General features: G+C 55.1%; 3 protein-coding genes, 1 long non-coding RNA gene and 1 pseudogene across 7 annotated transcripts; 3 read left to right on the plus strand and 2 right to left on the minus strand.

Annotated features, from left to right (window-relative positions):
- The first annotated feature begins 5,538 nt into the window (after positions 1 to 5,538).
- Positions 5,539 to 9,070, plus strand: LOC122698866. The gene is made up of 3 exons (XR_006342445.1): positions 5,539 to 5,621; positions 7,111 to 7,304; positions 8,897 to 9,070. It is a non-coding gene; the product is annotated as an uncharacterized LOC122698866 (long non-coding RNA).
- A 16,674-nt stretch (positions 9,071 to 25,744) lies between these two features.
- PADI4 (peptidyl arginine deiminase 4) lies at positions 25,745 to 54,615 on the plus strand. Of its 3 annotated transcripts, none has more exons than XM_043908945.1 (16): positions 25,749 to 25,925; positions 27,226 to 27,406; positions 29,532 to 29,598; positions 31,304 to 31,371; positions 33,196 to 33,310; positions 34,707 to 34,832; positions 36,565 to 36,743; positions 36,873 to 36,976; positions 37,772 to 37,883; positions 39,979 to 40,086; positions 48,311 to 48,465; positions 50,390 to 50,531; positions 50,771 to 50,888; positions 51,726 to 51,796; positions 52,298 to 52,438; positions 53,923 to 54,615. In XM_043908945.1, the coding sequence occupies exons 1-16, from the start codon at positions 25,834 to 25,836 to the stop codon at positions 54,154 to 54,156; spliced, it is 2,013 nt and encodes a 670-aa protein (XP_043764880.1). In that variant the 5' UTR covers positions 25,749 to 25,833; the 3' UTR covers positions 54,157 to 54,615. The 3 variants fall into 3 exon arrangements, with proteins under 3 accessions (XP_043764883.1, XP_043764880.1, XP_043764881.1); XM_043908946.1 differs by having other exon boundaries at positions 25,751 to 25,925; positions 50,786 to 50,888; XM_043908948.1 differs by lacking the exon at positions 53,923 to 54,615 and having other exon boundaries at positions 25,745 to 25,925; positions 50,771 to 50,892; positions 52,298 to 52,433.
- Positions 54,616 to 54,709: 94 nt separating this feature from the next.
- LOC122698877 lies at positions 54,710 to 55,341 on the minus strand (annotated as a pseudogene).
- A 4,192-nt stretch (positions 55,342 to 59,533) lies between these two features.
- On the plus strand, positions 59,534 to 78,818 carry PADI6 (peptidyl arginine deiminase 6). Its single transcript, XM_043910553.1, has 16 exons — positions 59,534 to 59,625; positions 60,096 to 60,279; positions 62,042 to 62,114; positions 64,689 to 64,753; positions 66,176 to 66,284; positions 66,971 to 67,096; positions 69,513 to 69,703; positions 69,939 to 70,042; positions 72,281 to 72,392; positions 73,744 to 73,851; positions 74,052 to 74,206; positions 74,890 to 75,046; positions 75,151 to 75,274; positions 76,299 to 76,369; positions 77,316 to 77,477; positions 78,521 to 78,818. Exons 1-16 carry the CDS (start codon positions 59,534 to 59,536, stop codon positions 78,752 to 78,754), a joined length of 2,067 nt encoding a protein of 688 aa, XP_043766488.1. The 3' UTR covers positions 78,755 to 78,818.
- Positions 78,819 to 79,732: 914 nt separating this feature from the next.
- RCC2 (regulator of chromosome condensation 2) lies at positions 79,733 to 103,465 on the minus strand. Of its 2 annotated transcripts, none has more exons than XM_043908949.1 (13): positions 103,335 to 103,465; positions 101,977 to 102,262; positions 97,023 to 97,116; positions 93,915 to 94,058; positions 91,081 to 91,212; positions 90,626 to 90,714; positions 89,173 to 89,287; positions 87,315 to 87,481; positions 85,377 to 85,557; positions 85,047 to 85,152; positions 84,067 to 84,139; positions 82,614 to 82,691; positions 79,733 to 81,955 (listed from the first exon to the last, which is right to left on the minus strand). In XM_043908949.1, the coding sequence occupies exons 2-13, from the start codon at positions 102,253 to 102,255 to the stop codon at positions 81,851 to 81,853; spliced, it is 1,563 nt and encodes a 520-aa protein (XP_043764884.1). In that variant the 5' UTR covers positions 102,256 to 102,262; positions 103,335 to 103,465; the 3' UTR covers positions 79,733 to 81,850. The 2 variants fall into 2 exon arrangements, with proteins under 2 accessions (XP_043764884.1, XP_043764885.1); XM_043908950.1 differs by lacking the exon at positions 103,335 to 103,465 and adding an exon at positions 102,704 to 102,726.
- Positions 103,466 to 111,269: the final 7,804 nt, after the last annotated feature.

A 111,269-nucleotide genomic window follows, 5' to 3' on the forward strand; every position in this document is an offset into this window, starting at 1 on the left:
GGCTTGCTCTGGAGCCCCTGGAGGTCGCTCCCTGGGCTCCTCCCTGCCAACCCCCGTGTTCTCTCTGGAGATGCAAGACTCAGAGCAACTTCCTCGGCCCCAGGGCTGGGTGGTTTCCTGGTGGTTAGAGAAGATCCCACAGCCTCCCCCCACCCCGCATCCCCTCCTGGCCACCGTCTTACCTCGAATCTCTGAAACAGACTCCCACCGCCCCTCACGTGACCGGATTCTGACAGAATAAGCCCACTTCCAAGGGAAGCTGAGACCAACAAGGGTGTTGAGAAAACTGTGTTTTTTGAAAGAATTTCAGTGGAGGTCCATGCCTCCAGAAAGCATGTGCCTAGAATCAGAACTCAGGTGTGTTTCCAAACAGGCGTTTCTCGCCCTGGATGCCCCCAGACTGGCCACGAGGTCCCCTTCGTGAGGCTGCGGGTGGACCCAGCAACAAGTCTGAGACACTTCTCGTGGCTCGAGCGTGACTCCTGTGCCCCCGGAAGGCTCCTGCAGGCCAGGAACCTTGCCTCAAAGGCAGAGGAAGCAAACTCAGTCCTCCCTGCAGACACGGTTCACCTGTCCACCCTGCAACAGTATAGCCAGGGCATGTGTTTCCTCTCTATTGTAACAAATTGCCACAAGCTCAGTGGCTTAAAACTAAGCAGATTTATAATCTTAAAGTTCTGGAGGTCAGAAGTCTGGAAGGTGTTGTTTCTTCAGGCAGCCCTAGTGGGGAATCTCTTCTCTTATGTTTCCCAGCTTCCAGGGGCCCCCAGCACTCCTTGGCTTGCGGCCCCTTCCTCCAGGTTCAGAGCCTGTGTCATAGCGTCACGTATTCCCCCAACTCTTCTGCCCTCTTCCACTTCCTGGGACCCTTGTGATCGGGCCCAGCTGGATAAGCCAGGCTCCTCCACCGTCTCTGCGTCGCTGATTCACGATCTTAATTCCATCTGCAGCCTTGATTCCCCTTTGCCATGTAAGGTAATGTGTTCATAGGTTCTGGGAGTTCGGACTTGGACCCCCTTGGGGGGCCACCACAACCAGACTGGCCCTTCTGATCTCCACAATCTGGACCACACTTGCCCCCTCCGAAATCCACCTTGGCCTCTCGACAGGTGTCACGGAGTCGGCAGGAGAGAGATGCCGTCCGTAAACTCTTCCTCCAGGACTTGCATTCAGTCCTGACTCTCAACACCGGCCTGAGACCTGGGGTCCAATGGATGCAGGCTGGGTGGCTCCTAAGGGCACCGCAGGCTGCCTCATCAAGCCTGGGGCGAGAGTCCCCTCCACCATCACCACCCCAGACGGCTGCCTGCGGTGCCCCGTTTGTCCCTGGAAACCCCCAGGGAGACCAGAGCGAGGCCTGAGTTCTTGTGGAGCAACTCCTTCCCCTCCCCCACCCATATTCTGGTTCCTTCAACCCGGGGTCAGCTTGACCCTGGGAAGTGAGGACGGAGGTCCCAAGGGAGCCTGAAGGTGGCTTGACTGGGCCAGCTATTATATCCTAGCAAAAGCTGGTTCAAAACCTCTGTTACCTCCTCATTTGTTCATTCTAAAAATATTCAACGTGCATGAACTATTTGCCAGAGACAATCTCTACCCTCAGGAGTTCGTTATCTAGGGAGACAGCATGAAAAGAAGCACAAACAACTGGAAATTGTAATGAAAGTGGAGGCAGGAGCCCGGGGGATAACGGGGAGGCGACCTGCCTCGGTGGGATAGCCGGCACCGCCCAGAGCGGGCTGACCCTGGAGGGTGGCCTGGAGCGGTGGTGGGTGAGTGGGGGAGCCAGCTTCCGGGCGTTGGGAAGGGCGAGCGGAGGCCTGGAGGTGGGGAGTGCCCGCGGCCCCGGCAGGGTGGAGAGCTGGGCGGCAGAGGCTGCGGGAGGAGGGGACTCGCTGCGCCCAGTCCGAAGCGTCCTGCCCTCTCCGCTCCCCGCCGGGCCTGACTCAGGGCACGCTGCCCGCACACCCCGCACACCTCAGCCCGGGACCAAGCGTCACGCGTGGTGGAAGGGCCACGTGCCCCAGAGTCGGATGACCCGATGCTGAACTGGCCCTTCTCAGCGGTACGCTTTACCTCTCTGAGTCTCTGTTTCCTCCTCTGCAAATGGGCGTGAAGCTGTGTCTGCCTCACAGAGCCTGTGTGGGGTTATATGAGGAGCTAAATGTGCCCGGCATGTAATACCTGATAAATGATGACTTACATGACACGCCCAGACCCTGCCCACGTGACCACTGTGTATCTATACTCCCAATGTCAGCATTCTAATAGAGGACAGAGACCCTCTGAGACCCGGAGTCGGATTTGGGAGGGAGGAAGGGAAGGCTGTCCTGGCAACTCTCAGGTCACAGCCTGCTGGACTCAGCAGCCTGAGGTTGACCCGGGGGAGGCTCCCGCCCAGACGGGAGGGAGAGCCTGTCTTTCTCGAAGGGACTGAGGGCTCGGGCGGCCCCGGGCCCGCCTGACTCACGCTGCGTTCAGAATCAGGAATGAGTAACTGCGGGGCCCGGCAGGAGGTTGCCCAACGCTGTGGTCTCCTGCCCCTTCCCCCACAGCCCCGCAGGATGGGCACATCGGGCGGGATGGCCGAGGCTCCAGGGGCGGGTGGCTGGAGAGGAATTCTGGACGGCCGGACGGAGCCCACGGAGCTGTCCTTTCCTACAAGGTCACCATCATCCCCTCCCCCTACGGCGGAGTGATGGTGAGCGTGGGCTGTACTGGGCGTGTGCCAGGCTCCTTACACGCATCATCTCGTCTGCTCTTCATGACAGGCTAGCATGAAGTTGCAATCATTAGCCTCACTTTATAGACAAGGACACTGAGGCACGAATGACGAAACCTGCCCGGGTCATGGAGCTGTGAAGTGGCGGAGACAGGTTCGAGCCTGGACGGGTGACCTCTGTAACCTGGTTCTTAACCAGCCATTCTCGTGGTTCTCAAATTGGAATCACCTGGAAGGCTTTCAAAACCTGGCAGAGTCTTCCTCCCCCTTGGAGACTCCGTCTGGAGGTTGGGGTGTTGCCGAGAGTGGCCCGCTGATGCCGCCCCGCAGCCAGGATGGAGAGTCTGCGACCCCCGCCACACCGTCCTCCTGGGCATCTCTGCCCCTCCCCTCATCTGCAGCCAGCAGTCTCGGGGGGTGGGGGGGGCATGGCCTCCTTCTGGGCCTTCTCGGTGGCTCAGAAGTAAAGAATCCACCTGCAACGCAGGAGACCCAGGTTCAATCTCTGGGTCAGGAAGATCCCCTGGAGGAGGGCATGGCAACCCATTCCAGTGTTCTTGCCGAGAGAATCCCAAGGACAGAGGAGCCTGGCAGGCTACAGTCCATGGGGTCGCACAGAGTTGGACATGACTGAAGTGACTTAGCACGCACTGCTTCCTTTTTATGGCAGTCACCTGGACTGAGATGACATCTCCAATAACCAGACAGCTCCTGCTGCATTCAAATTTTCTTGCTGGGCCAGAGGTTCTTAAACAAACTGCACAAGATTTCCTGGAAGAGTCATTAAAACCACAGATTCCTGGGCCACTGACCCCTCCAGCCAGGCCTCCCGAGACCAAACCTCTCAGCCTCGGCATCCGTATATTATAAAGCTTCCTAGACAGTCCTGATACACACCCGGGTCACTGGGATTCATTCCTTTCACCACCGTGTAGTTTTCTTTCTGTGAAGGAGATTTTTCTGCCAGTGTGTCTCAGATTCTTCCCCTGTTTCCTTAACAAGCAACGTGGCTCTGACCATTCTTGGAGCTGCTTCCTGGTGTATGCATTCGTAAGTCTGAAGAGAAAACACATCTAGAAGGTGTTTAGCTTTACTAACCGCACTAAGAATGGCGATGCCAGGGAGGGAAAAGGAACAGGGGTGGTTTGGGAGTAAGTGTGGGTTCAGGGAGGCCGGCTGCTCTAACAAAGAGACTTCGAAGTGTGTGATGCCTCAGACACTACATGTGCTTCCTTCCTGCCCAGGCCAACAGGCCAAGGTGCTTCGGGTCCGAATGGTGAATACATGTCTGGGGCAGTGGGGGACTCTGCTCCACGCCGCCACTCAGGGGCCCAGGCTGACGGAGGCTCTGTCAGCTTCAGTCTGGGCCCTGACCGCGAGCCCCCATAGGAGAAGAGAGAGGCTGGAGGATCACGCCCACTCTGAACCACCAGGGCCCGCGTCACCCCTGCCCCAAGTCCAGCGGTGAGGACTCGGCAGTGCGCGGTGCAGGGGACGCTAGGAAGGGTGGCCGCTGGCTGGGCAACTGCCTGCAGTACCGGGTCCACGTCACAAACCAGGGGAGGGCTTCCCTGTCGGCCCCTAGCCGCCCTGAACCCGGAGGAGAAGGAGGCTGGGCCAGGAGAGAAACCTGGTTCACAGAGGGAGCCTGCCGGGGCCCCGCCGTCTGTCTCAGCTCTAATCACCTCGTGTCCTCCCTTCAGGACGCAGACGAGTCTTCCTCTGCGGCGCCCCGACAGTGCGGGCCCACCCCACTCCTCTCTGCCCCTCACCCCCCAGCCCCATCCACGCGGTGGTCCTGGGTCCTGCCTGCTGAGCGAGGGCCCCTGAGAGTGGGATTTCCTGGCGAGAGATGAGAGTCAAGGGTCTCTGCAGGGGAACTGGAGGAACAGCCTTGGGGAGAGCTTTGGGGGCCGCCGGAGGCGCGCGGGGAAGCATCTTCGTGGTTCCTGCTTCCCTGCCTACAGCCGCGAAGCCAGCGCTCTGCCAATGTGGAAGCACTGAGGCTCATCTGCCAGCAGGGAGAGCTCTGCAGGTGGGGAGGAGCTGCAACTGCCTCCCCAGCCCGCCCTCGTTGAGTCCCGCGGATGCCTGGTGAGCGCCGACTGTGTGCCCGCGAGGACTGCGGCGTCGTCCGGAGCTGGACGCCGGGGATAGGCTGCCAGGGTATGCTGTCCAGCTTTGCCTCTGCCGGTCTGAGACCTCGAGCGATTACCTAAGCTCTCTGAATGTACTCTCCTCCTGGTAGAATGGGCACAGTGACAGTCCCCGCGTCAAGGCGCTGCTGTAGGCAGAGAGGCAGACCTGAGCAGGTGCCAGGCAGAGGGCCTAGCCCGCAGACTGCAGCCTTGTGCCAGGGAGGCTGTAACCTGGAGTAACCTGCCTGAGCGAGCGAAAAAGGGGGGGTGTTGGTCTCTGAAGCCTTGAGTTTTCTGCCCCGCCACCTTCGGAGTCTTGCCTGCTTTTTCCACTCAATTTAGCTGTGCTGGGTCTTAGTTGCGGCAAATGGGATCTAATTCCTTGACCAGGAATCTAATCAGGCCCCCCACATTAGGAACGCGGAGTCTTCACCACTAGACCACCAGGGAAGTCCCTTGCCTGCTTTATTTTTTTTCTGAGGATAAATGTTTTTTAGGTTAAGCTGGACACATAAGATGTTGAAAGTGAAGTGAAAGTCTCTCAGTCATGTCTGACTCTTTGCGACCCATAGACTGTCCATGGCATTCTCCAGGCCAGAATACTGGAGTGGGTAGCCTTTCCCCCCTCCAGGGGATCTTCCCGACCCAGGGATCGAACCCGGGTCTCCCGCATTTGCAGGCGGATTCTTTACCAGCTGAGCCACGAGGGAAGCTGAGCTTCCATAAGAAGTCGGGTGACAGCAAAGCCTTCATTGAGACAGCAGGTATGGCAGAAACCAAAGCAACCATCTGAAGCAATTATCCTTCAATTAAAATAAATAAAAAACAAACGAGAAAAGCCAACAGCTATAAGCCCTGGCTGCTCACGGGAGGGCGGGCAGTGGCGTCTCCCGTCTGCCCACCACGAGGCGCCAGCGGCTACTCCCTTACGAGCTGAAGCCGAGCCCCGCATTGGGCGGGTTCTCACGCCGCTCAGGGTGGAAGAGGGGCTGACCTCTCCTACTCCACGTCCGTCCCGTCAGTTCTGGGCACCAGACCTGGGTCTCCCGCTTCCCTGCACTTTCTTGTTAGGTGGGGAGCAAGGATCTGAGGTGGTTGCTGATACCATCTCAGGGGGCAGGAGTCACCCTTGGAATTCCTAGAGAGGAACACGTGCTTGGAAAACCCCAAGAGTGTTATCAGCGCTCATCAGCTGTGTGTGTGTGTGTGTGTGTGTGTGTGTGTGTGTGTGAGTGTGTGTGGTGAACCCGCAGACGCGAAGAAAGTGCAATCAATGACTCCCTGGAGTGAGCTGTCTTTGAAGGGTTTAAGGCCAGCAGCAAAGTTAGTTCCGTAGTTTCTTTTTTGAACGCTTCCTGGGTCTCTAAATGAGTCTCAGCATCCTGAGAAACAGCATCTCAGTGTTAATTATCTCAATCTGAAACATCTTCATCACAGAAATGATAGCTGCCCCCGGGCAGTTCCCAGGGCCTAGGTGAGCAGAGGCCTGAGCGGGTATGGACAGGGCGTCATTTAGGAAGGAGCTTTCGTGTGAGCGATCGGCCCGGGGCAGCTCAGTCATTATACTTGTTGCCTATTTTGCAAACAGTTTACTTGTTTATGTTGGCTGTGCTGGATCATCACTGCGGCAGGCCTTTCCTCTGGGAGCAGGGGCTCTCTCCAGGTGCAGTGCGTGGGCCCCTCATTGCGGCGGGTTCTCTTGTTGCAGAGCACGGACTCTAGGACTCTAGGGCATGCAGACGTCAGTAGTTGCAGTGCGTGGGCTCGGTCAGGCTCTAGAGCAGCCTCTCCCAGGCTCTAGAGCACAGGCTCAGTACTTAGGGCTCAGTAACTACTGCTGAGTTAGCCCTCAGTAGTAGGGCTTAGTTGCTCCACAGCATGTGGGATCTTCCCAAACCAGGGGTTGAGCCAGCATCTCCTGCATTGACAGGCAGATTCTTTACCGCTGAGCCGCCAGGGAAGCCCACTTATTGCCTATATTTCATTTGTTATTCCCTTGACACATTTCTCAAGGGATTCCAGCCTAGTTAGAATAAGGAAATGTTCAGCAAATAGGTGACTAAAAAGTAGAGAAAAATAAAGACCTCAAAGCAGGAAAAATCTCAGACACAAAGGCCATGGGAAAGGACAAGTATATCTATGACCATGAGAATCAAACTAGCACCTTTGGTTAAGCTCATAATTAGACTCTGAGCTCCCTAGCAGCCCATGCAAGAAGGGAACCAGAGCTGGACATCTACTTCTCATTACTAGAAGGAAGGCAGCATGTGAAACGATTCCTGCCACACATGGACATTTTTCTAAGGACGGGGCAGCGTCAGTGTCCTCGGCCACCTCACAGCTCTGATGAGAGACTGCCTGGGGCGGGGCCCCGTCTACTCGTCTGTGAACTGTGAACAGTGCTGACCTTTCGGATGGTTGAGGAGTAGGCCAGCTCCTGGCAGACGGTAGGCATCCAACTGAAGTTTATTCTTTACTTTCTGTCCCCCTCATTGCCCACAGGATGAATGCCTTACTGTAGTTGTTGGTTTCTTATTGTACAGCTATTTAATCCCCATTTCATTTTATTAATCCCACGTTATTATGCTTTTACTGGGCCGTAATTGATCTAGAGTGCTGTGCTATTTTTCGCTGGACAACAACGGGAATCAGCTCGCGGTTGTTTGGTTGCTCAGCTGAGTCTGACTCTTTTGCGACTCTATGGACTGTAGCCCACCAGACTCCTCGGTCCATGGGGTTTCCCAGGCAAGAGTACTGCAGTGGGCTGTCATTTCTTTCTCCAGGGGATCTTCCCGACCCAGGGATCAAACCACATCTCCTGTTTAGCACGCGGGTTCTTTACCGCTGAGCCGCCAGGGCAGCCTGTGAGTCAGCCGTGTACATGCATCCCCGCCCTCGAGCCTCCCTGTGACCCCACCCCACACTCCTTGATACAAGCACAGCTGTCCCCGCTCTGTATCCAGCTCAGCGGTAGGTTCTGCGCATGCAGCAGTGAGTGAGGAGGTGTGGGCCCTCCCTTTAGGAGGCTCACAGGTTAGCAGAGGGGCGAGGCAGGCAGGCGAGGGGAACGCAGCAGGGTAAGTTCTATTATAAGGGCATAATAATGACTATAATGACTTCCGTATTTTTAGTATTAAGCCCAAGCTAAGCACTGTACTTGACAAGAATAGCATGAGAAAGGAAACCTATAGACACAGCAATGAACTCATAAATGAAAAAAAAAAAATTCTCAGTAAAACTCTTAGCAACTGCATTCAAAAAGGAGGATAAGGATCAGATTACACACTATCAGATCAAATTAAATGGGTCCCAAGAATGCAAGCTTCATGTCAGAAAATCAGTTTGGTAGATTAACAGAGCAAAGAAGAAAATACACAATTGTCTCAATAAATTAGAAAAAAAGCTGAAGAAACTTCCATTTATGATTTTAAAATAAAATTTTAAGAATAGAAAGGAATTTCCTTAACCCGATAAAGAATTTCTACCAGAATGGTTCTCAGAGGGCATCAGCATGGCCAGGGAACTTGTCTGAAATGGAAACCCTCAGGCCTCATCCAGGCTTTCTGAATCCGAAACCCTGGAGGCTGGGGTTGGGAGAAGTCTGGGTTTTAATAAGCCTCCCATGTAACTCTAGTGCTGGTAGAGCTTGACAACCACCAATCTACAAGAAACCCACATCAAAAAGGATACTTAATGATGAAATGTTGAAACCGTTCCTTCTAGATACAGAACAAGATAAGAGTGTCCATGATCATTAGTTTTATTCAGCATTCAACAGAAAGCTCTTGCAGTACAATAAGGCAAGAGAAAGAAATAAAAGGTTGAAGGTTTGGAAAAGAATGATTACATATGTAGAAACCCAAAGGAGTCTATAAGCTATAAGCGGGGAGGGAGGTGTGCTCACAGATTCAAGGGTGCTAAAGACTTTTTATTCCTCAGCCTGGGTGGGGTTGACAAGACGTCCACTCTGTTGTTACTTCTTAAAATGGCTGCATGTTATACCCTCCTCTGAATGCATGATACATTTTGCAATTTGCAGACGTGCACATAGATGCAGAGGCAACTGCAGAAATCACGCATGCGTGGCTCAAGTTCATCCACACGGCCCACACGGAACCAGGGCAGAACCTCCAGCAGCAGACAGCAGAGGACTTGCCAACCTCGGGAAGGACTGCTGAGGGTGGTGACCAGGGGGCCAGCTGCTCTGAAGCTCGGGGAACAAGAGGGCACCCACTCGTGGGTGACCAGACTGTACTAACTGGGCACCTCTCTCCAGAAGAGTTCCTGAGCGCATGTGGGTGGGGGGCAGTGGTCAGAAAGCCATGACTCTCTCCGGGTGGGGAGGGATGGGGAGAGGAGGGAAGGGTCACTGGAGGGAGAGTGTCCCCAGGGGTCTGTGAACCATTGCACTGCAGGCAAAACGTTCCCTGTGTTTTCGGGTGGAGTGTGTCCCCAGTGTCCTCTGCTCCTCGAAGGGGGCGGACACTCCCACCTCCTCTGACAGATGCTGCCCGTGCCCTCCATGCCCTGCCGTTCAGCTCACAGAGCTCCAGCCCCCGAGTGCTAGCACCTGCTCTCTGCCCACGGTATCCTCTGAGTACTAGACCCAGCGTGCAGGGAACTCACCCCCAGGAGCGGCCCTTAGCCAAGACCAACGGGAGTAGGTGCATCGATGCCCCTCCTGGGCCTGCTCGGGGGCGTGAGCTCTACACCACTAGCCAGGCTCCCCGGCAGGTCAAGCTCCCAGCACCCACAGGTGGTAACCATGGAAACAGGCTACTAACACACCTTCCCTGACTTCCCTCCCTGTCTCATTTCCCCACCGCTCTCCAGGGCGTGCGGCGCCTCCCAAATAAAGACTTGCACTCAAACTCTTGTCTCAGCGTCTCCTTCTGCGGAAACCAAAGCTAGGAACGCCGCCCCCAGCCCTGCCAGGAGATGGAGATGCTCACAGGGAGCCGAGAAAGCAGACTCCTGTCTTGGTTCTGCACCAACTCGACCATGACCCCAGGCCAGCGATGGCTCTGCCCCGAGCCGCAGTTTCCCCTTTCGAAAGTGAAGGGAAGCTAAGGGCATCCCTGTTAGTTCCTTTAAATGCTCAAAGAGAAAGTGACCCCATAAGCATTAAAAAACCTATCCTTAATCAGCTATACCTTGTCCTTTAATCAGCTAAACTCCAATGTACAATAAAAGCGATCACCTGTCATATTCTCAAAAGGACAAAATTACGATGATGGACCAGGGGTTTGGGAAGGTGGAGGGGCAGGGGGTGTGTGTGGCTGTAAAGAGACAGCACCAAGGGCTGTCTCTGCAAGGAAGGAATAGAGTCTATGTCTCAACTGATGACAGCTAGACTCATCTACCTGTGTCATAAAAAGACACCGAATACACGCAGATTGGACCCACGTTAGTTTCCTGGTTTTGGTATTACATATTTACAAGATGGGGGGCAGACTTGTTTAAGGGTAAGTGGGGCTTCTCTATAATACCTTTGCAACTTCCTACGAACCTTCTATTTCAAATAAAAAGCTTAAAGGAGTAAAAAAGAGCGAGAACACCCACCTAAACACTGTGCGGTATCACTTATCTGTGGACTGTAAAAAACAGAAAAAAATTTTAGTTCACAGAAATGGAGAATAGAATGGTGGTGGCCAGAGATTGGATGAGGAGAAAATAGAGTGATTTAAGTTAAAATCAAAACAGAGTGATTAAATCTATTAAGTCAATAGTGATTTAAGTACAAATTTTCAGTTGTAAGAAGAACGATTTCTGAGGCTCTAACATGCAGCATGGTAACTGGTTAATCATAGAGTTTTGCACACTTACAGGTTGCTGAGAGTAGACTGTAAGGATTCATATACACAGGTCATCAAGCATTAACTGTGACGTGACGAATGTGCTAATTATCTTCATCTTGGTAATCATTCTACAGTGTATACACATATCAATCATCATGCTGAACACTTTAAATGTTCACAATTATATTTGCCAACTGCTGCTCAACAAAGTTCTTTTTAAAGATAAGGGGGATAAAAAGGAACCCCTATCCTAAATTATAGGGTCTATGGTGGTTAATTTTATGTGTCAACTTAGCTAAGCCGTGGCATCCAGATATCTGGCCAAACATCAGTCCGGATGTTGCTGTGCAACATTAGATGAGATTAATATTGCAGGTCACCCTCTGTAATGCGGGTGGGCCTCATCCAGTCAGCTGAAGGCCTTAAGAGACTGCTGCTGCTGCTAAGTCGCTTCAGTCGTGTCTGACTCTGTGCGACCCCACAGACGGCAGCCCACTGGCTCCTCTGTCCCTGGGATTCTCCAGGCAAGAACACTGGAGTGGGTTGCCATTTCCTTCTCCAACGCATGCATGCGTGCTAAGTCGCTTCGGTCGTGTCCGACTCTTGTGTGACCCTATGGACAGCAGCCCACCAGGCTCCTCTGTCCCTGGGATTCTTTAAGCAAGAATATGAGAGTGGGTTGCCATTTCCTTCTCTCCTTAACAGACTGGAGGCTAACATCTTCCAGTGAAGAAGGAATTCTTCTAGTAGACTGCCTTCAAACTCAAGCTACAACATCTGCTCTACCTTGGGGCCCTTTCGTGCTTGACCTTCAGATTTGGGACTCACTAGCTTCCAGTCATGTGAGCTGACTCCTTAAAATTTCTCCCATGTGCACACAGTGTGTATATGATGCTCAGTAGCTTCATCATGTCTGACTCTTTGAGACCCTATGGATTGTAGCCCACCAGGCTCCTCTGTCCCTGGGATTCTCCAGGCAGGAACACTGGAATGGGTTTCCATGCCTTCCTCCAGGGGATCTTCCCCACCCAGGGATCAAGCCCATGTCTCCTGTGTCACTGGTGGATTGTTTACCGCTGACTGCCAGGGAAACCATATATATATATATATATACATACACTCTGAGAGAGAGAGAGATCTCCTGGTGGGTCTGTCTCTGTGACTTTTGCTGATGCTCCTTGAAGGCAAGAACCTTTCTGTCTCCGTGTCCCTAATACCCGGCACAATACCAGGCGCAGAAGTGTGCTCCGCAAACCAGCGCCTGGGGTCTTTTATTTTCCCTCCTAACTGGCCAGTAGAGCCTTGTGATTAAGGCTTTGCCATCAACTCGATCTGGGTTCAGGTCCTGGTCTCCTTTACCACCAGTACATGATCTTGTTTGAGCCCTTTAACCTCTTTGAGCCTCAGTTTATTTGCCTACAGGACAAGGGTGACAACCCCTTCCTCCCGGGGTTGGTATGAGGATCACTTGAGGTGATGTGTGTCAAGGGTTCACCTGGAGCCTGCCCGGAGCCCAGGACTCGCTAGTCGATGCTACTAGGTGGGCACACAGCACTGGGAAGTTCTCTGCACAAAGGCAGTCGAGAAAGCATGTGTTGGGATATCGCAGTTGAAAGCAGGACATCCCAGAAAAATCGCAGCTTTCCCCCCGGATTCCTTAGGACGAGGGGAGAGGACCCGGCAGACAGCAGACGCCCGAGAACTGGGTGAAACTGCTGCACCAGGAACCTGCAGCATCGCCCGAGGCCCTGCTCAGCGAGAGCCGGGACAGAGCCCCCGATGCGAAGACCAGTGTCAGCCCCGGGGTTCAGCCTCCTCCGTTAAGGCTTCCAGGCCCTGGGTTTCATAGGACCAGGAGGTCTGTTCACGCTGCACTTGCAGAGTCCTTGAGCGGCAGCCGAGACGCCCGGGCAGCCTGCCGGGTGAGCGGGCTGCACAGTGAGGCCTGGAGCAACCGGGAGGGAGCGCGGAGAAGCCGGTCCCCAGGCCGGCAGGCTGCGCCCAGACCTCCCCGACGCGTCCCCAGCCCCACCTGTCGGCTTCCCCGGCTGCGTGTCAAACCACTGAACAAACAAACCCCAGGCAAGATTGTCCCCCAGCCTGGCTGAGAGGAACGTGAGGTGTCTGTGTTATTTTAAACCAGCTCCAGGTTCAAGTTTGCATAGCTGTGTTATTTTAATGTAGCTCCAGTTTCAACCGTCAAGTTGCTGCTGGAGAAAGACAATCATAGCCTACAAAAGCAAAGCTATGGGGACTTCCCTGGTGGTCTAGAGGCTAAGACTCTGTGCTCCCAATGCAGGGGGCCAGGGTTCAATCCCTGGTCAGGGAACTTGCTCCCACATGCTGCAGCTAAGGCTGGGAACAGCCAAATAAATAAATAAAATAAATAAATATTAAAAAAAAAAAAAAGCAAAGCTATGGATTCTCGAGGCGACAACTTGCCCACAGGGCCCTGGGTCCTGGCTCTGGCCCTTTCCCTCCCTAAGCTCCTGCCTGATCAAAAGTGCTCTAAAACAAGAGCACGCAGGACAGACAAGCAAGATGACAAGCATCAGGAACATTGCTCAGGCTCATTAGGAACTAAACACGAAATACTGCCATCAAAACAGCAGAAATGAAAACAAAAACACTAGTTGCCGGGAAGGCCAGGAAGAAGTGAGCATTCGTGCGAACTGCTTACAGGGCTGTGATTTTATATAATTCTTTGGAAAACAGTTTTTAATATTAGGAATGCTATCTTCCAAAAAATAAACAAGGTAGTGATCCTCTTCAGAGGTAAATGTTTATTTTTTTGATTCATGATAACAAAAAATGAGAATCATACTTGGTAAAAATGTTAAGGTAGGAAAATTGCGGTCCAGAAGCTCCAGTGGCGCAATCGGTTAGCACACGGTGCTTACATGGAACTGTGGTCCTTTCGTTTGATTGATTATATGAGCCCACCACCACATGAAACCTGCAAGGTCTTTACAATAATAGGATAAATACCTTTCAAGTTAAGTGAAAAAGTCTGGCTGCAAAAGGAGGTGACCTGTGAAATGGCTAATTGGATTAGTCGGGGTGGTAGTAGTAATCGTTACCTATGGAAATGGTTTCAACTGGGCATGATTTACTTTGAACACATTTTAAAAATTTTAAATGTATGAAAAAAGAGGGAAAAAACAGATTTAAAAGTACAAGATAGAAGGTTGTTGGTGACCTGTAAAGTGAAAGAAGTCGTGCAACAGTAGTCTTGGCCTTAATCCAATCGTCCATAATGCTCTAGAAGAAAGTCTAGAAGGATCCACACTTAACTGATAACAGAGGTCACCAGTGGAGAGAGGAACAAGAGACGTGAATGAGGAGGGATTTCTCTTTCTACTTAAAAAAATAACATTACCTTTGGGATAAAGACTGGAAATTTCTTTTTAAAAGTTATATAAGAACAGAAAAGTATCCATAAGATATGAAAATTAAAATTCTGTATATAAAATATAGAAGGAAATAAAATTATGTGCCAGAAATGGGGCTGCAAAGAGTTGGACAGCGACCAAACAGCAAAAATGACTGATGGAATCAGGGAATATTTTTATTTGTGTTTCCTCCAACTAGCCCTTCCCCACCCCCCAGACTTGTTATTATCAGCCCACTTGTAGTAAGACGGGGGCAATGTCCCATAAATGTTTTTAAAAGGAGACTGTGGAACTCAATAACCCTACCATGTGAAATATGAGGTCTTCTCAGGGGAGTATCCGTCACAGGAGACAAAGCTCTGACCCTAGAGGCATTTTGAGTTTCCTCCAGCAGGTCCAGACAGAACCTTGACTATGGGGGTGGAGGAAATGTCTACTTTAAACTCTCAAATAATGAGCTGGTTGTTTTCCCCAAAGATGAAAGAACCGGCCCTTTGAATGAATCCCGGCCAAGGCGGGGAAGCCTCCTCCGCACAAAGAGGGCAGTGGACCTGAGCCCTTACCCTCCACCGCCCAGGTCAGGTAGTGGTGCAGGGAAGACAGCCGGGGCTCTGAGCCTGCCTGGGTCCACACCCCTGGTCAGAGCCCTGGCAGTCCAGACAGACGCCTGAGATCTGCTTCATCCGACTGGATGAAATGTAAATAGCTAAAAATCAGAGAAGAGAAAAAAGCATTTGGAATTCAATCAGGCAGCAAAGCAATTAGTTGAAAAAAGTTAGCCTCAGTTCGGTAGAGGATTCCAGACTCAAAGCAAATGAAAGAATTACCTTGAAGGTATAGCTTGAATTCAGGTAAATCGTCACCCCTCTAAATGACACCGGCGTGGAGTTCTCTGTTGTCATAGTGACTAAAAGCCACAGGCTCGGTGGTTCTTCTATGGCCAGGGGAGAATCACTTTATGTCTCAGGTTCCTGCCCCCAAAACACATCTAGCTGATATCTTCTTGCGATAATAAAACTGCTCCTTTATTTCACAGGAGGCCAGTGGAGGAGGCAGGACTCTCATGACTGCCTGCTCACACGCGGGGCCGGTGGTGGAGAGTAATAACCAGGGACGCTTGTGCCTCCCCACCAGGAAGCTATCGGCTGAGATCAGAATCCCCACCATCGTCTGCTACAACGAGAGATGAACTCAAAAGTGCTATAGATAAATCAAAATAATGAAACCCTCAAAAATATTGAAGTAGCCCTCAGGAAGGCAGGGAAAGCAAAACAAAGCAAATAATAAAATGACAAGTTTAAGCCCTAATATATCAATAATAACATTTAATATTAATGGTCTAAATGTACCAATTAAAAGACAGATTAGGAGAATAAATTTTAAAACTATATACCATCTATAAGAAACTTACTTCAAACATATAAAAATAAGTAGGTTGAAAAACAAAAGAATGGAAAAGATACAGCATGCAAATATTATCCAAAAGAAAGACAGAAATAGCTTTATTAATATCAGATAATGCAGACTTTCGGCTTCCCAGGTGGCTCAGTGGTGAAGAATCTGTCTGTCCGATGAAGGAGACTCAGGAGACTTGGGTCAGTCTCTGGGTTGGGAAGATCTCCTGGAGGAGGAAATGGCAATCCGCTCCAGTATTCTCGCCTGTAAAATCCTATGGACAAAGGAGCCTGGGCGCTACAGTCCACGGGGTCGCAGAGTCGGACACGACTGAGCGACTGAGTGTGCGTGCACAGTGCGGACTTCAGAGCAGAAAATTCACAGGGACGGAGGGGGACACAGACAATGATGAAACATTCAGTCCACTGGAAAACAGCAGTCCTACACGTGTGTGCTCCAAACAAAAGAGCTGCAAGAGGTGTGAGAGCTGACAGAACTGAAGGGAGAGACAAATTCACAGTAATAACTGGAGACTTCAACACTCCTCTCTCAACACTTGAGAGAACTAGATGGAAAAAATGCAGAAGAACTAAAAAACTCAGTGACAGAATTGAATTGGCATTTATAGAACACTCTACCCAAGAACAAAGCTAGAGGAGGTGACGGAATTCCAGTTGAGCTATTTCAAATCCTAAAAGATGATTCTGTTAAAGTGATGCACTCAGTGTGCCAACAAATTTGGAAAACTCAACAGTGACCACAGGACTGGAAAAGGTCAGTTTTCATTCCAATCCCAAAGAAAGGCAATGCCAAAGAATGTTCAAACTACCACACAATTGCATTCATCTCACACGCTAGCAAAGTAACGCTCAAAATCCTCCAAGCCAGGCTTCAATAATACGTGAACCGTGAACTTCCAGATGTTCAAGCTGGTTTTAGAAAAGGCAGAGGAACCAGAGATCAAATTGCCAACATTCACTGGATCATTGAAAAAGCAAGAGAGTTCCAGAAAAACATCTACTTCTGCTTTATTGACTATGCCAAAGACTTTGACTGTGGATCACAACAGACTGTGGAAAATTCTTAAAGAAATGGAAATACCAGACCACCTGACCTGCCTCTTGAGAAATCTGTACGCAGGTCAAGAAGCAACAGTTAGAACTGGACATGGAACAACAGACTGGTTCCAAATCAGGAAAGGAGAATCTCAAGGCTATATATTGTCACCCTGCTTATTTAACTTCTATGCAGAGTACATCATATGAAATGACAGGCTGGAATCTAGATTCCCGGGAGAAATATCAATAACCTCAGATACTCAGATAACACCACCCTTATGGCAGAAAGTGAAGAAAACTAAAGAGCCTATTGATGAAAGTTGAAAGAAGAGAGTGAAAAAGCTGACTTAAAACTCAACATTCAAAAAACGAAGATCATGGCATCAGATCCCATCACTTCATGGCAAATAGGTGGGGAAACAATGGAAACAGTGAGACTTTATTTTCTTGGGCTCCAAAATCACTGTAGGTGGTGACTGCAGCCATGAAATTAAAAGACGCTTGCTCCTTGGAGGAAAAGCTATGACCAACCTAGACAGCATATTAAAAAGTAGAGACATTACTTTGCCAACAAAGGTCCATATAGTCAAAGCTATGGTTTTTCCAGTAGTCATGTATGGATGTGAGAGTTGGACTACAAAGAAAGCTGAGCACTGAAGAATTGATGCTTTTGAACTGTGGTGTTGGAGAAGACTCTTGAGAGTCCCTTGGGCTGCAAAGAGATCAAACCAGTCAATCCTAAAGGAATCAGTCCTGAATATTCATTGGAAGGACTGATGCTGAAGCTGAGACTCCAATACTTTGTCCACCTGATGTGAAGAACTCACTCATTGAAAAAGACCCTGATGCTGGGAAAGATTGAAGGTGGGAGAAGGGGACGACAGAGGATGAGATGGTTGGATGGCATCACTGACTCGATGGACATGAGTTTGAGCAAACTCCGGGAGTTGGTGATGGACAGGAAGGCCTGGCATGCTGCAGTCCATGGGGTCACAAAGAGTCGGACACGATTGAGTGACTGAACTGAACTGAACTATCCAAGAACTGCAGAATAAACATTCTTTCCAAGGGCGTACAGAACACATACCAGATAAATCATACCCTGGGTCACAAAGCAACTTCAACACGTTTAAAAGAACTGAAATCATACAGAGTGTGTTTTCTGACTCAGCGGAATCAAACTAGAAAACAATAACAGGAAAATCTCCAACTGGAAACACCACTTGGAAACTAAACAATGAACTTCCAAACAATCAATGGGTCAAGGAGAAAATCTCAAGGGAAATCTAAAAATAAACTGAGCTGAGTGAAAATGAAAAGACAGCATATCAAAATGGGTGACACTCATCAGTGTTGAGCAGGAATGTATAGTATTAAATGCTTAAACCAGAAAAAAGGGAAAATCTAAAGTCAGTCTGTTAAGCTCTTGCCTTGAGTAACTCTGTGAAGAAGAGCAAAAGACACACAAACAAGGGGAAGGAAGGAAGGAAGATAAAAGCAGAAATTAGTGAAATTGAAACCAAAAATAATAGAGAAAATCAATAAAAAAAAACTGGTTATTTGAAACGATCAATAACATTGGCAAACAGCTAGCTAGATTGACAAATTAAGAAAGAGGACGCAAATTACCAGTATCAGGAATGTAGTGGAGATAATCAATACAGGACCTGTAGACAATCAACGTTTGATAAAAGGATGCCACAAGCTACTGCACACACAGACGTTTGACAGCTTTCATGGGATGGGCCAATTCTTTCAAAGCGCAAACGAATGCTTCTTACCCGACATGAAGTCGGTGATCTGAATATCCTGTTATCTATTAAGGACACTAAATCCTCAATTTTAAAGCACCCAAAAAAAGAAAATATCTTGGCCTAAATGGTTTCACTGGAGAATTCTACTAAACATTCAAAGACAAATTAACACTAATTCTACATAATCAGTTCCAGAAAAACTGAAGAGGTTGTAACATTTCCCAACTCATTTAATGAGGCAAATATTACCCTGATACCAAAACCAGACAAAAAGAGTACAGAAGAATCCCAAACTACAGAACAGTATCATTTATAAATATAGATATAAATTCTTAACAAGATGTTAGCAAATAGAATTAAACAATATATAAAAGGAACTACACATTATGACCAAGGGAGGTTTATTTCAGGGAAGCTCGCTGGTATAACAGTCGGGACTGTTGATAAATGCGGTCTGTGCAGTCTTTAGGCGCCCCTAGGCCACTTCAGAAAGGGTCCTGGGCTGGAATGGTTCCTTACCAAGAGACAGAGTCCTGGCAGCCTGTGCCAGGCTTGTCCCCTTGCCTGGAACATCGTCCCTATTTCAGAATCAATAAGCTCTCTGCTTAAACACGTACTCAGTGGCCCTGAGGCACAGCCTCAGCTTTCACCATTTCAGGCTCCTTGGAGGAAGTAGAAGAGCCCTTCTCCCGAGGCATGAGAGGGGTGCCCTCAGCCTGCTGCCCTGCCACGGGGGCCGGGGGGACTGCTGGACATCTGGAGCTGATGCACTCTCTCTTCTCCACTCGAGCAAACGCGTTTCCATCCAAGGCTTGACTGGGCTGTTTTCTTGGCAACTTCAGTACCGAGGTACGGTGGGCAGAAGTGTCTGGACCTCTCTGGCTGGTGCCTGACATTGCGATGACCTTGTCATCCTCCAAGGAGCTGGAGCCTTCTCCTCGCACTGGCTTTGAAGCCCAGCGTTCTGTTTGACAAAACGCAATGTAATCCACCCCTTGAGGCGGTAAAGAAGAAAAACCATATTAATGGATGAAGAAAGAGCTTTTGAAAGATCCAATAGTCATTCGTGATTAAAATTTTTGCAGATTAGAGAGAGGAACTTTCTCAACCTGATACAGGGCATCTACAAAAAGCCTACAGTTTAAAAAAAAAAAAAAAAAAAAAGCCTACAGTTAACAACATACTTAACAGTGAAAAGCTAAACGCTTTCCTCACAAGACTGAGAATGAAACAAGATGATCATTCTTGCCACTATTATTCAACTTAGTACTGAAAATTCTAGCCAGTGTGATAAAGGAATGAAAGAAGTAAAAGATATACAAATGAAGAAGGAAGACATAAACCTGCCCCTGTTTGCAGATGGCATGACTATTTATACAGAAAATCCCAAGGAATCCACTTAAAAACTCCCAAAACTAATAAATGAATTTAGCAAAGTCATGGGATACAAGATTAATTGGTAAAAATCAATTAAATTTTGATGTACTAACAATGAACAGAGGGACAAAATTAAGAATACAATACTACTTACAATCACTCCCCCAAAATTAAGTACTTAGGTGTAAATCTCACAAAGCATGTGTAAGACTTGTATGCTGAAAGCTACAAAAGGCTGATGAAAGAAGGTCTAAATAAATGCAGAGGCAGACCATTTTCGGGTTTGGAAAACTCAACACAGTAAAATGTCCGTCCTCCTCAAACTGATATAGAGGTTTAATACAATTGCTATCAGAATCCCAGAAAATTGTTTTTTGTAGGTATAGGTAAGATAACTCTAAACTTATATGAAACTGCAAAGGAACTATAAGAGCTGAAACTCTTTTGAAAAAGAAGAATAAAGGGGGAGCAATTAGTCTACCCAATTTCAAGATTCAGCTACAGTAGTCAAGACATCAAGACTGTGTGGATAGACCCATAAATCAGGGAAATGAAATAGAGAACGCAGAAACAGCCCACACAAGTATGGCCATCTGATCCTTTGATGAAGTTGAAAAGCGATTCAATGGAGGAAGGAGAGTCTTTTCCAAAAACTGTGATGGAGCAAGAATGTACCTTAAAATAAATGGTGTTTTCTACTTAATAAGACACAGTATTTCTTGCACACCTGCTCTGAGCAGACACTCCTGTAAGCTCCATTGCTAGACTAGGGGTCTAGCAATGAGCAAAGAAAGGTTCTGCTTTTGTGGTGTGGACATTCTCACGTTCGCAGTCCCCAGGAGAACTCCTGGGTGCTAGGGAAGGGGTGTGGACACCTGGGGTCAGAGATACGGTGGGAGCTACCTTTGGACAGCTCCAGAAAAGGAATGCAGGGGCATTGACGTTCATCTAGCTGGCTCCCCGGCCTTTTCTCAGAGATGACATAGTGAAGGTCATGGGTATCCTGCCTCCCGTCTCAGCCCCTGATGTAATGCGCGTCTGCCGATGACCCACAGGTTTTCCCTCCATCACACCGCCGTGGGGTTCACATGTGTGGGTGCAGTAAAAACGGTTCCGGGAAGGCCTGGTCCATCCTAGAGTCAGGTGTTGCTCCTGTGTCCCCAAATCCTTCCAGAGCCTGGATGGATCCTGAGCAGGAGAGCAGGGCCAGGTGCTGGGGCGGGGCAGGCCTGCGGGAGCAGAAAGGGGAAGAGAGGGTCTGCCAGGAGCTCTCAGACGGCGCCTTAATGCGGGGGCGGGGGGGTGCCGGCCAGTGCGGGCCAGTATGGATAACCCAGACACACTCCAGTCTTCCACCTGAAGCTGTGGGCAGGCTGGGGGCCTTGTGCTCAAAGGGACTGTAGCCCCTCGGCCGAGGGATCTGAGCAGGAGGCGGTTGCGTGGTGCGTGGACGGAGACAAGGGGCAGAGCCCAAGAGTCACCCCTTCCTGTCTGCAACGGTGAGGGCCGTGGCGAGTTACCTGACCCCGAGCGCTGAGTTTCCTCATCTGGAAACGGGGAGAGTGTGATTCAGACGCCGTTTGCTGTGAGGGTCACAGATGCTGCGTAGCAGCAGCCGGCAGAGGTAAGGGCCGCGTCAGAGAGCAGAGCCAGGGAGACAGAGCTGGGCTTGAAACCCGCTTAGGGGCCGTCTGGCCCCGAGCGCGGTGCTTCTCACCTCGGCAGAAACAAGGCCAAGCCCTGCCCATGGGGTTACGGTGAGAGTTAGCAGTAATACAGCCCGGGGCTTCCCTGGTGGTCCAGCGGCTGAGACTCTACCCTCCCAATGCAGGGGGCCAGGGTTCCATCCGTGGTCAGGGAACCAGAGCCCATGTGGGGCAACCAAGCGTTTGAACCCTGAGACTGAGAGTGCACACGCTGCGGCCAAGACGGAAGGCCCCGAGACTGAGACCCAGCACACCAAACAGGGAGGCTGAATTTAACTAAATGTTTTAAAAAGAAAGAAAGAGTACGGTCCAAGACCTGGGGGCAAGAATAGCACATGGCAGTCTCTGTCATCACCTTCATCCCTGTAAGTCTGTTTCAGACAAAACCTAATTAGACTCTAAAGAGAGCCAGGGATTTCAGAGGCGTTCCATGAATAGCTGCTGCGTGAAGAGCTAAATAACTGAATCTGAACTGTATCAGTGGATGAAGAACACTGACGGAATGGCCCAGCCGTCTCTTCCAAAGGCAACTTTGCAGCGTGTTCAGTCCTGTCTTCAGGCTCTGGGAAGGATGCCTGACTCCAGTTCCTTTGCCCAGAGTGTCGCCATCACAGTCGCCCGCAGGAGGAGAGCCAGGCTGACTTCCTCCCAGGGAGCAGCTGCACTGGAGTTTCTGCCTTTCAGCGGGAAGAAAGGCCTCTTTCTCCAGGGTTTCTGGCCTAGACTCTGAGCCAGCTGCCCTCAAGGGAAAAAGGCTTTGCTTCCCAAGTCCCAAAGTCCCTTTCAGGCTCTGAAAGGGTTAATGTCTTCTGCAAGAGTGATGGGGTGGGGGCGGGGAGGGGCCTCAGGGAGCCTTGCAGGAAGCTGTCCTGTCCCCAGGGGCCCTGCCAGGAGTCAGGCGCTGGGCTGGGTGCAAGAGAACACCCTGGTCTTCAGCCCCAAGGGTTTGGTCAGCACGCAGGATGCGTCAGGAGCCATGCTGGGTACAGAGGAGCAGCTGAAACCGACCGAGGCCCTGCTCTCAGGCCTAGTCGGGGCTCAGACATTTAAACACACACACACAATGACAAGATGTGGCACATTTTAGGAAAAGAACTGAGTGCTCTGCAACAGGGTAAAGAGGGACAAAGATAAATCCACAAAGTCCCTGCCGATAACCCCAGGCACGGGCACAATGAACTCATCAGTGTTGCTTATGACACAGAAAATCTGTAAGCAGCCTTCATGTCCAATGGTGCAATGGACCGAGCTGTGTCTCCCCACCCCCATTCATGGCATCTGGTCCCACCACTTCATGGCAAATAGGTGGGAGACAGTGGAAACAGTGTCAGACTTTATTTTTCTGGGCTTCAAAATCACTGCAGATGGTGACAGCAGCCATGAAATTAAAAGACGCTTGCTCCTTGGAAGAAAAGCTATGACCAACCTAGACAGCATATTAAAAAGCAGAGACATTACTTTGCCAACAAAGGTCTGTCTAGTCAAAGCTATGGTTTTTCCAGTGATCGTGCTTTGATGTGAGAGTTGGACTATAAAGAAAGCTGAGCACTGAAGAATTAATGTTTTTGAACTGTAGTGTTGGAGAAGACTCTTGAGAGTCCCTTGGACTTCAAGGAGATCCAACCAACCCATCCTAAAGGAATCAGTCCTGAATATTCATTGGGAGGACTGATGCTGAAGCTGAAACTGCAATACTTTGTCCACCTGATGTGAAGAACTCACTCATTGAAAAAGACCCTGATGCTGGGAAAGATTGAAGGCGGGAGGAGAAGGGGACGACAGAGGATGAGATGGCTGGGTGGCATCACTGACTCAATGGACTTGAGTTTGAGCAAGCTCTGGGAGTTGGTGATGGACAGGGAGGCCTGGCGTGCTGCAGTGCATGGGGTCGCAAAGAGTCGGACACGACTGAGCAACTGAACTGAACTGATTGACCCCCAGTTCACGTGTTAAAGCCTCGATGGTCCCATCTATAGTAGTGGCATCACAATAGGATCTACTTCATGGGGACGTTGGCCGGAAGCAGGGTTGGAACTCAGGCCTGACTAATCCCACAGTCCTGCTCTTAATTAATGGGGCAAATGCTTTGTTTCAAAGCCAGAGAAAGTAAACAAAAAAACCTCCATATATGTTAAATAGACATTTCTCCAAAGATATACAGATGGTCAAAAGGCACATGAAAAGATGTTCAACATCACTAATTATTAGAGAAATGCAAATCAAAACTATAGTGAGGTATCACCTCATACCAGTCACAATGGTTGTAATAAAAAAATCTACAAACAGTAAATGCTGGAGACGGTGTGGAGAAGAGGAAACTCTCCTACACTGTTGGTGGGAATGTAAATTGGTTCAGCCACTATGGAGAATAGTATGGAGGTTCCTTAAAATATAACTGAAAATAGAGCTACTGGAAAACCGTAATTCGAAAAGATATGTGTGCCCTCACGTTCAGTAGAAAGGAAGTAGCAAGGACATGGAAGTAACCGGAATGGCTGCTGGCAGAGGAGTAAAGAAGATGTGGTACACACATGTATGTACACAATGCAATATTACTCAGCCATAAAAAAGAATGAAATAACGCCCTTGGCAGTGACATGTGACATGACATAGATCGTCATAATGAGCAAAGTCAGACAGAGAAAGACAAATATATGATATCGCTTATATGCAGAATCTTAAAAAAATGGTACAACGAACGCATTTACAAGACAGAAATAGAGTCACAGATGTAGAAAACAAACGTGGTTCCCAAGGGAGGAAGGAGGGAAGGATAAATTGGGAGACTGGGATTGACATACACATACGACTAGATGTGAAACGTGTAACTATTGATAACAAGAACCTACGATGTAGTAGAACCTGCTGTATACACAGGGAGCTTGACGTACTAGTCTGTGATGAGTGACATGGGAGTAGACTCTGAAAAGGAGTGGGCATGTGTGTATGCGTGACTGATTCACCTTGCCGTCCAGCAGAATCTAAACAACGCAGATCTAGTAGACTTCAGCAAAGCTTCTGCTCACCCAGATCCCCAGCACGCCTCCTCTGGCTGTTGCCTCTGGGACCTCCGCCCCTCACCCACCACCCCACGAGCAGGCAGAGCCTGCGGCAGCTGCCCACACCCAGGGCTCTGCGATGAGAGAGAGGATGTCCCCACAGGTGCAGGGAACGCTGGCTTCCAGCTCGGCCACACGCTGCCCGTGGCGCCTTGGGCTCACCCTGTTTCCTCTCTGTGCCTCTGTTTTCCCTTCTGTAAAATGGGCAGTGATAGTATAACAAGCCTATGTGGACCTTGAATTGCAGTGGGAAGTAGGTGTGTTAAAATCTGAAAAGCGCGCGTCGCCTGGACGGGCAGGGGGTAAATGAGGCACGCGGAGCAGGCTGCCTTTGGTCCACCCTGGCTCTGCCGCTTTCTAGCCATGTAGCCTCTCCGTGACTCAGTTTCTCCCTCTGGAAAATAGGGATGATAATGGCGCTGACCTCAGACAGCCTCTGTGAGGACGCAGTGAGGGACTTGCAGTAGAACCCACCTCACAGGCTTGCCTTAGTGAGTGTTTCCACATGAAGGCCAGAGAAAGATGCCCCCCACACAGAAAATCCAGGAGACCGAGCCGTCACGGGGATGACCCAGCCTGGGTGACTTGTCCCAAACCTGGTTAGACTTTTTTTTTTAATCCATTTTATTTTATTGTTTATTTTTAACCAGAGTGTAACTGCTTTACAAAGTTGTGTTCGTGTCTGAGGCACAGTGAGGAACATCAGCTACACACCCCCTCGCCCTCGGAGCCTTCTTCCCGCTGCCCCTCGTCGCCCGCCCAGGCCGGCAGAGAGCGCGGAGTGAGCCCCCGAGGCACGCAGCAGCTCCCGGCAGCCTTCTGCTCCCCGCACGGGACTGCATGCGTCAGTCTTAGCTCTCAGTTCATCCCCACGCCCCTTCCCCCGCAGCGTCCACACATCCGTCCTCCCCGTCGTGTCTCTGTTCCCACCCTGCAAACAGGTTCATCAGTCTCATTTTCCCAGGTTCCATATCCGCACGTGCATATACTACGTTTGTCCTTCCTGGTTCCTCTTTGAAGGGGTAGCCCAGTCTGTGACCTCAGCCTCACCTTCTCCTCTCTGATACCCTGTTTGGAACAGAGAGGCAGGTCTGGGTGGACCCAGGTGTCCGCGGCTCCAGGGAGGGATGGGGCCGGGGGACGACGCCTCAGACCCGCACCCCCGCTCGCAGGCTTCCGAAACCCCCAGCTCTTGCCAGGACGCTGACCGAGCCCGCCCGCCACCGGTCCTGGCATCAGTGCCAAACCTGGGTCCCGGTCCTGGGGCAGCTCCAGGACAGAGGAGGGGCCGAGGAGACATCGCGGGCCCCAGGGGAGGAGGGGCTGAGCCGCCGGGCCACGGACCGCAGGTGCTGACTCACGGCCTCCGCCGGCACTGGGCGGATAAAGGAAGCAGCCTGGGGCTTCCTGAGCTGCAGGGACGTGCACCAGCCAGCGATGGCCTGGGGGACGGTGGTCCACGTGGCCCCGGGGCAGCCCACCCACGCCGTGTGCGTGCTGGGCACCGAGACGCAGCTGGACGTCTACGGGTGAGCAGGGGACGCGCTGTGCCGCGGGTAGCTCTGGGGCTGCGGGTGAACGGGTTCTGCTTCAGGCTCCAGCCTCTGCGGCCACTGCCGGGTAGACGCCGGAGAGCTGAGATCCGAGCGGCCCTGGGCTTCTCCTGGGCTCAAGGCAGTGGCTCATCGCCACAGACAAGCGGGCTCCCCAGGGCCTCGCCGCAAGGGAGGAACAGCAGGCAAGCAGGACCGCGTCCCTGCACGCTCGAGGCCGTGGCGCTCAGAGCGGGTCCGCGACTCGCCTGAGGTCACGCAGTATGTGGATCCTGGAACCAGGTCTGGCCTCTGGATGTCACGGCCCCAGCCTGGTTCCCCTTGCAGTGTGTTGCCCTGCACTTCTCAGCCAAGCCTCCTCCTTGGGTATGTAATAGCATGGGTGTGATGGGACAGGTTCTGGCCTGGAGCGGCGGAGGCGGACACCCAGCCCTGCTATTGGTGAGCTGAGATGCCTGGGCAACTGAGCCTCAGTTCCTCATCTGTGAAATGGGGATTATACCCACTTTGTAGGGTGCTTGCAGGGACTGAGTGTGAAAAACTTGAAAGTGTTTGTTGAGTACTTACGACAGTGCTGGGCCTGCCGCTGGCTGTTCTTTTGTTCATTCATTCCTTCCCCAAATGCTGATTGAACCCCGATTGTGTCCAAGCCCCGCGCCCGGCTCTGGGCACACAGGGTGGTCTGAGCCGCTCGTGCTGGGCACGGCTGGGTCATTGCTGTGGTCAGTGGTCGCAGTGCCAGCCTCTGGCTTCCGCCACCACAGACGAGCACCTGCGCTTCGAGAAGGTGCCCAGAGGACTGTTTGGCACATTCCCTTGAGTGTCGCTTCCTGAAAAGGGGCAGCAGAACAGCAGCAGTTTGGGGCCTCCTGGGGACACGGAGGCTGACAGCAGGCCGAGAGGGTGAGGACTGGGGAGAGGAGGCCCGCCGCCATCCAGGCCACCCTGCTCCGGGGGAGGCTGTCCATCGGGGAGGCCTCGAGCCCGGGGCTCCAGCCCCGCTGCTCACAGTCACGGCTGATCCTCACGGCACGCTTGGCACACACAGCTCAGTCCAGCCCCCGTGAGGCAGGCAGCGCCGTTCCCGTCTTACGGAAGAGGAGGCTTGTTTTCACCTTTTACCTTTCGTTGTCCATTTTTTTCTATGTAGACTTTCTCTCTGTACTTGCCTTTTTGAAGACAACTGGCGGGACAGGAGGAGCCCCGGGGCCAGCAGCAGCGGGCCGGGCCCTGCCTCACCGTGTCCGTCTGTCCTCCCTGTCTGCCTCCTCCACAGCTCTGCCCCCAAGGGCTACACGTCCTTCAGCATCACCGCCTCCCCAGGAGTGGTCGTGGAGGTCGCCCACAGGCCTCCAGCCAAGAAGAGTCCCACAGGCTCGTCCCAGTGGCCCCTGGAGCCCGGGCTGGACGTGAGCCTGAAGCTGAGAGCGGCCAGCGAGAGCACCGGCGACCAGAAGGTGAGGGCAGCGCGGGGGGCCGGGAGGCGGGGCGGCCAGCAGGTCCTCGCAGGCCCGTCTGTCCGGCATCGACCCGCGGCCTCAGCCACGCTCAGAGCCTCCTTGACTCCGGGAGCGCTCATGACAGCTTGTTCCAGCCGTAGCATCCTCACATTGAGATGTCAGGGGGTTACGGAGGTCAGGGTTTTCATTAAATTTATTCATCCAGCAAATGTTTAATAAGCGCCTTCTCTTTGCCGGGCACTGTCAGACCCTGAAGATTTTAATGAACAAAAAAGGTGAGGCTGCAGCCTCTGTGGGGCTTACAGCCTATGGGCGAGAGCGTCACATAACATAAACAACTAGGAACGGTGCTGCCCGCTGGGAAGCTCAGAGTCCGGCAGCCGCAGGAAACTGGCCTTGCCCTTGCATTTGTCTTCGTGCGGCTGCTGTAACAAAGGACCACACTTTCAAAGCAGCAGAAACATGTCCTCTCACGTTTCTGGAGGACAGAAGTCTGAAACCAAGGTGTCACAGGACCGCGTTCTCTGGAATCAGCTCTCTGAGGAGAATCGGTCCTGTGCCTCTTCCAGCTGCTGCTGGCTGCTGGCAGCCCTAGACTGGCAGCCGCGTGGCTCCCGTCTCTGCCCCGTGGCCCAGACCTCCTCCTGTCTCTCTCTGCCTCCTTCTTGGCAGGACACTTGTCACTGGACTTAAGGCCTATCTGGGTAACACAGGATGATCTCAAGGTCCTTAATTACATCTGCAAACATCTTTTTTTTTCTTTTTTTCCCCAAATGGGGTCACATTCACAGGATCCAGGGATTAGGATGCGGACATATCTTTTGGGGAATCACCATTTGACCCGCTGTACTCACATTGACTACAGATGGATAATCAGGACCCCCCGGAGGTTCTCACACACAGATCTGGGCCAATAACCACTTGTTCCCAGCAGGGGAGGCCAAGCAGTCTCTCCCCGGGGGCAGAGAGCTGTTTCCCGTTGTAGGAACAGACCTTGGGCATCGAAGATGGTCAGCGAGTGAGTAACCAGGGTAAGCTTCCTGGAAGAAGCGGCAAGCTGAAGGGTGCTATGAATGACCTATTTAAGAGGGGAAAAAAGGAACAAGAGCTCAACGTGGAGGATGTGGCCTGAGTGCGCACTCTGGATAAGAGTGGGTGAGATGTGTGTCGGGGAAGCTGAAAAAGGCTTGTATGGAAAGAAAGGAGGGTGGAGAGAGCCAGTGTCAGAGGGTTTGGCATCCAGGACCTCTTCCTCTTGGGGCAACAGGAAGCCAACGGAAACCTGTCACTCAGGAGCAGCGAGGCCGTGTATGTACATTAGAAAGACCCACTGGCTGCAGTGGAGTGAGTCGATTAGATCCAGGCAGGGCAGCCAGTCAGGAGGTGGACGCCACAGTTCAGACGCAAGGTGACGGTAACTGTGACGTTTCTCTGGGTGCCCGCCATCTACAGGGCAGGTCCAGACACCTCAGTGTGGCCCCCGGGAGCCCTGCTTCCTCTGGGGGCAGCTCTTGGGTTTTGCTCTGGGGAACTCCCTTCCATCATCTTGCTTGGAAGTGTGGTTCCCCTGATGCTCGGCCGGGAGGGGCCGATCGGATTGGTTCCTCCTGGACTTGGATCCTTGGGAGATGGGGGTTGGTGTTTCTTGATCTCAACAGCACCTGCCCTGAAGAGGCCAGCCCCCGCTCAAAGCCCCTGCTCCCCAGTCCCTGGAGGGCTGGGGCCCCAGGCTTTCCGAGTCTGCTTCCTCAGGCCTCCTCCCTCCCGCTGAGGGCCAGTGTTCCCTGTGGCTGTCACCCCAGCCTCCCTCTCACGCCTCTCCCATCACACCCCCAACTGCTGGACTCTGCGCTCCCTCCTGGATCCCCCTCAAAGGGTGGCTCCCTGACACCAGGCAGGCAGAGTGAGCCCTGGGCCCCGGCTCCTGAAGGACCCTCTTCTATGCCTCACAGCCACTTGAGTGTGTTTCTGCCCCTCCAGTCCTGCCTGCTGGGGTGTTCCCAACAGGCTGGGGCCCCATCCTTGTCCCCTTGGACCCCCGCTCCGAGCTGGCACGTAACAGGCCATTTGGTGTTTGCTGAATGACTAAGGACGTCATTAGTGGTTCACCCCTGTTCCGCAGGTGCAGATTTCATACCATGGACCCGCGCCCACCCCGGTTGAAGCTCTGCTCTACCTCACTGGGGTCGGTAAGTGACGCCCAGCAGCTCGGAGCTCAGCCCCCTCCCCTCCACACACCCCGCATGGGAGAGACTGCACCCCGACGCTTACTTGAGACCAAGCGGAGAAAAGAATAATTTCTAGACAGCCATACATCTGGCAGTTCATAAACATTCCTCCCCGAGTCAGGAAACCACAAATACAGCTGGAGATAGGGCATTTGCAGGGAGGTTCAATTACATCTCAGTATTTTATTTCTCAGCTTAGGAATTGGCATGTGGATTTTTTACATGTGAGTCTCTATACCTTTTTGAAACCTCAAATATTTATGAGGAAAATAGATGATGATACTATCTTACACAATAATATAGACCAGTATCCCCCAAACAATTTACATCCCACCTTCACCATTTTTGCCATATCAGTGATCTATACTCATATTTGTTTAGTATTCTTCTTCAACTAAAGTGTTTTAACTTGCCCTCATTTTAGACAATAATATCATAATACCAGCATTATTTAAATGTACACTAAATATATGAACAACATGTGAAGCTTTCATTCATTTATTTCATAATAAATGTCATTTACTTATTTCATTAATAAATATGAATATAAATAAATTTCATTATTTCATTAAAACACATTTTAATAATTTTATTATCATTATTTAGCACTTACTCTATGGCTTTCCTGGTAGCTCAGACGGTAAAGCATCTGCCTGCAATGTGGGAGACCTGGGTTCGATCCCTGGGTCGGGAAGATCCCCTGGAGAAGGAAATGGCAACCCACTCCAGTATTAATGCCTGGAAAATCCCATGGACAGAGGAGGCTGGTGGGCTACAGCCCATGGGGTCGCAAAGAGTCGGACACAACTGAGTGACTTCACTTCACCATGCTGGACAGGGTGCCAAGACTTTACATTTAAACCTTGCAACAATCCAATGAAATTGCTACTATTATTAGCCCATTTTACAGGTGAAGAAACTGAGGTACAAGAGGTAAAGAGACCTGCCCAAGATCACACAGCTGGTTAGCAACGGAGCCAGGACGTTCTGGCCACCGAGTGCAGTGCTCTCTGGCCCAGCACTGGCACGTGGCTATGTGCGTTTTAAAAGGTCACCCAGGTCAATCTCATTCTGTGATCTCATGAGGTCACTGCACAATTGTCATTGGAATGACCGTGTGGTCATGTGTTCAGATGAGGGGAAAGCATATGCTCTCTCACCCGTGCCATCTGGACAGAGCAGGCATGTCTGAGGCTGTGATTTGTCCCACGGTACTCAGAACGAAAAGTCAGGTGGGACCGAAGCAACCACTGTGCCCCCTGCTGCAAGCTCACGGGGGGCTGAAGGTGGGGCCAGAGGCTGCTGTGGGGCGGCGAGGCGTCCTTGCAGGAGCTCTGCCTCATACACCCACTGGGGTGGCTGGGGACTCTTTCTGAAGCCCTGGGGTGGGGGGCGCACGGGGCAGACACGCAGGGTCTGGGTGGCACCCCGGTTGTGGCATGGCCTCCCACCCAAGGAGGATGCCTGTGGTCAGGAGCCCCTGCTCTTCTGCCTTGGGGCACACGGGGGGTCTTACACCCTGTGTCTCCTCTGAAGGTGAGGCAAAGAAGCCTTCGTGCAGGTGAGCCTTCTGGGGAAAGGACTGTCCATCTGGGGCCAGACCAAGTGCCCCACCCTTGGTCTGGTCTCCTCACCAACCCTGTCCTCTTATTTCCTGGGATTTCAGAAATCTCCTTGAGTGCAGACATCAGCCGCACCGGCAAAATGAAGCCCGCGGGAAGCGTGAAGGACCAGGTACACACAGCTTGACCTTGGCAGGGCCCTGAATGACCTCCTGCCTCTGCCGCCCCCTGGTGGTGATGGGATGAACAGCAGCGTGTTTCATATATCCAAGTTAATAGGCCAAGAAACACAAGTTTAGGAAGAAAAAGAAAATTAAAATCGCCAATACCATTATTGCTTTGGTTTATATAGGTCCCATCGAGTCTACAAAACTAGATTTTCATGATTGTAGATTCAGAGAATGTGTTATCCCACAAAACTAGATTCACCCAGTTCACACACAGCAAAGAAAATTTGCAGGCAGGGATGGACCCTGCCCAAAAACCTGGGCTGTGAATAAATCCCAGATGGCCCAGTAGTTAGGACTCCACACTTTCACTGCAGGGGTCCTAGGTTCAATCCCCGGCTGGAGAATTAAGATCCCTCATGTGGGACTTGCCAGTAATAAAGAATCCGCCTGCCAACGCAGGAGACATAAGAGATGCAGGTTCAATCCCTGGGTGGGGAAGATCTCCTGGAGAAGGACATGGCAACCCACTCCAGTATTCTTGCCTGGAAAATCCCATGGACAGAGGAGCCTGGCGGGGTGCAGTTCATGGGGTCGCAAAGAATCAGACACAACTGAACAAGTAAACAGCAACAACGTCCCTCATAGCATGGCCAAAAAAAAATCCCCTATAAATCCCCTACGCTAGAGTTTAGCGACTGGTGGGAGAGGTTCACACGGGGCGAATAACACAGAAAAGAGGCAATGGGTGGAGCAGGGAAGGGGCAGGTGGGGGCAGGGAGTGTGTGCTGCAGAAATGATGATGATAAGTTGTCTTAAACCTCAGGATAAACCTCATGGTGTCCCTGAAGCCTCAAAGCTGCCTGCACATTTTTATGCTGATTTGGACTTTAATTAACTAATTAATAATTTTTTTGGCCACGCTGCACAGCTTGCAAGATCTTAGTTTCCCTGCCCCAGGCGGTGAAAATCCCAAGACTTGTTCACTGGACCATCAGGGCAATCCCCATATGCTGGGTACACTTAAGGATGACAGGACCTGTCAAAAATTAAGATCCCCTTGTGGGATCAGTCACAGTGAAGGGAAGAACTGCAGCTCTGGGAGTGGCATCTGTCCTTCTGTCTTTCCCAAATTGCAGTCACTCCCTGGGGCAGAACGCTCTGCTACAGACAGAAGTGTCATCACTGTTGAGATTCTTGATGGGAGGGGTGCTTCATTTGCTTTCATCTTCGCACAGATAGCAATCAGCTGCTAAGAATAGTGCCCACACTTTCATGAAAGAGTTAATTAAGAATTTTCATAAGAGGAACTATTTAGATCTGAATCTTGACACAAACGTTTAGCTCAGCTTGGTTTCCTAATCCAACAGTTTTTAAAAGCTGTTGAAATCAATTTTACTGTCTTGGGCTCCTATCTTCATTTAAAAATTTTTTTAAAGATTTTTTTTATGTGGACCATTTTTAAAGTCTTTATTGTGTTACAATATTGCTTCTGTTCTATGTTTTGATCTTCTTGGCCACAAGGCATGTGGGGTCTTAGCCCCCTGACAGAGATCAAACCCATACCCCCAGCACCAGAAGGCAAAGTCTTAACCATTGAGCCACCAGGGAAGTCCCTTGGGTCCCTTTTATAAAATGCATGAACTGAATTTGTTTATGGTTTTGGGGGGAGGCAAAAATCCACTCTCAGGACCAAAATACAACCTGATGTGGGAGCAAGATGTGTAAACCATGTGAGACTGCAAGGTGCTAGGCAAGGTGGCGGGCTTCCCCAAGAGCGGGGCGGGCACACGTGTTCCTAAGTGTGCCCGTCTCTGCTGGGTCCACAGACGGCCTGGACCTGGGGCCCCCGTGGGCAGGGCGCCATCCTGCTGGTGAACTGTGACAGAGACAACCCCAACTCTTCCGCCGTGGACCACAAGGACGACCAGCTTGACGGCAACGGTAAAGACCCCCAAGATCTGGAGGAATAGGGCTTTTGTCTTCCTGTAAAGTCTTTCGTCCTGAGCCTTGCAACAGCCCTCAGACATGAGGCTTATTGGAAGCATGCTCTTGTCAGCACACAGGTTACGTAGGTGAAGGAATGGACAAGGGTCCTGAGAGGGCAAGTGACCCGCCCAAGGTCACTCAGCAGTCAGGGCAGGGCTGGGAGCAACGTCAAGTGTCCCGAGGCCTCCTCCAGGGCCCAGTTTCTATCCCTAGCCTGTTGCCCAACCCAAACTTCTGCTCGAAGGTCAAGCCTGGGGCCCCAAATAATTTAAAACGAAAGGCTGACCAGAGCCCCAAACTCAGGTCAGAGCGGCCCTGAGCCCCGGCCAGTCTGGGCAGTGCTCCAACCAGTTCAGAATTATTAGCTCAACTGATCCTTCAGCTCAAGGCTCAGAAGTATGTGTGGTTCTCATCCCCACTTTACAGATGGGAAAACTGAGGTACAGGGAAGTTAAGCAACTTGTCCCGGGTCACACAGCTAGTAAGGGTGCGGCTTGGGATCTGAGCCCGGGCATCCTGACACCAGGGCAGGTTTGGAGCCCCGCTGGCACACCTCTGAGCGGTGGCCAGGATGAAGACGCACGGCCCACCCGCACTGGAGGAGGGCGCCCAGGGAGTGAGCTCATCTGGCCAGGGCGGCAGCTACTGCCTTCCTGCGGGAGTTGCTAGCATGGCCTAGATGGATGCAGTCTGAAGTCACGTGCAGTTGGCGTGTCCTGCCAGGAGGCAGCGTCTCCAGGGCGCCTGGCACACACGTACCCGTGTGGACCCTCCCAGGATGCCAGGTGCTGTAACACGGGCTTTGCGCCCGGGGCCGCACCCTCTCTGTGCGGGCTCTGTGCTTAGCCCCGCGTGCTGACAAGGAAGCCGAGGCGTGGACGCGGAAACAACCCCCCACGCTCACGCAGACCGGGGCTCGCACCCTGCCCGCTCCAGCGCCCTTCACCACACGACTCTCGTCCGGCTCTGCCTTCCCCACGTCTTTGTCAGAGACCGCTCAGGCTGGTTCATTTCCCACGCAGGCCCCAGGGAGAAACTTCTCCACTCATTCACTCCGTAAATAATCATTGATCACCTACCTGCCTTCTGCTAGGCATTGGTCTAGAGGCTTCTCAGAGCTGGAAACAAAGATAGATGTGGTTTTTGCCTCGCCAAGCTAACAGCCTAAGCTCATCCTGATGGGAGAGGGCATATCCAAAACCTTGATTCACTTTAATTCTAAAATGAAAACTGTCACTTAAAAACTGGAAAGAGCATAAAGAAAATAAAGCCAGGTGCCGAGATGAAGGGTGGTCCTGGGGGGAGGGTGGTCTCAGGGGCCGACGTCCAGGCCACGCCCTTCTCTTTCCAGACCTGAAGGACCTGTCCCTGGTCACCCTGAGCACCAAGACCCCCGGGGACTTTTTCAGCAAGCACCAGCTGGTGTTGCACGTGGCCAAGTCTGAGATGGACAAAGTCAGGGTGTTTCAGGACAATGGTGAGTCGGCTCCGGCTGTCACCTCAGTGCTGCCTTCCCGCCCCCGCCAGAGGGACTCGGCCTCTTCACACGCTCTTCCGGGAAAAATTCCCGAGCACCTACCACATGCCAGCTTCTAAGAATCGAGGAAGCAGCAGGGAGCAACTTGGAGGGCCTCTCTGAAAAGGTTGGCGCAGACAAAATGCAGGCGGCAAGATGAGGTCCGGGGCCGGGTGAGCGCAGAGTAGGGCACGCTCTCCCCCCCAAGCACTGCCGTAGCTGATCTTGTGTGTCTGTCTCTTCTCTCTCTCACACACGCACTTGCACAAACACACACAGAAGACTCATTTGCAGGAGCTGTTTTGTTCTTATGTTTTAAAGCAACCGGGTTTTTTGTTTGTTTTCTATTTTTTTTTTTTTTTTGGCCACGTCATGTGGCATGCAAGACCCTAGTTCCCCAACCAGGGGTTGAACCCCCTCCCCCTGCAGTGGAAGTGCGGCGTCTTACCCATGGGACTGCCAGAGAAGTTCCCACAGAGGTTATTGAATCCAAGCTGACTGCACATAATAACTGTAACATGTAATCATTCGTTCAACAATCTGCTGATCAGAAACATCAGTAGCTTCTCAGTGGCTCAGGGGCACCTGCCACCGAGCGCTAGGTCAGCTCTAGGCACAGGGAACAGAGCGAAGACCTTAGCAAAGTCTCTGCCCTCAGCGGGATCCGTGAAAAGTCGTCGTCTGCAGCCTCAGATGGCGTTAAATGCTGCACAGAAGGAGGCAGTGGGGAGGGAGAGGGCGGTCAGGGAGGCCCCCCAGAAGGTCGCTGAGCAGAGGGAGATGGAGGAACACCAGGGGACGGCACTCTGGGCAGAGGGGACCGCGGATGCAAAGGCCCTGAGGGGGGCTGTGCCCGCGGGCTCGAGGACACAGGGCGACCAGTGTGCTGGGAGCGGCAGGCAAGGTTTACGAGGGTGAACAGGGCAGAGAAGAAAGGCCAGAGGCGAGGGGCCGGGTCACGGAGGCAGGAAGTGCCTGCGGCTTCTTGTCTGTACGGGTGGGGGCCCAAGAGGGCTGTGCCGAGGAGCACCCCGACCTGACTTACTTCCATTCAGACCACAGGGATTAGACTGACATTGGTTTGGCCACAAACCAACTCCTTGCCTTTGCGGAGGTATCACCTCCTCTAGGAAGGTACCACCTGACCTTCCAGCACGTATTTCTGTCTGTGATTTTGACTATCTTTTCTTCTCCCTACTGTGGCGCCAGTGGTGAAGAACCCGCCTGCCGATGCAGGAGACATAAGAGACATGGGTTCGATCCCTGGATCGGGAACATGCCCTGGAGGAGGGCACGGCAGCCCACTCTCAGTATTCTTGCCTGGAGAATCTCTTGGACTGAGAAGCCTGGTGGGCTAGGGTCCATAGGGTCACAAAGAGAGACACGAAGGAGTGACTTAGCAAGGACGCACTTACTCAGTAGACTGTGCGCTCCCTGGGGCCAAGGACAAGACTGTCTCCCAGATCCTTTGGGGTCCCTGCGAGCAGGTGAAAGGCAGGGAGTGGACGAGTGAAAGAATGAACTATCATGTATGCTGGGCTTTCTGTAACGCTGGGTGACTCAGGCACCCCCCACTCCACTCCTGGGTCTCCATGCAGTGATGTCGCGGCCGAGGCTCAGTCCTTTCCCCCTGAGGAGGGGCTCGGGCTCTTCAGAGACAGGGCCGCAGCGCTGACCCCCTGCCCGCTCCTAGGCGGCCGGCAGCCCTCCCGGTACAGCGCGGTCCTGGGGCCAGAGCGCCCGTCTCACGCGCTGGAGCTCCCGGGCGGCCAGTGCAGCACGCACTTCTACGCGGAGGGCCTGGCCTTCCCCGACGCCAGCTTCCCCGGGCTCGTCTCCCTCCACCTCTCCCTGCTGGACACGTCCAACCCGGTAGGCTCGGGGCCGGCGGGCTGGGCTTCCGGGCCCCGCCCCGCTGGGGAGGGGGCTTCCCGTGGCCCCAGGGCCTGGCGGCTCTCACAGCCCCTCTCTCTCCCTACCGTCCCCCCGACGCCGCCGCAGGAGCTCCCCCAAAGCCTGCTTTTCCAGGACAGCGTGGTGTTCCGTGTGGCCCCCTGGATCATGACCCCCAACACCCAGCCCCCGAAGGAGGTGTACGTGTGCAGGTGAGGGGCCCTGACCCCCCAGGGAGACCCCGGAGCTTCGTGCCGGGCGGCGTGGATGGGGGTAGGGGTGCTCTGCACTTGTTTGGAGCCATAGGCGGGCAGGGAAGTCATCGTGGGCGGTGTTTCCACATCACTCTCCACCCCGGAGGCATCCTGAGGGCTGCTTTAGCACCTGGGGGCCTTCGGACTTTGCCAGACTGGGAAGATGAGAACTCTGGTCCTCCGGGCGAGGCCTCTGGGCTCCCACGAGGGTGGCCCTGCACGCGGTACACCAGCGCTCATTTGAGATGCAGGATCCTGACCAACCTCTGAGCTTCCGTTCTCCACCCAGGGGCAGGACACAGGGCGGGGCGGGCGCCCTGGGTGTCCATCCTGCGGTCAGGGAGCCCCTGGTAACCACGCAGGGCCTCGGGGCCTTCCCCCCGCCTCTTCCTGCCGCTTGGGGGAAGGAGGGCTGCGAATGTAACCTAGTGGTCAGGAGGCAGCCTGGACCAGAATGCACGTGGTGTGGCCTTGACTCTCCCCTCCCCGCTCTGCCGTGCCCGCTGGTTCCCCTCCTGGGTTGTCAGCAGAGTTCAGGGACACAGCGGGCTGAGAGCAGAGAGACAGGGCGAGCGGGGGTCTCCATCGGGCTCCAGAGGTCTCGAAGCACCTTCTGTGGGGGTCCCCTCCTCTGTCCAGGCCTCAGCTCCTGCTCCGCCCTTAGTCCAGCTCGCCTCCCCAGAGCCCAGCCAAGGCCCCTGGGTGCAGAATCAGGGGCACTAAGGACCTTTTCTTTTTTCCTGATCTTTCTAGGTTATTTGAAAACGAGGACTTCCTGGCGTCACTGACCGCACTGGCCAAGAAAGCCAAGTGCAAGCTGATCGTCTGTGCGCAGGAGGAGAGCGTGGACGACCGGTGGATGCAGGTGCGTGCCCTCGGGGCAGGCGGGCTGGGCACGCGGGAGGCGCGCCCAAGGGTCAAGGGACACGGCGCCCCGGCTCCACGGGCTTGGCCCTGCACCCCGCTGGCCACCCTTCCTCAGCTGGGCGGGGAGTTAGCCTCCAGCGTCCCCGCATACGGGGGAGGCTCAGGAAAGTGACCCTACTGACATTTACGGCGTCCATGGCCTGCTAGCCGAGCCACCGAGATGACCTCCTTCCTGCCTGAAAACTCTCAGATGACCTCAGGAAACTAAACAAATGCTGCAAAGCTCGGGGGCTGGGGCTTAAGCGGCCGGTCAGGCCCCGCTTCCACGCCAGCTGCCTGGGGCTCGGCCTCCAGGCCAGGCCGCACCCCTGCTCCAGCATCTTCTGCGGCACCTGTCTCCCCCTCTCAGCTCCCTCCCCATCGGGCTGCCCCGTGTCCAGCACCCTGGATCAGCACTCCTTTCTCATCCCCACATGTGGCCTCCGTGGTGGCTCAGACGGTAGAGAATCTGCCTGCGATGCAGAAGACCCGGGTCGGATCCCTGGGTCAGGAGGATCCCTGGGTCAGGAGGATCCCCTGGAGGAGGAAATGACAACCCACTCCAGTGTTCTTGCCTGGAGAATCCCATGGACAGAGGAGCCTGATGGGCTACAGTCCACGGGGTCCCAAACAGTCGGACGCGACTGAAGCATCTAACACACACACAACCCCCAAATAACACCCTCTCTTCCTTTCTTTCCACCTGTGTTAGATCAAACTAGATGAAGTGGCTGAAGTGTCACCATTTTTTATCTCAGAGAATGGCAGTTTGAACCTCCAAGATGGTTCAGCCTAATAGTGTTTTACGTCCAACGTCACTCCTCCCGGCTGGAATACAAGCGGGGTGTGCACCCGATCCATTCTGCGCCCTCCCGTCTCTGTCCCAGGGGCTCAGCTGGGGCCTTACCCGCCCTCTTCTGGGGCAGGATTACCTCTGCCCGCCAGGCCCCAACTCAGCAGTGCTCTTTCATTATTATTATCCAGTTGTGGGCTTCCCTTGTGGCCCAGCTGGTAAAGAATCCGCCTGCAATGCAGGAGACCTGGGTTCGATCCCTGGGTTGGGAAGATCCCCTGGAGAGGGGAACAGCTCCCCCCTCCAGTATCCTGGCCTGGAGAATCCCATGGCCTGTATAGTCCGAGGGGCTGCAGAGTCGGACAGGACTGAGCGCCTCCTACCCACTCTCGTTGTTCCTTTGTGTTGGGGAATAGGTGCTTTGCGATGTTGTGTTAGTTTCCACTCTACAGCAAAGTGTCCGACCCTTTGCGACCCCATGGACTGCAGCCCGCCAGGCTCCTCTGGCCATGGGATTCTCCAGGCCAGAGTACTGGAGGGGGTAGCCATGCCCTCCTCCAGGGGATCTTCCTGACCCAAGGATCAACCCGGGGTCTCCCACATTTCGAGTGGACTCTTTACCCTCTGAGCCAGCAGGGAAGCCCGAGAATACTGGAGTGGGTAGCCTATCCCTTCTCCAGCAGATCTTCCCGACCCAAGAATTGAACTGGGGCCTCCTGCATTGCAGGTGGATTCTTTACCAGCTGGGCCACCGGGGGAGGCCACACATACGCGTGTATCTCCCCCTCCTTAGATCCTCTTCCACTTAGCTCACCACAGAGCGCTGAGTGGAGTCCCCTGTGCCACGGCAGAGCCTGTTTAAGGAGTCTCCCCTGCGCCATCCCGGCTGCGCTGGGAGTCCCTCTGTGTCCCCCGGACCCTCACCTCCCTCCCATCCCCTCCTAGCACTGGGTGCTGGACACCCAGCTCTTGGGTGTCCCCTCGAGCTCAGGGCCTGTGGCTGGTACACGGTGGGTCCCTGGCACCCACCAGGAGCAAGAGTGATGGGCACCCGGGTTGACTCCTCTGAACGCGGGTTCACGTACAGGACAGTAAGCTCCGCTTTCCCAGAGCCCCTCTTCTGGGGTTGAATAACCCCCGTGCATTTGCCCTTGACCCCACGGGGAGAGAGAGCGGATGGTTCTGCAGCCCTGATCCCTGCGCTGGGTGTCGGGACCCAGGCCGCACGTGTGACAGCCTCCCTGCCCCTCTCCCCGTGCAGGACGAGATGGAGATCGGCTACACACAAGCCCCGCACAGGACGCTGCCCGTGGTCTTTGACTCTCCGAGGAACAGAGGCCTGAAGGACTTCCCCATCAAGTGCCTGCTGGTACGTGCCGCGCGGGGGGCGGAGCGCAGCGCCGAACGCCCGCCTCCGCCTCCTTCCTCGCTCCCATGCCCCGCCCCACACCGAGGACCCGCGGGCGCCTAGGCCCGCACACGGGCGGAGGGGCAGTTTTTAAAAACTATCTGACTTATCTGTCGTTATCTATTTTTTTAAGTTTGTATTTCTGTGTGTGTGTGCCTGCTCGGTAGCGTCCAGCTCTTTGCAACCCCCTGGACTATGGATAGCCAGTCTCCTCTGTCCATGGGACTCTCCAGGCCAGAATACTGGAGTGGGTCACCATTTCCTCCTCCAGGGGATCTTCCCAACCCAGGGGTCGAACCCAAGTCTCCTGCATTGGCAGGCGGGTTCTTTACCGCTGAGCCACCTGGGAAGCCCTTTTTAAAGTTACTATTTTATTTTAATTTTCTTTTTCAGCTGCATGGGTTGACATGCAGGATCTTAGTTCCCTGACCGGGGGTCACACCCGCACTCCCTGTGTTGGAAGAGCAAATCTTAGCCACTGAATCTTCAGAAAGCCTCTGGCTGGGATATTTTTGTTCTGTGGTGACATCTGGGTTCGCCTTTCCCAAAGTCCTTTCTGGCTATGAGCTCAGTTTGTCCCTCAAGGAAACCCTGCTGAGCACGTAGGTCAGTGGGCCTTCTTGTTCCACTGCACACGCTCCTGGGACCTCCCTGGTGTCCAGTGGTGAGGACTCTGCACTCCTGCTGTACGGGGCACAGGTTCAATCCCCGGTCAGGGAACTAAGGTCCTTCATGCCTCGTGGTGTAGCCCAAAGAAAAAAGATGCTCTTCTGCAAGGTGGGGGTGGGGCCCGGGCCAGAACCTTCCTCAGCACCCAGCGTGAGGCTCTGTCTTTTGGGTGGGAGCGTGACTTTCAAGGGCTCCCCTTGTGACATGCAGAGTGTTCAGGCCCAGAGTGGTCATTTCTTCAGGGTGACTTTATCAGCCAAGGTCTCGATGAGTGTTTAGCGGGTGGAGTGAGGGCATATCAGTGAGTCCTGCTTGATGAACCGGGTAGCTTCCTGCAAACTCAGCACAGAATAATAAAAACAAGAACAACAATAATAATGGTCACATCTTGGGGCTCACATCCTGTGGCAGTTGCAGTGCTGAATGCCTACATGACCTCATTTAATTTCTCTGACAACCTCTGATAGTAGGTACTATTACTAGGCCCATTTTATAGATGAAAAAACTGAGGCTCAAAAGGTGAAGCGGCTTTCTCGAGCTCATACAAAAAGATGGTTAAGTTGGAATTCAAACCAGGCCAGGACCACCCTGCCCCCTGCTTTCCCAGGAAGACCCCAAGCTGTGCTCTGAGCCCTGACAGCCCCCTGACCTCAGGCGCCCAGGGAAGACGGAGGAAAGAGTGTGGGGTGCAAGCTCTGCCGCAGTGAATGGCTTTCCAGGGAGCATTCCGTTCCCCAAAGGGAAAGGGGGTGACCTTGCCCACGCAGGAGGCTCTGAAAGGAAGCTTGAGTTTAACTCGCTGGCTCTCCTGTGCTGAGTGGTGCCGATGCAGGGGTTTAGTTGGGGTCGTGATGTCTCTGCCATTCGGTTCAGTTCAGTTCAATTCAGTCGCTCAGTCGTATCCAACTCTTTACATCCCCATGGACTGCAGCACGTCAGGCCTCCCTGTCCATCACCAACTCCCAAAGCTTACTCAAATTCATGTTCATCGAGTCGGTGATGCCATCCAATCATCTCATCCTCTGTCGTCCCCTTCTCCTCCCGCCTTCAGTCTTGCCCAGCATCAGGGTCTTTTTCAATAAGTGAGTTCTTCCCATCAGGTGTACAAAGTATTGGAGCTTCAGCTTCAGCTTCTGTCCTTCCAATGAATATTCAGGACTGATTTCCTTTAGGATGGACTAATTGGATCTCCTTGCAGCCCAAGGGACTCTCAAAAGAGTCTTCTCCAACACCACAGTTCAAAAGCATCAATTCTTCAGCACTCAGCTTTCTTTATACTCCAACTCTCACATCCATACGTGACCACTGGAAAAACCATAGCTTTGACTAGATGAAACTTTGTTGGCAAAGTAATGTCTCTGCTTTTTAATATGCTGTCTAGGTTGGTCATAGCTTTTCTTTCAAGGAGTAAGCATCTTTTAATTTCATGGCTGCAGTCACCATCTGCAGTGATTTTGGAGCCCAAGAAAATAAAGTCTGTCACGGTTTCCACTGTTTCCCGATCTATCTGCCATGAAGTGATGGGACCAGATGCCGTGATCTTCGTTTTCTGAATGTTGAGCTTTAAGCCAGCTTTTTCACTCTCCTCTTTCACTTTCATCAAGAGGCTCTTTAGTTCCTCTTCACTTGCTGCCATAAGGCTGGTGTCATCTGCATATCTGAAGTTATTGATATTTCTCCCAGCAATGTTGATTCCAGCTTGTGCTTCATCCAGCCCAGCATTTCTCATGATGTACTCTGCATAGAAGTTAAATAAGCAGGGTGACAATATACAGCCTTGATGTACTCCTTTCCCGATTTGGAATCAATCTGTTATTCCATGTCCTGTTCTGACTGTTGCTTCTTCACCTGCATACAGATTTCTCAGAAGGCAGGTAAGGTACTCTGGTATTCCCATCTCTTTAAGAATTTTCCACAGTTTCTTATGATCCACACAGTCAAAAGCTTTGGCATAGTCATTAAAGCAGAAATAGATGTTTTTCTGGAACTCTCTTGCTTGTTCGATGATCCAACAGATGTTGGCAAATTGATCTCTGGTTCCTCTGCCTTTTCTAAATCCAGCTTGAACATCTGGAAGTTCTCGGTTCATGTTCTGTTGAAGCCTGGCTTGGAGAATTTTGAGCATCACTTTGCTGGTGTGTGAAATGAGTGCAGTTGTGCGGTAGTTTGAACATGCCTTGGCACTGCCTGTCTCTGGGGCTGGACTGAAGACTGCGCCCCCACAGACAGCCTCGGTGGAGGGAGGCCGTGGTGGTGCCTCAGCCCCGCGTGCCTGGGGTGTCAGTCACGTGCTCAGTCGCTCAGCCGTGTCCAGCTCCTTGTGACCCCGTGGACTGCAGCCCGCCAGGCTCCTCTGTCCAAGGAATTCTCCAGGCAAGAACACTGGAGTGGGGAGCCGTTCCCTCCTCCAGGGGATCTTCCCAACCCAGGGATTGAACCCAGGTCTTCTGCATCGCAGGTGGATTCTTTACCGTCTGAGCCACCAGGTCTGGGGTATCTTGACTCAAATCACTCAGGAAAAGAATTGGGGATAAAGGGTAGGGACTTCCCTGGGCTTTCCTGGCGGCTCAGATGGTAAAGAGTGCATCTACCCTTCAGGAGGTGCAGGTTCGATCCCTGGGAACGGCTGCCCACTCCAGTATTCTTGCCTGAAGAATTCCACAGACAGAGGAGTCTGGCGGGCTACAGTCCATGGGGTCACAAAGAGTCAGGCCGGACTGCGCGACTAACGCTTTCACACTTGCTTTTCCAGGGACTTCCCTGGTGGCTCAGTGACTAAGAATCCTCCTTGCAATGCAGGAGATGCAGGTTCAATGTCTTGTTGGGGAACTAAGATTCCCCCTCGCCTGGTCTGGGAGTTAAAACCCAATGCAGCCAAATAAATAAATAAAAATAAATGTTATAAAAAGAATTGGGATAAGCATCAGCCTCCTCACCAGGCTACAGCCCCATGTGCTTCTCCAGCCCTGGGCCGCCTCCCCTGCCCCTCACCTGGCTCCAGCCCCGCTGGCCTCCTTCCTGACCTCCAGCCGTGCCCAGCTCATGCTCACCCCAGGGCCTTTGCACGTGCTATTCCCTCTGCCTGCAGTGCTCGCCCCAGTTCAGGGTCTGGCTGCTTCACCTTCAGGCCTCAGCCTCAGTGCCCTCAGGGAGGCAGCCCACGCCCCTGGTATTCTCCACCTGCCTGTTCCTCCTGGAGTCTCTGTTATACGTCACCAGCCTGCCTACTTCCCACCCTCTGCCTCCCAGATAAACTGGCAGCAGCAGGCAGGCAGGGGCTGGGCCGTGGAGCCCATCACTGCTCACCAGGCACTTGGCCGGCAGCCTGACCCACGGCGGCTATTCTCCCTGCAAGGCGACATCTGCCAACTTTAAACCAGGAAGTGGAGCACCGGGAGCACTTGCCATAAATAGAAGCGTTTAACCTTGAAGTTAAACGGAATGAAAACAGAGTGCTACTAAATCCACCTTCACACAAAGGACCGCAAAAACTCAGAACCAAGGTTTTGCTCTCCATTTGTTAAGACAGGAGGTGAGTGGGTGTAAAGGGTGGATTTGTACCACTGCTCTGAGACCTTTATCTCTGACGAACCAGAAAGACTGGAGGAGAACCTGGACACCTTCTAAGTCTGTGCTGGGATGTGTGGCAAGTAGCCCCCCTGGGCATCTCCTGCACACCCCACTGTGGGGGACCCCCTTCCACAAACAGTGCAAACCCCTTGCCTGCAGAAACCCCAGCCTGCAGCCTGTGTAACTGTCGTCTCATGGCAACAGCCAGGGCAGTGACTTGGATGAATTTATCATTCCTTCATCAAGCGTTCTTTGAGCACATCCTCTGTGTCCAGCCCTGTTCTAGGCAATGGGAATCTATTGCTGAGCAATGCCAAGGCCCCTACCCTCATGGAGCTGTCATTCTAGCTCAGAGAGAGAGACAAATGACATAGTCAGGGGAGGCCTCGTTGAGAAGCTAACAGTGGCGCCAACACTCCAAAGAGGTGAAGGAGCTGACTCCATGGATGTCTGGGAGAAGAGGGTTCTGGGCAGTGGGACAGGAACGATAAGCTTTTTTTATGTATTTATTTTTGGCTGCACTGGGTCTTCGCTGCTCCACGGGCTCTCTCTGGTTGCGGAGAGTGGGCGCTCGGGTGTGTGGGCGCCGTAGCTGGGGCACACGCTCTTGGTCGCTCGGCGGCACGTGGGATCTAGTTCCCAGAGCAGGGATCGAACCCGTGTCCCCCGCACTGGCAGGCGGGTTCTTAACCACGGGACCCCCAGGGAAGGCCAGAACAGTAAGTCTAATGAATAAATAAGTTACATTATATGTTGGGAGGTGAAGTCAAGTACTACAGAGAAAGAAAGTGGAATCACGGGGCTGCCAGCTGCCAGAGTGCTGGGGGATTAGATGGCGACTCTGAAAGGAATGGTCAGGGGAGGCCTCATTGAGAAGCTGACACCAGAGCAAACACTCCGCAGAGGTGAAGGAGTTGCCTCCACGGACGTCGGGGTGAAGAGGGTTCTGGGCAGTGGGACAGCCAGGGCAAAGGTCCTGAGGCGGGACGTGCCTGGCATGTCCATGGAGTGGTGAGGAGGCCGGAAGCGGGGGACTGAGTGAGCAAGAGGCAGAGAGAGGGGAGGGGCAGGCACGTGGCGGGAATGGGGGTCGTTGGGGGAGACAGGTCCTGGGGCTTCCTGGCCACTGTGGGGCCGTTTCTTCAGAATCTGAGACACTGGGGAATCATTGCAGTCTTCAGCAGAGGATGAGTATGATTGATTGGTGCTATTAAAGGGAATCCCTGGTTGCATATTGAGAATGGACGGAAGCGAGGAAGGATGGGGCGGGGGGACCGGGGACAAAGTCACCACTGTAGCTGGTGACAGATGATGGGGCTGCAGACCAGGGGAGCAGCCGAGGGGGTGGAGAAACAGCTGGCTTTGGGACGTGTTTTTATTTTTAATATTTACTTGCTGATCTGTCTGATCAGGTCTTAGTTTCAGCATGCAGGAGCTTTAGTTGCAGCATGTGGGGTCTAGTTCCCTGACCAGAGATTCAACCCAGAGTCCCTGCCCTGGGAGTGAGGAGCCTCAGCCCCTGGACCACCAGGGAAGTCCCTTGGGACATGGTTTGAGGGCAGAACCAACAGGACTTCCTGACTGTGCCGGAGGGGACTCCAGGCCTTGACCCTCGTGGGGGGCAGGCGCCATCCCCTGGGAGGGGTGGACCGTGGGACGGGCAGGGAACGAGGGACTGGGGAGCGGGGTCAGCGGTTCTGACTGGGGCCCGTGTGAGATGTCTGCTGGTCAGCGTCCACGCGGGGCATCAGGCAGGCCCGGGACGCGCTTCCGGCTTTGGGAGGACGTGCAGACCGAGTTGGGAGCGGGGCATGGTCAGCACGTGGACGGTGTTTCACGCGACCAGGCGAGACCACCGGAGGAGGGCGTGAAAGGAGGAGCAGGTCTGCCCCCCCCCCCGCCCCCCAGCGCACAGGGGACTCGGAGGGAGCAGAGGGGAGGAGCCAGGCGCTCACGGTCTCCCGAAGGCAAGCGCAGAGAGCGTGGGGAGGACGGGGCCGACCAGCCCACCCCGCCGCTGCTCACGGACAGGGGGCCCAGGCATTGCCCGTGGAGCTAACTGTGGCCACAGAGACCCCGAGGGGCATCTTCTGCGTGCTGACTGTCGGTTGGCTGGTTTTGGCCATGGGGGCTTCTCCGCTGCACACAGCCTCCATCTAGCTGTGGGGCGCGGGCCTCTCACCGCGGGGGCTCCTCTCATTTCGAGGCACAGCCTCCAGGTGCTCGGGAAGCCCGGGTCTCGGGCACAGGCCCGGTAGTCGGGGGCACGGGCTTCATTGTCCTGCATGTGGGACCTTCCCGGACCAGGGATCGAACCCGTGTCTCTTGCATTGTCAGGTGGGCTCTTAACCACTGGAGCACCAGCGGAGCACAAGGGGGCAGTTCTGATGGCCCAGTGGGGGAGGACGCCAGGTTGGTGTGGGCTTTAGAGAGAAAGGGAGGGTTTGGAAATGATGGGTTATAGACTTGTGGAGTCACAGACCCCCTTGAGACTACTCATCTTCCCACAAGAAATGCACCCAAGCCCACTATTTGGCGTCTAGTTTCAGGGCGTCTGTGGCCCCCATTAAGCCCCAGGGCACAAACCATCAATTTGTAGGAAGTAAAGTTAGAGGTGGGCTTCCCTGGTGGCTTAGCTGGTAAAGAATCCACCTGCAATGCAGGAGACACTGGTTCAATTCCTGGGTCAGGAAGCTCCCCTGGAGACGGGAAAGGCTACCCACTCCAGTATTCTTGCCTGGAGAATCCCCATGGACAGAGGAGCCTGGTGGGCTACAGCCCCTGGGGTCGCAGAGAGTCAGATGTGATGAGCGCAGAAGCACGGGGTTAGAGCTGCCATGCGCAGGTTGAATGATGGCCCCTCACATGGGCCCTGACCCCCGGAGGCAGATGCCATCTTACATGGCAGCAGGGGCTTTGCGAGTGAGATTAAGTCAGGGGTCTGGCGATGGGGATTCTCCTGGGTGATCTGGGCAGACTCAATGCCATCACAAGGCACCTCATGAGAGGGAGGAAGCGGGGTCAGGATGGGGAAAGACTTCTGACGTCAGAGACTGGAGTGGTGGGCGCTGAACATGGAAGAAGAGCCACCAGCCAGCTGACCACCAGGAGCTGAAGACGGAAGGAAACGGTTCTCTCCCAGAGCCTCCAGGAGGAGCCAGCCTGCCGCCCCTTGATTTCAGTCCCGGGAGGCTGACTTCAGACCTCTGAGCTCAGAGCCGTGAGAGAATGAACGTGTGCTGTTTGCCGCCGCCGGTCAGCTTACAGCGGCAGCCAGAACTAACACGGCGGGGAAGGGGCCGCCCCGCGGTCTTCTCACGAGGACGGAGGGGTCACAGCCTCGTGAGGGGGCCACTCCAGCCCCAGGTCGGGACATGACCCCGTGTGCACCAAGAGTGTCTGCTATGCAGACAGCTCGAATCGCTGTCTTTCTGACCTTAGTTTCTGCTCTGAAAATTAGGATGAAAATGATACCTTGCAGATTCATTTTTACACCCGAGTTAAAGTTTGTGAAGTGGGCTTCCCCTGTGCTCAGGGGTAAAGAATCCACCTGCTGATGGAGGAGACGCAGGAGACGTGGGTTCGACTCCTGGGTCAGGAAGATCCCCTGACGGAGGAGATGGTGACCCACTCCAGTGTTCTTTCTTGGGAAATCCCGTGGACAGAGGAGCCTGACAGGCTATAAATCCATGGAGTCACAAAGAGTCACAACTGAATGACATGCGAGGTTTTGGAGCCGCAGGCGTCCCTCAGAGACTCATAAACCCCCTCTCCTGCCCGCGCTGACTCAGCTTTCCTTCAGAATCTCTCAGATAGCAATGGGACCTGCTCTGAAGTGGCCGACGGGTTTCTTCCGTGACCAAGCTCATCTTTAAACCTGACCGCACGCTCTCTTCCCCAAGACCCCGAGTCCTCTAACTCTTGGCCCCTGCTCCTCCCACTGCAGGGTCCAGATTTTGGCTACGTGACTCGCGGGCCCCAGACGGGCAGTGTGACTGACCTCGACTCCTTTGGGAACCTGGAAGTGAGCCCCCCAGTGACGGTCGGGGGGAAGGCGTACCCACTGGGCAGGATTCTCATTGGGGACAGCGGTTACCCCAGGTGAGGAGAGGAGGCGGGGGTGGGGGCCAGACTCAGGGGCGCAGGGGAGTGGGGTGCAGCAGAGGCCAGAGCAGAAGACTTTCCTGCTGGCTCCCGGCCAAGAGGGCACAGCGGGGACACCCCTGGGGTCCCGTGGGTTAAGACCATGCTTCCAACTCGGGGGGCCTGGGGTGGATCCCTGGCTGGGAAACGAAGACCCTGCATGCCTCTCAGAGCAGCAAATAAAAAAAAAAGAGGGCTCGACAAACGAGGGACTGTGGGAAATCAAAGCAGACAGCAGAGAACACCCAGTGAGGAGCCCAGCAGTTCCGAGCTCAACTCGGCCACTTACACACCTCGGGTCGGTAAGTGTTTGCCAAGCACCTACTATGTGCGGGCAGTGTGCTGGGAGCCAGCAAGGAGCGCGGCCCTGGACACGACAGGAGAGCCCAGCCTCTGTCCTGGTGGGGCTGATGCGTCACAGAAAAGCCAGCAAATCAGAATCTCCAGCAGTAAAGAAAGCACAAAAGAGGGCAGAGAGGAGTGGGAAGCAGGGTGGGTGACCGAGGAGGGCCTCTCTGGGGCGGGGTCTGAGGCCCGATGACAGGAGGACGTGGCCGCATGCAGATCTGGAGCAGAGTTCCTGGGCAGGGACTTCCCCGCTGGTCCGGGGACTGACTCTGCGCTCCCCACACGGGGGGCTCACGTTCGATTCCTGCTCAGGGAGCTAGGTCCCACATGCAGAGCTAAGAGTTCGCGGGCTGCAACTAAAGAGCCCACCAGCCACAACTAAGACCCAGTGCAGCCAAATAAATAAGCACTTTTTGAAAAGGTCTCGGGCAAAGGCCCTGAGGCAGGAATGAACTTGGTGGGTTCAAGGTCAGAGGGGCTGAAACAGAAACTGAGCCAGACAGACTGAAGGGCCAGATCGCAAAGGCCCCGGAGGTCAGGGCAGGGAGCACGCGGAAGCCAGGAAGGTGTCCTCGAGGGCGCACGGCTAACAGGGGTGCACTGGCTCAGCGGGACCAGCTCCACACCCCCCGGCGATGCTGCCCGCAGCACCAGCAGCCAGGCTGAGCCGGCAGGCGGTCCTTGCAGAGGCTGAGGACTGGCCCTGCGTACTTCACTGACTCCACGCCTCGGTCGTCCCCAGTAAAACTGGGGCGACAGTTTCTAAACTCCTCAGATGGTCGGAGATATGATAATAATAAAAGGCATCCCAGGGTCTGAATCCCTTCCCTGAAGAATCCTGAGCGCTTCCCCAAGTCCCGGGCCCTCAGAGACTTCCCTGGTAACAGCCACCCTCGTGGACTCCCCCACCCCCGTCTCTGCATGGAAGTGAAAGTTTTAGTCGCTCAGCCGAGTCCAGCTCTTTGTGAGTCCATGGACTGAAACCCACCAGGCTCCTCTGTCCATGGGATTCTCCAGGCAAGAATCTGGAGTGGATTGCCATTTCCTCCTCCAAGGGATCTTTCCGACCCAGGGATGGAACCCAGGTCTCTGGCACGGTGGGTGGGTTCTTTCCCGTCTGAGCCCCAGGGACGCTGTCTGCCCATCGCTGCTGCTCAGCCGCTCAGGACCATGAACCGCGGCACACCTGACTTCCCTGTCCTCCACCTTCTCCCAGGGCTTGCTCAAACTCATGTCTGCTGAGTCGGTGATACCGTCCAACCATCTCATCCTCTGTCATCCCCTTCTCCTCCTGCCTTCTATCTTTCCCAGCATCAGGGTCTTTTCCAGTGAGTCAGCTCTTGGCATCAGGTGGCCAGAGTATTGGAGCTTCAGCTTCAGAGTCAGTCCTTCCAATGAATATTCAGGGTTGATTTCCTCTAGGATTGACTGGGTTGATCTTGCCATCCAAGGGACTCTCAAGAGTCTTCTCCAGCACCACAGCTCAAAAGCATACCTGTGCCCCCGTAACACTCCTTCGCCCCTGTGTTGGCAGCAAGGAGAGCCAGGAGATGCACCGGGCCCTCCAGGACTTCCTGGGGGCCCAGCAGGTGCAGGCCCCAGTGAGACTCTACTCGGACTGGCTGTCTGTGGGCCACGTGGACGAGTTCCTGAGCTTCGTTCCAGTGCACAAGAAGGTGTGGTCCAGGGGGCTGCCTGAAGGAAGCCACAGGCCTCCCTCCTGGGTTCCCAGACTCAGCTCTGCCTCTGCTGGGGGGGGCGGGCATTGACCTTATCTTCCCAAATCTTGTTTCTCCCTCACCCAGAAGGGGGCATGGAGAAGCAGCCAGCCTAGGGCCAAGCCCACACTCCCCACAGCCTTGGCAGAGCCTTCCTCCCTGGGAACCCCAGGGACCAAACTAACCTCTGACCACAGGGTTTCTGCCCCCAGGGCTTCCGGCTTCTCCTGGCCAGCCCCAGGTCCTGCTACAGACTGTTCCAGGAGCAGCTGAAGGAGGGCCACGGGGAGGTCCTGCTGTTCCAAGGGGTCAAGAGTAAGTTGGCCGCGCCCGTTCTTTCCCCTGGGAACCTTCCTCGGCCTTCACGTGGTCTCCCATCACCAGATGGAATCACTCAGGCCACTGAGATCTTCCGCCCAGCCACCGGGCGCCAGGCGCTGTGCTGGGCGCTGGGGGTGCTGTGTGAGCAGGGAGGAGGAGGTCCCTGCCCTCGGGACTCACAGTCCAGGGCAGGTGAGTTCAGGAAGCAACAACACAGGGGCTTTGAGGGGTGTCTGGGAGGCGCCCAAGGAAGGCTTCCTGGAGGAGGCAAAGATCAGGCCTGAGTATGAGAGGTGAGTAGGAGTTGGCCAGAAAATTGGGGCGGTGGGATGGGACTAAAGATAGTCTAGATAATCCAAGCAGAAGGAACAGCCAAGGCTCAGAGGCAGAAAGCAAGATGTGTTTCAAGACCTGAAAAAAAGTTCAGTCCGGATGGAGCACAGAATGAAATATTTTTTTCAGTGATGTCCACAGACTCAGGCTGGAGTCAGAGATTAAAGTCACTACAACTGAGAGTTTTCACCTAGTATCTGTGTATGTCATAGAGCATCAGGCAATGGTCAGGCCTCTGTTTGCTCCTCTGAAACGGGATTCCTCTGGAGACAAGAGAATTTACGAGACTGAAAGTAACGCTCTTAATAACAACTTACCCCGGGTAAATTATTTTATTAAAGTCATTTACTTCCCAGATGCTCATAACAAACCTGTGTGTTCGGAATCATTGCTGCCCCCATTTTATAGATGGGAAAACTGAGTCCCTACTGGACCTCCTGGGAAGAGCAAAATGGATCTCTGAATTCACCTGATTCTTTTTCTTTTTCTCCATGACAGAAAAAAAACAGCAGAATATAAAGGACATTCTGTCTGACAAGAAGCTGAGAGAACACAATTCGTATGTGGAGGTACTAGCCTGGTGTTCAAGGCATGTCACACCCCCGGCAACCTGACCCTCACCCCACCCCCATGCCCAGCCCTCCTCCCGAGGTTAGAAGCCCAGGACATGGCCTTCCGGGTGATCAGTCCCGGGATCTGGGTCGGTGTGTGCGTGTGTGTGTGTGAGAGAGATAGAAAGAGACAGAGAGAGACAGGATCACACTCAAGGTGAAGCCCAGAAAAGAGAGAGTTGGCAAAGTCACAGAAAGACAGGGCAAACTCAGAAACAGGCACGGAGGCGTTAAAGAGGCCAAGTGCCCGAGTGACGGGAAAGGCAGGGATACTGAAGCAGAGATGGGGAAGGGGCTGAGCAAAAGGTGAGCAGGAGGGAGGACCAGGAGGGGCCCCGCGCTGCCTTCCTGGCCCTGTCTCAGGTCCTCCGGGATAAACCGCCCCATCTGCACCCCCCGGACCCCCCCAAACCCCGAGTCCTTGCCCCGCCCACCGCCGCCCCTCTGCCCACCCCCCAGAAATGCATCGACTGGAACCGGGCGGTGCTGAAGAGGGAGCTGGGCCTGACGGAGCGGGACATCGTGGACATCCCCCAGCTCTTCAAGCTCATCAAAGACTCGCGAGGGACCGCCAAGGCCGAAGCCTTTTTCCCAAACATGGTGAGGATGCGGACCTCCAAGCCCACCCAGCTTCGCCCGCAGTCTTAAGTCCGAGAGGCCGCTTAGGCTGTGGATCCAGGAGGCTTGGCTGTCTCCTCACCCTTGGGGTTTGCGTGGCCCCTTCCAGCTTGCAGCGCCTTTAAGAGGCAACCACCTGGGGGTGAAAGACTGTCGTCACCCCCACTTTACAGATGATTGGCAGGGGGGTCAGGTCTCTGGCAAGAGCTGGGGTTCAGAGCTTGGGGTCTGGCTGCAGCGCCCGCTTTGGGCTTCCTTGTGTCAGGCCAGGTGAGAGCCAGCCGGGTGGTCTGCAGACTGGGTTCTACAGGACCCTGGGGTTCCAAGACAGGACCTCACTCACAAGGTTTGGATTTGCCTCCGTTTTGTGCTTTGACATATTGCAGAAAATTTTGTTTAGGAAAAAGGATTCCTTGGCTCAAACGAGACAGGAGGGAGCACCATCCTCTTAGCCCCGACTCCTGAATAAGATTCCTTGGCCCCAAGCATTTCATTTCTTTCTGCAGTTTAGCCCAGGGGGAAGGAAAGCTACGCCTGTGGCTGGGGGTGCAGCGTCTCAGTCGAAGGAGTCGGCCACCCTGAGGGCTGACTCGGTTCCTCCGTGTGAGGCCCCAGCGGGAGCCGTGACGGGAGCTGGGAGCCTGGGTGTGGGGCAGGCGGGGAAGTCGAGAGTGCCAGGCACCCAGCACGGGCTGGCTCTGAGCGCCTGGATGTCCCTGCAGCGACTCACGAGCCCCGGCGACCGACTCCGGCTCACCACATGCTGCATAGGCTCTGCATGCATACCTGTTCTTATCCACCGTCACAGCCTGGAAACGTGTCTGGCTCTTTCCGCTGATGAGGCGCAGGGAGGCCAAGTGACTTGCCCGAGGCCGCACAGCTGCGTAATAGTCCTGGGATTCAAATCCACAGGCCACCTTCCAATATAATACCTTATGTAGACGACTGTGGAGGAAACCGTCATTTTCATAACGTATTATGTATGGAAAGTGCTGTAAATGGGCAGTCCCTTGTTCAGCTGGTCGTAATATCAGCAGATCTTTACTAAGTGCCTCCTCTGTGCCAGGCACTCTGCTGGGAGCTGTGGGACCCAGAGGATGACTAGTTGCCAGACTCTGGAGAGTCGCAGGTCGCTTCACGGAGGCAGTGGCCTTGGAGCGGGCCCTTGAGGAATCGAGTTTGCCAGACGGTGGCAGCGAGGAGGGAGGGAAAGGGTTGAGAACACGGACCCCAGAGTCTGAAGGCTTGGATACAGGACCTTGCCTCACTCCCTGGCCTTCAGTAGCTCACATCACCTTGCTGGGCCTCAGTTAGCTGGCCTGTGAAGTGGGCCTGTTAGGGGACACTCAGGTGGTGCTGCAAGCCGCACACTGCCGCCCCTGACCTGGGCGCCCCCTCTGAGCACAGAGAAGGTGCTGGGCTGGGAGCCAATGCCGCCCCTGACCTGGGCGCCCCCTTCTTTGCAGGTGAACATGCTGGTGCTGGGCAAGCACCTGGGCATCCCCAAGCCCTTCGGGCCCGTCATCAACGGCCGCTGCTGCCTGGAGGAGAAGGTGCGGTCCCTGCTGGAGCCGCTGGGCCTGCACTGCGCCTTCATCGACGACTACTACGCCTACCACGTCCGGCAGGGGAACGTGCACTGCGGCACCAACGTGCGCCGGGAGCCCTTCCCCTTCAAGTGGTGGCACATGCAGCCCTGAGCCGGCCTCCCTCGGGGGCTCCTGGCCTGGACGCCGGCGTAGCTACGTGAATAATGTTGGTGCTTTGTCTCTGTTACATCAGTTTACTTCTCATGTTTAGCTGTTCTATACTCATGAAGGGCTTTAAAGCAATGTTCTTGTATTTTCAACAATAAGCTTGATTTTTACTATATGACTATCTTAAAAGGTGGATCCCGCGGTGATGGTCTGACCTCCTGTGACTCACCAAAGCATTAGAGATGGGAGCAGCATCTTCCCACAGCTGTGATTTCTCAGTTCTAAGGACGGTCAGTTCTTACTCAACTGGCCCATCAACTGATACCTCCTCTCTCCTAGAGGAGAATCTTGTTTCTGCCAGATTTAATTACCAAAAAAAATCCCAACACACATTTGGACCAAATATTCGATAACATTATTTATCAAAAAAAATTTATTAAAAGTATTCAAAGACCGCTTCAAGGTTTGGCTGCCATCAGGACAGTTTTTGGCACTCTTGATGGATGCTATCACTCATTCTCGTACACACAGCAGCTGACAGTTCAAACACAGACTCTCAGCCTTGGGGTTTTGTGAGACAACAGTACACCCTTTTCTGGGCAGTTGTGAAGCAGCCACAGGTTTTGGGCAATCAGAGTTTTGGTTTGAAAGTCTATGTTGATCTCTTTCGGAGCTTCTTTTTCTATGAACTCAGTATATATTTTCTTTGCTTTTGAGGACTGCTTTTGGGGTGACTTGGTTTTTTGAAGTCTTCACAGGCCAGCCAGAATTCAATATTTTCTTCATAGAGTTCAGATTTTAAAAAAGCCCTGAATGCATCAAGACCATATTTACTGGCTAGCAGCTCATCAAATGCTTCTGACCACAGCTGCGCTTCCTCGGGAGAAGGCGTAATGAAGGTTTGCTGTTTGCTTTTCTTGCCAGTTTTGGGCTTCCCAGGAGCAGAGGAATTTCACAAGAAGTAGCTCAAAACAGCTCTTGGATCTTCTAATGGGGTTCACTTCACCTCCTCTCGCCTCCCTCGTTCTTGGGGCGGGTGCCGGCGCTTTCACCCGTGGGTCCGCAGTGGTGCGGGACGGTCGGGAGCACAGCGCTTGGCATCATCGTCCTGCAGCTGCGGGCACCGCTCTCCCGCGTTCTTGCCTCAGAAGTCCCAGTGACAGAGGGGCCTGGGGGGCTACAGTCCATGGAGTCGCAGAGTTGGACACGACTGAGCCACTAAACAGCAGCATGATAAAAAATAAACTTATAAGCGTAGACCGATCACAGAGACGACAGGCAGAAAGAGCAGCAGGGATCCGGTCCCACCAGCCTCAGGCTTGTCCGTAGACCGCACACCGATGTTTACCAGGTTTGAGGGCAAAGATGCAGCCTCAGAGTCGGGTTCCCGTTCACGTTGTCCTTAGAAAAGAAACAACACGCATGGCAGGCAAGAGCCCACGGCGGGAGAGAGCTCTGTCCCCACGCCCAGCGTCTGCGGCCTCGCGCTCACCCCCCATTCATCGTTTCCACTCCAGCAGCGTGAACGCCCCATAAAGCGGGCCCCGTCCCTCGTGTTTCCTGCTGGAAACACGCGGCATGGAGTAGGGGCCACGGGCTTTGTGGAATGAGGTTATGACTCCCCACTGCGTGCTTCTTAAATGTTTTCTTTCATGGCCTTGACTTTTGGACTTTGATTGCTCTTTAGAAAATAAAACTCAGTGACTTGAGGTCTTGAAAATTGAGGCCTGATTTTGGCCACGTAGAGCCTGGGGGGCTTAGAAAACGTCCAGAGGTACCGTTTTCAGGCGGGGGCGCGGAGAACGTGATGGTGGGGAAAATGGTCATCGGAAGCGTCTGCCCTCACACGGACTGAGGCGGAAGGGATCCACACACCAGGTCACGGTGGGCTTCTCTGAACAGAATCAGCTGTCTGCACCCCCAGCCCTCCTCGGGATTTGCCAGGACAGAAGACGCACTGGTGTTTCTTGTGGACAGAAGGGGCCAGGCACAAGGGGAGGCTGGTGTGAGGCTGTCCCCAGACCTGACAGCTTGGAGCAGCGACGGAGCTCAGCAAACAAACGCTGAACGTATCACCAGATCCCTGGGGCTGCAGAAGGCTAGAGAGATGAGCTGGTGGTCAGAGTAGCCCTTCTTACTGTTGTTGTATGGTTGCTAAGTCATGTCCGAGCTCCTTGCAGCCCCATGGACTGTACCCGCCAGGCTCCTCTGTCCGTGGGATTTCCCAGGCAAGAATACTGGAGTGGGTTGCCATTTCCTTCTCCAGGGGATCTTCCCGACCCAGGAATAGAACCTGGGCTTCCTGAATCGGCAGGTGGATTCTTTACACTGAGCCGCCTGGGAAGCCAGAGCAGCCCCTCTGTTAGTCGCTCAGTCGTGTCTGACCCTGCGACCCCGTGGACTGTAGCCCACCAGGCTCCTCTGTCCACGGGATTCTCCAGGCAAGAAGGCAAGAATACTGGAGTGGGTTGTTGTTCAGTCACTCAGTCGTGTCTGACTCTTTGCGACGCCATGGATGCACCACACCAGATTTCCCTGTCCTTCACCATCTCCCAGAGCTTGCTCAAACTCAAGTCCCTCGAGTCGGTGATGCCACCCAACCATCTCGTCCTCTCTCTAGTCTCCTTCTCCTCCTGTCTTCAATCTTTCCCAGCATCAGGGTCTTTTCCAATGAGTCAGTTCTTCGCATCAAGTGGCCAAAGTATTGGAGCTTCAGCTTCAGCTTCAGCATCAGTCCATTCCATTGAATAATCAAGGTTGATTTCCTTTAGGATGAACTGGTTGGATCTCCTTGCAGTCCAAGAGACTCTCAACAGTCTTCTCCAGCACCACAGTTGGAAAGCCTCAGTTCTTCAGAGCTCAGCCTTCTTTATGGTCCAACTCTCACATCAAATGATAACTGGAAAAGCCACAGCTTTGACTAGACGGTCACAACTCAGCACAGCAACTGTCACTTCTGAATTGAGGTTGTTTGGTGACTGTTGTATGTCTGGTTCCTGGGAACAGATTCTGAGATGAAGGCTTCCTCATAGGAGGTTTTTGGTGGGGGTGCTCTTAGGAACCACATGTGGGAGGGCGTGGAGGAGGGGCAGCAGATGATGAGCTGGGATGCAGCGGTCACTGAGGGTTTGGGAAACCCTCTGGGACGCTCTGGGGCTGGGTCCTCAGAGTTGTCCTGAATTGAGACAAGTGTCCTGCCCGTTGTCTCCCCACGGTGGGTGTAACTGCCCCCGAGAGGAGTGATGACCTCGGGAACTGGCAGTAGACGGTTTTGGGAGGGAGACTTGCTGTGAGCAGCCAGAAGCCATCGCCTGCAGCAGCCGGGGAATTAGTGCCTCCACCCCAAATGCCATGGCATCAGCCAGGGACCCTGGGACTTGACCGTCTCAGAGTGATGTGGAAATGTCACTGTGGGGCCGAGGCAGGACTTCCTACACGGGATGAGCATGTGAGGAAGTGTGGAGATCCATGCAGAGTTGTTTTAAGGTTACAAACCCCTCGCTTCACTGGGAGACATGGGGAAGCCCACTGGGTTATTTTGGCCGGGGGAGGGGAGGGGATGGGGGGTCGTTTAGTCATTTGGGGCCACAAGAGTGTATTGAGCACCCGCCGTGTCCAGGGCCCTCCCTTTTGTGGGTGCTGGGGAGTCAGTGGTGAACAAGCGTCCCCTAGAGGGGGAGCAGGACCTGCGCTAGACAGAGCCAAGCCCCTCTCACGCCTGAGATGTCTCTGCACCAGGCCGAGGGGCCCCCCACCATACTTGGAGCCCCCCACACACAGGGCAGGGCTGCCCCCGGGTGGGAGGGACCGAGCTCCCGAGCTGCTCTGCTCCAGAGCCCTGAGCCAGCCCTCCCCAGTCAGACCACTCCACCCAGCAGCCAGCCTCTGGCTGACATGTATGAGCAGACGGCCAGCTGGGTGTGAGTCGTTTGGGGTGAGAGTGTACGCATGGCGGGTGGCTCCTACCTGAGGGGCTTTTAGAGTTTTCCTGGCCACCCCCTGCCTGCAAGAGCCCCCAGAACAAGCCACTCCCGACAGTTACACAGCAGACTTAAAACCTCCAGCAAAGGGTTGTTTTTCTTTTAACCTGAAATTCAGCAAGCCCGGCTCACTCTGACCTTCACACGGCACCCAGTTTGCGTCGCCCCAGGCTGTTATACACGGCTTAGTCACCGCAGCATCAAGTGCCAGGGCCAAAGATCGAAAACAAACGCGTGTGTATAATGAGACAGACGTACTCGGAGCACTACACAGCCGTAACAGAGGATCGGGATGCTTTTTACACGCCTCATACATACCTGACATGAAGAACTTCTCTCTGAGTCATGCTGTGAAGTGAACATAGCGAGGTATGGACTAGTGTGGAGCATAAAGGTATAAAGGAGGGGGAGGACGTAGGTTCACGTTGGCTTGGTGACCTGTTAACATTTGTTTGGAAAGACTTAGAAGAACCCGATGCCGTTGGCTGCCTCCACATTAGGGAACTAATGGGAGAGACCAAAGGAGGGAAACTGTGTTGCAAGCCCCCTTTTGAACTTGGACCCATGTGACTGTCATGTATTCAAGAAAAACCATAACCCACACTTAAACAGTCTTAAAGTCCGCTGGTGAGCCTCGTGGGCTAGAGCAGGTGTTCTCATTTCTCGCCTCAGTGAACTCAGCGGAGATGGGGAGCTGCTGGCGACCTTGCTCAGCGGGGGTCCTTCATCCATTCTTTCCACCCATCCCGGCCCGGCCCCTGCTGGGAGCCAATGACACAGCTGTGCTCAAGGAGACCCCTAATCACCTGGGGAGGGGACGCAACTGCCTGGACCACACCCCAGGAATCTGCAGCTTTAACAGGCGCCATTCCCTGGTCATTTTTGCAGCCCTCAGGGCCCTGGGAACCACTGGCCCATCACTTACCACTTTCCAGGAACCCACACCGTAGGATCGAGGCCTCAAAGTCTAGAGGGGCTGCCCCGTGCCCCACTCCTGACCAGGGCCCCATGCACCCCCTACAGACACTTGCTCCTGACAGCTTCCTGAGTTAAGCCTCCAGCGCCAAGGCCAGGTTGACCAATCCCAGGCTCCAGCTTTCCAGCTGGAGGCCAGAGCCCCAGGCAGCCAGCCTCAGCCTCTGCAGGTCTGCAGGCATTAGCTGCTTAATGAGTTGGTGATGCCCCGGCTCTGACCCCAGCTGCACCTCAGCAGCGCCTCTCCTCCCAGCAAACCTCCCTGGAGGAAATCAGTTACACTCCAGCAGCTGCTACGGCCTCCTTAACAAGGGGGCGGGCTGCAGTGGCCCTGAGCCCATAAGAGGGGCGGGCAGTGGAGGCGACCCCAGGGTCGTCAGAGGTTACCGTGCCTGGCAGGGGTAGCCAGCCTAGAGGGCCGTGCCATGCCCTTCCGGAACGTCGTCCCTTTGTCCCTGGACAGGCCAGCCCATGCTGTGTGTGTGCTGGGCATGGAGATCTTCTTAGATGTCAGCGGGTGAGGAGCTGGGAGTGGGCCCGGGCGGGCAGGCTGGCGCGGCTCCTTGCCTGGGGCGCCCTTGGCTTACGCGGGAGTCGGGGGTTAACTACACGCTCTGTAAACTACCCTGCTGTCCTGCTCCATCTCAAGGGGCCGAGTCTGGGTCTTTAAGGGCCTCCCGGTCCTGTTTCTGCCGCTCCTAGGCTGTGGGACCTTAGAAGCACGTGCCTTGCCCTCTCTTGGTCCCCTTCCCCGTGACATGGGGTGAGGGTGACCCCCGAGGAGGCCGTGCGGACTGACTGAGGGAGGCTCCTGTGAGCTGGAGAAGGGGGCACCCCCTCCAGCTGCGCCCCGGGCCGGGAAGGCGGGGGGACAGCCCTCCGGCTGCGCCCCGGGCCGGGAAGGCGGGGGGACAGCCCTCCAGCTGCGCCCCGGGCCGGGAAGGCGGGGCTCCTGTGCGCCAAGCTCTGTCTGCCCGCCGGCCCCAGGTGTGCCCCGCGGAGCTGCGAGTCCTTCTCCGTGGACGCGTCTCTGGGCGTCGTGGTCCGTGTCTGCAGCGCAGCCCCGGTGGAGAGCAAGGAGGAGCCGGCCGCGACCCGCTGGCCCCTGTCGTCCCCCAAAAATGTGCTGGTGGCGATGACATCCCCCAACTTCGCCGAGGACGAGGGCAAGGTAGGGATGGGGGAAGGTGAGGGCAGCTCTCCCAGGAGGCGCTAACACGCCCCGGGGGCTCCCTCCTGACAGCTGGTATTTCCTGAGCTCCGAGTCTGAAAAATTCAGAGCCAAATGCTTTGTCGATCTTATTCAGCGCTTGCAACCAACCTGTGAGGCGGGCACTCCGTGACCCCATCTTACAGGCGAAGAAACCGAGACGTGGAGTAAGGGAAGCGCCCTGCCCAAGCCAGTAACTGGCTGAACAGGGATTCAAACAAGTGTGTCTGTCTCCTCCATACGTGCCTCTGACCACCGCACTAGCTTCCAAATTAGCTTTTTTAAAGTCTGGCCTAAAGTTTCAGCAGCAGGACTCAGACAGGCTTTTTGGCTGAGGCTGGCCTCCCAGATAGAAGCCTCTTAATGAAACTTGTCCGATGCTGAGTACCAGGTATCAAGTCGCATTTCCTGAGGTCGGCATTCCCTCTGTTTATGTGTGAGGAAACGGGCAGACCAGGATCCGAGCCCGTGCCCTTCCCCCAGGCAGGCTGCCGCCCTGATGGGGCCCGTAGCAGAGACGTGGGCTCTCAGCTCGTACAACGGGCTCAGTCAACTCCGAGCGGTTAGTGGTGGTTCGGAATTAGAACCACCTGATCCCCGAGCCACGGCCCCTGCCACCAAACCATCCTCTGGGCCTCATAGCTCCCAGGTGACCCCACTGTGAGGGTGAGCAAGGAACAGCTGAGGGAAGCACGTTTAGGACCGGGCGGGGGGGCTCTTATTGCCAGAATGTTCCAGAGGATAGTCAGCAGGGGGCTAAGCTGGGATGACTGAGGGGAGCGCACAGCCCCCTCTGCACCCCGTGCCCAGGGCAGGTGACCCCCCAAGAGGCAGGTGACGTGCAAGTCACTCAGTCGAGTCTGACTCTTTGCAATTCTCGAGGCCAGAATACCAGAGTGGGTAGCCGTTCCCTTCTCCAGGGGATCCTTCCAACCCAGGGATCAAACCCAGGTCTCCCACATCGCAGGCAGATTCTCTACCAGCTGAGCCGCCAGGGAAGCCCAGGAGGCAGGTAGGATGCTTATCTGAGCCTTTCAGATAAGGACTGAGGCTGTGACGTGGCCCGGCTGAGCCCAGAGCACCTGAGAAGTATCTGCCCAGGGCTCCGCCTCCAGCACCACCAGGACTGGGACGCTTACCCTGGGCCCCAGCTAACAGCTAGTTCTGTGGATCGTGAGGAAGGCCTGTGGTCAAGGCCAGAGGCTTGGACAGGGCTTTCTCTAAAGTATGAGGACTCCTCTGCAAGCAGAGGTCGCTGCGAGACCCAGGACAGGCACCCCCGCCCCCGGCGGCCTCTTTCTGGGCAGCTTGGCCCATCGGAGGCCCCACATCCTCACAGCCCATCTCGAGCGGTCCCAGGAGGGGCGGTGTAGTGGGAAGGACATGGAGGGCAACTTAAAGATTGACCTCTAGAGCTGCATGGCTCAGATCATAAATCCTGTTCCACCCCTTTTACTGGCTGAGGAACTTAGTCCTGACTTCTCTGCCCTGTGGTTAGAGCCTGGACAGGCAGGGGTAAGGCCTCGGTGTGGAAGGGCTTGGAGGGTCGTGGTGGTTACACCTGGGGGTTGTAACAGTCCAGTGACCCTGTGCTGGCTCCTGGGAGACACTGGAAGCTCAGAAGCTCTGACATGAGACCGAAGTCAAATGGCCAGACCGGGGTATGGGGCCCTGCCCCCGGCCAGTCCGCTAACGTTCCGGGGGTCCCGGGTGGTCTCCACAGGTCCTGGTCTTCTACCACCAGCCCGACAAGGATGCACCCGTGGCCACGGCAGTGCTCCACCTCACGGGCATTGGTGAGTGTCCCCCCGGGCCCAGGGGATCTGCAGGGGCTGTCCCTGTAACGAGAGGCCCCTGTGGACTCGTTTGGTACCTGCTTCCCTCAAAGCTCAGCCGCTGCTCGGCCAGCCTCGCTCGCTCTCTGAACAGAACACGGGCTGTCGGGACCGCTCTTGTTCGTGTCCCCCACCCACCCGTGTCGGGGTCCTACGGCTTCTTCTCTTATAGTCAGTGATATCTGGTCCCAAGTTGACCTTAACCATGACAAACTCTCCCTCCCTCAAGAGTATCCTTCAGCAGTTACTTGCTGATGGAGCAAACCACCTCCCCTCCTGCCCTCCACTGTATTCTTTAAAAGCTCTGTCTGTATTTTTGGGCTGCTCCAGATCTCCGTTGCTGTGCCTGGGCTTCCTCTGGCTGCGGCGAGCAGGGCTGCTCCCTAGCTGCGGGGTTCGGGTGTCTCCTGTTGCCGAGCGCCCACTCTGGAGCTCGGGCGCGGTAGTTATGGCCCAGGAGCTCCGTGGTCCTGCGGCGTGTGGCCCCTCTGGGACGGAGGAGCGAACCTGTGGCCCCTGTGAGGGCAGGAGCGTTCTTTATCACTGGACTGCCAGGGAAGTCCCTCCTCTTTTAGATTGTTCCAGAACAAACTATCTATTCCCTTAATAGAAACAAGTTGTTATGCCTGTTCTCTTAAGGAACGAGCTATAATGTCTGTTTTTAGACCTAATTCCATGGTGTCTTCAAACTCTGCTCCCTGCCTCTCTGCATCCTTGGTTCTTCCTCACCTTCCCTTGAACCCGCTCAGACCAGATGCCCACCGCCAAGGGTACCAGAACACCCTCTATGGTCCTTGCCTCAGTGGTCCACTCTCTTCCTCTCCCCGGACCTTTCTGCAGTGTTCGTGACCCTGGTGGTCCTTTCTTGACCCATTTCTCCTGAAACACCACAGGGACCCTGTGCCCGGATTTCCTCCTCCAGGGCTGCCCTTTCCTTCTCAGATTCCAGTTCTAGATCCTTCGTTGGCCACCCCCACACCCCCAACTCGCCTGGCGGAGTGCTGCAGGCTTGGGCAGCCCAGGATGACTCTCAAAGCCGTGTAGCCCAGCATCTCCCATAAACTTGGAGGCCTCCTGGCCGGCATAGCTCCTTGAGTGTGTCTGAGCAAAGTCTCACACCGAATAACACTGGGCTGATTTCCCCCTACCTCAGACTTCTCTTTCCCAATGGTCCTGGCATCTGGCTTGATGGTAGCTCCATCCTTCCAGCTGGTCAGGGCCAAGCCCTTGGGGTCACCCTGACTTCTCTCTTAGCCCCACGTTGATTGTGAATCTTGTCGGGTTACCTTAAGTCTAGTTCAGGCCCAGCTACCCGCTGCTTCTGAAGCTCTGAGCCTGGCCTCAGCCCGGTCACCTCTGCCCGGGTCACTGATCAGCCCTCAGCGAGGTCCTCAGTGGGGTTCCCTGCTCCGTCCTTGATCTTCCGCAGGTCCAGTCTCAGCTCGGCCCCTAGAGAGGCCCCTCTTTAAAAGGCTGAAGGGTAACACTTTATCCACCCAGAGCCGCCTCCTGCTTGCCCACACTCAGGTTAAAGTGGCATCACCACTGCCCACACAGCCTACCAGCCTGGCTCCATGCTCCCTCTGGCCCGCAGCCGCTTTCTCTTACTTTGCTCGTCCTGTTCTAGGTACTCTGGCCTCTGATCCTGGAACTTACCCCCGTGCACTTGTTATCCTAACAGCTTTCACCCCGGATACTAACACGGTCACTTCCTCGTCTCCTGCAGGTCTCTGCTCACACTTCGGAGGCTTCTCTGATCTAACCCCTCCGTCCCCTCGTTCCCTGCAGTGTTTCACCATCGGACATAGCGTGCATTTTACTTCTTGCCCCTTGCCACTGCTGTGTGCGCCTGAGACCAGGCGCGCATCCTTGAGATCGAGGCAGGCGGGCCGGTCTTGTGTGCTGCTGAGTCCCGAGGGCCTAGGGTGGTACTTGGGTGGTCACCCATGCCAGGTGCTGAGTGGACAGCAGCAGAGCAGGTCTGTCCCTTGGCCCTGACCTTCCAGCTGAGAGGGAGCGTCCTGGATGTCAAGAGCTAGGAAGCGGGGTAAAGTCACAACGGTAGTCAGCAGGGTCGGGGGTGGGAGGTGGGACATAAAGACCCAGGAGGAGCCTCTATGGTGATACTCGGGCAGAAGCCTAGATCCTCAGCCCTAAAGGGGCTTGGAATTCCCACGTATTGCGCCCTGGCTGTGACTCAGAGCACCAAGAGCTTTCCCGAGGTCTAGGGAGGTGGGCCTTCCAAGTAGACATCGCCTGGGAGGAAGCCAAGAGGCACAAATGGCCTTGTGACCACGGGGACCTGTGCTGAGGGCCTCCGGGAGGTTGGGAGAGAGCCATGGATGCATGGGCCCCTCCAGGCTGGCCCAGGAGACGCCGCCTGCCTCTGAAGAAATTTCTTCTAAGCCAGCAGCCTGCCCCAAAGGCTGGAGGGTCCTAACACTGGCGCCAGGCCATCCTGGGGGTCCTAACCTTCAGCTCCGAGACTGCATCCCGCAGGTCTCAGCGGCTGAGACCTTTTCCCCTTTGTTGCAGAGCTCTCCCTGGATGTGGACGTCTACCGCAAAGGGCGCTTCGAGACGAGCGACAGACAGGCTAAGGTGAGGCTGGAAGCAGCCACAGGCTCGGCCAGCCCTGGCCCACAGACTTGCTTTGGCCTTCGTAGTCTTTTTTTTTTTTTAAGGTTTATTTTTTATTGACCACTTTTAAAGTCTTTATTGAATTTTTTATAATATTACTTCTAGGTTTTTATTTTAATGCTTTGGTTTCTTGGACCGTGATGGCGTATGGCATCTTGGCTCCCCAATCAGGGATTGAACCCACACTCCTGCAGTGAAAGGTGAAATCCCAGCTGTTGGACTGCCGGGAAGTCCTGTGTCCACAGTGTCTCTATAAAATATATATACACACACATATATATTTGGTTGTGCCAGGTCTTAGCTGCAACATGTGGGATCTAGTTCCCTGACCAGGGATCGAACCCAGGCCCCCTGCTTTGGGAGCACGGAGACTTGGCCACTGCACCACCTGGGAGGTCTTGCGTGTCTCTTCAAATTAGGCTCCGTCACTCAGGCATGTCCGGCTGTTTGTGACCCCGTGGACCGCAGCACACCAGGCCTCCCTGTCCATCACCAACTCCCGGAGTTTACCCAAACTCATGTCCGTTGAGTCAGTGATGCCATCCAACCCTCTCATCCTCTGTTGTCCCCTTCTCCTCCTGCCCTCAATCTCTTCCAGCATCAGGGTCTTTTCAAATGAGTCAGCTCTTCGCATCAGGTGGCCAAAGTACTGGAGTTTCAGCATCAGTCCTTCCAAGGAACACCCGGGACTGATCTCCTTTAGGATGGACTGGTTGGATCTCCTTGCAGTCCATGGGACTCTCAAGAGTCTTCTCCAACACCACAGTTCAAAAGCATCAATCCAAATCAGAACAAGTGGCATCAATTTCTAACACTTCCAAAAAATTTAAATGTCAGTAACTAGGTGTCACTAGGCTCCCATGCTAGCCTGGAGCAGCCAGCTAGGCCATAGTGTCAGCGCTTCCCTCAGATGGAACACATCTCCTCAAACCCATGGGGCTTCCCCTGTGGCTCAGCCGGTAAGGAATCCACCTACAGTGCAGACATGGGTTTGATCCCTGGGTGGGGAAGATCCTCCAGAGGAGGAAATGGCAACCCACTCCAGTATTTCTGCCTGGGAAATCCCATGAACAGAGGAGCCCGGCGGCCTCCAGTGCATGGGGTTGCAAAGAGTGGATACAGCTGAGTGACTTATGTTTCCTCAAACCCCACCTCCTATGACCCTGAGCCAAGGCTAGAAGCTGGTGACCTACCTCTAGATCTTCGCCCTCCTCTAGCCCTCTTACCTGATGTTACTGTCCATTCCTGGAGGCTCTTGAGTTGAATCTGATGAAGAGTTCGCCCTGGAGGAAGGCTTGACTCTGCCCCGAGGTGGAGCAGCATCTATAAAGCTGAGGACTCACCTGGGTTCGGCCTGAATCAGTGTTCCTGTCTTTTTTACAGAAAACCTGGGTCTGGGGCCCCAGTGGCTGGGGTGCCATCCTGCTTGTGAACTGCAGCCCTTCGGTTGCGGGCCAGCCTGTGGACAAGAGCAAGGTGTTCTCCTCGGAAGGTGAGAACCGGCCGCTGGCCATCACCCCTCCCCTCCCCAAGCTCCAGACCAGACTGCAGGCTGACTCCCTGCTCTGGGCCCTCCAATCAATGGATCCATGACTGGGGCTGGTAACTGGGCAGGAAGGGGCCCCGAGGCAAGAACACAGGCTCTGATGTCAGATAACAAACTGCTGTTACTTCCTGGCCGTGAGCTTGAGCGTGTGAACCTTGCTGGCTTTGTCTCCCCACCTGTAAAACGGGGTCATACAAGGGACATCATAGGTGCTTGAGAAGACAAGGTGTAGTTTAGACCCTTCCCCAAAACCCACTTGTAGCCTGGGGGCAGGACCCTGAGTGTCCTGGCAAAAGCCCTCTTGGATTCGGTCCTGACTTGTGGTCAGGATGTAGATTCCACGTCTCAGCTGTAGAATGGGGTGTCCTGGTTCACACCAAAGCTAGAGGGGAGCCCTTGCTGGCCTGACTGTGCCAGGCCCTGTTCTAGGAGTTTGTGGGGACCAGATGGCAAGCTGCCTGTGGGAGGCAAGTGGCAGAGACGGTGACGTGGGCCTGGGGCAGGGCAGGAGGCAGCGGTCTTTGGAGCTCCAGTGTTCACACAAGCCCCCGACCCCCAGCCCTACTGCCCCCTCCACCCCTGGGGCTCTGGCCTCCAGAAGCCCCTAAACGTTGGCCTTCTCTTTGATTCAGAAGTGAAGAGTTTGTCCCAGATGGTGCTGAAAGTTCAGGGGCCCAGCTACATCATAAAGAACTACCGAGTGGTTCTCCACACCTCCAAGGAAGAGGCGGAGAAGGCCAGAGTCTACCGGCCACAGAGTGAGTGTGTGTCAGCCCTGCCCCGGGCAGGGTCCCTGTCAGGAGGCTGCTGGGGCCCTAGGGCAGCAGGTCAGGGTCTGTTGCAGCCGGACTTGTGTCCCTGAGGTCCTCTGGCTCCCATCCCCACCCCACGTGGTTCTAGAAACAAAAGAAGACACTGTTGTGAAAGCCGTCATCAACGATGGCCAGTGCGGTTGGGAGACGAAGATGCCAGGTCAACAGGAAAGTCTCGGTTCTCAGAGCCGGTCGTTATGACCTTGAGAAGGACAGTGGAGATAAAGCTGGAGTAGAGAGTTCCCTGGTTGTCCAGTGGTTAGGGCTTGGCGCTTTCACTGCAGTGGCCCAGGTTCAATCCCTGGTTGGGGAACTAAGATCCCGCAAGTCATGCAGTGTGGCCAGAAAGTCGGTGAAATGGGCAAGACTAGTGAGCATAGGCCATGGAAGGACTCTGCCATAAACGGAAGTGTGTGGCGGTAATGCTGGGTGAGGGCTGGCACGGGCCGGGCGGGGGGTGGGGGCTGTACCTAAAGCAGGCACAACACGCCACATCCGTGCGCAGATGGGACCCTCCAACGGAGGTGGGGAAACGGATTCAGGAGAAAACTGGAGGAATGAGTATACAGTGCTCTGAACACAGGAAGTGCAAGAGTTAATAGACACAGAATAGCGTTTCCATGTACTGTGAGGCAGCTCTCTGAGGTTTGATCATATCCTTGGAGGTTGCAGTGTGGTGGTTTCTCCAGCGGCTTGAATGCCAGGGTCTGAGGTCTCGGTGGGCAGCTGGCAGCGTGTGCGGGGGAGTGGGTAGGGTAATGGATCTTGGAACACGATGGGGACGCCAAGGGGAGTGAGGGCGGGGGGTAGAAATGGGCCCCATAGAAAGGTCTGAGGCTGGGATGAGAGTGTAGAAGAGCTGAGAAGACTGGAAAAAAGGTGCTGGATCTGTTTCGGAGGGGGCGTCTGAGCTGTGAGCCTTGACGTTGGCATCCAAAGTGGCGCAGGCCCCGAGTTCACTGAAATAAGGTCGCAGACGTGGACTGGATGGTCTGGTCCCTGGTGTAAATGGTTCCCACCACGCTAGTGCTGGAGACGGCTGTTGCTGGAACAACCCAGACGGTGGTGAGGGTGGTAGTCGGGTACGGCGAGGAAGGCGGCAGGTGGCATTATCTGAGAGCTGGTCCATCAGAGGGGCAGGACTCATGAGGAATGAAGAGGTGGTCTAGAGGTGCCATCGGAGGTCAGAGGGTATGTGCCCCACCTCTAGGCCAGTGGTCCATGGAAGGTAGGAGGACGCCCCACGGTTCAAGGAAGGGCCTACTCTGTGCCCTGGGGCTCCAGCTCTAGAAGAATAAGCGTGTTGCCTGCTCCCAAAGCCCAGGGCAGATGGCCGGAGAGCTGAGGACCGGGCAGGAGCTTGGGATGGAGGTGGGGAGGGCACAGGGGAAGCCAGGCTGAGCAGGGCCAGGCCCGGGCGCACGAGGGCAGGGAGGGCCTCCGGGTGAAGGTAACTGTTGTGGCTGGTCCTGCTGCTGCCCGTGTTCTTTTAACTGGCTTTCTCGGGTCTGCTGAATCCACAGGCTCTCTCACTGCGGTGCTTGGGTTCTCTGGCTGGGGCACTGGGGCTCGGGGGCTGTGGCGTGCGGACTCAGCTGCTCTGCGGCGTGTGGGGTCTTAATCACTTAGACTGACGACTGGGCCAGCGGCCCCTGCCTTGCAAGGTGGACGCCTAACCACCTGGACGCCAGGGAAGTCCCCGCTGCCTTTTCTGTGTAACGGGATGGTTGTTAAGCGCCTGGCCCCAAAGGAGGCGAGGATGCCAGAGTCCAAGCCCCCACCTTAGCGGCCGGTATACAGGGAAGCCCACGGGGAAATCAGCTGTGCTTCCAGATGTGAGAAAAGGCCCCCGGCAGAGGGGCGAGACCAGGTGGTCTCGCAGCCACAACCCAGCCTGCGGCACATCTGCTGAGACCCCTGGGCAGGGGCCCTGCGGGGACGTGGGGGGAGTCTCACCCCCTCACGGCCTGGCCCGGGCCAGCGAGGAACCCTGCAGGCAGACGGGGAGCAGTCCAAGAGGCTGGTGGACCAGGCCTGGGCCCCCGCTTGTACTGGATGAGGCTCCCAAGCCTATCTCCGTACAGGCTCTCGCCTTGAAGACTTATGACACTCTTCCCAAGTGGGTCAAAGCGTAGAACTACCATGAGCCTTCACTTCCTGAAGGCAAGTGCTTTTTCGAGTCCCAACTCCCGGCAGGTCTTTAAAGAGCAACTGGCCCCCACTGATGAACAAACATCTAGCTGTCCGTTAAGCCCCAGACACCAGGAACCTAGGAACACGGCCCCCTCTGCTGGGGTTCCCAGCCTGGCTTCTGACCTGAGGACTGTGACAGCAGGTGTGATGTGCCCTCCGTTCCTCCTAGATGGTAGTTCTACGACCTTCGAGTTGGTTCTGGGGCCTGACCAGCACACCTACACCTTGGCGCCCCAGTGGGACGACGTGAAGGATGCCTTGAAGGAAACCTTCTATGTTGAAGCCTTAGAGTTTCCATCCGCCAGCTTCTCGGGCTTGATCTCCTTCTCGGCCTCCCTGGTGGAGGAGTCCCAAGACCCGGTACGGCCCCCTAGTGGCCGAGCAGCCCTCGGGGCCGGGGCTGTGGAGGAAGACCTCACACAGCCGGGCAGAAAATGGGGGCACGGAGGGGCTGGGGTGTCGTCACCTTCGGGTGAGGGCCTGGGGGGTGCGCTGGGCTGAGCAGCTGGAGGCCTGGGGGGAAGGGGAGAGGGTGGGCAGGGACCAGGTCTTGTATCGCAGCGAGATGTAAGCGGGACCGCGTCTTGCATCGCAGCTGGTTCCAGAGACCGTGCTGTACAAAGACAGCGTACTGTTCCGGGTGGCCCCCTGCATCTTTGTTCCCAGCACCCAGATGCCTTTGGAGGTGTACCTGTGCAGGTAAGAGGCCGGGCTGCCTGGGCCGGGCCACTCTCTGTAACTGCTATGTCTGTCGGCAGGGCGGGCGAAGGTGGCTAGACTTCTCACCAGGAAGGCGCACTCCTTCCCCGAGACGGCATCCAGGGCTTGTTTGGATACTTACAAGATGGGGGCTGCGGCAGTGACCGTGATGGTCCCCGTCTGCCTTACCTAGAGGCAAACGGCGTGGTTTCCCGTAGGGTCGAGGGCTGTAAAGCCAGGTACTAATAAGGGGACAGAGGGTAAGACTGAGACTGTCCCAGCAAGGAGGCCTGAGCAACCAGGACAGGGTGGGGAGAGGAGGCGGGGACAACGACAGGGAAGGTGGGCAGGGCTGGGCGTGTCTAGGTTGTAGCCTCTGGGGCTGCAACAGACCCTCAAACTCTGTTTTTTTTTTTTTTAATCTGGTTGTGCTGGGTTCTAGTTATGGCACGTGGGATCTAGTTCCTGACCAGGGATTGAATCCAGGGCCCCTGCATTGGGAACATGGAGTCTTAGCCACCGGACCACCAGGGAAGTCCCGGGAACTGTGTCTTTTGTTTTTTTTTTAAGGGAAGCAAAAAATAATGGTAATGGATGAGATCCAGCAGACAAGGGAAAACTTAATGGGGAAAAGAGCAAACAAGTCACATGGCCTTAAACTGCCAGCTCGCCCACTCCCGAGGTGGGAGAGTGGAACACACCGACTTGGGAAGTGCTAGTGGTGAGATGCTGTCTGGTGCCAAGGGCCTGGTGAAGCTGCCAACTTAGAGACTTGCCAGTGTGGGGTTTCCCCAACTATTTTTAGTAAAGAGTTCTAGAGAAGAAGAAATATAGAACTAAATCCAACCAGGGTGGGGGTTTTTCCAGGCAGATAAGCCCAAGGAGAAAGACAAGCGTGTGATTGTTATGAGGCATCACAGACTCAATGTCAGATATGGAGAAAGGGCAAAGACGTGGGCTGATGGGAGTAAAAGCAGTTGAGAGCCAGGCATCCCAGTGAGGTCGAGCTGCGGCCCAGGGAGCAGAGAAGTGAGGGGAAGATGGAAGTGATGGTGCTGGATGGTTGATCTCGGAGCTGGGGAGACCACTGGGATGGGAGGGCAGAGATAAGACCTTGTCAAGTCCAGGATCAGAAGAGGTCGTGGTGGCCCAGATGTAACATCCTAGGCCAAGGGGGACCTGCACCCCTCCTCCAAACCCAGTGGAGGGATAGAATAGAAATAGCTCAGCCATGGAAGGGCTGCTAGGGGAGTAGGGTCTGCTGAGGAAAGCTAGGCTTCAGAATGAGAAGGGAAGAGCTTACAGTATTCTCCTGACAGCAGACATCCAGGTATCAGATCTTTGCCTTTTGTATCTGAAGACAGAAGTTGACTCACAGGAGGCATCTGCTGAAACTCTGATCTAAAGACTCTCCCATGGGGGAGGTATTCAGGCACGGCTTGACCCAGCTTTGCCACAGATGCTGTGCGAGACTGGGGTTGGCTTTCCCTGCCCTAGCACGCATCTCAGACGTTCCAGACCTTATCAAGCGGGTCCGTTTCCTGTGGTCTTGTCTGTGTAGAACTGAGAAATAGGTTCTTTGGAACAGTAGCATGGAAGAGCAATTCAGGGTTTGGATCTGGAGTAGACTCCAAATTTTTTACACTTCCCAATGGTGACCATGCTGGCTTCAGCTCATGAGGGCTTGTCTGTAGAATGGGGTGGTCTCAGCATCTGCCTCAAACATCGTTATTTCTCCCCAGCACTGAACGGGTGGGCATTATGGACCTGGCAGCCTGGGGCTACGCACGATGGCTCCACGTCCTCAGGGCTCAGGACCCACCCTCGACACCCCTGTGAATATGACGGCCGCGTGGCCATCTCAAGGGGGCACTCGGCTTCTCGAGGAAAACACACAGCCTCTGCGGGGAGAAAAGAGACTGACCCTGGGTGGGTGGACTGAGGCAGTTCCCAGACCACTGGGGCAGTGGGTGGAGGGGACTGCAGAGCAGGAATGAGCCGGTCCTAGGGCCCCAGAGCAGAGACTGACGCTGGCAACTCTTGATCTGACTTCGACGTGAGCTGGGCCGAGTGAGGCTGGGCTGGGCACAGCCTGGGCGCGCCAGCTGGGGCTCCGCGAGGGGGGGACAGCACTCTGCTGCCCTCGAGGGCAGGGGCACCACCTCCCCCTGGCGCTGAGAGGTCACAGCAGGTGGGAGAGCTGGCGGCCTCCCCAGACCGGCGCGTCTCCCGTGGCAGAGAGCTGCAGGTCCAGGGCTTCGTGAGCACTGTGACGGAGCTCAGCGAAAGGAGCAACAGCCAGGTGGCGTCCGTCTACGAGGACCCCAACCGCTTGGGCCGGTGGCTCCAGGTAACAACCCCCGTGGGCAAGGGGCAGGGGCGATCCCACGTGTGACACACACATCAGACCTCACCAGTGTCCACTCAACCCTCCAGCGAAGCTAAGACTGATCAGGGACATCCCTGTTCTCAGGACATCGGCGGGGGCTGAGATGAAATGACTTGCCCAAGCCACTAAGGGAGAAAGCTTAGGGTGCAGCCTCCTCCCCTTCCAGAGTGTTCATGTTGGGGACCACAGAACACATAGCCCAAGCCCCAGGTGTCCGAGGGCCTGACGCCTCCAGGTGCAGGGTCCAGCTCAACCCTGGCTGAGCAGGAAGTGTCGAGCCCAGCCTTTTGAGGGCCGGTTCTCCATTCACAAACGAGCCCTGCTCTATGTAGCAGAGATGAGAGAATACCGACCTCTGCCCCCGAGCTCACCACAGCAGAACTCTAAGCGCTGTGAGAGCAGGAACACCAGACGGTCGGATGAGTTACTAGGCCAGCCTCGGCGGTGTGGGTGGTCAGGACAACCTTCAGACTGAGCAAGTAGGAGCTGGTGGTGCAAAGGTTGGGGTGGAGGTGGCCTGGAAGTAGGACCCTTCGGGCACACGAACAGCTGAGATCACCCTGCGCTGAGCAGAGGCTGGTGTGGGTCACAGCCAACAGTCATCAGGTCTAAGAGCGAAGTTTTATTTATCGGGGAAGTTTTAAGCCAAGTTAAGGAAGAGAGGAAATCAGTCCCAGGCAAGGTGACACTGAAAGATGTGAACCGGGGGAGTTGGATGTTCTGACTTAGGGTTTTTAAATTGTTTTTTTGGCGTGCTGCATAGCACGTGGGGTCTTAGTTCCCTGATTGTGCCCCCTGCGGTGGAAGCGCGGAGTCTTTTAACCACTGGACCACCAGGGAAGTCCTTGACTTAGGTTTTAAAGAGACCCTCTGGCTGAGAAATAGAGCCAGCCTTAGGAAGGGGCAAGATCAGAAGAGACGCAGGTTGGAGGGTCTTGCAGTCACACAGACAAGAGGCTGTCGACCCCACGTGGCTTCCCCTAAAGTCCCAGAGAGGACTCCACTGGGAACAGATTTTGGAAATAAAGTGAACAAGATTTGTTCATGGACTAGGGTGCAGGAGAGGAGAGGAAGAAGAATCTCGGGTGACTCATCAGGTTTTAAACCCGACGAACAGAACGACTGGTCAGGGAACGCCCCCAAGGAGAGGGGGAGTGCCCGAGTAGGGTTTTGAGGGTTGAGCAGGAGTTTGCAGGAAGACGGGGCGGGGGTCGGGGGGCTGTGCAGAGGGACACTGGCTGGAGAACTGAGCATGGGAAAGTAGCTGATGTAGCGAGAGGAACTCAGCCCCCCATCCCCCTGTCTCCTCCAGGATGAAATGGCATTCTGCTACACCCAGGCTCCCCACAAGACTGTCTCCTTGGTCCTGGACACCCCTCGGGTTGCCAAGCTCGACGATTTCCCCATGAAATACTCACTGGTGGGGGCTCGATTTGACTGATCTGAACCTGGTCCGCCTTCTCGGGTCTGGTGCCTGCCGGGAAGTGATGGGTGCCAGGGAGAGGGGCCCTGGTGGCGTCTAGGGGAGGGGGTGGGACTCTACCGAGAGTCTGGGATGGGTAAGACGGAGGCTTGAAGCCCCTCTCTCCTGACAGCCGCCCTGGCTGGGTCTCCCTCCAGAGCCCCGGGGTTGGCTACCTGACTCTGCGCACCCAGGACCACACGGTGGCCAGCATAGACGCTGCTGGGAAACTGATGGTGTCGCCCCCCGTGAAGGCCCAAGGGAAAGAGTACCCCCTGGGCAGGGTCCTCTTTGGCAGCAGCTTTTACCCCAGGTGAGGCGGGAGGCCAGGTGGTGGCTGCCTTAAAACCAAGGGGAGCAACCCTCAAAGTTCTCCTGGATCCGCCTGATTCCCGGGGGACCTGATGGTCTGCTCTGGGTCCTAACCCATCAAGTCAGGCCCTCTGAGTCTTTGTGTAGGAGACGAGAGGGAGAAAAAGCAGACAAACTGCTCATTCCGAATGGCAATTTCCAGGGTTTCAAATGAAGCACGTTACATCTGGTTGGCCTGTTGACCCAACAAGATGTTACTGCCACAGACATGTGGCTAGATTTCTTGGTGGCCGTTAATCTGTTATACAGCCAGGAAATGCTTGTGTCCTGGGGGCTCAGTCTTTTATCTAGAATCCTTTGGCTCAGTCCTGAGTTGAGCCAGAGTAAAGAATTTCCATTTTTATGGAAGTATAGTTGACTTACAAGGTCTTAATTTCTGTTGCACAAAGCGACTCAGTTATACATATATGTGTTCATATTCTTCTCCATCACGGCTTGTCACAGGATGTCGAATAGCGTTCCCTGTGCTTCGAGATGGGAAGGGTGTCTTAATAACCAGCCCCGCTGCTACGGCCTGGCCAACGGTTAGCGTAGCGTGTTACCCTAAGGTTGCCTGGCTCTCAGTGTTGGCCACCAACCTGGGCCACACTGCCTCCTGGGCTACTCTTTGCATCTTCCCTTTAGCAAGGACTCCCGGAACATGAGTCGGAGCCTCCGGGACTTCCTCCGCGCCCAGCAAGTCCAGGCCCCGGTGGAACTCTTCTCCGACTGGCTGATGACCGGCCATGCCTGCGAGTTCATGTGCTTCATCCCCACACAGTACAAGGTGGAGGGCAAAAAGGTCTGTGTCGGGGGCAGGCGGGGACGTCTCCTGCCCTCTTCTGAAGACTCCTGGAAGTTTCCAGAGGGGAAGCTGGCATCTAACCCTGCTCCTCTGTTTCCCAGGACTTCCGGCTGCTCCTGGCCAGCCCCAGCTCCTGCTACAAGCTGTTCAAGGAGAAACAGAAGGAGGGCTATGGAGATGCGACGCTCTTTGAGGGGCTTAGGAAAGACCAGCTTCTTTCTAATGGTAAGGGAGCCACCTCCGCTTTGTTCCCCCGATGGAAGGGGTCCTCGGCAAGCGTGGAAGCATGGAATGTGCCATCTTAGAATGTCTTGTTCCCTTTCAGGTAATTCTGGTGGTACTAGGACAGGCAGATCAGTCAGAAACGCTGGGATGGCTGAGAGGCTGCCAGGATACATGCAGTGGGGAACTTAACACACGGACGGCTCCGTGTTCTAGGGGACAAACCAGATGCTACCAGCGCCCGTGTGTGGCTCCCTCTGGGGAATGCTGGATTACCTGTCTGGGCACTGGGGCTTCCGGCTCTCCTGGGCACCCTTCAGGAGGACGTAGTGGACAGACTGTGGGGCCGGGTGCCACGGCAGCCCTGTCCTATCCCTTCTGGGGACCTAGAAGGGGAGTCGGGGTGGTGCTGTAGTTCTCAAAGTGTGGCCTGAAGACTGGCAGCTTTAGCGCACCAACTGGGCGTCTGTTAGAAACGCAGGATTTCAGACCAGTCTTTGGGGTGGGGCTCAGGATCTCATGGTCCGAGGAGGACCTGTGAAGGTGACCTTGAGCACGAACCACCTGTCAGACACCAATGACTTTGTTATCTCAGTTGATAGCAGAGTTGGGCAACTGAAGAACAAAGTTAAATAATGCGGTCAAGATCACAGGCGGCAGGTTGCCAGGTTGTACGGGCAGAAGGCAGAGAGGTGCCCAGCTGGGTGCGGGCTGACAGCGCCTGCTAACCTGGTCCAGACTGCCTGCCTCAAAGCCTGTGGTTAGGCTCCCCCACTCCAGCCAGGGATGGGAGGGGTCAGTTGCGGCGGTGGAAGTCCTCCTGGGCCTTTCACGGACCCTGCTGGGGCTCCAGATGTGACATTTGACCTAGAATGGGCCCCTGGAGACGAGTCAGGCCACCCAATGGTCCCTGGCTGGCATGGCAGCCTAAGTAGCGAGCTGTCCCCAGGACAGGAGTCTGCCCAGCCCTGGACCACCGTGCCCACCCCTGACCCACAGCCTGCCTGCCCTCTCCTCCTCCCTACAGGGCGGGAGCCCGTTACCATCAATCAACTTCTGGCTGACGAAAAGATGAGGAAGCAGAATGACTATGTGGAGGTACGGACCAAGGATGGGGTGGGGACCTGCTCTAAAAGGCAAGGACCACCTCAGCAGTGGGTCCCTAACTGCACAGTGATCCAACCCTCACAGTAACCCTGTGAAGTACTTATCTTGTCCCGCGGATGGCGAGGCTCATAGAGCTGATGCCTATGAGCTGGGAAACGGACTCGAACCCCCGTGTGACCCAAGTCACCTAGTGTCGGACCCAAAGTGGGTGCGCTCTCAGCAGCCCCAGCTTCTCCAGGGAGCACACCAGGGCCTTCTCGACTCTTCCTGGATGAAACTGCCCAGCACCTCAAATCTCTGAAGATGTGAACCACGAGCTGTGAGCAGCAGATGTCCCAGAAATCAAACAGCTTCTAACAGGGAAGCTGTGGCCTGGAGAAGGGCAAGGACGGGCCCAAGGTCTCCCACGAGCACAACGCCGCTTGCCCCACTGAGTCCGTAGGGCTCCCGGCCAAGGCATGCACTGTGCCCTGACCTTTGAAACGGGGAAGCTTCTGGGCACCGCAGGGTGGGCAGCAGCCAGGTGGGGGTCCAGACAGCACCCCAGTCCTGCTGACATGCACCCTGGGTGTAGGGCTGTGAGCCCTTCGTCATAAACCTGGGAGGTGGCTCAGGCGTTGGGTATTAGCTGATCTGGGGAGGGATGTGCCCCGGGATCCCCTGCTGGTGTCCGTCCCTAAGGACCTGACAACAATCTGAGGACTGATTCTTGCCCTTGCCCAGGTCCCCCGCTCTAGCCAGGATTAAAGCCCAAGCGGCCCCATGTTACCATGGTTACCAGCCCTCTGCTGATGGCTGCCGGATCCTGGCCTGAGGGACCATGCGCCTGTGCTGCACCCCACCTCGGAGGGCCGGCCCCCGTCCACAGTCAGTGCAGGAGGTGTGGCTCCTGGGGGCTGCACCTGAGCGCCCTCCCTTCCTGCCCCCCACCCCGCAGAAGTGCATCCATCTGAACCGCAGCATCCTCAAGAGGGAGCTGGGCCTGCAGGAGGAGGACGTCATCCCCATCCCGCAGCTCTTCTGCCTGGAGCGCGTCACCAACGCCCCCTCCAGCGAGCAGACGGAGAAGCTCTACGCCCGGCCCTACTTCCCTGACCTGGTGAGGGCTGTGGGCTGCGTGTCCCGGGGGCAGGGCTGGGGGGCTGGCCGGCGCCCAGCAGACGGGTGTCTGAGAGGAAGAGGCGTCCCGCTTCAGTAAGGGGAGACCCCTGCAGGGAGCAGGTGAGCAGGGCCCAGGCTGGGTGACTCGCCAAGCAGGTGCCCACCCCATAGATGGGGACACCAGAGTTGACAGGGCTAAGCCATCTGCTGGCCACAAGGCCACAGTCTCTCTCATGGGGTCTCCATGTATTTGCAGCACCCTCCGATTTAGAATAGGAAATGGGAATTTGGGGGTGTGAATATTGAGAGACCTCTGCTAGGCTAAGCCTCTTCCAACCATGGTCTACACCTGACCTTTCTCTTATCACTGTGACCCCCTCATGGAGGCACCTAAAACTAATTGAAACACTTGTCAATTTCTTAAACACTTGCAGGCCTCCTTAAGCCCAGGGGATGCAGGACCTGCATTGTTGCAAATGGTTCTTTTTACAAAACCAGTGAGGCCCTCTGGGCATGGAATATAGGAGCCCTTCCTGACCCTGGAAGAAGGGAGGTGTGGGTAATGGTGGGAGAAGCTGTGTTTGAGGAAGAGATGCTGGAGTGAAGATGTGCGAAGTGAATAGAAGTCCAATGACACAACTGGGGGTGGGGAGCATTCCAGCAGAGGCAGGCGAGATGACACAAAGGAGACCCAAGCGCCGGGACGGGAGGAATGCAGTGGAGGGGAACCGGGGAAGCTGGCAAAGCCAGGCCTCAGCTGGGCAGGATTTTGGTCTTGCTACTGAGAAATGCCAGAGTCACTGGAGGGTTCAGCAGAGTGGGGAGGGCTGCTCAAATGGATGCGTGACGCCTGCCTGAGCACAGGCTCGGGGAAGGGGGCCCCGTGCTTGCTTGTTACTGGTCTAGCCCAACCGCAGACACAGCTGGGTTTTGCCTGCCCTGAGCCCCGTGGCCTTCCCTGAAGCCTAGAGGACTGGGGGGCCTCTCCTCCACGGCTCTGACCCCTCTCCAGGCCTGACCCACCGAACCCCCCTCCGACAGCTGCAGATGGTTGTGATGGGCCTGAACCTGGGCATCCCCAAGCCTTTTGGGCCCCGGGTCAACGGCACCTGCTGCCTGGAGGAGCGGGTCTGCCGGCTCCTGGAGCCGCTGGGCTTCCAGTGCACCTTCATCGACGACTTCGACTGCTACCTGACCGAAATCGGAGACTTCTGTTCCTGTGCCAACATCCGCCGGGTGCCCTTTGCCTTCAAGTGGTGGGGCATGGTCCCCTAGACCATCTGCGCGCTGCCCGCCCCACCAGGCACGAAAGGCCCGCGGTGGCCGCCTGCATGTCTGACTCGTGCCTGCTCAGGGCTCCCCTTCCTCCCCCTGTGCGCCTGCAGCTCCCAGCCGCTCAGCGGGCGGCAGTGCCGGCAGCCTGAGCCCCCTGGGGAAACAGGGACAGTGGCCTTCAGCAGAGAAGTTACTAAAGGCCCGTTCTGACTGCACCTTGGCCGTGACCTCCTTCTTTGGGGTAGGGGGTGGTGGGGACGGGCTGGCCGCTCAGGAGACAAAGCACAACAGCCGGGACCCCTGGGGTCAGGCTGCCTGGAGCAGGAAGTGGCTGGTCGTCTTCTCCAGCGGATCTCGATGCTTGAACTGCACGTGAGACTCTAGGCTGGGAGAAGGAAGAGGGCTCCCCTTTGGCCAGGTGGGAGTTGCCGGGGGCCACTCCCAAGGAACCGACCCTGGGCCTCGTGGACAGGGAGCTTCAGCAGGGCCAGGCTCCCATCTCCTGGCTCGGCAGGTATAGCCTCTGAAGGGCAAGCTGAGTCTCAGTCCCTAGGAAGCCTGAAGTGTCCAGGAGAGAGAGGGGCCCACTCCTGCTGAAAGACCTGAGGTTTAACCACAGCTGCTCCCGCCCTGCCCCGCCTCCTGCCCAGACACTGGGAACGGGGCAGGGCCAACAGGAGGGGCTGATCTGAGTATGAAAGCATCCCAGGGGCGCCACAGGGAAGGTGCTGGAAGGCTGGTGGCCTGGAGAAGCTGTCAACTCAGGCAGAACAGAGGCCGCGGGGTGCCCCCTGGTGGACAGCTCGCCACACTGCCATGTGGGGACCAGCCCAGCTGTGACAAGGGCTCCTCCGCAGGGCTCCCTATGAAGGGCGGGGGGACTGGGCGGGGCCAGAATGCCGGCCAGGAGGGGTGCGTTAGGAAGCACTTCTGTGTTCTTCCCCTTGTTCCACTGAAAAAGAAGTGCAGAGGCCAAAACAGAGCAAACAATGATGCCGTTTATTTAAAATGTTTACTCCAAGAAATATATATATAAAAAAAAACAATACAGCACTAAACCAGGCACCTTCAACCGAATCACCACCTCTTCCTGGGTTCTCCCCTTCACGCTCAGCCTCCTGATCCAGTCTCCTTCTTGAGCTGGAAGACGCAGCTGGGGCCCGAAGGGCCACCACCCCCCACACCCCAGGCCCAGCTGTCTCCCAGTTCCCTGTTCTGAAGGGTTTCCCGGTTAGGAAGTTCATTTTAAAATTCTGAGCTCCAAGCAGTGCCTGGGAGAGAACAGGGCGGCCTCAGGTGGAGGGGACGTCCCTTTCCTGCTCCTGCTCCAGCCCCCAGCAGGGGCCCCAGTGTGGGCCAGCCCCCGGGTGGGCACACAGCCCCAGGGAGCTGCACATGGTCCAGGAGTGTGGCTGCCACGCCCGCTTCAGGAAGAGCTCTGTCGGGGGAAACCGAGGGGCTCTACGCGGGGAAGCTTGAGTGAGAGATGGTGGTTAGAGGGTGATTTGGACCAATCAGGTTAGTTTAGCAGAAGCTCTGAAGTTGCAGAAGCTTCTCCCCTGGACTATAAACACAGACAGCAGAGACGAGCATGAAGTCAGACTAAACCTCAGCGAAGACGCAGGCCGGCCTCCTGCCGCGAGGCCGCGGGACTGGCTGGGACAGGCGCTGCCACATGCCCTGTGCAGGAGGGCGCCGCCGTCCGGAGCGGCGGGGCGGCAGGGACGAGGAGAGGAAAAGCAACAACTAGTCATTTTTGGCATTTTAACATCGAGACAAAAACGGTAACGAGCGAAGCAAAAAAAATAATAACAAAAAAAGACCAATATTGAACTTTCCCATCCACCCAGTCTCACACTGCACCTCTCCCCCGTCTCCCCCACAAGCACCACTGACCTAAACAGCTATTTTAAAGCACCCAAACCAGTCCAGACCCTCTCGAGACCAAGAACCTGGCCACGGCTGCCGCCTCTCTCGGGTCCGAGCAAGAGGAGGGTTCCGGGAAAGGCACCTCATAACTCAGGCAGCGCCAGGGACGTGCTGGTGCACTGGGCACTTGCGGGGAGCCGGTCGCAGCCTCTGCGCTGACTCAGGGAAGGGGACTTCTTCCACGATCCCAACTATTTGGTAGCACAGCCAAGCAAATGTGACTAGAGAGTTGGGTTTGTGGAGCAGGAACCCGGGCCTCGGAAACAGACGGGGCTGTTCCAGCAGGACCCAGCCAGGGGCTCAGGATAAAGAAACACGAAGGCGACAGAGGCCGCGACACAGAGGACGCTCCTCCCCTGCGGGGACTCCAAAACGCAGTGTCCTGCTGGTCAGTCTCTGACGGCGGGTGCTGGCGAGGCGACCCCGGCTCACGGGAGCCTTCGAACCAGATCTGGAACCTCGTCTGTCCACCCCCCAAGTCCCCACTGGTTCCGTGATCACCTGATTTTCACTTGGACTTCTTTGACAGCTAAAGTAGATAAAAATGGCTAAACAGAGATCCACGAGCCCCCACCGGGGGGGAAAATGGCAGGTTCTATTAATGTCACAGCCAAAAGGCGACGGGGCTTACAGGCAGCCAGGGGGAGGAGCAGAGCACATGTGGCCGGTCTAGAAGGAAAAGCGGGAAGGCAGCGAGCTGGGTGCTGCGGAGCACACGGGGGCCGCGTTGTTGAGACGGACCCCTGGGAACATGCTGCCGCTCCCACGAGCACGTAGAGACCTGTCCCAGGCAGCACCCGCTGGGCTCACAATGCTCACCACAATGGAAAGGGGTGTTTCTGAGAAGGGTACGGGGCAGGGGAGGGGGAACCTAAAAAAAAGCCTAGATTGCTCAAAGTTTCTGCCTCTTTTGTAGGAATGGTAAGTCAACTATGAGCAAATATTTTAATTAAACATTAAGAAGGGGTAAAAAAAAACCACTTTGGAAAGCATACAGAAAAGGTAGTTGGCGTTGAATCACTTATAGAACGGAGCCTCAGGGAGTCTAACAGAAATGCACCTTCGGTCACAACTTTTGCTTCTGAAATTCCTCGCTTGACTTCCCGTCCCAGTGCACGTGGACATGACAGCTGCCGCGAGAGGTGTGGAGCGGGGGGCTCCGGGGCGTCAGAGGGTCCGGGGGTTGTACTCTGGCAGTTTCCTGATCTTCTCCTTCTCCGCCTCACTTTCGTCTCTTGCAATCACCAAGGAGTGTGAGTAACCCATGGCCACCTAGGGGGCAAGCCGGCACCGGGAGGGCAAGGGTGCGTCAGCCAGGCACTGAGTTTGGGGTTGATACGCCCAAGGCTGACGGAGGGACAGTGGGAAACTAGGCTGCCCAGAGGTCAAAACGGAGGCACCCTGGAAAGCTCAAAAAGGCCCTGACTGAGGACCCCCAGTGTCGGCGAGACCGCCCCCAACGCCCTACCAGCCGGCCGTCTGGGCCCCCAGCAGGCCTGGACACAGACGGCTGGCAGAGGCCAGCAAGGACCTGGGGACCATGTTCCCGGCTCCCTCTGCCTCCAAACCACAGCCCCGCCTCGTGGGAAAGACAAGCCCCCCCCGCGTCTCGGCGACAAGGGCTGCGCCTAATGCGCGAGTCACAGGGGCCTCACCCCACCACCCCGCCCCACTGCCTAGAGTCTCAAGGGAAGGTGAGATGCAGACAGGAGCAGGCGCCCACACTGGAGCTGGCTGGCTGTGGCTGGACCATGGCCGGTGGCCCTCAGGCTGAGGGCAGCTCACCCCTGTGCCGGCCTGGTGACCCTCCAGAAAGCCCTAGCGTGGGGCACAGGAAGTAGCAGGCGAGACCAGGCAGCGTGCCAAGGGCAGAGGCAGACGAGCTCGGCCTGGCCCACCTTCTCTCCCTGTCCCCAGGGCTCCCACTCACCTGCTCCGTGAAGATGCCGTCGAGCGTCTTCACCTCCTGAGCTGCCGTTGAAGACTTTGGCTTGTGGTCCCCGTAGCCCTGGTGAGGCAAACAGAGGGATGCGCTGAACACCAGCTGGAAAGCAGGGATCAGAGCAGCCTGCCCGGGCCTCCCACAGACCCAGGGCCTCCGTGGCTGAGCCCCGCCATCTCAGACTCGAGGCCAGGCCTGGGCAGCAACGGGCACCCCCAGGCACCAGCAGGTACCCTGTCCTAAGCCCAGGACCGAGGCGCTAAGGACGTGAGCGCAGTCTGCAGGAGACGGCAGCACGCCGAGGACAGCGATGGACAGCGATGGCGGCCGCGGGGCTCCTGGGCCCTGTCCCCACCAGTGTCCAGGGGACAGAGGGACAGCCCAGGCCTGCGGGTAGGGGGCAGGCTGGGGCGCAGAACACGTGCTACGGTGTGAAGGTGGGCGATTGAGAAAGGCGGGCCTTTCAGCTCAGCTCGAGAAGGGCCCCCACGGAGGGCCAGCTTCCTCTGCCACCAGCCAAGGACCACACAAGCTCCTCAACTCTGAGAGACTGCCCCCAAAGTCCACCTTGTTCCCTGCAAGTCTCCAAATCGATACTAGGAGTCTATTTCTGATAGATGCTAGAACATCTTTCCTAAGAAGGACCCGTAAACACTGGGCCAGGTCCTCATCTCTTTCAAGGCTCCGCTGCACAGCCCAAGGAAAAGTCATGGTCAAGGCCACCAGCCCTGGAGACGGCACGGGGTCGAGAAGCACCCCATCGCCCCACACCCATGAGAGGGGGACAGGAAACCCAAGAGCCAGGCTGACGATCAAACCACAACGAGGACAGGCAGACGTCAGGGTGAGCCCCAGCCCAGCTGGGGACTTAAGACTCAAGGACTTACAAGACATTGAAAGTTAAGAACTCCCCATGCCCCAGAAGCTAAGAAATCAGACTTTGGGTGAGAAGGCCAGATGTGTGGGGAAAATTAATCAGTCCAGTAACAGATTAAAAGCAGGAACACAGACAAAGTTATTGCGAAAAATGAGAGAAGAATGTCCCCAAATGACCTCAGAGGTTGGAAACCAAGAAGACTGGATACATGGTCACCGCTGGCCCCACGGTTTAGGAGGAAATGCTGATCCTGTAGCTTGAAACCCTCCTGGGGAGAGTGAAGAGCAACCACCCTCTCTCCTATCGCGTCATCCCACAATTACCATTTACATGTCAGGGGAAACAGGACCTGGAACTTCCCAGTTTCCACTAACAATGTGGCCAGAAAGGACTTTCAAAAAATCATTTGATGGGCAAAGGAACCTCTTTGAAAGCTGAAGCGACACTGCAGACCTGCATGCAGCAAGGACACAAGGACACACAACTCCTCTTTCTGCGCATTTTCAGGAGGAGGCTCAGGGAGCCCACGTGGGGCTCCGCCCCTCCAGGCAGGGACCAGCTTACCAGCTCCCCGAAGGTCGGCGAGGGGCCCCAGCTGATCGTGCTCTCGTCCGCAGCCACGATGATGCTGCTCTTCCTGCAAAGGGCAGCAGCTGTTACCCCGGCGTCCAGCAGTCCAGCCCTGCACCCCACCAACCCAGCAGCCCCAGGTGCTTCCATGGGCTCCCTGCAGGGTGCGAACCTACCAGCATAAAATCAAGCTGGCCCCACTAAAACCTCCATCTGCGAACAGCACAGCACAGGGCCAGAGAGCATCTCCTGAAGCCCGCTGTCCAGAGCAGACCCAACAGGAGAAACCCTCATCGCCTGGAAACATCCCCAGGAGCGGGCCCCCATCTCCCCACCCCACACCCATTCTTAGTTCTCAGGCCCTCGGGGCAGGAGGTCACTTTCAGAGGAACAAACACACTGGGAAAAGGAAGACACACCAAACCAGGATGAAGAGCTCATTCTGAAGGGGTGGCACCTGCTGGACAGGAGCCTGGGTGGGCCACAGGTTTCAGGTTATAGCCACTCCGTCCCAACCACTACACAGCCACCTGCCCCAGACCCGGCAGGTGACGGACGTCACCCAACTCTTCCCTGGGAAGTGCTACATAGCCCAAGAGGCACCCTCAAATAAAGAGAAAACCACTGCCTTAAAATCACTTTCTCGTTCCCACTGTATCACAGTAACTTAAACTGTCCTAACTAAATAGAATTTTGAACCTGCAACATGAATAGAGTGCACCATCTTCGAAGAGACACCCTCAGTGACTTTCTGCAGTGGCAGGAAAGGGACTCACCTGTCCGAGGACCTCCCAACCCTCCTCCCAATCGCCCCTGCTCTGAGCAGAGTCCGTCCCCTCCAGACTCTGGAATTCGGGGCACCTGACACCCAAATGGAAGAGTGGAGCCCTCCAGGGACAGGGCACCTCCTGGGTGTGTCCAACATGCCCAGGGCGGGGGCAGACATCCTGCTTACAGGAGACATGGTCACATACCCACAAGCCAGGCTCCGGATTCTCCAGCCACAGAGGTCCTGCACGGCCTTCGGGTACATGGTGGACTCCCGGGACGTGTTGGTGGCCCCCCAGAAAAACAGACCACCTGGGAAAGACAAACACATCCCCACTGTCACCGTCATCTCAGAAGCTGGATGACTCCTCATCTCAGCAGCATCAAATAAGAAAAGAGCCTGGGCGGTTGATGAAATCAGGTCCCTGGTCTCGAACAGGGCAGAGGCCACAGGACTCCCCGGTGGAGCACGCAGCCAGGCAGGGAAACCATGACTCGACGCCTTCCTCCCGAGGCCCAGACAGGGAATCACTGACCTACTTCACTGACAGCGAAGGAGCAGGTGTAGCCAGCGTAGATCTGGGACGCCCCACGCCCCGGGAAGTCGAACAGCTTCACCAGGCGGGGGACCATCTCATCCTTCTGCTCAGCGTGGCCCAGCCGGCCGTAGCCACCGAAGCCCCAGGAGAAGACCCGCTTCTGAGAGTCCAGGACCAGCTGCAGGAGGAGAAAGCATGGCTCTGGGACGGGAACGCAGGGGGCTCTGTTCTGCGAGTCTGCGGCCGCGGCTGACGGCACGGGCAGACACACAGAGGCGACCCCTGCCCGCCCTGGATGGCAGAGGGGCCCGCCAGCAGCAGGCGCGCCACTGCGAGGAGGCCTGCTGCTTCCTCCGCCAGGCACACGACGTCCATTCCTAGGAAACGGGTATTCAAGTTGTAAGTCTTCCCCTTTCCCTCACTGAAGTGATGTCTCTAGAGCAGGCCACCGCACTCCACTTCCTCTTTCAGCTCTGACTCAACTGCAGACAGAGCCTGGAGGAAGAGCCCTGCCCACCTCGCATTCTCCTTCAGGCGGGTTCACATCATACAGGTGACCTCCACCTGGTCACAGAAGCAGTGCGCATGGTGCCAGGTCAACAATTTAAAACCCATCTTTACATGCACCCCGATGTTCACGTAGCATTCTTTACAACAAGCAAGACATGGGAACAGCCCAGGTGTCCGTGGACGGATGGACAGATAAACACGGTGTTTATGCGGCAGCCTGGAAGGGGGGAGCTTAGGGGAGAAGACACCTGAAACGAATGTTAACACTGTTCACCAGCTATACTCCATTCTAAGGTTAAAAGTTTAAAAAAAAAAAAAAAAGTTTAAAAAAAATTTATAAAACACCAATTTCTCTTCTAAAAAAAAAAAACGGTATGCATACACAATGGACTACTACTCAGCCATCAAAAGAATAATGTCATTTGCAGCAACGTGGAGGGACCTGGAGATTATCGTACGAAATAAAGTCAGAAAAAGACCACACGATATCACTTATCCAGAATATGACACAAATCAACTTATTTATGAAATAGAAACAGACTTACAGACCTAGAAAACAAACTCACGGGGACCAAAGGGGCAGTGGGGATGGTCGGGGCAGCGGAATGAATGAGAAGTCTGGGATTAGCAGACACACACTAAGGAGACAACCAGAAAGGTCCTACTGTAGCACAGGGAACTACATTCAATGTCCTATAACAAATCATACTGGAAAATAATGTGAAAAAGAATACAAGAATAATATAACTGAACCCCTCTGCTGTAAAGCAGAAACTAGCACATGATAAACCAACTCTACTTTAATTAAAAAACCATCTGCCCCTTTCGTCTCCCTGATGTCTGGTGTTTGAATCATGTAAATGTAGAACCTATAAACATGATTTGAGGTCAGAGGCATAAATAAGATCTATGTCTTCTGACTACACTGTATAAAAGAGAAGCAGTCGTTGGACTTGAGGGGACTGAAATCACCCAGTCCTAAGGTCACACAGCCAGTTGCCCATATACAGGAGACTGACCTGTCTCTGAACTCTCAGCAGGACAAGGGAGATGAGACCCAAGTCTGACTCTCAGCCATTTGCAGGCAAAATAACTACGAAGGCAACTAAGATAAAAGATACAAAAGTTTTATCGCCTTGATCTAAATGGACCTTTAAGGAAACACCCTAAGTGACTGAATCCACTCAGCGCCCTGAGAGAGCATCAACCTGGAAAGGCAAAAGACAGAAACAAGAAACCCTTACGAATGACCCCAACCCAGAGTCTGCCCACTCAGCTCTGGCTGTGGACGCCCTGCAGAAACTGGCAGGTGAAAATGATGCCCCAAAACATCTGAGGGTATGAAACCCTCCAGGCGGCCAGGGCCCATTATTTGCTTTGCAAAGCCCAGGGTCTCCACTGCGGTGAGAAACACTGAAGCCTTACCGTGTGGTTAGCGCCACAGGCCACGTCCCGCACCACCACATTCGGGACGGGCAAGATCTGGCCGTCTTTTGTCTTCTCGATGAAGATGGCCACGCGCCGGGGCACCAGCTCGCAGTCATACTCTATCCGCTGCGCCCGGGCAATGAACTTGCCGTCCGAGTTGTGTCCTGCAGTGACCACAGAGGTAGCCATCAGTCAGCAGGGACCCGAGCACAGGGCACCTGTCCAGTCTAGCCGGGCCTCACGGGGACTTTGGTCACCCAAGGTAGCATCCTCCTATCTGAAGCATGTCCAGGGCATGGAATTGGTATTGTGGGCTGAAAGCACTTACTTTACCAAATGAACAGAAATCAGAATAAGAAACACCCAAGGGTACTGTCCCTAAAAGGGAGTTTTGTGAAAACCCCCGTCTGCGTGTCTAAGTCTGGGCTGGGCTGAGGCTCAACACGCGGGAGCCTCACACCCACAGGCTGGTCTGCTCCGCACTCACGTCGGGGCCTCCGGGGGCCGTCCATGGGCCGAGAACGGACCAGAAAGGCCAACCGGTCCCCAGCGACCCAACACGCTAGTGCGGCTACGGAACCAGGCAGCTGTCGTCTCTGCCGCGCTGACCCAGAGCCTGTCGTGGGGGCGAGCGCACAGCTCTCACCTCAAGCTCTAATTCCCCGAGACGCTGTGGGCTCGGACAGCGGGACTGAGGGCTGGTTCTCAACCTGGGCAGCTAAGACTGCCGGGCTCCACAGACACAAATGAAGCCAGTCCCTCAAAGTCCCTTTCAGTGAGTGTAAGCCCGGGAGTCTAGGTATCCGCGCCGCAGCGGGGACGGGCGCCCGGGAGTTGCTCACTCATCGTCAGCCATCATCGGCGCCTCACCTCCCTGAGGGAGAACCTACCGCCGCCGGCCTGAAGAGGCCTGCAGAGCGCGCGGCCCCAGGGAGCCGCGCGGCGTTTCCGGAAGCAGGCCGGGGCAGCTCACTTCCGGCGCTTCCCCGGCCGGCACCGGCGCCCACGGCCATGGAGGCGGTTTCTCCAGCAGGCTCTGGCAACTCCCTGGCAACCAAGAGGCATGTGCACGGGGCTGTTCCTCCTCACTCACTTCTGACTAAGGTATATTTAGTTTAACAAAGGCGCTGTTCCCCGAGTCTATTTATACCGCCTCCCATCCGCCTGCCCGAATGACGCGGAGACCCGGCAGCCCCGGCCCCGGCGGCCGGGCACTGAGGAGCCTGCGCGCGAGCGGCCATGCGGCCAGCAGGGGGCGCCCGCGCCGCGCCGCCCACCCCGCCCACCGGGCGCGGGGGTGGGAGACGCCGGGGAGGGAAGATGGAGTCCCTCCGCTCACTGCCAGTTACCTCCTGCGTTTGACTTTTCTACTCAATGGAATATAAGTCAATTTCATCCCTTCTGTTTAGGGCTGAAAATCCGGAAGGGAATCCTACTTTGAAATCATTTTGGCTCTTCTGTACACCTGAAACACTGGCCCAGGCCAGGGTGTTCTAAACAACCTTACTCTTGTATAATTTCCTCACTTTCGATAAAGGCAAATCTTTAAATATGAAAATGAATGAACATAGGTTTGATTAAAAATTGAAAAGGAAAAGAAAAAAAACACCTTGAAATGCTTAATCCTTTGACAGACTCACGCCCTGACTTTCATTAAGGCAAGTCCCTGTCAGACTCCACAGCCCCGTGAGTTACGACATGCTGGTCCACGAAACGGGACATCCACTTAATGGATCAAGGCCATTATCTGCAATCAATTACCCACATTTCTACCATGTGTATGCAGCCCCACACTGACTGCTGGTTCTAAACATACAGTTATTTTACAGAGCTTTTTTAAAATGTACTTGCATACCCAGCTGACCATATTCAGGGCACCCAAAGGAATAGAGGTTTCCTTTGCAGTCCATTATCATACTGAATTCAGCCCCACAGGCCATTTTGGTAATTGGCTGGCCGTTGTACATTATCTGAAAAGAAAAGACAGCAGACTTTCAGACATTTTTTTAAAAAAAAGATTGCTAAAGTCTCCACAGGTTGGTGTGAAACAATTACTAGGCTACTAAGGATTTCTAATGGAACTCAACAATGCTCAAAGGCCAAGGCTTTGCACATAGGTAAAGAAACACCACCCAGTACAGAATCAGTTCAGAGACAGGCAAATCATGTCCCTGGGTTTCTGTAACCCTCAAAATGTACAACATTGTGCCTCACACATTCTAGTGCCCAGTGAACGCTGAATTCAACTGACTGGGGGTGTGGGCAACAGGGTACAAGAAAACAAACTATAATCACATTTAGTCCCCAAATTTCACTCTAGTCACTACCTCTGATGTCAGGCGACTTTAAAAAGAAAAGCTTTCATAAGCATTACTGCTAAACCAGTAAAATGAACTGGTTTACACTCTCTTACTATTGTAAGAGCTGCTTGCTAATTAGCCTTAATTGAAGGTGTGAATAGGAAATACAATGGTTTGAAATTAGGAAGTAGAAGACAGCAAAGGCCCTGAGTAATTTAACATGGGGTTTGGACACAAATCCGAGAAAGTGCTTAGAAGACTCTCTATTGCAAACTAATCAGCCTGGGGAAGCCAGACTGGAGGAACCAGAGGGCGAGAAGCGTCAGCATTGCAGGAAATTGTGGGAAAAGGCAATGAGCCTGGAGAGGGGGCGCTGAGCCTCGGGCTCTGTCCCGGCCTGGCTCACTCTCAAACCGTCTCATCCCACTGCAGAGCAAATAGCTGACAAAACAACATTTCGAAAATCCTCCAAATGACAGGTGTGTTTGTTCAAGGTCTCTTTTTAAGGCTAAGACGTCAAAGTCCCTCCCCTCAAAGACACTCACAAGCCTCCTGCCGCCTTATGGCAGAAGTTCAATATTTAGGTATAAATCCCAGCCTCCAGCTGACTCCAGAGTTTTTCAGGAACAAGAGATGACCTAACCTATTTGTGTGCTGAGCACCTGGCAAGTCACTTGTTATGAGGTCAAAACTCAAAAGTATTTTCAGACAAAGACAAATCACATCCATGGAACAATTCTCACTGCAGAACAGAACAGGCTTCAAACAGGTCTCTGGAACGAATTATTTCCAGTCGGAATAAAAAACTGTTTCTGGGACGTTCTTCAACTGTGGCTGTCTGTTAAACCTGATCCACTCAAAGCATCGAGACCCTGCTTTTAGAAGGGAGCCAGCAACTCAATGGGGAGAGATGCCTGATCGCCCCCCAGAAAACCCAACCCTGAAACAGAGAAGCAAAGGCCCTGGGTGGGGGTGGGGGGTGGGGGCAGGGGGAAACGCGGGCGGCACCTGTGCGGGGCTGGGGACGGCGTCTGTCTGGTTGCCGAGGCCCAGCTGCCCCATCTTGTTCTCTCCAAACGCAAACACGGAGCCCGTTTCTGGAAGGAGAGAACGACATCCGTTAGCAAAGGGAAAACAATGCTGAGGACCCTGAATGAGACTGGGAATCAAAGACTCTAAAATAAGAAAAACAGCTCCTTTGCCAGAAGAATGCAAGTGAGACAGTTTCCCAAAAGGGGGTGGGGTGGACACCTCGGAGCAGAACCACTGCCCGGCACAGACCCTCCCAGAGCCTTGGCCACTGACACCCGTGGGTGTGGCCCACGATGCCTTGAGAAGCTGCCCACCAGGCTCCCTGGGCAGCTTTCTGATTGTGACCATGAGTCATGGGGGCAGCTCCACCCCTAACCCAGCTGGACTGTTTGGCCTCTGACCCCATTTGGAGGCAAGTGGCCCTTCCTTACCCGTCAAGGCCAAGGTGTGGTTCCTCCCACACGCTGCAGACACGATCACCTCATGGCTGAGCCCCTCGATGAGTCTGGGGGCTTCAACTCTCTTGGTGTCACCATGGCCCAGCTGCCCCTTCTCATTTCGCCCTGTGGGTCAGAGGCAGGACAGATAAAGCAGGGAGGAGGAAACAGGGCAGCCAGACCAGCTACAGGGCGAGTTGGGGGTCTCCCAAAAGGCGCCCTCCGAACCCACAGCTGAGAGCCAAGTGACGGCAAGTCCAGCTCTGCAGGCGACGCCAGCCTTTCGAGGCTGCTGGGTGGGGCTGGGTAACCAGATAAGATGTGCAGAGCTGTCCCTAGAGTCGCCTCTGCGGGCAGCTGCCAGCCACCACCTCACCTGCTCTGACCCTCTTTTCTGGGGCAGGGCTGGGACCCGTCCTGGCATTTTTGTCAGCCCTGGCCTCCAGGGAAGTGGTATAAAGCAGGTTCAGCCAGGACGTCACACAGGAGCGGACGAGCTCATAGGAACTCACAGTTCTCACTTCTCCCCGTTCCTGCCAGACGCCAGTCCCCTCGCCCGCTCCACTCCGAGGTATTTTAGGACAGTAACACCTGCCTCGCAGGAGTCTGGCTCCCTCAGTGCTCCGGGTGTCTACCAGACCCTGCACTTCCCTCCTCTCCAACCCCACCTCCTGCCGGCCAGCCTTCACAGGACCCTTAGCCATGGGAACCCCAGCAATGGCCCAAGGCCAGAACACAGAACACAGGCTCTCTGTGGCCACGGGCCCACCTCCATCTCTGGGCTGTGCTGGCATGGAATCGAGGCAGGAAGGCTCAAGGAGGCCGAGCCCTGCCCGGCCCCCTGCATGGCATGGCCCCCGAGGGCTTCCCAGGTGGCACAGTGGTAAAGAATCCGCCTGCTAATCCAGGAGACGCAGGATTCATCCCTGGGTCAGGAAGATTCCCTGGAGGAGGGCACAGCAACCCACTCCAGTATTCTTGCCTTTAAAATCCCATGGACAGAAGAACCTGGCAGGCTCCAGTCCTTGGGGTCACAAAGAGTCCCCCATGACAGCATGACACCCACCCCAACCCCCCACCAGAGCCTTTTAGCTCCAAGTGAACATGGAGGGCTGGGTGGGCCAGAGGCTGGCCTGCTCTTCACCTGACCTAAGTTCTCAACTCAGGTCACAGTAGTTCCAAGTCGAAGCAGCTCGGTGGGCCTCTCCCAGGTATCTCTAAGAACCATGTAAATAAACATTTTGGGAGATTTTTATGGGGCCAGAAAGCCAGGCAACTTGGAAACCACGGGAGGTTTCCATATCCTTCCCTAACAGTGAACTTTGACCTCGCAGTCATGAAAGAGGGCGAGCGGAGCCACAAAGGTGAGCCCCAACTGGCCTGTACAGGGCTTGAGGAGGGGTGACCAGCTGCCATTATAAAAGGAAAACCATCCTCAGGCTCTGATTATGGTGCTCCAAGAGGACAGAGGGACAACAGCGTCAAGTGGAAACTGCCCAAGTTCACTGTGAAAGGCAAGAACAAGTTGGGGCACAATTTCTCCACAAACATGAGGGGCCCGGGTGGCCGGTGCGTGCAGACCCCGTTGAGTTCTGGGCCCCTGCACTAACACTCCCAGGACTCACCGTGGACTCGGGACACCCGCTGTGGCTCGTTCCCCCCACCCCACAGTGACGAGTCTGCTCATGGGACACGTCTTGGTTCTGGAGCCAGGTCAGATGCACACCTTTTACAATCATTCTCTGCCCGCAGGGTCAGGAGAGGGACATTTTCAGAAACACCACGTAAGTGAAATTTAGCAGAAAGATGAGAAAGACCTAAAGCTGGGGACCCTGACACAGGAGGCTGCATCCAGCGTTGGGGACAGTGAGCAGGAGGAGGGTTCTGGGGGAGACAGACCTTGGTGCCCACCAGGAGAAAATGATAATAGTGGCAATGCCATTGTGTCACCAAGAACTACAAAGTTTAAATTTGGGCCAGACACACTGCTTCGCTTTTTTCCAACAGAATTACAAAATTAGCAGAGTGCAGGGAAGACAACAGATGTTAATGTATTTGGACTTTGGTACAGCCGCTCATGAAATTGCAAAAAATGGTTCAAACAGCCCAAAATAAAAATGCAGTCATATGGACTCAAAGCTAGCCAAAGGGCCAGAAACAAAGGTTGAGGACAAATGCCAACACCCCCCACAGAAAGAAGAGTCCCAGAGCCAGCAGAGGGCGTGGAGGAGACAGAGCCTCAGCCCGACCGAGCCTGCACGAAGGGTCTGCAGGGGAACCGGGCACCTGGCACGAAGCCTGCTGCAGGGGACCCTGAAATGGGAGGCAGGCGAAGGGACAGGGCCGGCTCCCCGGCATCCAGGCCAGGAGTCCAGGGGCAGGGCACGTGGTGACTCTGGGAGTTAAATAACCCGGCTGTCTGGGCAAACGGAGTAAGAAGCTGAGGAGCAGCACTGCAGAGAGCCGGGCTGGCGTCACCGCAGGGCGGATGTGAAAGCTGGTGGCATTTAAAGTGGCAGGCACAGAGGTCTACGTCATACTGTGCTGGGTGCTGGGGGGACCGCAAGCCTAAAATAAAACAGGATTCAGTTCTAGGCCCCTCGATATCAGAAAGCTGTAGGTTCAGTCAGAACGCTCAGGAGAGGGCTGCTTGAAGACGATCCCAAGAAAGCGGGGGCGAACCGCTCAAAGCCAGGCAGGAGGGCAGAGACCAGCGGCGCGCTCTGGGGGCAGACTGGGGGGTGTCGGAGGAGAGGACACACAGGGGCGGGGGCAGCGAGCCCCCGGCAGGCCCCGCTCTGGAAGTTACCGCGACCCCGGGTACTTACCCCAGCTCCACAGCTTCCCTTCCGTGGTGATGAGGAGGCTGTGGGCAGCACAAGACCCCGAAACCACTGTCCGCACCCGGACCCCCGACAGGCACCCGTACCGGTGGGGCCCCCACAGGTTCTGACCGAGGTTGCGGTAAGCAGCTGTGAGGAGTAAAAGACAGCACGTCAGACCCCTGGAGCCCACTGACGGGGTGCCCCCCTAGGGTCTCCCCCCACCCAGTGCACCCCCGGGGCTCCGGGCAGCCATCAAGACACGGCGCTCATCTCTGGTCCGGACTCGCCTGGGACGCTGCTGCTGAGTGCCCCGAGCTGGTGGCCAGAGACAAGCGCCCTCCTCCCGCAGCCCCAGGCAGGCGAGGGCCTGCCCAGAAACGCGGGGAGCAGACCCGCGTCTCCCTCACCCTCCTGGCCGCCTCCTGGGGGTGGGGAGGCCCGGCCGCTGAAGGCTTCCTTGGGGTCAGCCCTGAGCCTGCCACCCCTTCCTCCAGGGCCCGTGAGGCGGGCCGGACCACGATCCCTAGCTTCACACAGGGATATGCTCCCCGGAAGGCCCTCCCGCCCCCGTTCCCCACACCTCGGTCACACACACCCTGCTCTGGGAGGGTGAGGTCAGACTGAGCCTACTGCATCTCCCTGCTTCCTGCCCTGAGGGCGTCCCACGTGCTGCTCCAGGCGCGAGGCCCCCTTCACAGCCCCCCTTCGCCTTATTAGAGGACAGGGTGTGGCTAAATTTTGGCTTAATTCTCTCAACTTGAGGCTCTCAGAGACAGAAAAACGAGCTCATTTCTAGGCCTGTGGTGACTTTTACGAAATACTAGCTGCTGCCAAACCAACTGTGTCAGACTGACCTGGATGCAGGAACTGACTGAGATCAACCTCGCCATCAGGCACCTGGCTCCAGGAGGAGAGTCTGTTAACCCGCCCAGGCCGTCCCCACGCTGAGGCGCCGCCAGCAGAGGGCGCCCCGCGCAGCCTCTCAGAGTCACACGGGGCCTGGGGCGCAGGGCAACCCACTCAGTACCCAGGCCTGGAGACTCCGAGGCCGGAGGGGCAGGACAGGCCGCAGTCCGTGGGACCGCAGGGAGTCGGACACGCCCGTGCAATCACCCTTCACTTTCAGAGCACGTGGCGTGTGTGTGCTCAGTCTGACTGTGACGCCGTGGGCTGCAGCCCACCAGGCTCCTCTGTCCATGGGATCTTCCAGGAAAGAAATACTGCAGTGGGTTGCCGTTTCCTTCTCCAGGGGAGTCACACCGGGAGGGTCCCCCAAAGGTGGGAAGTTCCCAGCATGACTCAGGACCCCCTGGGCTTCTCTACCTGAAAACACTGCTCTACTACTGCAAGGTGAGAGAAGATCCAGCAACTTACTGGGTAAAAGCAGATCGGAAATGACAGCCTTCACGCCTATGTTGAGGGCTCTACTGTGGTGGCCTGAGTGCTGGGTGCCATGTCTGTGGGCAACACGCAGTGCCAGGGGGGCACCGTGGCTGACCCAATGGCCCTAAATGGACCCCCTGACGGTTGCTAGAAGATCTGATTTGCCAGAGCGTCTTCCCTGACTGAGCTCCACAAATATCAGAGGCCAAAATGTCATCAGTTCGTGAGAGGCGGGAATTCTCAGGGCCTCCCAAGGAAGCTTCAGAGGAAGCCTAGTCAAATGAAAGGCACTGCAGCAGTCCCAGGCAAGGGGCCGGCAGCTCACTAACGCCCAGGCCGGGCTGAGTCAGAGGTCCAGCGATGCGTACCCAAGGGCGGATGGGCTCTGGAGGGAAGGCCGCTTTGAGGGCAGGGGGAGTGGGAAAGGCTAGGACAGGCAGGGGATCCTTCTTCCCTTGAGGTCTGGCACGGGTGGGAAACCCAATCCCCTCTCCCTTTCCTTCACGTCTACTGGAGAGGTCAAGGCAGCCCAAAGACACGGAAAGACTTAAAAAAAATTTGTTTCATTACATAAAACAAAATTACATTCAGAGGGAGAAACATCTGGGAGGCAAAGGTAGGCCTGGGAGAAGACAATAAGGCACTCTCAGAGCGAGGCCGAGCAGGGTGCTACTCCTTCAACCAGACGCTGCCCTGCTTCGCCACGGGCTCCCCTCTGGAATCTACTTCCTGCTCAGGGCCCCGAGTGTCTCTAGTCGCAAACATGGGCCTTTCATTTAAAGAGCAGCCTCGAGAAACAATGCAACACCTGCACAGGAACTGGCAGCGGGACTGACGCGATCACGCCCCGGGAAAGGTGCCAGGTGCCACCAGCCGCCAGGCAGCTCGAGCCCAGACAGCTGGGTCCTGAGGCTGGGCACTGGCACCAACAGCAAAGTGGCTCAAGCCCATTTCTAACTCAGCTGGACCCTGAGCGCCACCAAAGCCCCCGCCTGCTGTTTTCGTGGACTGAGATGATCTTCAGTGCCTGCCCCGAGGCCTCAGGGAGTGTCAGTGTGCAAATATTTGTTCACTGGGCAATGCTGGAAAGTACTTTGGGAATCCTTCCAAGTGAAATCAAGAAGCCATAAGACGTGGCAAAGCGCCAGCCTCACTCCTTTTGGACGGGCTGGTATTCCCCCCAAGGAAAGACACCACCTTTCAAAAAACATTTGGGGACCAAGATACTTCTCGGGACCTCTCCACTCTCCCAACTCCAGACTATTCCTTGCTTTGTCAGACTCGTTCCTGCAACCATTTGGCAGTTTGCAAGGAAACATGAACTCTTGTGAAATGTCTATCAAGTTTGACATTTGACACGTGACCCGTGTTGAGGACGCTTTGACATTCCACAGCACCAGCCTCTCCATTTTAATGAAGCTAAGTGACATGGAAAGAAAAATAGGAAAAAAGTATCAATGCTTATTTGAGGTTAACATTTATATTTTTGTTTATCTCAACAGAATTATCAAAACTAGAGTTGTGCCCAAGTGAGAGTCCTGCTGAAGACCCAGGTTCAAATCCAGTCCTACCACGAGAGAGGCCATGTGGCCCCGGGCGATCCCTTGGCCTCTCTGAGCGCCCCTGCGAACAGAGCACCTACCTGGCCGCCAGAATCACACTGGCCACACGCACACAGGAAGCACTCAGTAACAGCATCCTCCAGGTGTCAGACATCGTCTCTCATACCTTGTTGTTTAGGCACTTCTTTTCGACCAATCAAGTCCCAGTTGGTTGCCCCAAAAATCAAAAGCTGCCCTTTGCACTTAGACCCTTCAAGTTTCTACAGAGAGAGACAGAGAGAGAGGGGGAGAAAAATTAGCTTGCAATGCTGCTTCTAACTTCCCAAACCTGTCCAACGGCAGTAGGAAGCAAGAGAGTGATAATAATGCAACATTAATGCCTGCCCCAGGGGTCTGCACAGCGGACAGACAAAGGGGTCTGGCACAGTCGCCACTTTCCAAGTGGAAACCGATCGGCACCCAGCAGCTCATCAGTGGAGCCCAGGCTCGGCGTGATCCTTTGATTTCTCTTTAAAATATCTTTGGCCAAACACGGCAAAAGCAACCAAATGACATTCGCCCTCTCGGCTCTGCAGACTGCCACACAGGTATCTGCAAGAGGCCTGCCATGTCACGCAGGGAGCGTGTTAAAACCACTGTCCTAAAAAAAATAAATAAACAAAACCACTGTCCTTGGGGCTAAGGCGGCATCTTCCCGACATCAGCGCAGCGAGCCACACGTGGGCCGGGGCGCCTTTCCCACCTTCCCTGGGTGCTCCTCGCCGCAGGAGCTTTCTGGGGAAGACAAACAGCAGCCCCCTGGGTTCAGGGCTCCCCTGGAGGGAGGAAGAGCGGGCGGCCTCCCACAGGCCTGTCCTCACTGCTGGCCCACAGCCAGGGGGCTGCAGGCCAGCACACCTCTGTCCCAAGGACCAGGCGCTCACTGTCAGGGGAGCACGTGCCGCTTGAAAAGGCTACTGTCATGTTTCGGGTGGGATTCGCTCTGGGCTCAGCCTGGGACACTCGTTACGGCCAACCCTTCATCAGAGTCCCTTCTGAGTCTCCACACAGGCCAGGGGAGCAGTTACTTCCTCTTCTGCTTTCATCCTCCACACCGTCATCGTCCCAGGGCGTTAAAGGCAAAGAAGGGGTTTTCCTTCAGTTTAGAGAAGTGTTCTTGGAAGGCTTTGAGAAGAAACCAAACAGCTGCAAGTCCAGTCATCTAACCCTATGCGCTGACTGCCCTGGCGAGACGTCCCGGCAGCCCAGTGTGTGTGCAGCTGGGTGGGGGGGTGGATTCCATTTCTTGGGGAACTCTATGACCTAAACCTGACATCACAGGCACCCCCCCCACCCCGCCCAGATCCCATTGTGCTCACTGGCCTGGCCACATGCAGGGCTGGAGGGAGGCGGTCCATCTGCCATCTGTGTGCAAAGGGCCACGAAGCAGCCAGGGCTGCACAGCGACTCTGCCACATTTCAATTATTCAGAGAATGACCTTAATCGGGGTGGTCCACCCTGCAGCACCCAGGCTCCGATTACGTGAATGGGAGCTGAGTTTCCCCTGGTTATCTCCCCTTCTTGTTTAACTGGCAGGCTTCACTGGAACATTCTATAGGTCTACTGCAGGAGGCCAACAGCATCAGGGGAGTGTTAAATTCCCAGTGGATGGAGCAGCCCTGGGTCTCCACCTACATTACCAACTTGCTCTCCATTATTCCTCAGGTCTGCGTGGAGGGGCAGCAGAGACTCAGGATGAACCTAAGCACCATGGAATGAGCTATCAGGCCAGAACAATGGAGAGAAGGGACCGGAATTGACCATGACCCCCTAGGTGGGCAGAGATCAGTAAACCGCTCCCCACCACGAGCTCAGCACACTAACAGGTCACCAGTGCCGGCAGCCGCTGTAGGGCCTGCGGTCCGCCAGAACGAGCTGCCGTCACCCTGGGCAGATGTGTCTCCTGTGACCCGGAGATGCCAGTGCCTGCTCGAGTGGCCCAGGGCTTGTGGGTACCGGCCACTGAGCCGCTGAGCACTTACACAAACCCCCAAGCTTTCAGGGAACACAAGGTGCTCCGTGAGAAACCTTGGTGAACTGGTCACCTGTGTCTCCTCCAGTGACAGTGGTCTTGGAAGGATGGTGAGTGGTAGCTCGTCTGGGTTTTTAATGCCACGGGCCTCACTCCGTCACATGAGATGTATTATCTACCTAACTCTTTGCTGTAGGCTGCCTAGCCTTATTTCTCTATTAATTCCATTCTTCCCTCCACCTGACATGAGGACTGGAACTCTTCTAACATCCCTTAAACATCACAGCCCAGGTCCCTCTTTGCCAGCGCTGAGCCTGTGCACGCCTGGGAGAGCCCGGATGCGGACGGGCTCCACGCAGGGCACCCCAGGGACGGCTGCCAGGGCTGTGAGCCCAGAGGGTCCCGGGCCGCCCAGGTGTAACCCGCCCTCACCGCGGGGCTGAGACTGTTTTTAGATGCCGTCAGCAGCCATGCTATGCTGCCAGTATCTCCAGATCACGTGGTAGAAAAGCTAGAATAGTCTCCCACCAGGATGGGTGAAATTTCGCAGGCCGTGGAAGAACAGCTACGGCAGACGCACGTACTGAACTTCTCCAATCAACAAAATGGGGTTTCAGTAAAACGATGTTTACTCCCCTAGTGCAAGAAGGGTGTTTACAAGACTGAGAATCAGCCTTGAACATACATCCATTTAGAAAGCTGCCGCTCCCGGCAGAGGGAAGACCATTCAGAGAAAGGCCAGCAACAATTCCCTAGTGGGCTATCAACTAAAACAGGCTCCAAGCTCAGCTTTCAGTTGCATTTATCTGCTCCTTTCAGATGAGGCAGAGTTGTCTCAGGGTCCACAAAACCTGAGCAACCCAACACTGCAAGAACCACAAAGACCTGGACAGCTTGCGACACTCACCTGTCTTCCAGGAGTCAGCCAAGGCTGCTCACTTTACCGACAGGGAATTCTGGTTCCACCAACCCTGGAGGATCGGAGAATGCTCATCTGATACAACCACAGAGAAACCTGAGGTCCTCAGAGAGAGCATTTTCTGGGACTGAAATCCTAAGAATGTTCTATACAAACACACAGCTTCTCCTCAAGGAGACTCTGTTCCTCAACCATACAAGTATTTGGGGTTTATCTTTCACAAGCCCAACGTCTGCAGCTCTGAGTTAACTAAAGGCAACACGGCTTCAGACAACTGGCAGCTGCCCTCACACAAATCTCTTTCCAACAGCCCTGGAAGGCAGCGAGGCTTGTGAACAGCTCAGTAAACAGCCTCTTTCTGAAACGAGTGGATGGTCACTGGCCTGCGGAAGCAGACAGGATTCCCAGGACTGCTTCCCGGGTGCTTGCCCTGGAGTCCAGGAACACACCCAAGAGAGGGGCAGTACCCGCGTAGGGCAAGGCACCGGGAATGCAATGGGGCAGCCTGGCCCTGGCCTTGACCTTGGACCAACCCATGCTAAAAGGAACTTAAGGCTGAACTGTGAAGCACTGAGGAGTCTCTCTCGTCAGACCTCAGTCTCCTGCATGCCCCGGGCCGAGGACAGGGTGCTGGCCAGCTCACTGCACACGCTCTCCCTGCGACTGCCTTCTGGGGTTAATCTCAGCAGCGGGTAAGAATCCCCTACTTCAGGGTAACTAAACTTACTGCTCTGAATTGCCCACTGGAAACACTGGAGAGACAGCAGCAGCTGGCCATTCTATTCCGTCCCTCTGGGCTGGAGGGAAAATGTCCAGAGTCCCGCTCAGAGGATCACGTTTGTTAAGACAGTCCCTATGTTCCCTTTCTCAACACATTGCCCTGGGCTGGTCCCCAAGCCAAGGTGACACACTTCAGCCACACAGGCTCCGTGACATCACCCTCCTCCACCATCCAACACGCTGACCCTTCCCACGAGATGGAACTTACAAAGCATCTCTAACAATCTGCAGAGGTGTTAAGGATGACGTCAGGAGGAAAAAACCCTGAGCCCAGTGGAAATCTAGCTCCATGTGGTCTTGGGCCAGGCCCTCAGACTGTGCCCCAACTTCCTCACCTATAAGGCGGATCTAGAAGGGCACCGTTGTTAACCATTTAAATACTGCCTGAGCTTCCCTGGGGGAAAGCACGCTGACTGGGACTGAGAAAAGGATCCCTCCAGACCGTGACTCTCTACCCCAAGTGCAAGTTCGCACTACTTGGAGTTATCTGAGCAGCTGCTGAAAGCTTTGACCCGCTCCCTAAACACATGTCCCCCTGACACCAGATTAAGTTCTCTGGCTCTGCAAGGTTTTGCAGCCATATGGACTGGTCGCAACCTTAACTAAGAGTGGAAGATCCAACTCTAACGAGCAAATTAAAGCCCATTCAGGCCATGGGAGTTGGGGGAGAACCCTGCGCAGAGACCACACGGAGGGCCACCCCCCCCCGGGCCCTCCGACCACAAGCGGCAAACAAAAATCTCAGACACCTCTGAGGGTGGGGAGGTGCCGTTCCCGACCACGGGGAGGGGGAGGGCTCTCCGGAGCATGCGCCCTCACGCCGGGCCCCGGAGCCCGCCACCCCCGCCGGCCCGGCGGCGCGAGACCGCGCGGGGCCTTACAGGGCATGCGCCGCGGCCGCCAGGCCCCGCCCCCCCGGAGCGCCGGAGCCGAGGCGGCGGGAACCTCAAAGCCCCGGCGAGGATCGCCGCGCCCCGGGCGCACCGGTGGGGACCCCCCCGCAGCACCAGGGCTGCCCGGCGGCCGCGGGGGCCCGGGAACGGCCGAGGGCACGTGTCTCCGCGCCCCGCGCCCGGCGCGCGCCTCCGCGCCTTCGGCCGGAGACAACTTGCAGAAGTCCCCTTCCCGGCGCGCGGGGGAGGTGGAGGGCGTCCGCGGGCGCGGCGCCGGGGGCGGGGCCCTGACCCCCGCGGGCGGGCTCCGGCCGCCCCTCCCCCGCGGGCCCGGGGCGCGCGCCCCAACGGCCAACGGCCGCGCGGTGGGGTAGGCCCCGGCCCGCGCCCTTTTGTTGCGCGGCGGCGGCGATGATTCAGCCCGCGGCCTGCGCCGACCCCGCCGCCCCGGGCCGGGACGCGCGGTGACGCGCCGCGGCCCTCGCCCGCCGCCCCCAGGCTCGGCCCCGCACTCACGACGCGCTCCTTGGTGTGCTCGGGCTCGGTGATGACCGCTGCCGCGCCGCCGGCCTTGGTCGCCGCGGGCCGCGCCGCGCGCTTTCCCCCGCCGGGGGCCCCGTCGAGCTCCAGGCCGTCCTCGTCGCCGCTGCTGCCCCCGCCGCTGCTGCTGCTGCAGCGTTCCGGCCGCTCGCGCTTCCTGCCTGCGGGGCCGCCGCGCTTCCTGGGCCCCGAACGGGCCGTGCCGTTGCCCGAGCTCGGCTCCTCCCAGGCCGCCGCCGCCTTCTTCCTGGGCATGGTCGCGCTGGAGGAGACACGGGGCAGCGGCGCACAATGGACGGGTTATAAACCGCGCGGGGGGAGGGGAGCCAGCCGAGCCCGCGGCCTCCACTTCCTCCCCTGCCCGCCCCGAAGTGGCGGCCACGGGGCGGGCGGAGAGGGGGCGAGCCTGGAGGAAATCGCGCCGCCTCCGGGGAATCCCGCACGGGAGCCCAGGTCCCCGACTGCAATCCGCTCAGGGAAAGAACAAATAAATGGGAGGCCCCCAATACCCATCCTCAAGTTAGCTTTGCCCATATCGCATCCTAATTGCAGCCCGGTGCCCAAAAAAGTAATGGGAGAGAAAAAGGGAGTCTCTGGTCCACCAGGTTTTCATTACAGAAGGCTTCGGGGCACTTCAGAGGTCCCCTTGCGGCACCTGGGGGAGGGGGGCGGTGAGGAGCTTAGCCCTCCCCAGCTGCCCCACCTGCTGCTTTTGTCTCCGCGGCCCCCTCCCCAAGTCCACTCAAATGCACTTCTCTTCACCGCCCGCCAGAATCCCCAATTCCGCTCCAGCCAGGGGTTCACACCTCGGGCCCTAAAGGAGCCGAATCCCTCGGAGGAGGCGTGGGGGGGGGGGGGGGGGGAGGGGGGCTGTCCCCGCGGAGAAGTGAGGGGCGGCGCAAATAAAGCCGGCCCCCAGCCCCAAACACCTGCTCGCAGACACGAAAAATAAGAACTTTAATGGTGCTCTCCTGTCTCCCAGCCCCTCCCCGAGCGTGCGGCTCGGCCAGACCCCCGATCCCGGCTGCCGAGCGGCCGGCTCCGCCGCTACCTTCCCCAGCGTCCCCGCGCCTCAGCCCTGTCTGCCCATTTTTTTTTTTTTTATTGATTTTGAACAATGGGATCTCTGTCTGTCTCCGATTAAACCACGTGGATCCGCCTTCCTTCCCCCTTTTATTCATTCAATTCCCCCACCCCCCTTCCCCAATTTTTTTTTTTTTTTTACCATTTCTCCTCTTTAAAAAAAAAAAAAGAGGGAGGGGGGGGAAAAAAAAAAAAAAAACTTTCCCAGACCCCGCAAACTGATCGCTGTCGATTTCATTTTCAGCCCCTACCTGCTCAGAGTGACGAGAAACCGGAGAGAAAAACGAAGAAGAGCGGCTAAAAGACGAACCGAAGGGCTTTTTTTCTCCCCGGCCCAGACGAGGGCTCCAGCCCACTCACCAGATACACTTAAAATGTAAATACGAGCTTCCAGAACAAATGCTACAACACAAAACAGAAACACATGTGCGGCCGGGCGGCAAGCGAGCGCGGCGGGGCGGCCGGCGCGGGGCCCGGGGCGCGCGCGCCCCCTGCCGGCCGGCGGACCGGCGGCCGGGTCCTCGCGGCGCTCGCGGGGCAGCGCGGCCCACCCGAGCCTGCGCCCGGCGCCCCGCCGCCAGGCGCCGCTCCCCGGTCCTGCGCTTTTCGTGGGCGGCGCCACGTGCCCCGCTCATCAGACATTACTTTGGGGGTTAGGCGAGCGTTGGACTGTTTTTCCCGGGCACGTCTAGACAGGTCACCTGAGGACACTCGCTGGAAAATAGAAAAGGTTACTTTTCTTACGAATCCGCCAACAAGGGACTTGCCCTAATTGAGTGATTGGAATGAAAGATGAATACAATTTGAATAATTTTCTCCAGCGCCGAGAAAAGTTGTATATTTTACTTGTCTATGAATGTGCCCCACTATGTGGCAAGATGCTGCTAACATGGTCGAGTTACATACATAAATGTTTCCTGTATTAGCGAATTAAGGAGAAATAAATTTGGAGGCCAACGAGGCACTGGAATTCCTGATGGAAAATTTTCAGTTAGAGACCCCCGACCATGCAAGACACGCAGTGCTAGGTGCAAAGGTTGAGAACTAGGTTTCTGCCCTAGGGAATGCACAGTCTAACGGGAAAGATTAAACAAGTACTTGCAAGTATGTGATGTGGTTTTCAAGACATGCTATCCCAAATTATCCCACCTTAGCATATTGAATAAACCGAAGAAAAGATTTTGAGAAAACAGCAGAAATCAGAAGGTCATGCTGACCTTCTTCCCAAAAACCAATCATAAAACCCTCAGGTGAGAGATGCCCTTCACATTCCAGGAGGACAGGAACATCCTTATCTCTGAAGACAAAGGGAAGCTCAGAAGAATCTTGATAAACGAGATTTGCTAAATTACCTCCGGTGTACTACACTTAACACTTAACCTCACGCTGGTTCACCTCCCCCAATCCTCTAGACTGTTTGCTGTTCATCACACCTAGCAGTAAAATACACAGCTGTTTCTTTGGGACGTTATTTCCTTATGAAGTCTCCTGTGTCACCTGAAACTTAGGGTAAAATAAGTCTGTATGCTTTTTTCCTGTTGATCTGTCTTTGTCAGCAAAATTTTCAAACCCAGCCAGGGACCAGGTGGAGGAAAGCTTTTTTTCCCCTCCATAAGCCTTGCAAAGTGTTACTTACGTAGGACTGCCCTGGCAAGGGAATCCATCCTATTCTGGGTCAGGGAAGGCATCCCTGTAGAAAGATCGTCTGAACCAAGTTACTGACAGGGTGGGTAAGACTGACCAGATGAACAGGGGTAGGAAGACTTCCAGGGTGGTTGGAGAGAACAGTACACACAAAAGCCTAGGGAGCTTGGCACTTCCCTGGGATAGGGGCTGAGATTCATCATTCCCAATGCAGAGGGCCCAGGTTCGATCCCTGGTCAGGGAACTAGATCCCACATACTACAACTAAAAAAGATCCCCCATGCTACAACAGATAAATATTTTTTAAAAGTCTAGGGATCTTGAGAGACATGCTTTCTGGGTATTCCATGGGATTGGTGCGTGTGTTAGTCACTCTGTCGAGTCCAACTGTTTGCAACTCCATGGACTGCCAAGCTCCTCTGTCCATGGAATTCTCAAGGACTGGGTTGCCATTCCCTTCTCCAGGGGATCTTTCCAACCCAGGGATCAAACTCAGGTCTCCTGCACTGCAGGGGGGTTCCTTACCATCTGAGCCACCAGGAGCACTTACAGGGTTGGTAGAGAAGGACAACGAAGTTTGAGCTGAAGAGACAGGCAAGTGCTAGCTCATGTAGAGCCTGGTTGCCACATTAAGGGTTGCCTTTTGCTAGAAGATCTTGTTGCCTCATTCTGGGAACGGGAGGAGAAAGTCTTACTCTCCACCTACTGGTCCGCCTTTCCACATTTTAATTTCAATATCACTCAGTCTCCTACAATGATTTTTACCTGATTTCTTTTTCCTTAAGCATTCTGCACAAGGAAATTCCTATTTTAGGCAACTTCCTGAAGATGGCTAGAGTACTAGGATTCTTTGTAGTCAATTCATTTCTTAACCATTATTGCAAGAAGCAGGATTCAGGAGGCAACAAATGTTTAAAGGAAGACAGAAAAAGCAAGAGGCCTAAACCTAAAGTATTTGATCAGACTCAAAAGTCTGTGTGTCCAGGGAGCCAAGACCATTTATGTAAAAGAACTTGGGAAATAAGAAATCAGCTGGTGCATTTCATAGATTTTCAGAAAGGTCAAGACAGGCTGTAGAAGCACCCTTTGAAAGCCTCTTAATAGTTGTGCCTTTAAAAAGATTTAGGAGATTAAACCTTGATATTTTGATACAAAACGTAAGCAGAGCCAACCAGACAAGAGTTTTGCCTGAATATGCCATCAAGACCTCTCCAGGAAATGGCATGCCGATGCTTGTCAGGCTGCGGTGGGTGGGTGGGTGGTTATCCGCCCAACACCCTGTGTGGCCAATTAGGAGCAGTACAGACAGTACCTAAAGATGTCAGCCAGCGAGTCTTTCTTTTTTCTATTTCTCCATTATAAAGCTTTTTGCCGGCTCGAAAGACACAGGCGTCAGAAACGCTGATGCAATGAGACGCTAATATCAGATTGCATCATACGATCCCAGGTGTGGTGCCCCTGAAACTGGTTTTTCTTGAGGTTGTGCTGCCGTGGAAAAGCGCTTCGGGTAGAACACCCGAGAACTGGCCCTACTTGTCAGATGGCAGAGGTGATTTTTGCAACAACACGCCTCAATTCCACAGCAGTATTATCCCGGGGAAGCCGGCGTGGCTTTCCAAATGGGTGTGCAGCCGACATTCATCAGTTGGGTGTGTCGAGCTGCGGCTTATGTAACGAATGTCACCCAGGGAGATGCACCTACCAGACAGGCTGGAAACGACACTTCCACCTCCGAGATGGGCTCTGATTGGGTCTCACTTGAATGGAGCCACTTCTCTGGGAGCAGACCAACTTGGTGCAAAGCTGGAAGAGGAGAAAGGAGAGAAGGTGGCCAAGGCTTCTCAGGCGCTTGCTGGGTGGCTGGCGCTGTGTTGTGAGCACTGCATGCACAAGACCTCAGACGTGTGGGCTCTGCCTTCCAGCTGCCGTCACCGGGACCCAAGGCTGCCTCCCCGAGCGTTCATAAAGTCAGACGTCAAGGGAGATTAGGCTCCGACTGAGGCCCCTCCCGAAAATGGAATGCTGTTCAACTCGGCCACAGAAAGCTACACCTCCTGTTGGAAGATTAACTTTCTGGTCCAGTGTCTATAAAAAAATGATCACTGTTCATGGGTTAGGTAATGATGCTACTGCCCACTGAAAAACTGGTCTCTGTGCAGTTGGGTTAGGCTAAGATAATATACGGCTTCCCTGCTGGCTCAGATGGTAAAGCGTCTGCCCACAATGCGGGAGAACTGGGTTCGATCCCTGGGTTGGGAAGATGCCCTGGAGAAGGAGATGCAACTTGGATCTTTGCCATCCAAAATGGGAACCATGCTGGAAATGTGACCAGTGTGAACTGAGATGTACTGTTGGTGTACATACCCTGGATTTCCAAGTCTTAGGACAGCATAAAAGAGTATGAAATCTCTCATTACTAATTTTATTATATCGATCCCATGTTGAAATGATATTTTTGACCTTTAGGTAAATGTAGTATTAAAAGGAACATCACCTGTTTCTTTTTCATCTTTTCAGTGTGGCCAGCATAAATGTTTAAATGACCTTTTTAAAATTTTGTGGTTCCTATTTTATTTCTATTGGAGAACACTACCTTCGAAAGCATGACTGGAGGACTCCCCCAGCAGTCCCGTGGTGGAGACTTCTGCTGCAGGAGTGGGGTCGACCCCTGACCTGGGAGCTGAGATCCCCCACGACTGCGATGTAGTGAAAAAACAGACAGATAAAACAGCCTGGAGCCCAGCAATTCGCCCTGGACCCAGCGCCTTCTGCCTCTGTGCTCTAGTTTCCCCCATCAGTAAAATGGCAAGAAAGGGTCTGCGCTAAACGGAGGGGTATTACTTTTAGATTAAATGTTCCTGGATTCTGAGAACAGTGGTTGGTGGCGGGGGGTCCCTGTCATACAGTTTGGAAAGATGTTTTCTAGGAGGGGAAGATCTTTTAAGCCTTTTCTACCATTAAGCCATGAAATTTTAGAATCCAAATGGTCTTTAAATATTATCGTTGGATCTTTAAGCTCCCCGGTCTGTAAGCCTCTCCTGGGCGAGTCTTATGATTCATTCATCTTGGTTTCTGCAGCAACCACCCAGGGCAGCCTGGCATGTAGTCAGCCATCCATGTACGTTTGTTGACCTATATAACATCCAGATGAAGAACCAAAGCCGAGAGAGGCACCGAGAATACCTAAGACCACACAGCTGGCTGGGAGGAGAGTCAGGAAGAACTCAGGCCTCTTGAATCAGTTTGGGAGACACTCGGTGTGGTCCTTGGAGCAGCAGCAGCGGCATCACTTGGACGTTTGTTAGAAACAGAGGATCTCAGGCCTCAGCCCTACCGACTCTGAACCTGCATTTCTATTAAGACCCCCAGGCAGCTTGTATGCATCTTAAAGCATGAAAAGTGCTACTTGAAGTCATGTCACCTTCCTCAAGGACAGCCTCCCTGTCTATGCCCTGCAGAAGCTATTCAAAGTCTATTTCCAGCGACTTCCCTAGTGGTGCAGAGGCTAAGACTCCATGCTCCCAATGTAGGGGGGCCTGGGTTCGATCCCCTGTCAGGGAAATAGATCCCACACGCAGCAACCAAAGATCCTGCTTGTCACAACGAAGGCTGCAGATCCTGCGTGCCAAGATCCGGCACAGACAAGTAAACACGTAAATGAACGAAAAGAGGATAGGGTGCTATTCCTGTGCTCTGGAGTGCGCGTGTCTCAGTCGCCAAGTCGTGTCCGGCTCTTTGCGACCCCATGGACGGTAGCCCCCCAGGCTCCTCTGTCCATGGGATTCTTCAGGCAAGAACACTGGAGTGGGTTGCCATTCCCTTCTCCAGCTATGCCCTATGCTCTAGAGTATAGAATGCTAGTCATCAAGACTCCATGCAGCTAATGAAGAGTAAGATTTAAGGGCATTCAGGTAACATTGACTGAGCTTCTGCTCTGTCCAGTACCTGGAGCCAAGGCACCCGCTTTTCCTCCTGAGGGTTTGAGGGGGTCACGATTTTATAGCACCTCAAGGAAGAAGTTATCCTTCACATGATCCCACTATCCCTGCTTTCATATAAGAAAGTCCAAGAGAAATTTGAAATGAAACCAGGTACACCTTAGGAGTCCAATCAAATTTTTCAGATCCAGGAAAAACAAGATCAAAATCAGTTGCATCAATGTCTGTATGTTGTTTGTATCTTCCAGTCGCTCCCTTCTCTGCCTCTGCAACGATGTTTACAGTTCATGGTGCGTTCCCAGCCTGTGATAGAACTCCAGTTGGCAGAATTGGTCTCTAATCAATAACTCTCCGGTCATTTTTTAAGACTATCCCTCATCCAAGCTTGCAGACAAAAGCCGTCTGCTGCAGAGGTTCCATTTTTGCCCTGGCCGTGGGCAGGACAGACATGCGGCTTTGCGATTAGAGGAAGGGGCAGAGAACAAACAGTGGGCAGGCCTTACAGACGTGCTCCTGGCGTCCACACGTGATGGAGCCGAGAAGCCAGGTGGCTTTCTGCTGAGGTCAAGAGACAGCCTGAATGGCCAAGATAAACCAGGGCTTTGGGATCAGCGATAGAACCGGGTCATGTGCCTGGAAGGTTCGAGACAGAGCCAGAAGGTGTTCAGCCTGATGAAGTGTCAGGTGGCCCTGCTGGCTGGAACCACTGCGTTGCAGGCCACGTCCTGTCATCCTGAACTATAAAGACCGGAAAATGACCGAAGCAAGCCGACGGGGACTCCGCTGAGCCAGCTACCCGCGCTGCCTGATCTCCACCTTCGCTGGGCGGACGCAGCCGGCAGATGGAAGGTTGTTGCTGCTGTCCAGTCACTGAGTTGTGTCCGGCTCTCTGTGACCCCATGGACTGCAGCCTGTCAGGCTCCTCTGTCCACGGGCTTTCCCAGCCAAGAATACTGGAGTGGGTTGCCGTTTTCCCAGCCCTGGGGTCGAACCCATGTCTCCTGCGTTGCAGGCAGATTCTCTAGCACTGAGCCCCTAGGGCAAACAGGACTTAAATTGAACCAAGCCCTGGCATTTCTTGAACAGCTATGTGCAAGAGATTGTTCTACCTAGAAAAAAGCCTGTTTAATCTTTGTAACATCTGTGCCGCCTGGCTCCTAGTGTAGGTCCGTGTATGAGTTTGTTAGGGCTGCTATAACAAAGTGTAACAATGTGGTGGGGGGGGGGTGGTGGCGGTGATTAAACCTCAGAAATTTGTTTTCTCCCAATTCTGGAGACTGGAGGTCTAACGCCAAGGTGTTGGTTTCCTCTGAGGCTGCTCTCCTTGGCGCGTAGACGGCCGTCTTCTCCCTGTGTCCTCCTTGTTTTCCCTCTCTGCATGCAGTCTGTATCCTCATCTCCTCTTCTCATCAGGAGACTAGACATGCTGGATTAGGGCCCACCCTAGTGACCCCATTTTAACGTAATTACCTCCTTAAAGAACCCATCACCAGATACAATCAGATTCCGAGGTAGCTGGGGTTAGGACTTTAGCATCAGAATTTTCAGAGGGTAGAAGGGACACCGCTCACCCCATAACAGTCCCATTTTACAGATAAAGAAACTGACCAAGTGGTGCAGTCACGCGGTCGAGGTCTCCCAGGTAGAAGTGGAGATGCCAAGAGTGCAACCCAAGCAAGCGCCTCCCAACCCTTTCTTCCTTGTCTGTCCACAGACCCAGCCCTGGAATCTGGCTCCAGGCAGTGGCCGAGAGCCCCAGGCCGCTCCACGGGTAGAGAGCAGAGCGGCTCGCCAGAGGGGAGAGGGCTCTGGGCAAGACTGTGGGGCCGGCAGACACTCCCCAGCGCGTGGAGTGATGGAGCTGGTCCCGGCCCCTCCCTGTCTCTCCAGGGCCTGGGCTCCCAGCCCGCAGCGGTGCCAACCATCCTGCCCAGCCCCTCCCCGGGGCGACGCATGAGAGGGCTTCAGGAGCTGAAGGGTTGCCGCCAGGGCAGGGGGCCTGTGGCTTTAGGTTGATGGCTGATGCTGGGCCTGAAACCATCCAGTGTCTTAGACCCTCCCTGGTGAGGCTCGCCAGGGGGTCACCCAATCAGGTCACCCGCTCGGCAAGCCCACCCCTCCGGTCTCAGCTTCCGGGTGTGCGGTCCTTAGGACAGCTTGGCCGAGGGCCTTCTCTTTCCTCTAACTTGGAACCTAGTTGATTTGCAGTGTTGTGTGGACGTCTGGTGTGCGGCAAAGTGACGGAGTTACACACACACGCTCTTCTTCATTCTGTGTCCTTGTGGGATGTTTAACACAGCCTCCTGTGCCGCCCAGCGGGCCTTGTTTGTTTAAACTGAGCACTCTCTGCTTCTGTGTCTTTGATTTTGGCCGTGCTGGGGCTCTCTCTAGTTGGGGGGCCAGGCCTCTCACCGCAGTGGCTTCTCTCGTGGAGCGCGGGCTCTAGGGCACAGACTTCAGTGGCTGTGGGTCACGGGCTGAGTTGCTCCATGGCAGGTGGGATCTTCGCAGACCAGGGATCGAACCCGTGTCCCCTGTGTCGGCAAGTGGGTTCTCAACCGCTAGACCACCAGGGAAGCCCCCTCCTTCATTGTCTTAGATACC

The sequence above is a fragment of the Cervus elaphus genome, chromosome 8 (genome assembly GCF_910594005.1).
Source record: "Cervus elaphus chromosome 8, mCerEla1.1, whole genome shotgun sequence".
Lineage (NCBI taxonomy): Eukaryota > Metazoa > Chordata > Mammalia > Artiodactyla > Cervidae > Cervus > Cervus elaphus.

Coding starts and splice junctions, on each gene's coding strand:
- PADI4 (XM_043908945.1), top strand. CDS start 25,834: ATGGCCTGGGGGACGGTGGTCCACGTGGCCCCGGGGCAGCCCACCCAC. Junction 27,407..29,531: donor AGAGCACCGGCGACCAGAAG/GTGAGGGCAGCG, acceptor CCTGTTCCGCAG/GTGCAGATTTCATACCATGG. Junction 31,372..33,195: donor CGGGAAGCGTGAAGGACCAG/GTACACACAGCT, acceptor CTGGGTCCACAG/ACGGCCTGGACCTGGGGCCC.
- PADI6 (XM_043910553.1), top strand. CDS start 59,534: ATGCCCTTCCGGAACGTCGTCCCTTTGTCCCTGGACAGGCCAGCCCAT. Junction 60,280..62,041: donor TCGCCGAGGACGAGGGCAAG/GTAGGGATGGGG, acceptor TGGTCTCCACAG/GTCCTGGTCTTCTACCACCA. Junction 73,852..74,051: donor TCCCCATGAAATACTCACTG/GTGGGGGCTCGA, acceptor GTCTCCCTCCAG/AGCCCCGGGGTTGGCTACCT.
- RCC2 (XM_043908949.1), bottom strand. CDS start 102,255: ATGCCCAGGAAGAAGGCGGCGGCGGCCTGGGAGGAGCCGAGCTCGGGC. Junction 94,059..97,022: donor AGAAGTGCCTAAACAACAAG/GTATGAGAGACG, acceptor TACTCCTCACAG/CTGCTTACCGCAACCTCGGT. Junction 82,692..84,066: donor CGCCGACCTTCGGGGAGCTG/GTAAGCTGGTCC, acceptor TTGCCTCACCAG/GGCTACGGGGACCACAAGCC.